Below are 144179 nucleotides of genomic sequence, written 5' to 3'. Positions count from 1 at the left end.
CCCTTGGTACAATCCATCAATTTCCAAAGAATACAAAAGTCCTTGAACAATAAAGATGATGACTCTCAGAAATACACAATGTTAATCTCCAGCAAGATACTTAATTGCAAGTCAGTAAACATTCAAAGCACTCTTTGAAAATATAATTCATTTATTACATAAAAATATGAAAACAGAATGGCCAAACTTTCATCCACAGCAGAGAATGCAGAATAATCTCAAAGATCTGCAGGTGTCTGGCTGTCATCCTAGATGGCCCTGCCTCCTTTTCTATAGTGGCTCCTGGGAGTTTTTCCTAGAAGTGATGAGATTGTCTCAGCTCAGCTTTCCATAAAGCCTCTCTCTGCCAACACATGCATTGTTCCCCTGTATTCTTTTTAGTCAAAGAGAGACCACAGCTCAGGCCCTTTGTGTCGTTTTGTTTTTAAATTTAGAAACAGCTGTGTCCCTCACTGGCTATTATAAAGATGTTATGAGCTATTACTGAGGCATGTTAAAAAAGTAAAAGCATTGTGCATAGAGAGCTGAGAAATCCAGGTGGTATCCTTTTATCCAGGTTAATTACTTCACCCATCCCAATTCCAGCGGCCCAAGCCTTGCAGAGTGAAGGAGTCTGGTCTTAAGACAATCTGGAGTATTTATGTCTTTGAGAGAAATTGCAGACACATAAATCATCTGCAAGTTAACTGCACAAAGCATTTTGTTTATAAATTTGTCCCTTCCCTGGCTTTCTGTCCTTTACTCTTGAGAAACTTTAATTTTCAAAGATTCTTTCTTCCTTTATAAGAGTGATTCATTCTTGCTGTAGAAGAATAAGATACCACATAAAAGCAGAACAAAGAAAAAAACTGCCACTCCTTACTTTTACCCGATGATGTCATGCCAAACTCGTGTATTTAATTTTTTCTCATTCTATTAGAATAAAGCATGTTGGAGTAAATGTGTCTTTTTCTTTTTTCATTTCACATTTTACCAAAATCATTGCTTGCATTATTATAATCCCTTTGTAAACATCACTCAAAGTGTTCTCTGAATTTCTCTGGCCCGAGTCATCCATGAATGTCCCTCTTCCATTCCATTCTTATCAGCATGGCCACCACTCCATCTGGAACCTTCTCACCCTGTTCCACCTTCCTTTCCACACTGGAGCTGAGTTCAGGGCCAGGGAAGACCTCTGATCAGGCAGGGACACTCACGCACGGGTGGACTTAGACCACCAAGTGGCCTGTGACTGGACACCCATTTACTGTTTTCTGATTCTCAACAGCAGACAGCACAAAAGAGGACCATTTTGGTTTCTGATGATCTCTATAGCCCTGCATCAGTCAGTAACTTTGGTCTTGTGATGCAGAATTCACTCCGATTAACTTCAGAGTAACAGGGCCACCACGAACTCCACAGGGACCTGGACAGGAAATGGGACAGGAGTGGCGGACATGGCATGATTGGTAACCCACAGTTGCTGCTCCTGGTCCTGCCTGGAAGCAATCCTTTCATATTTAAATGTCCTAAAGAAGAGTCCAGGACTTCCCTGGTGTTTCAGTGGCTTGGACTTCACCCTCTTAACACAGAGGATGTGAGTTCAATCCTTGGTCAGAGAACTAAGATCCCACATGACTTGTGGCCAAAAAAACCAAAACATAAAACAGAAACAATATTGTAACAAACTCAATTAAGAATTTTAAAATGGTCCACATTAAAAAAAAAAAAATCTTAAAAAAAAGAGTCTGATGGGTCAGAAGACAGTGGCCAGCCACCCTGCAGGGGAAGACAAGGTAGGTAACAGCAGAGAACCCCAGAGGTCACGCTCCCAGGGAAAGGCAGGGATCTTATGGTCTGTAGATGAGGAAGGAGTATTTCCCAAATGCCACTGGGAGTGCCCTTAGGAAAGGGGAGAAACACTTTGTAGCCAAAAATGGCAGATGGCCTCTTCCTCCTCCTCCCCATCTATGAGACTGAGATAAGCCAGAGAAAACCCAAGTGTCCTTCTTCTCCTCATCTCTATTTCTCTGTCTCAGGCTTTTTCCTTGGAAGAAAAGCTATGACAAATTGAGATAAAACAGACACAAGACTTTGCCAACAAAGTCAAAACTGTGGTCTTTCCAGTAGTCATGTATTGATGTGAGAGTTTGACCATAAAGAAGGCTGAGCACTGAAGAATTGATGCTTTCAAACTATGGTGCTGGAGGACTCTTGAGAGTCCTTTGGACAGCAAGGAGATGCGACAAGTCAATCCTAAAGGAAATCAACCCTGAATATTTATTGGAAGAACTGATGCTGAAGCTGAAGCCCCAATACTTTGGCCACCTGATGCAAAGAGCTGGCTCATTGGAAAAGACCCAGATGCTGGGAAAGATCGAAGGCAGGAAGAGAAGGGGATGACAGAGGATGAGATGGTTGGATGGCATCACTGACTCAATGGACATAGGTTTGAGCAAACTCTGGAAGATGGTGATGGACAGGGAGGCATGACGTGCTGTAGTCCACGGGGTCACAAAGAGTTGGACACGACTGAAAGATTGAACAGCAGCAAGGCTTTGTTCGCTGTCCTGGTTTCTCCGTTTTCACCTGCACTGGTGAGTCTGTACCTGTCTCATGCTCATAATCAGCACCATTCGCTGCAGTTCGGGGAAGTCATGAGAATTTCCTAGACGTCACAGGTTACGCTATTCACACATTCTTTCTGCCTCCTTCCTGACAAGGCCCCATTGCTGTGACGCACCTCCCCTCACCCCTCGCCGCTCACTCTAGGCATGTGCACCTCTGCCCACGGCTTTGGGCTTGGCCATTGTGGCCTGCTTGACCCATGAGCTCTGAGGCCAAGCCAGGGGAAGGCTGTGCTCAAGTAGAGATTTGGAGAAGAATTCAGAGGTTCCTCCACTCTTTTGCTTCTGCACTTTGTCAAAGGAATGGTATGTCCTGCAGGAAGGTGCCCTTCTGCCCCGGTTGTGGGCTGAGATGGCACAGATGCAGCAAGAGAATCTGCAAAGCCCTGAAATTCTGGTGTTTTGCTGCTGCAGCCAAGAGGCCGCCAAAGTGGGCAATGCAGGCAGTGGCCTGAGGAAGGCTTTCTGCTTCAGAAGCAAAATCCTCACAGGCAGGTAGCCATCACCCACGTCTTGCCCCCTCCTCCGGGCCCGTGACAGCACTGAGCATGGGCTTAGCATCTAATAAACACCAAAGGCCCAGGAATTCAATGTGGGTCTTCCCTCCCCCTTCCTCAGCCCCGTATTAGGTTCTAAGAAGCAGAACAAAAGTCAGAGGGGAAACTTGACTGGGGGAAGAGACAGGTGTGACGGTGACGCTGCCAACACCGTGAAAGTAAATCATGATTCGTGCTATTTTAAATCTGCATCTTCTCAGTGTCTTCATTGTGTGAAAGAAAATGACAGGTCACAGGGGAAGGTCACAATAATCGTAATAACTCAATGCACAGTCTCTCTGTCTTGAAAAGATGTGTCACCAAGGAAGACAGATGCCTGGCCCACAATGGCTGGACACAGGCAAGGAGGGCGAAGGTCAGAAGTTATGTGTGCTGGTCAGCATGCTGGGGAAGCTCTCCGAGCTGGCCTGAGACAAAACTTGAAAGGTCAGTCTCATTGTCTCTGTGGCTCCTACTTGCACCTGCCTTTATGACCCTCTGCAGACAAAGCAGGGGCCAGAGACCTTTGGGGAAAACAGTACTGAACAGGCCATTTCCTGCTGTGAAATGGAGCCAAGGACTCACTTTTGTTGAATTCATTCCGAAGATGGGGTATTCTTCAGAGATCTGGTACCAAAACATAATCTTCCTATCTGGAACATTCCTGCAAGTGAATTCTCAGGAACCCTGCCTCCTAGGGAGCTCAGCACTTGCTATCCTATCAATACTTCGGAGACTCGAGTTCAAGGTTATTTTTCTTTCCAGGTGGAGAATCTGAGCAACATCACCAGTCAACCTGAAAGAAAAAAACAAAACAAACAAAACAAAACCCAGAAACTAAAACCAGTGTGGAAACCCATGCAACTCAATTCTTAGGGATCTGTGGAACTCCTTTGTGATGGGGGCATCAAGGGGCCATGTTCATATCCAGTAGAAGGAGTTGGGGTGGGGGCAAAATCATTGCTTCACATCCCCGGAGCCCCCAACTTGAAAAAGGCAAATGATAGTCAGAGTTCCGCGGTGTTCTTAGGAGAACTCTACAGGGCAGCTCAGAACCGTTCATGTTGGCATGCTTACACGTGGTCACCCTCAAGGAAATCAAACCAGCCAATCCTAAAGGAAACCAACCCTGACTATTCATTGCAAGAACTGATGCTGAAGCTGAAGCTCCAATACTTTGGCCACCTGATGTGAAGATCCGACTCATTGGAAAAGACCCCTATGCTGGGAAAGATTGAGGGCAAGAGGAGAAGGGGGCAACAGAGGATGAGATGGCTGGATGGCATCATCGACTCCATGGACATGGGTTTGAGCAAACTCTGGGAGATGGTGATGGACAGGGAGGCCTGGAGTGTTGTAGTCCATGGGATCACAAAGAGGGTACCTACCCTCAAGGAGGTACAACATCCTTCTCTGTGGATCACAAATGTGTGTGCAAGGACAGGTGTAGAAATGTGACTGCAGAGAAGCAGGAGCAGCTGTGTATTATGAGGTCATTGCACAGATTTTGTGAATGGCTAGAGGAATTGGTTTTGTTATTTCACCGTTACGCACATACATGTTGGATATCACCTATTTTTGCATCCCTGGGGTTTACATGCATGTGATCACTTGATTCTGATCATAGGCGCAGAGATGAGTCAAGGAGGGAGCTCCTGCCAGGACCTTGAAGGGGAGGCAGGAGGTCAAGGAGGAAGACGAACAGCTTAATTAAAGCAAATAATATCATTCTAACTCTACATCTACTCCGTGTGTTTACTGTGTGGAAAAAATAACAAGAAAGTGGAACATTAAAAACTTTCTTTGCTTTTATGCTGACACCACGCTATTTCAAGCTTTTATGGTAAGCTTGAAATGAGGACGTGTGAGTCTTCCAACTTTGTTTTCCTTTTGTCTAAGATCGTTTAGGCAATCTGGGATTTCTGAGATTCTACATGAATTTTAGGGTGGATTTTTCTATTTCGGCAAAAAAACTTACCAGGAATTTGATAGGGATGGTGTTCAATCTGTAGATCTCTTTGGCTATCATTGATATCTTCAGAATATTGAGGATTCAAATCCATGAGCGTGGATGCCTTTTCAATTACTTGTGTCTTTTAAATATTTTTTAGCAAATTAAATTTCATAGTTTTCAGTATACAAGCCTTTCACCTTCTTGGCTACTCATTCCTGGGTAGTTTATTCTTGTTAGTGCTACTATAAATGGAATTTATTAATTTATTTTGCAGATTGCTCATTCTTAGTGTATAGAAATGTAATTTATTTTTGTGTTGATTTCATATCTTGAAATTTTGTGAATTCAGTTATTTGTTCTAATATTTGTGTGTATGTGTAATCTTTAGGATTTTCTACATATAAGATTATGTCATCTTCTAACAGAGGTGATTTTATTTCTTCCTTTCTGATGTGCATGACTTTTACTTCCTTGTCTTGCCTATTGCGTTGGCTAGAGCTTTCAATAAATACTGGAGGTGGTGAAAGCAGATACCCTTGTCTTGTCCCTAATCTTAGAGGAAATGTTTTCAGTTTTTCACTGTTCAGTATGATATTAACTGTCAGATTTTCATAGACAGTTTTTATTTTATCAAGGTAATTTCCTGCTATTCCTAGTATCTTAAGCATTTTTATTGTTAATAGTGAACTTTGTCAAGTGGTTTTTCTGCAAAAATTGAGATAACTCTCTGCAGTCCATCCACCTTCTTCAGTCTGTAAATGTGATATATTACATTGACTGATTTTTATGTATTGAGCCATCCTTGAATTTCAGGAATAAATACCACTTAGCCATGGTACATGTTCATTTTAATATACAGCTTAATATGCCATTTAATTCAGGTTAGTAGTATTTTGTTGGGGATCTTTGCATCGATATTCATAAGGAATATCAGTCTGCAGTTTTATTTTAATCTTTCTGGTTTTGGTATGAGATACTCCTGGTCTCATAAAATGAGTTAGAAAGTGTTCTCTCTCTCTCTCTCTTTTTTTTTTTTTTTTGAAGAATTTGAGTCTTGGTGTTAAATCTTTAAATGTTTGGTAGAAATAATCAATTATAAGCCATCTTGTTCAGGGTTTTTCTTGTTGGAAGGTATAATTCCTGACACGGTCACCAGAGCTGTGGTTTAAGTAGGCACTTAATCCCTACGAGCCTCCATTGTTCAATAAGAGGTTCATTATTTAATAAGCTTAAATAGAAGTTAAAATACTTATCTTACCTTCTTTACAGGGTGGCCTATTGCTAGATGCCATGAAGTAAGTCCAGTTTCTAGATTTGTAAGAATACCCTATAAATATTATTGCAAATGGGTTTCTGAGACACTATGTTCAGTCCAAGTCCTCAGCTTTAAGGTCACTATATTAGGAATTTCTGAGTGGCACTTTACATTTTTCAAGTCTTTTATGTTCATTGCACATGTATTGGCTTATTTAATATCCCCAACACATAAGGAAAACTATTATTATTGAATACTTTCCGTACTATAGATGTTAACATGAAGGCTGAGAATAAATACTATTTAGATGTGGATTTTCCACATCATTTTCCATTTTCCTTTTGTAACTTGATTTAGAAATAGAGATTGCTTTTATATGCCATAGTTGTCTTTCTGGAAACAACTATCTGAAATGTGATGGGCCAGATATTTGCAAATTCCACCCATGCACCTTGAGCGAATATCACTCTAGTTCTGAGAACTGTGACTCCTAGAAATACTGCTGTTGGACCAAAGATGCTTAACATCCCAGAGAAGTGCCCCTCACATTACAGAGCACACCTTTGATTTTCAAGTCCCCAAGGAAAAATCCTTGATGGAGAAAGTCATCTCAAGTTACAAATTTAGCTACTGAAGTAGATGATGGAGGAAATGGATGAGAATCGTAGCTAATAAGGCAGACTCTACCCCCTCACAAACCACTTCACATCTTCTCCCGAATTCAGTGGAACTTCAGTAGAACATCATTCATCCAGATCTCCATTAGGAGTAAAGTTTAGAACACAGAATTTTCCTGCTGCAAGTGACCTCATTAAATGCAACAGAGGAAGAATCTGTGTTTCAAAGAGCTCAAGTAAGTTGTCTTGGCTCACAAAGTTCGATCTGGTAGATGTGGGATCTGAAGGTAGAACTTCTGACTCACAATATAACACTTTTCATACTGAGGAAGTTTGGTTTGTTGCTGTTCAGTTGCTAAGTCATATCCGCCAACTCTCTGTGACCCCATGGACTGCAGGACGCCAGGCTTCCCCGTCCTTCACTGTCTGTCGAAGTTTGCTCAAACGCATGTCCATTGTGTCAGTGATGCTATCTAACCATCTTATCCTTTGTTGCCCCCTTCTTCTTTTGCCTTCAATCTTCCCCGGCATCAGGGTCTTTTCCAATGAGTCAGTGCTTCACATCAGGTGGCCAAAGTATTGGAGCTTCAGCTTCAGCATCAATTCTTCCAATGAATATTCAGGGTTGATTTCCTTTAGAATTGATTGTTTTGATTGGTTTGATCTCCTTTTTTGGTTTGTTAGGCTCTGAAAGCATCGTGTGATGAGCTGGCAGATTCCTGGACATACGCCCAAGCTCAGCTTGATAAAGAAGTCCTAAAGAAGCAGCATCAGCTCACTCGTGCTGCTTTGCAAGGCTTCTTATAATTCCATAAAGTTATTAACTCATCTGTGGACTTGATATCAACATTAGAAGGAGGCATGAAGCAGACAGTTAAGAGTGGGCAGAATTCTGGGAACAATGGTGGACAGCAAAAAGAAGAAGGAGAGGAGCTGGGAAGATGGACTATCTTAACTTTTATCCGTTTCTCATTTTGAAAGAAACTGGAACTCTGTAGGGCCAATCCAGTTTAAACAAAAAAGGTAAAAGACCAAAGGTCCATTGCCACAGAAACTACCCTTCATCCAATCAGTGTTCTGGGGCCAACTTTTTTCCAATGAAATATTAATTCATTACTTCATTCTCCAGGTTTGTAAATCAATGGCATTGAGTCCGTGGTTTCCCCACTTTGTGTGGGCCATCACAGGTGGACGGTATTTTGCGTTCTAGTTTCCGTTGGGTTCCATCTGGCCCAGATGTCTCTTCCAAGGGTTGATGGTTAAAAGAATAAGGTCAGTTCCAATAGGTGGCTACTATTTTAATAAATATTTTCCTACTCATAGAACTACTCATCGGTGCTTCTCTAACATTGAAAAGAGCTATTTACATTTTTAAATGTCGCATTTTGAATTAGGTTATAGAAGAAATAATTCGTTGACCAATTTTCCATTTGCCGTTGGTTATTTGACTACTAATTTGATTGTAAAACGGTTTTTATGTTGTGATTGTTGTTTAGACGAAACTAGGCATTCAAGTGAGTTTTAAATTGCTGCTTTCAAATTGACTCATAGTCAAAATATACAGAAAATACATTAAACAGGTACATGTCAAGTTAAGTAGTTGTTTTTTAAATCCCTTGATTCTCTTTCAAAATAAGTTAATAATGGACATAGTCTAAAATAACTTAGACTGCCTTCGACTAAAAAATGTAAAAGTTAAATGATATGGAAAAAATATACTATAAAAAAGGAAGTAACAGATGATTTACCTTTATAATTTTTTCTTCATAGAATACACATGTAGTGAAACGGCAGGATGTTTCAGCAAAGAAATACAAAGTTACAGCATTTTACAGTAGAACTAAGAAATCAGTTCATTTCAGTCGCTCTGTCATGTCCGACTCTTTGTGACCCCATGGACTGCAGTACGCCAGACTCCCCCTGTCCATCACCAACTCCTGGAGCTTACTCAAACTCATGCCCATCGAGCCAGTGATGCCATCCAGCCATCTCATCCTCTGTTGCCCCCTTCTCCTTTTGCCCTCAGTCTTTCCCAGCATTGGGGTCTTTTCCAATGAGTCAGCTCTTCACATCAGGTGGCCAAAGTATTGGAGTTTCAGCTTCAGCATCAGTCCTTTCAATGAATATTCAGGACTGATTTCCTTTAGGATTGACTTGTTGGATCTCCTTGCAGTCCAAGGGACTCTTCTTCAACACCACAGTTCAAAAGCATCAATTCTTCAGTGCTCAGCTTTCATTATAGTCCAACTCTCACATCCATACATGACTACTGGAAAAACCATAGCTTTGACTAGATGGACTTTTGTTGGTAAAGTAAGAATAGCTTGATTCTATGTCATAACTACCCCATCATGTTTGTGGGAAGCAAATATTTATATGGAGTCAAAAGCTCAAAATTTAGCTCAATCTTTTAATTTCTAGGACTGAAAACACATGCAAACTCCAGTTAAAAATACATTGTAGGTGGTAACAATCTATAAGGGGAAAAAAAAGTTGAAAAAGAATAGATACATGTAAATCACTTTGTTGTACACCTGAAACCTACACAATATTGTTAATCAACTCTACTGCAATATAAAATAATTTTTAAAATACATTATCTTGACAGGTAGAGGGCAACTTAATGAAAACAAGAACCAACTCTGAACTCTGAAAATTGAGCTTATTGCTTTTTCCCAACATGCATGCAGGACCTTCTATTATCCTTCAGAGTAAGAAGGACAATGTCTGAGATCCACCAGCTGCTACAGATTTTATCTCTAAACTTTCTCAGATTTCTGGGCTGAATCAAGATGATGTGCCCTCTTCTAAAGGAACAAGACCCCATGGGAAGTTTCCAACTGGGCTTCATGTAGAAGAGTTCCAAATGCTGGAAACCAGGTGGACCCCCAACTCCTCTTCTCAGTTTGGTGGGGAGTGAACTCAAGACTCTGGGATGGCTCATCTGTCACAGGATGGACACAGGGGACAGAGATGATTGGCTCTGCGATGCTCACCCATCCTTTCAACCAATATCCTTTCAGCCATTTTTTCCAGCTGTGCCTGGGGCCAGAAATATCACCAGATGGTGAAAATTAACTTTTACCCCATACAGCAGACATTACTGAGTGAGGAACCTGAGCCTTGTGATGAAGTGAGTTACTGTCCCTTCATGAAGCTTTCATAGAAAACAACCTATATTCCCAGCTCACTGTTGGTTTGCTATAGTAACCAATAAGAGGGGGCTCTTCTGCAAATGGAGACATTTTCTCCTTCAACCTGTAGAAAGAAGTCCTTCTCAGCAAGTACCTTAGAGTTCCTTCAGAGATTCTCCATCTGTGCAATGTCTCCAATAAATTCTCAATAAGCCACTTATGGAACCACGAAGTGGCTCAGGCATCAACTTCCTCCTTCGCAGAGAGAAAGAAGGTCTCCTTGTGCTTGTCCTGCTTGGGAAGCCCAGCTCCAGCCACGGGGCCATCGCTGCCAGGCTGGCTGACACTCGAGGTACCATGTGACGTCCTCCCCCTCCAAACATAAACCTCTCTGTTCAGCAGCAGCTTCTGGCTCCTGAGCCTCCCCTTTCCCCAAACCGCCACCTCTGGTTGAATGAAATACCCCTTTAACACATTTGAATGTTCTGCTCAAAGTATATTTTCAGACACAGAGTAGAGAAAACATTCCCCCACCCGAGAGATTTTCTTGGGAGTCCTTCTCAAGATAGGAAGAGAGTTTATTTTTCATGGCAGAGTCATCTCTTCCTATAAATTTTCTTGGACTGGATTTTAGGATTTTAATAGCTTTCTTTGGATCCCTTGTATTCAGGAAGTTTCTTGATGGTGAAATTCCAAGTGATTTTTGAAATCTCTCAGTTATGGCAGGAGTCAGAAAACCATGGCCCCAGGACCAACTCCTACCTGCCACCTGTGTTTTGTAAATAAAGTTTAATTGAAACACAGCCACACCCATTCAATGACAGCTTGTCTATGGCTACTTTCTTGCTACAATGGCAGAGCTGAGGTTTGGGGACACAGTCTATATAGTATACAAAATGTAAAACATTTGCTATCTGGCCTTTTATAGGAAAACAGGAAACGCTAGCTCACCCCTGCTGCAGAAAATAAAAGCCAGCCTCCCATGACTTAGCAGTGCCTGTCTTATTCTAAGCTTAACACCCGTTACTATTCTTTCCAGCTCTCCTTTCTCATTCATCCTTGAGCTTTTCTAAACACAGAGCACCTGCCTCTCCCAAATGATTGTTGACATTCTGCCCAGGCTTCAGATTCAACTTCTCCATGAGTCTGTGCTGAAAGAAGCAGGTTGGATCACCTGCACTTCCAACCCCAGCCCCCCACGTCTGCCATCTTCTCTTGCCAAGAGAGTATAAAATATATCTCTGTGAACATCCGTGTTTTGCAATGTCTTCGTCAGGTGTATAGATCCTTTAATTTTTTAAAAAATGCTTTCATTTATTTATTTATGGTTGCACTGGGTCTTCCTTTCTGCCTATGGGCTTTCTCTAGTTGCGGTAAGAAGGAGCTATTCTCTAGTTGCTGAGCACAGGCTTCTCATTACAGTGACTTCTCATTGCAGAGCACAGATTCTAAGGTGGACAGACCTCAGTAGCTGCCACACGTGGGCTTCAGTAGGTAAGGCTTGCAGGCCCTAGAGCATGGACTCAGCAATTGTGGTGCATGAGCTTAGGTGCCCCTCAGCATGTGGAATCTTTCTTTACCAGGGATCTAACCAGAGTGCTCTGCATTGGCAGGCAGATTCTTTACCACCGGACCACTAGGGAAGTCAAGTCCTTTAATTTTTATCTCATAAATTTAATTTTCTTTCTTGTTACGTGCTGCACGCATTGCTGAGTGCGTTGTACTCTAAACACAGCTTACCATTTACATTTCCATCAAGACTATGGTTTTTCCAGTAGTCATGTATGGATGTGAGAGTTGGACTATAAAGAAAACTGAGTACAGAAGAATTGATGCTTTTGAACCATGGTGTTGGAGAAGACTCTTGAGAGTCCCTTGGACTGCAAGGAGATCCAACCAGTCCCTCCTAAAGGAGATCAATCCTGGGTGTTTATTGGAGGGGCTGATGTTGAAGCTGAAACTCCAATACCTTGGCCACCTGATGCAGCGAGCTGACTCATTTGAAAAGACCCTGATGTTGGGAAAGATTGAGGGCAGGAGGAGAAGGGGACGACAGAGGATAAGATGGTTCGATGGCATCACTGACACAATGGACGTGGGTTTGGGTGGACTTTGGGAGTTGGTGATGGACAGGGATGCCTGGCGTGCTGAGGTTCATGGGGTCACAAAGAGTTGGACATGACTGAGCGACTGAACTGAACTGAACTGAACAGCCCTCCAAAGGTTGCATCATTAAACCCATTCTGTAGATGACAGACTGAGGTTCAGAGAGGTTTGGTTATTTGTTCAAATCTACTGAGCCAGTAAGTGGCAGAGTAGGAATTTAAAGCCAGCTTAGCTGCATTCCCAATTGTGTGCAAAAGGACTTCATTTTCAGTACATCGCCATGGAGTAACAGAGATAGCTATTTGCACCATTCTGAGGGAAATATTTCAAAAACACTTCACACATTTAGCTGCCATCTCAGTTAGATCATACCAAACATAAGCTAACCTCTTCAGGATGACTCAACATTCTAACTATTAAAGTATGTTTTATGGTGGTGTAGAAGAATTTGAATCTACAACATGACAAACAAGTCACTGTCAACTGGGTTTGAAATCCTGGCTCCACTCTGCTCTGATGGGGTAGAAAGAGGACCCATCCCTTCACCCAAATAGACAGGCTTGCTTGTAGGTTTCCATCCACGGTTGGTTGAATCCATGGATGTGGAAACTGTGGATCCCGAGGACCAACAGCACTGATATTTGCAGACTTACAGTCTATCCTCCCATCAGCTGTGTCTTCTTGGCCATCAGTGTCCGTGGTCTGTGCATTTTCTGCTGTAGGTGGTATCTCTAGAATCTAGTCTTGTTTCATAAAGATTATGAACCCTCGTCATCACCCTGTCTGTCACCTTCAAGGTGTTGCTGATGACAGATAAGGTCCACTGCCAGGGTCCAACTGACCACAGCTCTCCATGAACTTTCTGAAAAACAAGGGGGTAACCATAATTTTAAGAATGATCTGGCACATCAGAACACATGATGGGAGCCACCTCTCATACTGCTGATATGGGTCCCTGTGGCCCGGCTGGCAGGGGCGTGGGCCCAGGGCACCCGGGGGTGCTATTCCTTCAGGGAGGGGTTCTGAACCTACTGAAGGTCTTTGGAAAGGAATGGATACAGAGTCAAATTAGGGGGCTGTCTTAGTGTTTCAAAGAACTCTTCACATGGAAAGGACATAACCTTTCCTCCAAGTGGTTCTCTGATGTAAACAACAGGCTGTGAGTGGTATTACCAGAGAATCAAGTTCCAGCTTGCCCTAAGGAAGCACTCTTGAAAAGCTGTTCCAGGGGCCTTAGCTGCTTCGGAGTTCACAGTGGGGTCCCCACATGGGGCTGTTCCCAGGGAACTCATGCATTAGCTACACAGAGAGAAGGTCTTTTGGAACCCAAGACCCTCTAATTCTAAGACTTTTGGAAAAATTATCCTGTAACTTCCAAAGAACCGCTGATGAAGTCTTGAAGCTCTGCTCCACGTGCTCCAGGCAAGGTTTCCAAGGAGCTGCTCTCTGACTGCACTGAACACACAGATCCTCCCGGGACCTGTTAAAACCCAGCTCTTGGTTCAGTGGGTTCGGGTTGGGGTATGAGGTTCTGTCTGGGGGACAAGCTCCAGGACAAGGTGTTGCTGGATCAGATTCACCCTTCAAGGGGTAGGGTTGTCAAAGGCATGTGGGTTAGAAAGAGTTCATGAGAAATCCTCTCCATCCACATGCCCTAGTTCCCACTGCCCCATCTTTGCCTCCACCCAACTGAGTAAGCATTCTGCTTCTAAGTGAAATCACTGTATAATTTCTCATCCATTCCAGGACATTTTGGGTGTGAAAGGTGCATTATACTGGGACATTAAACTGGAACCAAGATGTTTTTCATATAAGGCCCCCTACTGAGGGTTTTTTTTTTCACCCACAAAATTTATAGTCTTACATTTTCCTCTATTTCTAAAACAGTATTTCTTGTTTCCCATTTGCTTTTGTGGGTAAAGGAAGCATCCTGGGTTATCTGCCCAAGGGAAATGGGACAAAAAGCAAAAAAAAAAAAAACTGTTCAAAAGGTAAATAAACTATTTAGGATTTGATGTGTATTCATGAGTCACGGGGTAGGAAGAGGAACTGAGCTGCACCAGGTCGGTAAACCACAAACCCTCTGAATCAATAGCATTCAGTTTGCTATTCTAATAATGGCAAACACCAAGGTGTACCAGAGTGGGTGTGAGGGGGCTCCTTCTCTTTTTTTCTTATATGATGTTTGAACATGGTATTAAGCTCATTCAGAGGAGGCAAGGTGATTCTGCCTCACTGTCTGGGAAGGAGTGGGCCCTCTGCTGAGGGATGGGAGAGTCAGCTGGTGGGTGCCCTCTGTCCGTCTGTTGGACCTGAGGGTGCTTAGGTATGTCCTGTATTTCATTTAATCCCCACTAAGACCCACTGGATGGCAGGGCTCCCCACTGTAACAGAATAGGAAGCAGAGCTTCCAAATGAAGGAAATGCCTCAGATGAAGCTGGGGTTTGAACTTGCGCCCTCCAGACTCTGAAACCATTGCTCGTGTTTGTCAAAGAACTGTGTTTTAGCCCCAAGTGGTTTCAGTCCTCTCCCATGCCTTCATCTTGCAGGTGAGGAAACCTGGCCCAGAGGATTAAGGCTTTTGCAACCAACATAATTCAGCAAAGAGCAGTGCAGTGGGGGTAAGAACCAGGTTTCTGGTGTTTGGATTCCTGTTTCTTCTGCTCCCCAGGACTGGGGAGTCTGGATACTCTGAAGTATCCACTCAGGCACAGTGGTGCAAGAGGTGACTGTCCCCGTCCGTCTTCATTCCGGCACATACAAGCATTCGTGCAAATCAGCACAGTGAGTGTGTATGAGTGTACATATGTATACGTGTACATTTGTAAGGGTGTTTTTGCAGGCAAGAGTGTGTGTGTGTACATGAGTTTGTGCATATGAATGAGTGAATGTGTGTTTTGGGATGGGAGAGGAAAATAAATAGGGACTCATTATTTCAGGTCAAACCCAAACTCCTGGCAGTTGAGAATTCATGAGGAAGGAGCAGGGAGGGTCAGGAGACTGGATATGTGGGCTTTCTGGACCTGGACTGCTTGGATGTCAAGGTTCCGTTTAGGCCCAGCCTTCTATAAATAAATATCTGTATATTTAAATCCTCCTATTAATCCTTTTGTTGTTGAATGTCTAACCATACTGGGGTTTGTTTTTTTGGCTTTGCCAGGTCTTCACTGTGGCATGTGAACTCTTAGTTGTGGCATGTGGGATCAAGTTCCCTGACTAGGGATTGAACCTGGACCCCCTGCATTGAGTGTGCAGGGTCTAAGCCACTGGACCACCATGGAAGCCCCTAAATCTGATCTCTATCTCAATATCAGAGTCTAGAACAAACGTTCTCCAGCTTTTTGGTCTCAGGACCCCTGTACATTTCCAAAAAGTATGGAGGACTCCAAGAGTTTTGTGCTCTGTGGATTTTTTCTACTGATTTTTCATGTACTGAAAATTAAAAATGAGACATTTAAAAATATTTGTTTATTAATTCATTTGGAATAAAAAGGATAGACATTCTTGTAACATAGGCAGAATGTGAGCACGTTTCTGGAAGAGATGAGGAGTCAGTCAGCCCCACCCCCTCCCCAGCATTTGGTGGGAGTCAGTGTTCGGGATTTTATTCATGGAGGTCATTTTTAAAATGCAAGTTTCTGTGTGATGTACTGAAGTTTTGTCGGCTGTTTATGTTTAATGTGCATGTGACCCAAAGATCATTTTCCAAGGAGACTCTACCCTGGGAAAGAGGCTGAGGAGGTTAATACAGAAAAAGGCCTAGAAAGGGAGACAGGGACAACCAGCGCCCTCTGCTGGCCTCTCGCTGGGGCTGACCTGATCTGCTGAAAGTTGTTTCTGATCCCCGAGATTTCTGCCCTTCCTCTCTCCCATTTGGCGTGAGTGCTAACTCCAACAGGACCCTGAGCCTCACTTCCAGCTCTAATCTTGCCTTTTCCCAAATTTCCTCCAATCCACACCCAAAGCCCAAATTGTCTGCAGAGCTGATGAGCTGGGAGGCGACGCTAGAACTTGCATCAGCCAGAGAAAGAAATCACCGCAATTACTGTAATGGAGTTTAATATAAAAGATTGTTAGCATTAATGCAAAACTGAAAGGGCAAAGAGGGACCCCAAGGTTGGAGAAAGTAAGGAAATTCCAGAAAAAACATCTGCTTCTGCTTCATTGACTACACTTTGACTGTGTGGATCACAACAAGCTGTGGAAAATTCTTAAAGGGGTGGGAATATGAGACCACCTTACCTGTCTCCTGAGAAGCCAGTATGCAGGTAAAGAAGCAACAGTTAGAACTAGACATGGAACAACCGACTGGTTCAAAATTGGAAAATGAGAACGTCAAGGCTGTATACTGTCACCCAGTTGTTTTAAACTTATATGCAAAGTACATCATGAGAAATGCCAGACTGGATGAATCACAGTGTGGAATCAAGATTGCCAGGAGAAATATCCACAACCTCAGATATGCAGATGATGCCACTGCAACAGAAGAAAGTGAAGAGGAACTAAAGAGCCTCTTGATGAAGGTAAAAGAGAGTGAAAAAACTGGCTTAAAACTCAACATTCAAAAAACTAAGATCATAGCAACCAGTGCAAATAGAAGGATAAAAATTGGAAGCAGTGACAGATTTTATGTTCTTGGGCTCCAAAATCACTGAGGATAGAGACTCCAGCCATGAAATTAAAATATGCTTGCTCCTTGAAAGGAAAGGCTATGACAAAACTACATAGCACATTAAAAAGCAGAGATATCACTTTGCCAACAAAGATCTGAAGAGTCAAAGCTATGATTTCCCCAGTAGTCATGTATGGATGTAAAAGTTGGACCATAAAAGAAGGCCCAGGCTCAATATTGCACTGGACTCAGTACCAGGCCTCCTCTCTGATCTAACACTGCCTTGCTGTTGGACCCAGGAAAGAGGCAACACAAGTGGTAACTTTGTCTCTTGTCCCCCCACCCCAGTCTTCCTTCAGTTGCCTTGATGAGGCTGAGCCTCTGGAAAACTGGGTTCCTGGAAGAGTGCCCTGCTGCCAGCCTGTTCAGAATGAATCCCAGCCCCCTGCCTTTTTCAGATTACCTCCTCAGCCTCTGCCACAAGCTCACCTGTGGGTGATGGAAAGAAAGCCAGGACCTGGCTGAACTGAGCCAAAGGGACCCCTGGGTTCCCTTTCTAAATTATCCGCTCCCTGCTTCATCCTCTATAATCACATCTTATCAAGCTTACGTCTAACTGTTTATCCTCAATCCATCTTAAAAGGAAGCTCCTAGGTTTCACTAACCTCCCAAAATGTAAGGTGCTGAGCGGACCATTCATGGATGTTGTCTCAATTTGCTGGTCTACATCGCCCCCTGGTGGCCAAACCATTCAAGGTGTCCTAAGTGTTCCTGTATTCAGTGTAGTTAGACCATAAAGAAGGCTGAGCGCTGGAAAACTGATACTTTCGAACTGTGGGGCTGGAAAAGACTCTTGAGAGTCCCCTGGACTTCAGCAAGATCACATCTTTCAATCCTGAAGTAAATCAACCCCGAACATTCATTGGAAAGTCTGTAGCTGAAACTGAAGTTCCAATAATTTGGCCACCTGATGCAAAGAGCTTGACTCTTTGGAAAAGACCCTGATGCTGGGAAAGAGTGAAGGCAAAAGGAGAAGGGAGCGGCAGAGGATGAGATGGTTCAGTGGAATCACACACTCAGTGGACATGAATCAGCAAATTCCAGGAGATAGCGAAGGAAGCTTGGGATGCTGCAGTCCATGGGGGTAACAAAGAGCCAGACCAACTTAGTGACTGAACCACATGACAAGAACCATTCCAAGCTCTGCTACCTTTAGGCTTAAAAAAGAAAACTATAAAGCCAAAATGTGAAAAAAGCAACTGACTAAAAAATTAAAATGACACCATAATTTTTAGGGATAAAATTCTGTTTCTGTTTCAAGAAAACACAGTCACTCCATTTTTATTCGATTTTTTTCACGTATTTCTGGCTGTTTTTATGAATGTCTTAAACTCCAGACTCTCTTTTCTAACATTCTACTGCTACCTTATAGTTTCTGCTATTGATCCAAATCAGAGGTTTCCTATCTGAGAGTAAAGAGATAGCAATAGACCTTTAGTGACCTATATAGTTTGATATAAAGCAAATGTTCTCTATTGTTTAATAAGCCAGAATATGGGACTTCCCTGGTCCACTGATCCTGGTGGTCCAGTGGTTAAGACTGCACTTTCACTGCAAGGAGTGAGGGTTCGATCCTTGGTCAGGAAAATAAGATACTACATGTATGAAAGTGTGAAAGTGTTAGTCACTCAGTCGTGTCAGACTCTTTGTGACCCTGTGGACTCTAGCCCATAAAGCTCCTCTATTCATGGGATTCTCCAGTCAAGAATATTGGAGTGGGTAGCTGCTCCCTTCTCTGGGGGATCTTCCTGACCCAGAGATCCAGTCCGGGTGTCCTGCATTGCAGGCAGGTTCTTCACCATCTGAGCCACTAGGGAAGCTCCTCAACATGCTATATGCATGGCCAAATACATAAATAAACAAAAATAAATTAATAATTTAAAAAGAAATAAGCCACAATATCCCCAACCATACCCATCCCCAGGATATTTCATAATTTAAAAGATAAAAATTCAGCGATCTATAGGTTCATAAAGTCCATCGAAACTCCCAGAGGTGGGACTTCCCTGGTGGTCCAGTGGTTAGAACTTCCCCTTCCAGTGCAGGGGGTGTGGGTTTAATCCCCAGTCAGGGAGCTCAGATCCCACATGCTTCAGAGGAAAACACCAAAACATACAACAGGAGCCAAGTGACTCTGCAACAGACTGCTTTTCTGGAGTCATCTCCGAGTAAATTTCCTCCAGGGGCTCGTTCTCTCTCCACTGACCTTGCTGTGGGCGCATCTGTGGCCTGGAGTAGAGAAACGCTTCTGGCATGGGGCGGGGGTGCAAGGGGGCATCACATTCCCAGTGTCGGCAGCTCAAAAGCCAAGGTGTAAACTCTGACTCCCACCTTGAGCCCAACTGCCACTCCTCTGGGAGTTGGAACCTTTCTGTCACCCCCTCCCTGAGCCTTTGTTGTCTCAGCTGACCAGTCAGGACAGTGGCTACCTCGCCGGGGACACAGCTCCTTGGGAGCAGCAGTTTCATCCGTTTGTGATCACTTTTCTGTCCTTAGTGTTTGAGAAGCAAAACCAACGTGCCCTGATCAACAACAAGGGACTGCTGCGGAGAACAGGGAACTGTAGTCAATATCCTGTGATAGAACATAATGGAAAAGAATACTTTAAAAAGAAGATATATATATGTATACCTAAATCACTTTACAGCAGCAATGAACACAGCATTGTAAATCCACTGTGCTTTAATATTTTTTTTAAATTCCATATGCCCTGTTAAAAACTGTTGAGAACAGGCAAAAATAACGCACTGCCCCCTCCGCCTCCCTAGGAAATTTCCACTCGTGGAAAATAAGACTGTGAATGAACTAAATAGCTAATTTATCAAGACTGATTTCTTGAGGTCCATTTTATGACTGTTACTTTCTGTGCCTTAGCTGATAAGGGGAAAAACTCTGATCAATCCTGATGGCTCCCACCTTGCAAGACCTGATTTAAAAATCACTTTGGCTCGAAGACCCAGTAAGTAGCCTTCCTTGAAGTCTTCATTTTGAGGTCCTACAGTCACGGGCTGTCCCCCTAACTGCAGGAAGTGTAACAGATTCAGCTCTGCTGGGTCACCTTCGTTCCTCCTCTGGTCCCTCAACAGTGAACATCCACAACATGAGCAAGCCCTGGGGAACACTGGTTGTCTTGACTTCTGAGATGTGTCCTGCAACACGGATGTCCTTTACTTTACAGATCAGGAAACGGACCTCACTGTGGACCCAATTGCTGTGACCTTGGGGGATTCACCTAAACTGCCCAAAGTTAGCTCCCTCTCTGTGAAGTGAGGGCCACTAATAGTTCCCACCTGATGTTTTCCTATGAGGATTAAAGGAGAAAAAGCCCATGCCCTACTTTTGTAACAAAGTTCCAAATATCAAATCTGAAGATATTTACAAAGATACATTTTTTTCTTAACAGGTGATCATTTACTATGTGGTGGACATTTTCTTCTCAAGCTGTGGTGCTGGAGAAGACTCTTGAGAGTCCCTTGGACTGCAAGGAGATCAAACCAGTCCATCCTAAAGGAAATCAGTCCTGAATCTTCTCATTGGAACAACTGATGCTGAAGCTGAAGCTCCAACACATTGGTCACCTGATGTGAAGAACTGACTCACTAGAAAAGACCCTGGTGCTGGGAAAGATTGAAGGTGGGAGGAGAAGGGGATGACAGAGGATGAGGTGGTTGGATGGCATCACCGACTCCATGGACATGAGTTTGAGCAAGCTCTGGGAATTGGTGAAGGACAGGGAAGCCTGAAATGCTGCAGGCCATGGGGTCGCAAAGAGTCAGACAGGACTGAGAGACTGAACTGACTGACTGGACATTTTTTTTCATGGGCATCATATACTTTTAAATATATTCTTACAGGTAACAAAAAGCTTAGAACATTGCACTGACAGAAGATGGTATATTTTATTGCAAAATATTAGAAAAGGGATACAATTTTGTGATTCTTCAATGTTTCATGGTCTAATTTGAACGTAAGAATGAAAAAAAAAACAAGAAAATCTTCAAGACAGGTCTGGTTTTAATATTTTGGTTGTTATGGTTCAAAATTTTTCTGCACTAGAGTGCATCTAGGCCTCTGGGCTGCAAAGAAAACACAGCCATTTCAGTGACCTTTGGCTTTCTTAGCTGTCCCTGAAGCTCCACTGTGACGACATCTCCGAAGACCCAAAGCTAATTCCAGGGGCATTTATCACCAGCCTGGGGACGGGCACACAGGAGCCCTCGCATCACCTAGGGAGTGAGCAGACAGCTGGGAAAAGAGGCAAAGACATGGAAACACTCTGAGGCCTAGAGAAGTGAGAAGGCAGTTTTGAATTTGAATTTCCCAGGAAAATGAGCTGCAGGGTGAGTTTATGGACTTTGCTGACAGAGCCCTTGGCAATGACGTTCAAATCTCCTGCAACATGGAGATGTGAGAAGCCCTTTCAGAGTGTGAAAGCATCATATCCAGGAGACCCCAGGACCTGGAGAACAGATGGGTTTGCACTTTCACAAAGAGCACGTGGTCCTAGGAGAGATTCACTTCTCCATGTGAGCCCTGCACTTTCGACTTCCAGCCCCTCCTGCCCTATTCTTGAAAGCACAGTTTCCGGGCACCAGGTCATCAGGTCCTGGCCTCCAGTGTTCTTGGTTTGAGGCTATGAGGTCTGAGTTTAATGTAAATGCTTAGAACCGACTGCCAAGTGGCTGGTTAGAGAATTCAAACCAAACTGGCAGAGCACCTGGGGATTTACCAGCAGTCTCGGTGGGACCAACACGATTTTGTTTTTAATATTTATTTGGCTGTGTTTTTAATATTTATTTGGTCTTAATCATGGCACTTGAGCTCTTCCATCTTCACTGGGGCATGTATATTCTTTAGCTGCGCCATATGAACTCTTGCCTGCAGAATGTGAGATCTAGTTCCCTGACCAAAGATCTCACCCAGGCCCCTGCACTGCGAGCACAGAGTCTTAGCCACTGGACCACCAGGGAAATCCCCGAACCAGCACAATTTTGATGTTTCCTCCCAGGAACCGAGAAGCTAAGACAGAGTGCCCTTTGCCACTCAAACCTACTCAAATCCTCCAAGCAGCAGAGAGTCATCCTCAACAGCCACCATCTAGGGTTTAACCAGATGCCTGTTAAACAATTGGAAAACAACAGCTATAGGAACAAATAAAGAAGAAAAGGAAAGGGAGCTGAAAAGAGAGGGCAGGAGAAAGTGGGGAATTTATAAAAGAGTAGCTTAGAATTGCTCAGTGAATGCAGTGATTTTACAGGGAGTTGATGGTTCGTCTTTACTGGAGGAAGAGGTAATTTTGCTACAGAGCCTCTGCTCAAACCTCAGGCCAAACACGCCCCAAACCTCTTCCCTTAGAGCCGTTCAGTGAATCCAGCATTGAGAATCTCAGCTTCCCCATGAAACCCGCAAGCAATTATCTCGGATTAGCAGGTGATCAGAACCGGCTTACCCCAAGTATTGTTTTCTAAACCCAGAGGGCTGGTGAAATTATTATCTGGTAATAACTCCAAAAGCCTTGTACCTGGTAACATTTGTTCAAACTGGGGAGGAGAAATAGAAGGCCGTGACAGCATGGATACAGTCATTGTTCTAGTTTAATAGCAGGATAGAGTTTAAATGGAGTTGGCGATATTTGTTTTTATTTCAGGAAAATGCATGAGGACCCCAAGAAGAGCGCCCCACCTTAGCTCTTGGGTAACTTCTCTGAACCAGGTGCATCAGGAAAGGTTTTACAGACTTAAGGTACTAATGATTGACGGTTTGGAACAGCTCAGACTTACCTGTTTACATCGCACGGTTATGCTTCACATAGTTCAGAAAGACTGAAAGGAGGGTGTCCAGATGTTTAAAGTAGACTAGCTTACCTCTGAAAGACAGTCAAGGAATGGTAAGTATTGGGTCAGAGATAATAAAAGCTAGTCATTTAATTCGGGGACTTTCATTTCAATCACATACTAGCCCATGTATGTTTTAGGAGATAAAATCAGATATGCAAGTGAAAGTCCAGAAAAATCATAAACAGCTGTAAAAATAAAAAGAAAAATGAAGGTCATAATCATTGCTAAATGTTTTCTAGGCTGTGAAAAAAGAGGTCCAAATGACAGGAATAGCTTTCTTATCAAAAGGATACCATATGCACATTACTTCCGGTGAAATGAAGGCTGCTAGAAATGCTTTCTTCCTTCAGACTCACACATCATTCCGTTTAGAAAATGGACTGTTGACTGCCCCAGTCTGGTATGATGGGCTTGGTGCTTGGGGCTCATGAGTGAGAGTTCCTCCTGAAGACAGTGAGATAGAGAACCCCGAACTCATAGCTTCTCCCAATTAGGCAGCCTCCAGTCCCCAGGTCCACTTCTCTGAATGGGAATAAGGTTTGTGTCTAACTCCTGGATTTGCTTCTGTGGTTAGAGAAAAAAAAATCTCACCTAAAACCCCTTCATTCTCAATAATGAAAACATCAGGTCATTTTTATTATGCTGTCTGCAACATTTACAGATTTGGGCAAGCTAGGGAGATACGGATTACATGTACCCTGAGCAGGCCATGAAGACACTATCATTTTTGTTTTTGTTTTTAAAAGAACACTGACACAGAGACAGACAAAGGATTAATCTCAAAAATATACAAGCAACTCCTGCAGCTCAACTCCAGAAAAATAAATGACCCAATCAAAAAATGGGCCAAAGAACTAAACAGACATTTCTCCAAAGAAGACATACAGATGGTTAACAAACACATGAAAAGATGCTCAACATCACTCATTATTAGAGAAACGCAAATCAAAACCACAATGAGGTACCATTACACGCCAGTCAGGATGGCTGCTATCCAAAAGTCTACAAGCAATAAATGCTGGAGAGGGTGTGGAGAAAAGGGAACCCTCTTACACTGTTGGTGGGAATGCAAACTAGTACAGCCGCTATGGAGAACAGTGTGGAGATTTCTTACAAAACTGGAAATAGAACTGCCATATGACCCAGGCAATCCCACTTCTGGGCATTACACATGAGGGATACCAGAATCTGAAAGAGGGACACGTGCACCCCAAATGTTCATCACAGCAACTGTTTTTATAATAGCCCAGTTACATGGAAGCACCTAGATGACCCATCACGATGAATGGGATAAGGAAGCTGTGCGTACATATATTACCAGCGAAATTACTCAGCCGTTAAAAAGAATTCATTTGAAACCAGTCCCTAATGAGATGGATGAAACTGGAGCCCCTTATACAGAGTGAAGTAAGCCAGAAAGATAAAGAACATTACAGCATACTAAAACATATATATGGAATTTAGAAAGATGGTAACGATAACCCTATATGCAAAACAGAAAAAGAGACACAGAAATACAAAACAGACTTTTGAACTCTGTGGGAGAATGTGAGGGTGGGATATTTCAAAAGAACAGCATGTGTACTATCTATGGTGAAACAGATCACCAGCCCAGGTGGGATGCATGAGACAAGTGCTCCGGCCTGGTGCACTGGGAAGACCCAGAGGAATCGGGTGGAGAGGGAGGTGGGAGGGGGGATCGGGATGGGGAATACGTGTAAATCTATGGCTGATTCATATCAATGTATGACAAAACCCACTGAAATGTTGTGAAGTAATTAGCCTCCAACTAAAACACACACACACACACACACAAAAAAGAACGCTGAACACAGACCTGGCTCAATGGCGCCCCAGGTGGATGCGTGCAGACCTGCGACTCAACGTCGCCAGCTGGGCTGGAAGGCGTCTTCAGAGCGCCCCTGAGGGTGGTCTCAGACCCGGCAGGGACCCATCTGATGGAAAGGACGCTGTGGACATTCTGCGTATTCTCGAGACCTCAGCAGATGCTCTGAAGGCTGATGAGTGAAAACAGGCTGAACACATCCAGTGGGCATTTTCAGCCAGCAATTCACAGGGCCGGGCACATTCTTATTCCACAGGGCAGGGCAGATTCAGTGCAGGGTCCCACTCTCCTCATTTGTTGCGGGACCTACTTTCTGATGCCAACGTCTGTTCCCATCATGCGGTGGACAGCCCACTCCATGACCAACCCGTCCTCCTGTCCTCTCCACAGCAGTGAAAGTCTCTCTCCTGCAAAAGTATGTGGTACCCACAGGCTCACTCCATCCTGTGTGGTTCTGATCTTCTGAACAACAGCACAAGGATCCAGCTGTTGGTTCATACAATTTTTGGAAGATACAGTTTCCTCTAAACCAGAGGTTGGCCAACTTTCACTGAAAAACCCGAGTGGAAATATAAATATTTTAGGGTTGCATGTCAAGAGGGAAAATTCCAGAATATTATCTGGGGGGTATATACAGGCATTTGGGGCTTCCCCCGTGGCTCTGATGGTAGAGAATCTGCCTGCAATATGGGAGACCTGGGTTCCATCCCTGGGCTGGGAAGATCTCCTGGAGGAGGAAATGGCAACCCTCTCCATCACCTGGAGAATCCCCATGGACAGAGAAGCCCGGAGGGCTACAGTCCATGTGGTTGCAAAGAGTCAGAAGTGGCTGAGCAACTAAGCAAACATAACATACAGCCATTTAAAATGTTGCTGTTTAAAACCACTGAAACCCATTCTTACCAAGCCATGAGAAAGTAGGTGACTGGGGAGATTTGGCCCAGGGGTTGTAGTGTCCTGATCCCTGCCCTTGCTTAGGATTTCTTTTGCAGATTAATGTATAACACTTTATGATTCAATGCTATTGCAAGCAAGGCAGTTTTTTGTTTTTTGTTTGTTTGTTTGTTTTGTTTTTTTTTTTGCTTTGTTCTCAAAATTACCTATCTTCACAGTGGGCAGAGACAGTACTGTCCTTCACTCCCTGGGACAGAGTTTGGCCTCTTAGATCATGTGGGGGTGAAGAGGCAGCATATCATCTCTACTTATTTCCTGATCACTTGTTGTCCACCAGTGAAGTTGGATGTCAAGGCCCCATCTCTGAATGCACTTAACATTTCATTGGTTAAAAGAGGGGCTCACCTGAGGAGGTGACAGGCAGATGTTAGCCCAGAGACCAGAGGTCAGGTGTGGGCTACAAGACAAGTCTGGGTGGATCTGGAGCATCCTGGCCACAAATAATTGAGTCATGGATTAGTTTACTGAACTGATGCTGACTGAGCTCCTGTGTGTTTGCACTGTGCTGGGTACTGGGAATACAGCCCTGAGCAGCAGAGGATTTCCACATCTGGAATCTACATTTACGTAAGGCAAGGCAGATAACACACACGTGGACAAAAATGTCAAGATGCTGTCAAATGCTGATGTGCCCTGGAAGAAGGTGAAACAGGTGATGTAACAGTGTCCTCTGGTGGGGGTGGAGAGACTGAAAAAGGAACTGTTTAGGAGAAAGAACAAGGAAGATAGAACCAAAGCAAGTGCAAAGGCCCTGGGGCAGGAACAAAGAGCCATCTAGGAATTTGGATCAGGAGTTTCTGTCTAAAGTGGGATGTTCAGTGGAGATAGGGACCTTGTACAGGGCCATTGAGAGAAGAAGGATAGAAAAATGCTTCTGTAGAGTTAATTTTTCTAAACCCTGAGAAATGATATGAGCAAGGGATTCTGTGGAATTAATTACTAGATTGGCGTGGTGAAATGTGTGCAGTAAGCTGAACATTAAGGACCAGAGGAGAGCAGTGGGATTTTGTCTGGATTTTGCCTTGAAGGTGATGGAGAGCCAGCAGAAAGGCAGGTACGCAGTGCATTTTGCAAGATTCACTTGGCAGCTCTGTTTGGGAGGCACTGAAAGGGAAAATGGAAGCTTATTTTATTTTTTTCCTAAATTTGAAGCTCCCTCAATTTAATCAAAGGTTTGTGTCTGGGACATCAAACCAGCAAGAATTCCCTCATTGTTTGTGGACCCTGTTCATGCCTGGGGTGGACCCCACTGCACCAAGTGAAGTCATTCCCAGTACTGATGACCTAGGCTGAGCTCTGACTTTGTGTAGCTGGAATTAATTCCATATGTGAATCAGGAAGCTCTGAGGGTCCACAGAAGCTCCATAGTTGTCCCCAGATGTTAACAGCAGACAAAGGGAGAGAAGAGTGGACCGCGTACCCCACACCCCCCACCCCACTCCCGGAGGCAGCCGGGTGAGGATCCTGCCTCTTAGGTGCCAGTCCTGGCTCAGAGACTAGTTAAGCTGTGTGACCTCTGGTGAGTGGCTTAACCTCTCTGGTTCTTAATCCCCTCTCCCCTTCACCTCATCCACACCAGATTCCAGTAATACAGAGCAAAGTTTGGTGATGGTATGTGCCCAGGAATATCACCTGGGAGCTTAAAATATACCAATTCTTGGCCTGGCCCCAGACCAGCTGAATGGGAGTCTCAGGTGGTGGGACCTAGCTTACACACTTGGAGAAAGAAAGTATTCTGGGTTTTGCTAATGTCCAGGTGGAGCTGGGAGGCACTGGCCTTAGGTGCAGGGCGCAGGGGGTGACCAGCAGCCCCGGTCAACTCCCCGGCCAGGGAGGTGCCGATTTACAGATCGTTTGCAGTCCTGAACAGTCTTTGGAAGGACTGATGCTGAAGCTGAAGCTCCAATACTTTGGCCACCTGACGCAAAGAGCCAACTCATTGGAAAAGACCCTGATGCTGGGAAAGATTGAAGGTGGGAGGACAGAGGATGAGATGGTTGGATGACATCACTGACTCCATGGACATGAGTTTGAGCAGGCTCCAGGAGTTGGTGATGGACAGGGAGGCCTGGCATGCTGCAGTCCATGGGGTCACAAGGAGTTGGACATGACAAAGCGCCTGAACAACGACAATAGCAACATCCAGGTTCAACCACAGTGAGGTGACAGGAGCCCGGGTCCCGGAGCCAGTGGACTCTGTTGAGGCTGACGAAATCAATGAGGACCTCTGAGGAGCTGCATGAAGGAACCCCCCGCACCCCCGCCCCAGCGTCGTCACTTTCACCCCTGTGTTCTGCCATCTAGCTCCGCCCCCCACAACCGGGGTGGTCACCTCCCTGCACCCCGGGGTTGGTCCCCCTGCTGTGCTGACCAGGTGTCCCTGATTCCATCTGCTACACACTGAAGGCAGACCAGCTTCTATCCACACCCTTCCTTGGATTTGCACCCTTAATTATTTTAAACTGCATCTTATTAATGCTTCCTAGCTTCTGAAGTTCCATCCAGCAGGAAAACTGTAACGGGAAGCGCCAATTCTGACTCCTTGCTGGTTGTTTCTTTGACTTTACCCTGTGCTTTGTGATGCTTTTGTTATTATAATCCTATATAGTAGCCTGCCTCAGGGAACCTGCCCCTCGGCTTGAATGTTAAACTAAAGTGTTCTGAGAGAATAGCATTGAAACAAGTATACTATCAAGGGTGAAACAGATCTTCAGCCCAGGTTGGATGCATGAGACAAGTGCTCAGAGCTGGTGCACTGGGAAGACCCAGAGGGATGGGATGGGGAGGGAGGCAGGAGGGGGGATCGGGATGGGAAACACATGTAAATCCATGGCTGATTCATGTCAATGTATGGCAAAAACCACTACAATATTGTAAAGCAATTAGCCTCCAAATAATAAAAATAAATGAAAAAAAATTAAGTGCTTTTGTTCAGCCAACAGGGAGACAGTCTGACCCTGCCCCCCTGAGAATGGCTACAGAAGATGAAAAATGAACACATCTCCTCCTATTTTGCAAGATAAATGGTCAAGTTACTTTATTTCCTTACCTCCTCCCCCTCTCTGTTCTATAAAAGAACCTGTCATCCAGACCTGAAAAGATGGTTTTTCTGAAGACACCATACGGCCCTCTCCTCAGTCAGCCGGCTCGTATTCCTGGCTTCAACACCTCGTCGTCTCTCGTTTCATTGGCCAGTCTCGCATCAGAACAAGCTTGAACTTGGGAACAAGCCCTCCCTGGTTGCTTCTCCTGACGTCTGAGAGTCCCCAGCACACGTGATTTGAGCTTTAGGGAAGAGACGCCTCACCAGGAGCCCGGGAGGGACGGAAAGTGCATGTCTCACTTTTTGAATCAGCTGCATTGAGACATGATTCACATACAGGGCCTGGGATCTGGAGCCGAGATGGGAGAAACCGTGGTTTCTGGGCAGAGCTTACCCCTCGTGGGCACACATCCTATCCTGGGTCCAGTTGAAATTCGGGGTCAGGTTCAGGGGTCCTGGGGGCCTGAGATGATGCAATTCTGACAAATCCTGGGGGCTGCTGATGCTGCTGGTGGGGAGCAGCCTGGGCACTCTAGGAAGTGAGGACCCAGAGAGGACTTGGCCTCTGAGGACACCATCATCTCAATGCCAAGATCAGCGGAAGACAGGCTGGGACCAGGGGAATCGACTGTGCTTGGAAAACCTCATGCAATGCCAAAAACAGAAAGCGAGCCAGACAGGCCAAAGTTGATATGGGGACAGGCATTGACCAGCATCTGGGGAAAGGATTCTCCCCCATTCTGCAGACAGAGAAACTGAGGCTAAGGGAAGTTAAGCACCCTGATCTTGGGCATGTGTATTTGCAAGTGGAGACAGGCTTGGGAACTGCACATCCTGATTCTAAATCCAGTGTCATCTGTCAGAGTTGCCTATCCTACGTGTCTAAGAGGAACTAGGGCATGGGAGACCAGTGTGGGGAAGAAGGAAGGAGGAAGGGAGAGCGATGGGAGCAGGGGAAGAAGGGAAGAAGTATGTGGCTAAATCACTCTGAGCCTCAGTTTTCTCTCCTGTGAAATGGAGAGAATTGCTCCTTGGAGTTTCAACCAGCTAATCTTCAGAGAGCCAAATAAAAGTTTCCCCTTTAAGATAACATAAATAAAGTGATTCTTGAACCAAAAATGTCTAGGACTGTGTATGTAGTACACGGTAGGAATTTAATAAAGAGCACTCAAATTATGTGTTAAATAGGACTCTTTCAGCTGGAAGGGAGAGATTTAGATTTGCTGAAGCAGGAAGTGGACCGTGTTTGTTCACCTAGATGGGAATGCAGGCACGGAAGGATCCAGCAGCCCAGTGATGCCCTGCTGTCCCCCCACGTCCCCCTCTGCTTCACCCTGTTGATTCACCAGACCAGTTCTCCCACCCTGTAGGAAAAATGGATCCCTATAGCCTGAGACTTGATATTCCTTCTCGACTACCCCAGAGACCAAGTCTCTCTCAAAAGACCTCTAACGGTGGGCTGACCATGACCAGACCTGGGACAGGTGTTAACCCTTGGAAGACAAGCCACCCCCATCAGACCACAAGCCCTGCCCTAAAGGACAAGGGGAGTTCTTCCACCAGAAGGAAGGAGGCCAGTTAGGCAAGACAACTGCTATGGACTTCAATATACCAAAGCACTTAAAAAAAGTATTATAAGCCTTAATCCATGTTAAGTGCAATAACTTCTTGCACGTCTTAGCAAGAAGCAGCACCGTTTCTGGTCTGTAGGCCCTAGGAGATGCTGAGGGACAGGACACAGAACCAACATAGGACCACAGACGACCGTTCTCAGGAAACAGAGCTCGTCAGCTCTGGGTCTCCCAAACCAAACGAGAACAGAGAGGGGTTCACTCTGGGGCACAGGGAACCAGGGAAGGGGCCGTCTGCAAACAGGAAGACAAGCACCAAAATAATGGGCAGGAAGGCAAAAATAACTTACTTCACTTTTAAATGATACACCTTTTAAAGTAAAACACAGGACATAACATACTTTATTTTTACGTTTTATTGAAATGTAATTGATTTACAACATCCTATTATTTTCAAGTGTCCAACATAGTGATTCAATATTTTTAAAGCTATGAAGAAATACTTGCTCTATTTTACTGTGTTGTACAATATATTCTTGTTGGTTATCTATTTTAAACATAGTGGTTTGTATCTCTTAATCACTTAGCCATAACTTATTCCTGCCCCTTTCTTTCCCCACTAGTTTTTTTTTTCTATGTCTGAGTCTGTTTCTATTTTGCTATATATATTTGTTTGCTATACACAATCATTTTTTAGATTCTACATATAAGTGATATCATACAGTATTTTTCCTTCTTGGTCTGACTTATTTCACTAAGTATGATAGTCTCTAGGTCCATTCATGTTCCTGCAAATGGCAGACTTTCATTCTTTTTTATGGCTGAGTTTTAGTCTGTTGTATATATTTACCACGTCTTCTTACACCAGTCACCTGTTGATGGGCACTTGGGCTGCTTCCATGTCTTGGCTGTTGTAAATAGTGTTGCTATCAACGTTGGGGTGCACGTATCTTTGTGAGTTGTTTTTTTTTTCTGAATATATGTCCAAGAGTGGAATTGCTGGATCATATGGTAGTTCTATTATTAGTGTTTCTGCGGAACCTCCATACTCTTCTCCATAGTGGCTGCACCAATTTATGTTCCCACCAACAGCGTATGAGAGTCCCTTTTCTCCACACACTGACCAACAATTTGTTATTGGTAGACTTTTTGATGGTGGCTATTCTGACTGGTAAGAAGTAAAGGACTGATGAAGCTGAAGCTCCAATACTTTGGCCACCTGATGTGAAGAACTGACTCATTGGAAAAGACCCTGATGCTGGGAAAGATTGAAGGCAGGAGGAGAAGGGGACGACAGAGGATGAGATGGTTGGATGGCATCACTGACTTAATGGACATGAGTTTGAGCAAACTCCAGGAGATGGGTAAAAGACAGGGAAGGCTAGCGTGTTGCAGTCCATGGGGTAGCAAAGAGTTGGACACGACTGAGCGACTGAACTGAACTGATGAAGTGGTACCTCATTATAGTTTTAATTTGCATTTGTCTAATAATTAGCAATGTTGAGCAGCTTTTCATGTGTCTATTAGTCATCTGTATGTCTTCTTTGGAAAAATATCTATTAGGTCTTCTGCCTATTTTTTTTTTAATTGGGTTGTTTATTTATTTATTTTTTTAATATGTGTATGAGCTGTTAATGGTAGCTCAGCTGGTAAAGAATCTGCCTGCAGTGTGGGAGACCTGGGTTCCATCCCTGGGTGGGGAAGATCCCCTGGAGGAGGGCATGGCAACCCACTCCAGTATTCTTGCCTGGAGAATCCCACGGACAGAGGAGCCTGGCGGGCTACAGTCCACGGGGTCGCAAAGAGTCAGACGCAAATGAGCGACACCGCACACACGTGAGCTGTTAATACGTTTTGAATTTTAACCCCTTATCAGTCATATCACTTGCACATATATTTTTTCTCCTTCAGTGACTGTCTTTTCATTGTGTTAATGGTTTTCCTTGCCGTGCAAAAGCTTTTAAGTTTAATTCGGTCCCATTTGCTTATTTTTGATTTTGTTTCCATTACTCCAGGAGATGGACCCGAAAAGATACGGCCTTGACTTATGTCAAAGGGTGTTCAGCCTGCGTTCTCTTTGGAGTTTTAGGGTTTCTAGTCTCACATTTGAATTTATCTTTGTAAATGGTTTGAGGAAATGCTCCTCATTTACATATCAGCATTCTTTAGTTTTTAATTTTATATCTTTTTCAGCATAACACAAGAAGGTAGATTATAGGTAGAGAATGTAACATAGCAAAAGAAAAAATAGAACAAAAAGGTGGTGACCTCTTGGCATGTATCTTTGTTTTATATGGGACATATTGAAGACAGTACTGAAGATGATCTGAACTATGAGAAATTCAGACTCTACCTCTTGAGGAGTCCTAGGAAAGGGATTTTTTAAAGTGGGTACTTCCCCCACAATAAAGACGCTGGCTTCTGATGGTTTCTGCCCATCGTTGTCTCACCCTTTAGTAAGTGTGTTTTTCAGGGATGCCTCTGATGCATGTTCCCCAAATTCCGTCTCTGGGTTGATCTGAACCCCAGCTACAGAAGATGGAGTGATTAATCACTCATTCTCTCAACCAGTGTTTGCAGGGTTCCTAGAGGCAGCTTGCATGTGAAATGCAACCCCAGTATTTAAAAGGCAGGAGTGCTCCCAGGTAACTCGTATTTCTATGTGCAGGTTGGCCATTGAGTTACAGTCATAGGAATGCTGTAGTCATGTATGAATAATCATTGGAAGGATTGATGCTGAAGCTGAAGCTTCAATACTTCAGTACATCGGCCACCTGATGCAAAGAGCTGACTCATTGGAAAAAACCCTGATGCTGGATAGGTTGAAGGCAGGAGGAGAAGGGGACAACAGAGGATGAGATGGTTCAATGGCATCACCGACTCAATGGACAAGAGTTTGAGCAAACTCAGGGAAATGATGAAGGACAGGGAAGCCTGGCTTGCTGCAATCCATGGGCCCACAAAGAGTTGGACAGGACTTAGCGACTGAACACAACACACAGGAAGGAACTGATTTCCTCCAGGAATCTCATTTTCCCTTTACCCTTCATAGGTAAGCACGCCAGAGATTTCTGGTTTCTTGGATAGAAGACCCTGAATTGGTTTAGTTGCTTGTGAACCGCTACCAGAGGGAACCCCTCAATATCTCTGAACCGAGTGAGTCTCTGTTCTTCCTTTCTGATCAAGCCTTAGATGTTGTCTGAATGCAGCACTAACTGGCCTACTTTTTGTAATTTGTGGAGGATGGGATTTCTGTGGGTGTGAGAGTTGACCCCAGGTTGATTCTGTGTTATATCATCAGTCAGCCTCCAGCGAACATGAAAGTTTCTGACTCATTGAAGAATTAAGTAAACCTCCCTGGACAGCTTTGGAAAATTCCCCTGTGGACCACTGGGTGTGTGAAGACCTATTACCTGTCAGCCTATGTGGCATTTGCTTTGGTGTGATATTCCAAAGACTCCAACCAAAACCTTGTTCACTCAGGTGTGTAATCAATAAGGCCAAGTTTTGCAGGGTTTATCCTCTGTCTGGCTCTTCTGTCTCAGCCCCTTGGTTGGTGAGTCCCCCATACAGAGCTTGTGTTTTCTGTGCTCACCCAGGCCCAGGTGTCAGGGTGAAGTTTGGTGACCTTGGAATTTATGTGTCCGCGACCTGGACAAATACAGAGATGGGAACTGGGCGCTGCTTGCGGGGCCCCATTGTCATCACTGAAGACCATTCCCGTGACCAAGGGAACCACTGAGGTCATGCCAGGCTGACCTGGCCCCTCCAGGTATTTCAGTACCAGTGAGAGCTTTAGAATCTTATTTTTTAAAAAATGCATCTGGTCGGCTGCTCTTCTCATTTCAAGAGAGGTCCAGTTCCCTGTTTAACTTGGGGCAGAATCATGTGTTATTCTTGTTGTTGTTTACTTGCTCAGTCGTGTCTGACTCTCTGTGACCTCATGGACTGTAGCCCGCCAGGCTGCTCTGTCCTTGGGATTCTCCAGGCAAGAACACCATGTTACTCTAACTTAGCCAATTGCCCCAAACACACGTCTTCCTTTCTCTTTTCTGAATCATGCGTGTAATCCACACCCCAATTCTGTTGTAGGAGATGCATGACTTTGCAACCACCCATGACGTACTCTTGTACCAAACCCATAGCTGCCTTTGATCTTGACAAACCCGAGGGAGGTTAAGTACAATGTTAGGGATGTGGCTGGGCCCTACAGTTCTTTTTATTTCTCTTTGAAGGTACTGACCTGATGACAATGCTGCCCTAAGATGGGAATTGGAAATACAATGTGAGAGGAAGACTATTTTGCCCTGGTACTAAAACAGAGAAGGTTAAATTTTTTTTTTCAAACTTAGTCATAAGTAATGAATTTGACAACTTTTATTACCTCACTTAAAATGTTGTCCATATGTTAAAAAGGCTTGACATCATTTGGGGTTCAAAAATAAATGATACATTCCTCACAAGCAGAAAATGTCCTATCATTGGACAGCCAAGAACATAAAAAGGGTTTACAACACGTCAGATGATTGTGAGAGTTTCTGGACTTGATGCTGAGGATGTCAAGATAAGGGAGATGTTTAGACGACATTCGAATCGGTTGAAAAATATGACTTTTATAAACTCAAAAAAAATCTGTAATATTAAAACAGAAATGCCATCCTATTGAAAGTCTCGGTGTTATTTGGCAAACTCTCTGCTTCAACTGCTTCAATTTGTATAATTCTAAGAACAGTTCTCCAAAGATACAACCCTGGATTCCCTTTCCTCGTTGTTCTGACAAATATTTCCCTTTCTATTTTCAGTTCTAATTGTACAACAGGATCCTTGCACCTTACAGATGGAAGTTCCCTGTCCCATCTTCCTTTCACTGTTACTTTCAACAGTTTGGAGATTGTGTTGAGGTTAAACCAGAAATCAAACCTTGTCACTGGCATTGTGCTTTCCCTTGGGGGAACAAGCAGTTGGCTCAGCTCAGTCCTGACAAGGTAATGAAAGTCATTCTAATTTTTATTTAAGAAAAAGCAATTTTCATAAATGGTGTACCACTAATGGATCGTGATCATCTGTAAGCCCCACAGCAAATTACTCTTAATCCAGTTTGCTGTGTTGCCTTACCTGAGGGAAATAAGACCCACCCTTCCTCTGGGCTGGCATACTGTTCCCAGAGACTTCTTCAATATATATTAATCCCGTCATTTATCTTTGTCAACTGAGAACAAAAATAATTTGCAGAAGAGTAAACAGAAGCCGGTAGGAGAAGGGAGCTCGCATTATTAAATGGCAGAAAGCAGGTGCTCACAAAGCCAAGCTTATTTTTATTGCAAAACTTGAGTAATTCTCCTTCTGCATCTGTGCATAGTAAATACAAGCCAGGGGAAAAAAATCTCATATTTTAGAGGAAACTGAAATCACTTCAGCTAAGGAAAGAGGGCTAGTACTGGCCTCGTGGCTTGATTTTTTAAATCAATCTGAAAATAGGAGATGAATGCTCTCCAAAGGGCAGAAGAGAGAAAGGAAGGGGTGAGAGTTGAGGGGAACATCCATTTGATTTCAAAGATGCAAAAATAATAAAATATACCTCCAAACATCAGTTTTCTGGACCACATCTGGGTCTTGACTGCATCTTCTCTTTTACTCACACTTTCCTGATTATTAAAATCATTATTAAAATCATATTAAATCACTTAATAATTATTAAAATTATTAGAACTGTTTCTAAAGCCAGTAATCATACTCATACTAAGTAGTATTAATTTCATTAGTAATGACACAAACAATGCTATTAATACTAAGAATACTAATCGTAACTTTCTCTTGAGAGCCACCAGCTACCAGACTCTGCTGTAAACATTTTGAGATTGTCCTCAGCATTGCCCCAATGAGGAGGAAGATAAATGAGGGTCAGAGAGGTTAGAAGAACCTCTCATGGCTAAACTTGACCACAATAGTCAGGAGCACACGCTGTGTGTCAGATCCTGGCAACCAAGCCTTTTGGGAGGTTTTACGGCTTACCCCCACTTTACAGATGAAGAAGCTGAGAATTGGAAAAGTTTAGACACACTCATTGACTCATGAGGTAATTGAAGGAGTTGAATCCCAGACTCAGGTCTCCCCACCTTCTGACCACTCCACTGGTGTGCTGTTAAGTCAGGAGCAATTTTTTTTTATTTTTTAAATTTTTATTGGTGTGTGGTTGATTGACAATGGTGTGTTAGCTTCTGGTGTATAACAGTGAATCAGTAATACACGTACTTCTATCCATTCTTTATTTAGATTATTTTCCCATATAGGCCATTACAGAGTATTTGAATAGAGTTCCCTGTGCTATATAGTAGGTTCTTATTAGTGATTTTCAAATTGAAATTCATAGGCTGTGAAATCCATGTTCTTCCCCCTGCTCTGCAGTGTCTCATTAAGGAAAACACAAAACAATACGAACACTCCTGGGTATTTCAAAAACCCCAAGATGAACCCTGCCCAGTGCTATAGCCAAGTAGATCTCAGAGAACTGCTATTAGACACCCAGCCGCATCCCCTCCATGCATCACCATCACCTCCTAGTTCTTGGAGCTGTGGTTTCTGCCTAACATTGCCAATGGTCTCTACTGGCAGTGACTCAAAACTCATCTCTAAGAAATTTCAACTAAGAGGTGAACATCTTACCTGCAGAGAAAGTGAGCAGAGAGCTGTAAGCTGCTACCTCAAAGTGGAGGCTTTTATTTTAAGCCAAATGAAATTGAACTGTAAGAATATAAAGCTTTGGTTAGGTAATTCTCTCTAGAGTTGGGTTGATGTTAGAGTCTCAGGCACACCAGTCTTCAAATAATAATATGCGCGTTCATTAATCCCTTCAGTTAATAACAGTTGGTGGAGGGTCAAACACTGGGGAAAACCAAGTGAGATGCAGAGAGATCAGAGAACTTCCCTGGTGATCCAGTGGCTAGGACTCCATCCTCCTACTGTAGGGGTCCCAGGTTTGATCCCTGTCCAGGGAACTGGATCCCATGCGTCACAACCAAGAGCCCACATGCCACAACTAAGACCTGGTGCAGCCAGATACATAAATAATATTTAAAAATTAAAGACAGATCATTTCTTAAGGAGTTTGAAGTTTATTTTATCTCAATTAGCACAAACCACTGAGCCCAAACAAAAAGCTACGTGGGCACAAACAACTGGTCTACCTCTTTTGTCCATCAAGGTAGGACAGCAATCAGCAGGTTTGGGGATTCAGATAACTGTGTGGTGGGCTTAGCAGAAGAAGTAGTCCTTTCCTAGACTGCTGGTCTTTGGCACTCTCAAGTTAAAAGGAACACAGCAAACAGTACAACTGATTTCTGTGGGAAAAGGTCTTTTCATTTGGAAAGACCTGTCTTTAAATATCTGTACCATCAGATAGCTTCCAGGGGCATCAGATCCATCCATTACATGCAACTCAGACTATCCTAACAAGGCTCCAAGCGTGTCTTATTTAGGATCCATTTCACTTTTAGGAGAAGCCAGTCAAAGACCAGAACCCCCCTTGAGTTTCATAATGACTGGATTCATCCTTAAGGAGCATATCTGTCCAGTTGATGCCCTGGAGGGTTTTCCACTGTGGAGAAGTGCAGTACAGCTTGAGTTCAGTGAAGGAGGGGTCTACCTTCCATGAAGAATGGGACATGGGCTATTTAGATCAATTTTAGGAAATGCCAGTACAGGAGTTAAGGTGTGGGCAGGGATGTTATACTCTTGCCCAAATGCCTGTGGGATAATATTTAGTTTCCTCCAGGAGCACCCCAGGGTGAAGGTCGCTGCTCTACAGAACATGGCACCATTGTTCCAGGATGTGTGCTTGGAAAACCAGTGTCCCCTGTTCATGTATTTAGGACTCAGAGCAAGGGAGCATGGAATGAAAAGAAGAAGAAAGGAAGGTGGGCAATGCCATACCATTGGTTGTCCACTTGTGAATCTGGCATTTGAAGTAGTGATTATCTAAGAACATGGTTGAGCTGTGCAAAGGTATGTTGCTAACTTGCAGTCCTGTCTGTCAGCAGGATGAAGGCATGTGATGACAGGTGAGTTGGCTGTAGCCGATGGATGGTCACTGTCTGCAGATCTTACAGTTCTACTACCAGGGTCGTCTAAACACTGAGTACAGGCCATTTCCCAAAGCATTCTCAATATGAATATCCATCAGAACAAAACACTGAGGCTCATCTTTGCAGCATTGTGGTCACCTCCATCAGTCTGGACGCTGATATTACATATTTGTTATATAAGAAGAGCTCTCAGGTTTTTGAACTTTTCCTTTACATCTGCTTCTGCCAAGTTTTTCACAGAAATACCTCACAGACTCTAAAGCAATCCTTTAAGGCAGTTCTCGAAGTTTCCATCATGCAGACGTGGAGAGGGCTGCAGAGAGAGGTTAATCAGCTTAGCCAAGATCATGCAGTGAGGGAGTAACTGGTGGGAGCTTACATCCAGATCTATCTCTGGGCTAGGCAAAGTTACCTTGTACACAGTAAGATGTCTCCCAATAAATATTTCTGAATGATTTTTAATAAGCTTCTAAAGGCTTAACTCTTAGTTTTAATCATCATTGGTCTTGACTTTTCAAATAGACAGAAATCGTGACTATTATTCTCCTCTCATTTAGCAGATGGCATGAAGGTCCCATTAGGAACCCTATATTTTATGATTTCATTTATTTTTTAGTTCCAATTCACTCTTCCAGGAGATATTTACTCAGCAGATACAGGGTTCCAGGTTGTGGTCTAGGCACTGGGGACGCAGAGGAGCAAGGGGGACACACACCTTGTACAGACATTTTAGTGGAGTGTTATTAATACTAGGAATCAAGTTTACTGGATGAAGGGCATAGCTTCATCTGGTTCCAATGAAGGGTCAAATACCATAAAGCATCTAGGTTTGACTTCAGAAATTCATTATATGTTTGTTCTTGTTGTTCAGTCTCTAAGTCTTGTCCAATTTTTTGCAACCCCATGGATGGCAGCACCCCAGATTTCCCTGTCCTTCACTGTCTCCTGGAGTTTGCCCAAACTCACATCCATTGAGTCGGTCATGTCATCCAACCATCTCATCCTCTGTCATCCCCTTCTCCAGTATCTTCTCTTTTCCAGCATCAGGATCTTTTCCATCAGATGGCCAAAATATTGGCACTTCAGCTTCAGCATCAGTCTTTCCAATGAATATTAAGGGCTGATTTCCTTTAGGATTGACTGGTTTGATCTCCTTGCTGTCCAAGGGACTCTCAAGAGTCTTCTCCAGCACCACAGTTCAAAAGCATCAATTCTTCAGCACTCAGCCTTCTTTATGATCCAACTCTCCCATCCATACATGACTACTGGAAAAACCATAGTTTTGACTATACGGATGTTTGTCAGCAAAATGATGTCTCTGTTTTTTGTTACGTTATCTAGGTTTGTCATAGCTTTCTTTCCAAGGAGCAAGCGTCTTTTAACTTCATGGCTGCAGTCACTGTCTGCAGTGATTTTGGAAACTAGGAAGATAAAATCTGCCACTGTTTCCACTTTTTCCCTCATCTATTTGACATGAAGTGATGGGACCTGATGCCATGATCTTCACTTTTTGAATGTTGAATTTTAAGCCAGCTTTTTCATTCTCCCCCTTCACCCTCATCAAAAGGCTCTTTAGTTCCCTTTCCCTTCTGACAGTATATATTGCCCATCTGCAACTCAAGGGAAAGGGTCTCACCAGAAACCAACCCTGCTGGCACCTCGATCTTGGATCTCCAGCTTCCAGAACTGCGAGGAAGCCCCCAGACTTCTGTGAACCTCTGTTATTATGGCAGCTGAGCCTCTGAGTGTTTTTCCACTTTGTGCCTCACATTCCAGGCTCATTTTGACTTCTCTTTGCCCCAGCCGTGTCTCTGAAGATCCTGGATTCCTCTGAGTGGACAATGGTATCTGGTAGCTGACCTCCCATTGTCACATTCCACATTACTTGAGGACCTGTTGCCTCAAGACCGTCTCAGCAGACAGAACTAGGACAGATGGATGCTGCTTTCAGAGGAAGGTCACACACGCCTGAACCTTCTTGAGTCTAGTTTCTTGCTGTCAAGTATGAGGGGCTGATTCCTTCGACAGTTGGTTCCGCTAATTTCTCATTAATCAGACCATAAAGAGTTCAGACCTATGTTCAGCATGTGTGTGGAAACCATCTCTCAACACACATATGCACCGTGCACTTCTTACACACACTCCATTATGTCTGACACAATTACACAAATCCAGTTGGAGAGGGAGCAGGGGCTTTATTTATTTACTTTCCATGTGAACATCCCTTCTGCATTTGAAAGTCCAGATGCCACACACTGGCACGTCAAATGCTGACAGATTTAAATGCTGTTGAAATAGGTGAAAAAACAGAGAAGGGCCTTGTGAAAATAAGAGCAGAAGACTCTCCAGTCTTGGTGGGGGGCAGGGGAGGGGAGGGGAGAGGACAGAGAAGCGGGGAAAGCGCTCAAGCTCACCACATGAGCAGACCTGGCCTGGAGAAGGATGACGCTCAGCGTTTGGCTGCGTCTGGAGGAAAGATGTCACGTCCTGGGAGGCCCACCAGGACCTCAGGCTGAGAGGTACTGGGATCCCCCACCTTCCACTGATGGGAAACAAGTTACCTGCTGGCCTTCAGATAAAAGCTTGTGGGACCAATACTGGGGACATTGCCTGGGGTTTGATATCAGTCAAAACAAAGGATTGATGACTTACCTTGGTCACTCTTACGATAAAAAGAATGGGGGGGCATTCAGGAAAGTTTACCCCTCCCCTTAAAACCATGAAATGAAAACACACAAGACACAGCTCTTTTATCTGCTGCATTTGAGTCTCAAAACACCCAGAGCAAAGACAGTTTTGAATAAAACACAAAACTGTTGTGAACATCTTCATTGTAATGATGCATAGATTTTTGTTAATAATGTTCTATGATCATTTTTTCTTTGAATCAAGGGCCAGCACAAGACAGTCACCCTCCCCCTCTAGGACTGAGATTAAATTCTTAATCTTGCATCACCTGCACCCTCTAATTCCTGAACTTGGTCCCAGTTCAGGTCAGCACTTTCTTATAATGACCATCATTGTGATGGCCTTGGGGCTGCATGCAACAAAACACTCCTGCATGATTTTGCTGTATATTTCTTCTCATTGATAGATTAATGGAAAGCAAGCCTGCCTTTTAGCCCTAAGGGCTTCCCCAGTGGCTCAGATGGTAAAAATCTACCTGCATTGTGGGAGACCCCGCTTAGATTCTTAGGTCAGGAAGATCCCCTGGAGAAAGGAATGCCTACCCCTTCCAGTAATCTTGCCTGGAGAGTTCCATGGAGGACCCTGGCAGACTATAGCCCATGGGGTGGCAAACAGTTGGACACAACTGAGTGACTAACACTTTCACATTTTTTTTAGCCCTAATATTTTGTCCAGAGTGCACAGGGCACCGAACTTTCTTTTCTTTGCAAGTCCATTGTACAGAAGATAAAGTACAGCATCTCATTGACTGAGTCAGTCTTCCCGTGTCACCCACATCCTCAGATTTGCAGAGCCCGGTAGCTGAATCAAGTTTTGTTTGGGGCACAAGCTCCTGGCGTGTGGCCAAGGCCGAGGTCTGGGGCATTGAGGGCTAACCAGAAGTCAGGTCCACTCTGGGGTGGAACTTAGGGTACTTCAGCTCTGATGCTGACACCCCGATATTCACTCACATGAGGGGAACTCAGACCGAGAGTGTTTGCCAGGTTCCCCCTCCCCACCCAACTTCTATTTCCCATCCCTGCCCTGGGGGAGGGGCATAAAGTGGACTAACATTTATTTAGTGTTCTTTAGGGTAAATTCCCCACTGTTCTCTGGCCCAAACAAATGGATAAGGGTGAGGGGGCATCTTTCATCATTGCTATTGCCAAAATCTTCAAGATTTGCCCCAGCAATTCTTCTGACAAAAACCTATGTCAGTTAAGAGAAGCTGCCTTGCACTGGGGTCTCCAACCCAATTTGGGCTGAGCAGAATCACTTTTCTCACAATCGAGCAGTTTTGATGGAGGGACTGGGCAGTGAGGGTCAGCTCCAGCTGCCCAATGGAATCATCTGTGAGCCTCTAAAAAAGGCAAGGAGGCCCAACCATGGTGATTCTGCTTCAGTCTGTCTGGTGTGGACCTTTAGGCATTTATTTTCAAGTGGGTATTGTTTTAATATTTTACTTTTTAATGAAGGAATACTCCAAACATATAGAGGTACACAGTGAATACATAGCACATATCCACGGACCTACCACCTAGACTTAGCAACATATTCCTTTGCTTGTAGGGGCAGGGAGAAGAGGGAGGAAAGGAAGAAATGAGGGAGGGAGGGGAAGGCAGGTGGAAGATGTAAAGATAAGAATGAAAAAAGGAAAGGAAATGCTCCTGGTGTCTAACATGGGTAAGTTCTGTGGTCTGTATTTTCTATTCTCTATTTCATTTAAATCACTTACAAGATGGGAACAGGTAGGAAAATTGCTTCTTGATTGGGTGACCCCATTCTAGGGTCACACAGCTACTAGGAGGCCCCTGTACTTGAACCCTGCCTGTTCTGGCTACAGAGCCCCTGACCTCTTTCCTCTACCTTGCTGAGAGGACCAGGAGCCCAGGAACAGGTAGACAGATGTCTGTGCACTTGGCGAGGGGACCTCCAGCTAAAATGCATCCCATGGGGCCTGACTGGTCCCTCCCAATCCACCCAGGAGTTCAAGTCACAGAAGGAAGGATGAACAGGGCTGGGAACCATCATGGCTGTGTTTTCAGACAAGAGTCCACTCATGTGTGACCAAGGGAACCCGACGTTGCTGGGTTTCTATGAAGCTCTGGGCAGTGGGGTCCTAAGGATGGTCTTTATACCTGTTACAGAATAGGGTGGGGGTCATATCTCCACTTCAGCCACAGTCCAGTGACCCCTACTGCCCTCCAGAATGGGTGGCCAGGACCTCAGCCAGAATCTGTATCTATTCCACTGTGGTTGAGAAAGCAGCAGAGGCCAGGATTAACCAGGAAGGAAAGATGAATATAATCAGTGCTTGCTGAGCATCCACTGGGTTCTGAAAATGAATTATGAGAAACAGACAGCAAATGGAGGATTCCTGATGGTGGATACAGGGACCAGAGAGTCCCATGCAAGTGGATATTCTAGAACATTCTCTGTCACATGAACAAAGACCAGGGAGGCAGGATCTTCAATGGGAGGCCAGCACTGCCCAGGCCATGCCTAAGTCTGGTCATTCAACATGTCAGGTGGTGGGGGAATGATTCAAGACCTCCATTTTCTCCCCTGCCCCTATATCCCTCTCATTTCTCCTCTCTCCTCCCTTCTCCTCTGTACATCATTTTATTTCATTAAATGATAAACTGCTAAAAATCTTTCATAGAAAATTATTCTCTATTTGAACTAAATTCAAAACAACTGTTTAGGCCTCAGAAATGCAATGCTGATTGTAAAATACTGCAAACAGTGGAAGAGCATGGACACAGTTACTGATACAGGAGGAAGGATTTGATCATTGTTATCATCCTGGTGAGGGTTACACAAGTGTGTCCCACTGGGAAAGCACATGGACTGAATGCTTGGGACACAGCACTTCCCTACACTGATGTGATACTTCCATAAATTTGCAAGCCTGGTGTGCTGCAGTCCTTGGGGTCACAAAGAGTCAGACACGACTGAGCAATTGAACTGACTGATAGTGAATCAACACACCAAACAATGCCATGTCTCATATTTGGACATGAATATGTGGTTAAGTGCATGAAACCATGAGGAAATTGAGGCCCAGGTTGGCCACGTCTCAGGATGAAGTCTGTGTGCTCAGGAAGTGGTGGGGACGAGCCAACGATCCTGGTCTGGAGTAACTCAAGCTCAGTCCTCATGCTGAGATGCTTAACTTAGTAAGTATTAACTTAATCCTTACCAAGGCGTTAACTAAGGGGCAACTTTGCAGTAACATGGATGGGCCTGGAGATTAGCATACTAAGTGATGGAAATCAGAGAAAGACAAATACCATATGATGCATGGAGTCTAAAAAATCTATACAAAGGACCTTATTTACAAAACAGAACTAGACCCACAGATTTCAAATATAAATATATGGCTATCAAAGGAGGACCATGGGGAGACGTGATAAATTAGGAGATTGGGATTAACATATATACTTTACTATACATAAAATAGATAATTAATAAAGACCTACCATTTAGCACAGGGAGCTCTACTCAATATTCTGTAATTACCTATATGGGAAAGGAATCTGAAAAAGAATGGATATATACATGCATATATATATATATATATATATATGCACATGTATATATAACTGATTCATTATGCTATACACCTGAAACTAATGCAACATTGTAAGCCAATTATACCCCAGTAAACCTCTTAAAAAATTACTAAGGTGAGGCTGCCAACGGAGAATCCTGCAGGAGACCACAGAACTGTTAACTCACCCCACCTGCTTGGACAAGTCACAAAACTAACTTGAGACATCACTGTTCACATATGAGCACTGCTCTAGTGTTGGTACGATCCTTGGTAAGGGTACGATGTCCTTGGTAAGATCTCGGCCATGGTTTGCAAAGCCCTTGTGTGTGTCTGAGGAGACAGCCTAGAAGGGAGGTCCTGGGGGCTGAGAATGGCCACAGGTGCATAAGACAGGAGGGACCAAGGACGGACTCTGTCCTGAGACCTGACTTCATTTCACCAGGCTGTCTAGACACACCCTCTCCTAACTTCTCACCCTTGACCATGAGGGAATTCAATACCCTCCCTCCACCCAGGGCCCACACCTCTTTCCGGACTCTGAGACCAATTCCTACTTTGATCTTTGGACATCCCTGGGAGAGAGATGCTGTAGAACAGGTGAAGGAAATTGGTCTCCCCTTGGACAAACAGAAGCCAAGGCTTAAAGGACTCACACCCAGCCAGGCAACCCCAAGTGAAGGCGGGGAGGAGGAAGCAGAGATTCAGACAGGACAGGAAGGGAGGAGACCCAGCCACAAGCACATTCACCTCCACCTCTGCCACTGCGTTGGTTCAACTCTTGCACATAGAGTCAAGGTGTGTATTTCATATGATCAAGGAGCTTTTCTTATATAACCACTGTGTTACCGTCCAAGCAAGAAAACTTAGCATTGAGACAGTGCTAACATGGATCCAAAATTAATTGAGCTCAAAATGAACACCATTGGTCTCAGGACGAGCACATTCTGTGGGTCCTGCAAGATGCACTCAGTAGGATGCAGGGTCATTTCTGTGATGTTAGTGCCCCAAATGAAAGACATTGGAGAAATCCAAATGAAGTCATTCTACAGAATAACTGAGCTATGCTCTTCAAAACATCCAGGTCGAGAACCACAGGAATGGCTGAAGGAATGTCCACATGAAAGGCAGCTAAAGAGACGTGACATGGGAATCCAAGTGTGATTGGGTCCTGGACTGGGGGAAATAGCCAAGAAGGACTTTATTTGGACAAGTGAAGACACTTGACTTTAGTCTCTGGTCTAGAAAACAGCACTGTTTCAAATGGTCTAATAGTGGATAAGGCTTGAGGCCATGGATAAGATTTTTTCCATAAAAAGTGAATGGATATTTAGTATGAATAGCAAATTTTTATTTAATGAGAATTTTAACCTGAGTCAAGTAAGAGTTGTTGTTGTTGTTTAGTAGTTAAGTCATGTCCAATTCTTTGGAGACTTCCCGACCCAGGGATCAAACCCACGTCTCCTGCACTGCAGGTGGATTCTTTACCACTGAGCCACTTGGAAAGCCCTTTGCTAAAGGAACTATCTGGTATTTCTTCTATTTTCCTAGTTAGCTGCAATGTGTGGAGTGACCACTAGGTGGCAAACTAGTTCCAGTAGTTCCATCAGCAGGCTTCCCAACAGTCCTGTTGTTACTCACTCAGTGGTATCCACCTCTTTGTGAACCCCAAAACTGTAGCCCGCCAGGCTCTTCTGTCCATGGAATTCTCCAGGCAAGAATACTGGAGTGGATTGCTATTTCTTTCTCCAGGGGATCTTTCCAACCCAAGGATCAAACCCGTGCCTCCTGCATCTCCTGCATTGGCAGGTGGATTCTTTATCCTCTGACCCACCGGGGAAGCCCAGTGGTTTCCCAATGGGGAACTCCTTTTCTCCTGGAAAATGCTAATTGCTAGAGAAGCCAACTTAATCACCTCTCTGAATCTAAACAGAATGATTGGTTTGCGAAAATCTCTCATTGCATGTAATCTGAGCTGGCACTGGGTTCTTTTCCAGAAGAATGCTTTCGTCTTCCTCATTTTCTGGCTACAGATTTAGGTGCATGACTAAAAAGAGGGGTAAAATAGTATCAGTCACTCAATAGAACTACTGGCTTTTAAATATTTAAGATTTTTGTCTCTACCATTTCCTGGAGCAAAAGAAACACACAATGAAAAGAAACACAGAAATCTTTGTAACTCTTGTTTCATGTGTTCTTGAGTATGTGTTGTGTGTGTTTTTACAAAATCTCTTTCTCATTCACACCAAAGTTTCATTAAGTTTTAAACTTTTAAGGTCTAATAATTTGAGTTATGATATGATAACTTGACAAAATAAATATAATATGAATATACATAAATTTAAATATCAGTTCAGTTCAGTTGCTCAGTTGTGTCCGACTCTTTGCAACCCCATGGACTGCAGCATGCCAGGCCTCTCTGTCCATATAATATAAACATATAATATATATAAAATAAATATGTATATAATATAAATATAAATAAATATGAGTATAAGAATATAGACAATCTCTAACCAAATATTAACACGCTGAAAAGTTAACTACACCTTCCTCGCATCTGATGTGGACTTGTCAACTACAAGTTGGCACTTGCCATGGGCACTTGCCATCTACCCCTACAAGGATTAAATCAAGTGCTGCTGCAGCTGCTGACCTTCAACACCCCCTGAAGGGAGTTCAGGGTGGAGAGCAGAAATGAGGCCCTCAGTCCTGGGTGAAAAACTGACCGGATAGGTCTTCAGATAGTTATATATTTTCAGGAGTCAATTTTATAACCCCAATTCTTATATCTCTGCATATCTAGAAAAGCACGGAAATTCTTCACGGTGGTAACTGTTCCTCAGGACTTGCAAAACTTTACGAGACCAGTAGAAACCTTCTGGAAAAATACGTGCTTGATTGCATATATTCCCGCTTCATCAAAATCATGTCTATACTGGCCTTCTCCCCCTGCCTCTTGGGAGCAGTTTCTCAGAGCTCTCTGAGGTGCTGTCTCCTGGACTGCAGTACTCACTTTGCCCCAAATAAAACTTAACTTGCAACTCTCATATTGTGCGACTTTTTTAAGCAGACAGACTGCAGGATGCTCTCTTGTCTGCTGGGATCTTTTTTTTTTTTTTCTTTTAACACACTTTTTTTTTTTTTTTAACAAAATAGAGTACAAATCTGTTTGTGTGACTTAACGACAGTACTTAACAAGTTGGCTTTTAAGTGCCTTTTTAATGCTTGAAGACGGAAATGGCAACCCACTCCAGTATTCTTGCCTGGAGAATTCCATGGACAGAGGAGCCTAGTGGCCTACAGTCCACGGGGTCACAAAGAGTCAGACACGACTGAGTGGCTAACACTCAGCGCTTGGCCAGAGTTCAGAAGCACTGGAAACCCCATATACAAGGTGCATCTCCTGACCAAGGTGTAGACCAGGCTGTGGGCTGCTTGTTCCTATCCCTGATTTCTGTTCATGATGTCACGTGAATCACTCGGGTAAATCAGTGGTTCCCGAAACTTCAGTGGCATGTGTCTGACCTACTAGAGGGGTTCAGAGAAGGAGGCCAGAAGCAGTGGGGGCAGCCACAGCCTCACCTCTCTGTGCAGATCACATGGCCCGGAAATTCCAAGCAGATGGATAGAGCACTTTGGGGCTCCTGCTCCCAGCTCCGCAGCTCTATTTGCCTGTTCAGACACTAGAGGGCAGTGTTCAGAGTTACGTTGAAAGTTCTGCTCCGACTTGAGAGTTTCTGCTCATTAAAGACACTTATGTGTGGAATCTGAACTATGACACCAATGAATTTATCTACAAAACAGAAACAGACTCACGAAGGTAGAAAACAGACTTGTGGGTACCCCCGAGGAGGTGTGTGGGGAAGGATAGATCGGGAATTTGGGATAAGCCGATGGAAACTACAAGGACCTACTGTACTGCACACGGGATTATATTCGATATCCTGTGATAAACCATAATGGGAAAAAATATGAAAAAGCATGTGTACATATATATGTATATAAAATTGAATTGTTTTGGTGTACAGCAGAAATTAATGTAACATTATAAATCAACTATGTTTCAATAAAATAAATTTTTTTTTAAGTTTTAAAAAAGAAACAATGAGTATCTCTCAAATTAGGAAGAAAAAAGACAATGATTTTTAAAAATTTTTCCCAAGCCTCACATAATTATAACTGAACCAAATAACTTTTTGTTCTACTATTTTAAGTGCAACAAAAAGTCAAATAAACATACATGAATAACAACAAAATCATTTTACTTTTGGCAAATTACAGTACCTGTAGATGCAAATCAAAGAATCAATTCGAACCCCATGCACAAATGGCCCTGCAGATTCCACCAATAGCTCTGTGCTTCTCCAGGGACTTTGAAGACTAGGGGAAAATATGGTTCATTTGAGCAAAGTGAAGCCAACATGTTATTTCAAGACACTGAAGCCACAAAGCTTGCTCTTTGCTGGGGGGTCGAGCCCTGGGCAAATCTTTCTTGGCAGCTTCCGAATTCCCTGCTTCACAAACATCATGGCTGTCAAACTTGGGGCGTAAAACAATGATCCAAGGCACCTGCTAAGAAGGAAGAGCCTGGCGGCGGTGACTGGGGTGACAGACCAGGAGTCTGCATTTCACAGAGCATCTCAGGACCTGCAGACCCGTGTCAGCAAGCAGCTGTCTAGGCAGCAGCTACTTATCATTAGTCGTGCTTCAGGTGCAGGTCACTTTCAAGGTTACAGAGTGTTTTCAAGGACATTTAGTGGCTTAATGAGCCCCAGGGAGTCCCAGCAGCTTCTTGGGAGACTTGTCCCCTTGTCCCCATGTGCCTTTCAGCAGGGACAGTTCCTCCTTCCTGAGTTTCACAAGTAACCCATGTAAGAATCAGCTACTTTGAGGCTCAGTTGCAGCAGAGAATCACAGCCAAAGAAAGGTAATCCAGTTACAAGACCATTTAAATCTTTACTTCCTTTTCTCAAGCATTGCCCTAAGGCAGGGGTCCCCAACCTCCGGGATCTAATGCCTGGCGATCTGAGGTGGAGCTGATACAATAATAATAGAAATAAAGTGCACAGTAAATGCAATACACCTGGATCATCTCAAAAACTGACCTCCCCAAGTCCATGGAAAAATTGTCTTCCACAGAATGGTCTCTGGTGCCTAAAAGGTTGGAGACTGCTGCCCTAAGGGATGGCACTGATATCTATTTCTTTAAAAAGCTCTTTTTTTCATTCTCTTCACCTTCATTTCTTCCTGTCTGAACAGAAAAAAAAAAAAAAAGTCTCAAGTACAGAATGGATTCTTGTCTTTCTTCCCTGCCTCATTTATGCTCTTGCTATATTCTTTTATTTCTGACCAGTGATTTTATCCTTTTCCCCTTAAAGTATTTAGCCTCACTGACTTGTACAATTTTCTGTCCTGGGTTGTGCTCTGAGGACTACCCATGACCCTGATTCTTCAACATGACCAATTGCCAGGTGCTCTGGGAGGACCAGAAGAGAGAAGGGTTAGCTCGTGGTGACTGACCATCCACCCACCACAAATGAATGCCCTGAGCCTCAAAGGACACGTGAAGCCCATCTGTCCTTTAGCAAAGGACATTTGGACAGGAGTTCCTGTGGCTAAGAAACATTTGAAAACATGAATAAACATTTTCTAAGCTCACTTTTAGCACACTTTCATAAGTTGGGTATCATTAATCCAAGTTTTCAAATGAGGAGACCATAATTTGCGTGCTGCTTAGTTGCTCAGTCATGTCCAACTCTTTGTGACCCCATGGACTGTAGCCCGCCAGGTGCCTCTGTCCATGGGATTCCCCAGGAAAGAATACTGGAGTGAATTGCCATGCCCTTCTCCAGAGGATCTTCCTAACCCAGGGATCAAACACAGGTATCCCCCAGGTTAGTGGGATGGAAAGAGCTTTCAACAAATAGTGCCCAGGAGACTGGTCCTCCACAGAAAAGTGAAGTGAAAATTACTTCATGCCACAGGCAAAACAAGCAAGCAAACAAAAAGGTGGATTAAAGACTTAAATGTGAAAGGTAGAACCCCAGTTTTTTCAGCAGATAACATAAGTGAATATCTCTATGACCTTGGGGGTAGGAGTTCTTAAATAATTTCTCAAAAACACCAACTATAAGAAAAGAGATAAACAAATTCAGTCATATTTTAACAAAGAAGTAAAAAATTGAGGTAAAAAGAATGAAAATCCTACGGGGGCAAAGATTCTTGCAGCAAAGGTGACAGACAAAGGGGTAGGAGAAAGAATGTGTAAACTATGCCCAGAATGCTAACAACCACAACAAACCACAGCAGATAAACAGGAAGACATCTGAGGAGGAACTTTGTAGGACAAAACTCGATTGGTTAAACGCACGAAAGACATTCAACCAAATTGGGTTAGGCATAAGGGAACTGCAAAGAGTCACGAATGAAGTGACTGAACACGCATGCATGCAAGGGAACTGCAAATCACGAAATCAAATGATGGGAATTTCTTGGCAGTCCAGCCCCTCAGCCACTCCAGGGGCTACTGATGACCCGTCATGTGAAAGCTGGGTCTTAACACAGGAAGTTGTTTTAAAAAAACATTTTTTAAAATGCCATCACTTAGTATAGAAATTCTACAATTAAATAGGAATTGATTAAAATATTTTCATTTTAAAATACAACTAGTCAAGAAAAATAATGCCCTTCCTCACAATTCTGAAACTCAGTCTGCCATCCCCCTCTTCCTATAAGAACACCCTTAGGACTACTCTGGCGGTTCAGGGGTTAAGTCTTCTCCTTTCTACGCAAGGAGTTGCAGGTTCCATCCCTGGTCAGGAAACTAAGATCGCACATGCCTTGGGTCCAAAACACCAAAACACAAAACAGAAGCATTGTTGTAACAGATTCAATAAAGACTTTAAAAAATGGTCCACATCAAAAAAAAACCCAAAAAAAAAAAAAAAAGAACACCTTTAAGATATTCTCCTGACTTAGTCACTGCAGCCTACACATCACATGTTTCACAGTTAGCTGAAGGAGAATCCAGACATTTCCCCGCTGATGTTTCATCAAGTGTGGGGGCTGAAGACGGGGGTAGAACTTGACATTCATGGTTTACATCCCTGCCTTGTATTCACATCGTCTCCACTCAGCCGGGGGAGGTGGGCCGACCCCTTTAAAGCAAGCCCAATGGCACAGGCTGTTTTAAGGGACCGTCCCATAAAACAACGTGTGACAGGACTAGAACACTTGCCTTTTAAGGCACTTCCTCCCTGTCACGGAAGACTGGACTCGGCCTTGGCGCCTGGGGTTTCTCTGACAGCCCGAGCACCTTCCGAGGCCCCGGGTACAGGTGCGAAACAGATCTTCCCCGGCCGGCGCCTGGTCTTCAAGTAGAGCGGGATGAGGTGTCACGGACCGCGGCCGTTCTCAGGGAAGAAGCCGCTGGGGAGACGGGAGGATGGCCCGGGGTAGCCAAGTGTTCAGGGCTGAGTGCAAATTTCCCTCATTTATACAACAGCAAATAAATATCTGTCTGGCCGAGAAGGTGACTGTATATACAGGTGTCTACTTGGCCATCCCTTATTTTATTTGCGCACACGAAGGGGAGACTGTGTAGAAACACAGATGTGCCTCTGGGCCCCCTGGGCCACGCTCGGCATGAAAGATGTAAGACAGTAAGGGGCAGGGGGAGAGAGAGGTCTCCCTGGACCCCTGGGGTTTCCACCACAAGCCCACAGATGGGTCCCTTAAAGATGGGTTTCTAGGCTTAGAGCATGTGGGTTGGGCCCATCTTTCTGAACCCAGTGCCTGTGAGAAATTCCGGAGTCAGTCACAGCAAGAACTGTCATTTCCACTGTTTAGTCACTAAGTCGTGTCTGACTCTTTGTGACCTTATGGGCTGTAGACCACCAGGTTCTTCTGTCCATGGGATTTCCCAGGCAAGAATCCTGAAGTGGGTAGTCATTTCCTTCTCCGGGGCATCTTCCCAACCGAGGGATAGCACCGGGTCTCCTGCATTGACAGGTGCGTTCTTTACCACTGAGCCACCAGGCATTTCACTTTTATTTCCATAATATCCTCCAAAGTTCCCTGGGGAACTCGGCCTACACAGAGAACAGAGGGCTCAGAGGTCAAACTCACCTGAGCGCCATCCTTTCCCACAACCTGCTAACTGCACATACATAATCAGGAAAGATATGTAACTTCACCAAGCCCCTATTCCTTAATCTTTAAAATGAAGGTTACATGATCCAAGTGATTTACTGAGGGTTAAATGGGATGGTCTCTGTATGCCAGAGCTTGTTGCATAGTGGTTACTTGACAATGAGCAGGGCGCCTAGGGTCACATTCTTACTGGGAGTCTGACAGTAGGAACTGACCAAGTGTATAGTGTGAAGGTTCTTCAACCCCATCCAGAATGTTTGAGAGCCCTTGGTATCAGATAGAAGAGATCTGACTCTTGTTTACACAGACTGAAGGCCCTGCTCTGTTGCCCCATCTCAGTAGCTGGAGACTTAGGAAATGTAGTAAGTGGAGGGCACTTTGACGCTGAGATCAAATGCCCTCAAAATGCTGTAGAGGTGCCTGAGGGGGTCCCCAGCATCTCTGGGGAAATTCCATGGGCATGGAAGTTTTAGGATAACCAGTTTCAAATCCCTGACTTCATGTGAACTGTTAGCTTAAAATAGATGCACCCAGGGGTATGCCTGCAGGTAAAATAGCATGTGGGTCTCCATTCCCATGTTCTTTTTCATTGCTTCCTTCTTCCACTTCATTCACTCACTCACTCATTCATTCACTCACTCACTCATTCATTCACTCACTCACTCATTCAATTTATTCATTCATTTAGTATTCACTGATGAGGATGCCCTATGCCCCAAGCCCTGTTCTACCAACTCAGGATACAACAGCTGAACAAACAGACAAAAACCTCTGCATCTGTGACAGGACAGACAATAAACAAAGTGAAGCCAGCAGAATTGATAGTGTTTCCAATGGTGACACTTGCTAAGGAGAGAAGTAAAGCAGAAAGGGGGATTGGAGGAGGTGGGGGAAGTTGTTATTTTAGGGGAAACATTTAGGAAAGAAGGAGACATTTGGGTAAAGATCCAAAAGAAATGCGGGAGCCCATCTGCACATTTCTGGGGGAAAGATGTCCCAGGAGAAGGGACAGATTCCTGTGTATTGAGGCTGAGAGAGGTCTTGAGTGAGGAGCCCATGGGAATGAGGGGAAGGACTGTGGGGAAGCAGCATCCGCCCTCATAGAGCATCTTTTTACACTGAGATCTTGTCTGATGCAACCAGTTGGAGGGACCACTGTGTTTTGCCCAGAGACTGCTGATGTCAGATAGACCACAGTAGGGAGACTGTCCAGCAAGTCTCCTCAGGCCGTGGACATTAGTTAAAGGCCATCTGGCCCTTTGCAACTCTTTTCTCTCAAGACTGAGACTCCTGAAGATACAGAGAAGCAGGTCAGGACGCATGGAGATTCCTTTGGCAATGGGCTGCTTCCTGCTCCTGGGATCTCGGCAAAGAGCAGAAAGAAAAGTTTTGCAGGATGGGTGGGTGTGTCTGCAGTCCTGAATAGGTGGAGGACCGTGATGTCTGCTGGACAATTAAAGGTTCTGAGCACATGAGAGCCGGCACAACCTTTGAATAACCAAAGGCACAACCCATGACTCAGAAATGATGCTGTCAAGAGGATGGATGACCTGGAGGAAAGAGTTATTTGAATTTTATTTTGCTTCGGTGTGAACCTCAGTGAGGGGAGCAGACACCAAAATGCCTGTTGCAGGCAAGATTCTGGAATAGATTACACATTCTGCTTCCCTTGCAAAGGGAACCTGATCACAAGAAGCTAGCATGAGTTCACTGAGAAATAGCAATTTCACACTAAACCTTCTTTCTTTTTTTTTAAGGAATTCTGGATTAAACTATATGGTGGGCATGAAGTTTTAGGGAAACGTTTGGCCAAAGATCAGAGAAGACCCTTCTTTTCTTGCCAAAATCTGATTTAATCAAGAGGTTCTATTTATGATGCAGTGAAAGGAAAAAGAAATACAATTCTGATAAGAAATAGATGCTAATAAAAAAACTTTTTTCACCAATAGCTAGATAGCCTTCATAGACACTCAGCCCTGTGGTACAGAGATTTTCCTGTTTGAAGGAAGAGTCTCAAAGATGTGAGCAGAACTGAAGACCAGCTTCAAGTCTCGTCCTTAGTCCTTTCCATCTTAAGAGAGGCAGAGGGACTTCGATGGCGGCCCAGTGGTTAGGGCTCTGTGCCTCCACTGCAGGGGGCACAAGTTTGTTCTCTGGTTGGGGACCTAAGATATTACATGCAGAATGGTGCAGCCAAAAGAAAAAGAAAGAGTAGAGGAAAGAGAAGTTCATCTAAGACAGTGGTTCTCCAAGTGTGACCTCCATACATGTAGCATCAGCACCACCTGGGAATGTGTGAAAAATACTAATTCCCAGACTCTGCACCAGGCCTGCTGAGTCAGACACTCTGGGGCTGGGACCTTGCAATCTGTGTTAACACACACGCCCTCAGGGTTTCTTTTGTCCTGAGTTGGAGAACTCCACCTCCACAGCACGGAAAACGGACCTCTTGTGGTGTTTATGTAAGTTACCTTGTGCAGTGGAAGGACCTGATCCTCTGGGCTCTGCCCACATGCTGATGGCCCAACAATCCCCTTGGTCCACTGAAAAGGTGCCACTGTCCCCTGGCGAGTGGCCAAGGGGCCCTTGTGGCCTGCCGGACTACTGTCAGATATTAATAGGGTGTTTCATGATGCATTTTGGAAAATTAGGGGAAATGTAGAGAGATTCTTCTGACAATTTTGGAGGTCAGTAACTAGTTGCAAGGCTGCACCCCCAATATTCCCATGATGAAACAACATCGGCCCAGAGGGGGGACCCCAGCCCTGTGACACATGACTCTGAGCTGTGTCCTATTGATGCACATATTTTATGAGTAACTTCGGTGAAAATTCTCACAGTGTGTCTTTTGGGTTATCTAACGATACACTAGGTTATTGATGACATAGTCTAATATAAATAAGGTTCAAAATTGCTTCAAAAATTTGGCAGGGACAAATGACTTTTTTTAATATTTGAGACTCAAATGTCAATGGTGCTATGTAAGTAAGTTGTAAAGAAATGATCCCAAAACAACATTTATGGAGACCTCTTAATGGTGCTGTTGCCATAAGATCTTTAAAAGGAATCAAGAGATGCAGCAGCCATACATTTGGCTTCACTATTTGGTGGCCTTAAAGTGACCATTGGGTCTTGAAGGAAAAAAAGTCGCTAGATCTGCTCCACACTGTCCTGGTCAGATCACCTGCAGAATTAGCTCAGCCTTGGGCACCATGTGTAATCAGAACTGACAATGAAAGGGAAGATGCTAAAACTGTGTCTTGGTAAGTATTGAGGAAGGCTGTGGGAATGACACTTGGAAAAGGGAAGACTCAGGACCTCACCAGGCTTCTTGTCCTTGAAACACTCCAATGTGGGAGCAGACCAGGTTGTTTTGGTGTGGCCGCCAGGGACAGAACCTGAGCGAGAAAGAATAAACTGCAGACACAGGTTTCCAAGCAATATACAAAAGATTTTCCCAAGAAACATAAAGGTTTCCCCAGGTTGCAGTAAACTCTGTTGCTCAGGTACTAAAGTCTGGAAGACCACTTAGAGGGTGAGGTTGAAGGGATTCAAGCAGGGTAAAAATAAACTATCCTTAAAGTCTATTTAATCTCCCTCCACTTAGATACATACCAGTAAGTATCCTGGTGGCTTTTTTTTTTTTTGATGAGCACATCATAAAAAATAGTTAAATCTTGCAGTTCACTTACTGGGCTAGGCACTGCTCTGAGCATTTTGCATGTATCCACTCATTTAATCGTCTTGACAGCCCTATAAGAGATGCACAATTTTTATCCCCATTTTACAGAAGAGAAATCAAGGCACAGAGGAAATGAGCTGTTTACCCAAGACCATACAGCTGATGCTCTGCAGGGCTAGGATTCTAAGCAGGTCACCTGACTCCCAGGTCTCATATGCCCTCCAGCTCTCCATCACCGGGGTGATCCACAATGGCACATGTGTGTCAAGTTGCTTCAGCCGTGGCCAACTCTTCACCACCCCATGTTATGTAGCCTCCCAGGCTCCTCTGTCCATAGGACTCTCCAGGCAAGAACACTGGAGTGGATGGCCATTCCCTTCTCTGGGAGATCATCCCAACCCAGGGATCGACCCTTGCCTCTTGAGTCTCCTACACTGGGGAGACAGGTTCTTTACCACTAGTGCCACTGGGCAAGATCATGTAGTTAAAGGGATGGGTGAATGAGTGAATTCTGAAAGTTCCAGATGATTAAAATTATCACCTTCCCATCAGGCTCCTTGTGCGGTCTGCACAGTCACATCATGGACTGAATGCCCTGAGTCCTGGGGCTTTGACCTTGGAGCATCCTGCCTGGTATGGATATGAGCTTTTCCTCCACACAGGTTGTTGCCTGGCTTCCTGACTTGGGGGTACACAACTGTGACAAGTTCCCTTCCCAACTTTCCAGATCTTTCCTGGCTTCACCTTTTTTCCATCTGTCCTTCCTGCCTTTGTTGACTTGCTTTTCCGACCTCACTCCTGGCCCTGGCCCCACGAGCTGTATGCAGAAATCACTTTTTTTTTTCCCTCTGCTGGAGTTACTTGCCATGGATGTGTCCCCAAGGCTGCATTGTGGGGACATCTGGCACACAGCTGCTGGGCAAGGGTGTACCTCATTGGCGCTCTCCACAGGGCCCCTCAGCTCCCATCTTTAATGTGTATCATCCTCCACGTTTCTACCTGGGACACTGCTGTTGCCTAGGTCAGGGGGTGTGTAAGAGTTTGGAAATAGGGCTGGTCTGTGAAGATAGCCATGTTCCTTTCAGTCCCAAACCTCTGATTTGACCTTACTTGTGGACACGTAGGTTGGACCCCTGCCCTGACAAATTTCGCCCCGCATACCCCCTCTGCAAAAACCCACGGACACACTTCCATTGCTGAGGAGGTTATTGACAGCCTTGCAAATAGCAAATAACTTTGCAAATAATTTTTCTTAATGTCAAAATGCTTCAGAAGGCTTCTCCATCCTTTCTCCATCCTGTTCGTTTTTAGAGGCAAGTCTGAGTCAAGAGCATAGAAGCACGTACAGCTCTTTCACGCTGGTTTTCCTGTGCTCATTGCTTCCCAGGGGTGCACTCACCTTTGCACCTATTTTCAGAAATCACTGGCAAAAAAGATCCTTCTAGACCCCAGCTTGGCTGGCTAGAGAGATAACACAGTGTTAGCACACTTGATTACTCTTGGTTAGTTGCTCATTCGTAGAAATGATCCTTCTCAAGTTGAAGTCTGTTTCATTGTTGGCTCACCAACAGACAACTTTCTCCAGCCTGGGATTGATACAACTAAGTGACCAAAACCATCCAGCTAGTTGTCTGGACTCGTCCACATTCACCCAGGCTGTTGCCTGGACCCTGCTGAACACATGCATAATTTCTCAAACTTGCACTCTTATGCCTTTGTTGATTAAATTTGGGAAGAGTCATAATTACTGTGACATAAATGTGTTCAACTGTGGAAATCCTGTCCTTAGAAGAATCTGGCCCAGGCTCCTGCAGTCAATCAAGGGCTTCAAAGAAAACAACTAGGGGCATCTAAAGTGACAACAGTTGCCTGACAAATTGCCATTTCGAATCCCTTTGAACTAGAAGAGTGAACTTAATAGCTTTCAGCCACTGATTGTTTTCTTTAAACTGACTTTTCTTCTTGTCTTTTGGATCATCTGCTGAGCCCCTGCTTCTGTAGCCTTGGAGACTGTTGTTGCCCTCTGTTTAAGTTAAAATTAAGATATTTCATACCGTTTACTGGCTGCCATTTGAATTTTGTTTTCAACGGGCCAAGTCAATCACAGGCCTGGAAGAGCGCCAGCCAGGAAAGTCATCACTATCAGTGGGGACGGCTGGTCACAGCCACATTGAAATCAAACACATTTCTGTTCAAGAGGCGATTTTAAATTAGCGCTGGATACAGAGACCTGACTGATGAACCCAGGATATCACCACAGGGTGGCATGGATGGAGTACTGTTGCGTCACTTAATCCCCAGAACTATGTTTTTATAAAGCAAGACCGTCTAGTGTGGCAGCCATGGGTCACCTGTGGCCATTTAAGTTTAAACTGAAATGAAATGAAATGAAATGAAAATTCAATTTCTCCCCATCAGTAAACAGCTATGACATGCTCAGTGACCACAGATAGCCAGTGACCACTGTCCTGGACAGCACAGATGCAGGACATTTCCATCATTCCAGAGGTTCCTATTGGGCAGTGCTACTATTAACATAAAGGAGACATTGTGCTTTTCATTGTTCAGATGTAAACAGTGAGCTGCAGGTAAGCTAAGCCACTTGGCCAGGGTCACAGTATGAATGCATGCACCTTTAGGACTCTGAGTCAAAACTCCCACAGTCGTGGGATCTCACCTTGGTTCCCTCCAAGCTCCTCCTGCTGTGAGTCTCTCTCCCCATGACCTTTCCTCCTAAGATGTACAGTCTCCCCTCCTCATACCTTCCACCAATTTAACTCCCAGACAGCCCTTGGTGCTCAGGCCAGGGCTACTTCCTTCAACCATGACGCTTCACACGGCTCAGGGCTGGCCACATCACTCTCTGTCCTCCTTCTCAGCCTGTACTTATCCATTTTATAATGGGCTTGTTACTGTACTACATGTACACATAAAGAAACACATAAAGGAATGCATTTTTAAGATTTTTTGATGTGGGCTATTTTTTTTTTAATCTTGATTGAATTTTGTACAATATTGCCCCTGCTTGATATTTCGTTCCTTTGCCCTACAACACGTGGAATCTTAGCTCCCTGACCAGGGATCAAACCCACACCCACCTCAGTGGAAAGCCAAGTCTCAACCACTGGGCCACCAGGGAAGACCCACAAGCGCACTTTTGTTCTTCTATGCTGTAAGGAATCAAGCTAACTGGACGTGAAGAGATGTCCTCTAGTGAGATCTAAGTAAGATCTTTGGTGCGAGATCGAGACTTTACCCTCTCTTGTTGGTACTAGACACAGCTAAATCCATGCACCACATTGAGAAAAGGTCAATATTTATACTCAAAAATGTTGTTTTGGTGTCAGTCATTATTACAAACTTCATTTCTCAGCCAACAACACCTGTAGCAGATTCTGTCAGGGCCCAGCCATTTCCTTCAGGTGGGGCCATCTGCAGAATTTCAAGCAGCCAATGACTACATCTCTTCATTGGGTCGTTCCCTGAAAGCTTGAAAGGTGACTCTGTCTGAGAGCACAGCGGTGGCCTGGGACAGCGCTTAACTCATGACTGATTTGCAGGGAGGCTGATTCCCCAGCCTCTGAGCACCTCAGGCTGGCCGACTTGGAGAGGCATGTTTTATACCTTTGTCCAGAGTTTCATAGCGTTAAGCTGCAATGACCCACCGTGATAACTCGCTTGGTAACTCGTTCTTAGCCTCACCTCCCCACTCTTCTCGGGCCATCCTGGGGTCACCCTGTGCTTCACTCTACTCCTGAGTAGCTGGCAATAATGTTGGAATCCATGACACACACAATCCCACAGAAATGATAATGGGTGACATGAGGAGAGCAAAGACTCAGGAAGGAAAAATAAGTGTTAAAGTCTACGGGGTCGGCTTCCGGGACAGCATTTCACATCATCATCCACACAGCCCTGTGACATCAGGTCAGGCAAGAGGAAGAAATGGGAGCTGAAAATCATACGAGGTGCTGCCCAGGTTCTAGATAAGGTCCTACAAAGCTGCCCCAGCCTGTGTGTCTCCTCGAAGTAATATTATGAGATAGCAGACATGCAGGACCGCTGAAGAAGGAAATGGCTACCCACTCCAGTATTCTTGCCTGGGAAATCCCATGGACAGAGGAGCCTGGTGGGCTAGAGTCCATGGGGTCGCAGAGTCGGACACGGCTGAGTGACAAAGTACAGCACAATATAGCTTCCCCGGTGGCTCAAACGGTGAAGAATCCACCTGCAAGGTGGGAGACCTGGGTTCCATCTCTGGGTCACAAAGAGTCGGACATGACGGGGTGACTACACACCACCAGCAAATGCCAGATAATTGGCTTCCCACGTGGTGCAGTGGTAAAGAATCTGCCTGTTAAAGCAAGAGACTTAAGAGATGCGGGTTCGATCCCTGGGTTGGGAAGATCCCCTGGAGGAAGAAATGGCAACCCAGTCTGGTATTCTTGCTTGGAAAATTCCATGGTCAGAGGAGCCTGGCAGGCTACAGTCCACAGGGTCGCACAGAGTTGGACAGGACTGAGTGACGGAGCACTCATGCAGACACACAAGGTAATTACTAGGTGATCAGACAAGAAGGGAGTCGTGTGGGGTTAAGATGACCAGACAGTGATCTCCAGGACACTTTGGAGAGGAGGGTGGACAGGGCATTCGGGAAGCAAGATCAGACTCAGAGACCAGAACGCACATTTTTGGCTTCACATGTTTTCATTTATTTCTGAGCATATTTTGCCTTTGGCTTCTCCGATCTTAAGCATTTAAAAAGAACACATGTCAAAATACTTATCTTTTCTGCTATGGCTGCTGGGGATCTGAATGAACACACATTAAAAGGAGATGGATCCTTGTGAACGTGTGGGCCAGTTTTGAATAAAACATGAAAGGAGAGAGTTATGATTTTTAGAGTCATAGAAAGAAAGCAAAGCTAATTGGCATCATCCCTTCATTACTGGTTGGCATCTTTCAGACAAGGACGTGGGAGTGGAGGCCATGTTTCTATGGTAAAAGGAGGAGGTAGGTTTCTGTTAGAGCTGAGGTGGTCAGTGTGGCTGATATTCAACAGACAAACATAGTCTCTCTCTGTCTCTTTTTTAAGATTGTTTTCATGTGGACCATTTTTAAAGTCTTTGTTGAATTTGTTGAAATATTGTTTCTGTCTTATGTTTTGGTTTCTTGGCATGTAGGATCTTAACTCCCAGACCAGGGATTGAATCTGAACCCTCTGCATTAGAAGGTGACGTCTTAACCACTGAACAGCTAGAGAGGTCCCATGGACTATCTCTTAAGTCAACCTCTAGATGGAGAGAAGAGACAGAAGAGAAAGGATAAGGGGATGTCACAGGGGGAAGGGTAGGGCTGAGGTGTGCTGGGCAAGTGTCCAGGGCACTGGGAGGAAGTTCCTAAAGATTCTGAGGTGTGTGGCCAGGGGTAACGACTTTGATCCCTGTCCCTGGTGAGATGGTAGCATAAACAGCAATTGGGACTCCTCTGGGTCCCTTGTGGTGACTGGACTGAGGTTCTTTGGAGTTGACTTCAGGCAGGGAGTGGACCACGTGGGATGAGAGGTTATTTCTGTTTGTGTGCAGGTATTCATATACACACAAATACACATAAATGTAAGACGTGTGTGTGTATGTATGTATATGTGCATGCACACACATGTGTACATAAACATATATGTGTATTTTATATCTTATTCAATCTTCACTTGACCCAATGATCTTGACCTTTCACCTTGGAGAAAACTGAGACTTTTTGATACTTTACATCAAACTCTAGGCTTTTCTCACATTCTTCTGTGTTGCCATCTCTCTCTTAGGTGAGGAGGAAGGTTTACTAATTTGTTTCATTCAGGTTTTATTTCAATTAAAGCAAGCAACACGCCTATTACGTACCGTACCTCAGTGATGTGGAGGTACACCCAATCCAGGCTCTGTTCCTTGGGGGACACAGACAAGTAAGCACCCTAGAAGACACTGCAGGCCCCTCAGTCCGTGCCAGGGACCCTGGGACGTGGTTCCAGGTGTCTCTGAGAACTTGCCCAGAGTTTGAGGGGAGCTAGAGATGCCAGGGAGTTGGTGTTCCTCGAGGAATCCCCCCAGAAGGAGGGACCAGCAGTGGCCAGTGAACACGTGTGCTTCCTTGCTCTCGGGTGGATCTGCTCTTGGAGGCTGTTCTCACCCTGAACCCATCCCCCACAGCAGACCTGGGGCCACAATTCACCCTTCAAGGGCTTTCCTCTCCTCTCTACGTTTTGCCAGTGGCCCCTGGGGTCGCCCCCCAAGTCCAGGGTTGGAATCCTGGCCTCTGGGTTTTCCTTCTCAGGGGCAGGGTGCACACTAAAATAACATCCATGTCCTACACCATGGGATGCTGAGCACAAGTGCTGCCCAGAACCAGGGAAGGCGACGAGAAACAACACATGCCGGGGCAAAGGGGTGAGGCGAGGGTGGGTGGGAGGATGACGATTTCTCCCAGGTGCAGTCCTGACAGTCCTCATGAAGCTGGTGAACTGAGTTCACCAGAGGCTGTGGCCACAGGAAGGAGTTCCTGTGGAGGAAGGAGGGAGGACCCGCAAAGGGAAGGCTTGAGGATGCTTGCAGACCTGGGGGACAACGGGAATCCTCTGGGGCATCGTTCGTTTCATCTGTGCCATGGGGCTATGGGTCCGAATAACCTTATCAAGCCTGCTCATCTGCAATATTCTGCAATTTAACTCTCACTCAGGGGAAGGAACTAGATGCCAGGATTATGGACCACTGATCCTTGACAAGACCCCTTCGGTACAAGGTGGGAGTGAAGGAGAGTGTGAGGGAAGTCAGTGCCCCTCTGAGGGCTGCTTTTGTTTAGAGCAGATCTTTTAAAAAAATATTTATTTATATTTATTTGGCTGTGCCAAGTCTTAGTTGCAGCATGTGGGATCTTTAGTTGCAGTATGTAAACTCTTGGGCTTCCCAGGCAGCGCTAGTGGTAAAGAACCCTCCTGCCAATGCAGGAGACTTAAGAGACATGGGCTCAATCCCTGGGTTGGGAAGATCCCCTGGAGGAAGGCATGGCAACCCACTCCAGTATTTTTGCCTGGAGAATCCCATAGACAGAGGAGCCTGGCGGGCTACGGTCCATAGGGTCGCAGAGTCAGACATGACTGAAGCCACTTAGCACGCACACATGTGAACTCTTAGCTGCAGCATGTGGGATCTAGTTCTCTGACCAGGGATGGAACCCAGGGCCCCCACATTGGGAACTCAGAGTCTTAACTGCTGGACCACCAGGGAAGTTCCCAAGGGCCTGCTTTTAATTCAAGCCACCCTAAGGGGTGAGACTTGGTGGATGGGAATGCACAAGGAAGAGTGGGAGGGGTGGGGTTTTGGAGGGGAAACTGAGTCTAGAAAAGGGAGAAAAGGAGAGAAAAAGAGAGGACTCATCTGCAGATGGAAAAGTTGGCTTCAAAACGTGAGTGAGCCTAATGGAATTACTGGCAGAAGGAGCCTAGATGACGGCTTGGGGCGCAGGCTGGGTGGAGGCGGCTTCACGCTGCTCCTCTTGGCGTGGTCCTCGCGTGAAGGAGACACTGCCCTGCCTGCCGGAGCGCTCACCACAGTGGGTTTCAGAGCCAGGAGTCAAGGCACAGAATTTGTTCAACATTGCAAAGGAAACGTCTGGGATTTGTTCAGGTGCACACCAGATGTCATGCTGGCGCTGGCCCTGCAAGCGAGCGGTGACTCTCAGAAATCTACCACCGGGCCTGGAGCCCGAGGTTAACCCTTAGGAGATCACGGCTGCCAAGCCTGAGACCATCCATGGTCAAGAGGGGCTGGGGTTTCCAAGTCAGGCACTCAGCCCCACCTGCTCACCATAGCTGCAGGCACCAGGCGTGAGTCTCTAGATGTGAGTCTCTAGATGGTAAAAGATTTCCTTAGGGCACCAGGATCCCATATGGGAGAGACAGTTGGTGACAACCTGCACATTGAAATTCCTTTAACTAATTGCAAGGTCCTCTATCAGGGAAAAAAACAGAACATCAAATGTGCTGTGTGTTCTCAGAGTTTTCATGGGTGTGGTTGGGAGACGAGCTCCCAGGAGGAGGGGACCGTTCTTCCTCCTGTCCTACCTTGAGGCCCCAGTGATGCACAGAACAGGCATCTCATAGCTGCTGCTGGAGGTCGTTGTGGATCTCGGGTCCACTGCAGGCTGGCTGCACAACTCTATCATGTGACATCTCTGGGCCTTGGTTTCCTCGTTTATAACATGAGAGACTTTACTGAGATGAAGTCTCCCCTTTCCTCTCCATAAAAGGCACATTCGATCCAAAGCGAATCTAGGCAGGCAGCAGCCACCAACAGGAAGGGATGGAGGCTGAGAGGTGGGTTTGTTATTAAGGGCGTGTCCCCGGTTAGTCGATGAGGTTCTTGCAGCATTCTTATCCATCTTGTTTGTATTTGGCCCCCTTTACCACAGAGCGAGGTTCTTTGCTTTGTATACACAAGAGCTTGACCTCCAAAACTGAGTGGAATAAAGGATATTCATGTATTTGTTTTTCTTTTAAGCAGCCCTTCATCGGTAAAATTTTAGGTTTTCCCTTTAAAGCAACTGCATGATAATTACCAGAAACGTCCAATTTTCTTTTCAGTCCTTAAATCTGCGATTTGGATATGTCTGAGGGAAATTCTGTCCAAGACTCTTGTGGAGACTCAGCTGGAGATGGGAAGACTCAACAGCAGTAACTGACCCTTCAGCACCGCTTGCTGCCTGTCCTACCCACGCACCCTCCCATGGGACAGACAGCAGGTTACTCAAGGATGGGAGGGAGGGACAAATTTCACTCATTCCCCACCTGTCATTCATCTAACCGGGATTTACTGAGCCCCTCCCATGGGTCAGACCATACCATGTATTGAGAATTTGGGGGTGGACCAGACAGTCGTAGCCTTTTCCTCCGAGGACTCAAACCAGCATCTCTCTGGCAGAGATTTGCATAGAGGCTATCAGACATGAAAACATACCGGAGAGCTCATTTCACTAACAGGTCTTACCCAGATTGAAAGCTGATCAGAAAAGACAAGGCAAAGGCACATTTGGTGAGCAGCAACATCAGTCAGAACCAGAACCATGTGGAATCATTGATGGATGTAGACGCCTACATATGAACATTTCCAACATCCTGGCCAAAGGGCTGATTCTACTGGTGAAATTCCTCTATCTGGATTTCAGGGGGACTTTTCCCTGATGAGGACCGGTAGCGATTATTGCTGTGATGATTACTTCCCTTTATTCCCAGTACCAGTTGACCTTAGGTGCTTATATCATACGACATTCTTAGGGCTTTTTTTTTTGGTGGGAAATGACAGGAGTCTGGACTTCTCCCCCACAACCTGGCTCCTAGGACACAAGGAAAGCCAGTTGCAGATAACATTCTGACACTCATGTAGACCTTTCCAGTGAAGTAGTCATTACCAAAGCAGCACAGAAGCAGCTGAGGCCCTGTGAGCCTAGTGAAGCCCCTGCCCTGTCTTTGCAGGCTTTGTCCTCAGCCTTGCGTTAAAGTCCACATGATCCCATAGACAGGCTTTGGCTCACAGGGTGACCCTCTTCAGGTGAGGGAAACCTCTGGATTTCTCACTGTCTTTAGAAGCAGAGAAAGATCCACGCTCGGGTAGGGTCCCTCAGGACACTGAGTACTCTGTCCACGCGGGGTCTCCTGGATAGGTTAGCCAACCAACACCTCTTGACTTCCTCAATTTCTCCAAATGGGAACACATGTCCACAGGTAGCAACTTATTAACAAGCCTCAAGCATCACTCCAAATACACATACTCATTAGCCAAGATTTGGTGGTTGCGACATGAATGATAGAAGCTCCTAGAATCACAGACTCAGGAGAGGGTTGCCTGTCTGATGGGAGGCACATACAGCTGGATGGCCAGGAGTGATGGATCCGTATCGGCGACTGATCTCAGAGTGTCTGGGCTGATGTACTGAAGGTGGAGTGCAGGTGTCTGTTCTTCATATTTTTAATAAGTCGCTCACACAACCATGAGAATTTGGGGAAAATGATTTTTTTTAAGTGGAAGTTAAAAGGTGAAGCATAGAAGTAACCAAATCCAAAAAAAAAAAAAAACTTTAAACCCCCTGAAACACACAGACGCACAGATAGACGATAGATAGGGAGAGAGAGTTGACAGATGATGATGTATAGATAAACAGACAGCCAAAAGGATAGATAGATAATAAAGAGATGATAAAAGATAAAGAGATGATAGAGAAATCAGCTGTGGTGAATAAGTTAGGTTCTAGGCAGAGCAGCTTGCAGCACTCATTTCTGAAATGTGCACAGCATGGACTGTCAGCAAAGGCTTCATCTTCACAGGACTACTGTGAACCACAGTGAAATCCGAACCCAGAGTATCCACAGGTGCTCCATCGACTGCTCTACAGCAAAACCTGAAAAGGCAGAGACAGAGCAGTGATGTGGTGGGTGCTTGTTCTGCACTAAATGCTTTCCGCCTCCCACTCCCATGAGTCCTCTCCACAAGCCTACGTGGTGAGGACTGTCATGTCCACACCTGGCATCACAAGAGATTTACAGATACTCAGCCCTCTGGCCAATGTCCTCCAGGTGTGGATGGCTGAGCTAGATGCTAGTCCGGCCTGGGTGACCCGAAGCCCACAGTCTTTCCAATCCACTCCATTGAACTTCTTGTTGCCTGCGAGCAAAGGGACAACCAGGTCACCCAGTTCCTCCGAAGTCACATGTGGACGTTTGCCAAGATGCACGTGCTTTGACAACGTGCGTTTGATCCTTGATCTTGGTCTAGATGTGCCTGTGAGTCTTCACCATGTGAACTGGTCCCAGCTGAATACTGCTCAGACAGATGGAGGTTTTAACAACAAGATTTGTAAATGCTCAGTATTTTGTTAGGTCATTAACAAGATCCATTAAAGTCTGCCATGGATCCTATTTTCCCCTCTCCCTGAGACCCCATTTCTAAGCCTTTTCTCACAGAGGATGATCTCATTACTTCTAGGAAGCTTGGAATTTTTATTAAGAGCTTTTTGGATTTCCCTTATTTCCAGTTCAGATTCTATCATCATTGATTCCTTCATTCTCTGCCATAGTCAAGGAGTAAAGATCTCTTTCCCTGTCAAAAAGAATCCTTTGAACTCAGCTGTCCTTCCTCCTTAAGACCATAATCCATTCTTTATCAGTATTTATTCTTTTTATTCTTTGACTTTTTCTCCCCAACCAGGAAAAGGTTACACACTCTGATAGAAAGGAAAATTTCTTCTACCCTCATGACTCTTTTCTCTTGCTTTTCCTCCCTCCTAATTTTTCACGCACCTGATTTTTCACTCATCCTGGAGAGGGAAGTAACATGGGCCTTTGGAAGCATTACTACAAACAAACTGGTGGAGGTGACAGAGTTCCAGCTAAGCTATGTAAAATCCTAAAAGATGATGCTATTAAAGTGTTGCACTTAATATGTCAGCAGTGGCCACAGGACTGGGAAAAATCAGTTTTCATTCCAATCCCAAAGAAGGGCAATGCCAAAGAAAATTCAAGCTATAGCACAATTGCACTCATTTCACATGCTAGCAGGGTAATGCTCAAAATCCTTCAAGCTAGACTTCAACATTATGTGAACTGAGAGCTTCCAGATGTACAAGCTGGATTTAGAAAAGGCAGAGGAACCAGAGAACAAACTGCCAACATAGAAAAAGCAAGGAAATTCCAGAAAAACATCTACTTCTCCTTCTTTGACTACACTAAAGCCTTTGCCTGTGTGGATCATAACAAACTGTGGAAAATTCTTAGAGATGGGAATGCCAGACCACCTTCCTGTCTCCTGAGAAACCTGTATGCATGTCAAGAGGAAACAGAATGGACATGGAAAAATGGACTGGTTCAAAATTGAGAAAGGAGTATATCAAGGCTGTATATTGTCATCCTGCTTATTTAACTTCTATGCAGAGTACATCGCTAAATGCCAGGCTGGATAAAGCACAAGCAGGAATCAAGATTGCTGGGAGAAATATCAATAACCTCAGATACACAGATAACACCATCCTTATGGCAGAAAGAGATGAGGAACCAAACAGCCTCTTGAAGAAGGTGAAAGAGGAGAGTGAAAAAGCTGGCTTAAAACTCAACATTCAAAAAACTAATATCATGGCATCCAGTCCCATCACTTCCTGGCAAATAGATGGGAAAACAATGGGAACCAGTGGCAAACTTCATTTCTTGGGCTTCAAAATCACTGTGAATGGTGACTGCAGCCGCAAAATTAAAAGACACTTGTTCCTTGGAAGAAAAGCTATGACAAACCTACATAACATTAAAAAGCAGAGACATCACCTTGCAGACAACAGTCTGTACAGTCAAAGCTGTGGTTTTTCTAGTAATCATATATGGATGTGAGAATTGGACCTTATTCAAGAAGGCTAAGCACCGAAGAATTGATGCTTTTGAGCTGTTGTGCAGGAGAAGCTCTTGAATGTCCCTTGGAGAGCAAGGACATCAAACTAGTCAATCCTAAAGAAAATCAATCCTGAATATTCATTGGAAGGATTGATGCCGAAGCTGAAGCTCCAATACTTTGCCCACCTGATGTGAAGAGCTGACTCAGTAGAAAAGATCCTGATGCTGGGAAAGATTGAAGGCAGAGGATGAGATGGTTAGATAGCATCACTGACTCAATGGACATGAATTTGAGCAAACTCTGGGAGATAGTGGAGGACAGAGGGGCCTGGCTTGCTGCAATCCATAGGGTCCCAAAAAGTTGGACACAACTTAGCAACTGATCAACAAGTAGAATAAAAGCCACTGTGACTCAGAGGCATCTGGCATTTAATAGACACACACACATCACAGAGTGTGAAATCACCATAATAGACTCTGATTTGCCATCTTGGTGACGTACCAATTAATGTTCTAGTGTACTAGTATTTATGGCAGACTGTGAGATACTACCATAATTTCTGGGATATAAATATCCCCTTGGTGACCTCCAAAGCCTCTGAATGTCTTTTCTGCATTCAGTAAAGGTTGTAAAAATGATTAGAAACGAGTCCTGCTTCTGGAGGTGAAAAGGAGTGAACCATGTAGACTCTACCCTGGGCAGCAGATAATACCAACCTCAACACCTGTGAAGCTGGCAGTGGACGTTCCATATTCACATCCCCCTGTACTCCCCCCATCTCTCCACCCCATTCGCTCAGTATCTGATGTCCAATTCCTTGGGGATCTCTCTCCGTTTGTTCTACTGACCCACCACAGAGCTGGGGCAATATCTGACACTTCAGATATTTTTGAGTTGTATTTCATACCAAGCTAACCCACCTTCTTGAACTCTAAATGTTGGAGACCCTTGCCACTCAGTCCTGGGCCGCCTTCTCTCTTTCTGTTTCTCTTTCTAGGTGACTCATCCAGGCTCGTGGCTTTAGTTACCAGTTATGTGACTCTTTCCAATATTCTATGCTAACTGCCAACCTGATATTTCCACTTTTCTCATGCTGCTTCAATTTAAAATGCTCCTTTATGGGGGCAGCTGCCGATCTTTGTGCAGAGAAGTTGTGGTTTGTAGCCACAGCGGACATACTAGGAACATCTCTGAGTGCTCTTGGACCTAAAGAAGAATAACAGGATATTGGGGGAAATATTATGCATGAAAATACTCGTGGCCTTGGGGGCTTTGATGATGAACCCACCAGCCCAGAGTTAACTTCTGTCTTTCAATCAAGCTGGGTTTGGGAGCTCATGAAAACACCAGGGTATCCCAAGACACTCCATGCCCAACATCCTCCCCTTCTATTTATCTCTTCACATAATCTGAAGAAACAGCAATAAAAGTGAGAGCATAAAGGCATAAAAAAGAAAAAACTCTGGCCAGGTACCTTGTGTGGAAACAGCTGAATAAGCAGTGATCTTGAGGCATTTGCCCATCTCATTTGGACAGCAGTGAGAGTTTTGAAAGAATTCATCTTTCGCACTCAAAGTGGAGCCACATACAACATTACTGGGTAAAGAGCAGAGTCTAGTGCATGGTGGAGATGCATGGTGTCTCGCCCAAAGTCCATGCAGGGCCATGTGTCCCCTCAACTGTCTCTTCACCAACATTTCAAGGAACATTCCAACTCGTCTAATAAGAGTGAAAGAGCATTCCTTTGTTCTGGAAACTCCTTTCTTCCCAGATAATTGACATCATGGAGACATAAATTTCAGATTCAAATGTCCTGATCTCATTCTACGGATGGAGTTATGATCCATATCAACACATTCATAAATCTTGAGAAGCTTGATTTTTCTAGGGTATGTCTTTGAGCGTGGACTCCTTACACAGAGCTCAGTTCTAAGGGGTCCCGTGTTTTTAGTTAGAAAGTCATGTAGAAAGACAAAGATGCTATTTTTCTTTGGTGCCGCCTTGGGAAAGATGCTGGTGGTTTTGGGAAGAGTGAGTGAGGGCTGGCAGGCAAGGGAGGCAGGGCCAGGACGGTATTGGGAAGAATTTTATTTGGAAATGAATTGCAGCCAAGCGACAGGACTCTGAACTATTTGAAGATCTTTTTTTTTTTCCTTCATCCTCCATGCACATTAAACAAACAACATTTTTTCTGTTCCTGTCTTTTTTTTTTTTTTTTAATGCTTTTTGTATGCAGAAAAGCTGTGCCTGGTGCCTTCCATCTTAAATATTTTACCCAAAACAAGAATATGCTCATTATTTTCTCCTTCAATGAGTGAGGTGTTTCCATCAGACCCAGAAAACAAGATGTAACTTTGGGACACAAAGGTAGCTAAAGATGTGCTATTCTTTCTTCTCTTTTTCTCAAAAGGGACAGTCCCATCCTGACCCCACTTGGACCAGGCAAAACTTTTCCCAGGAGCCAGACTTTTTTTCTCATGACTCCAGGGCACTCTGGTGACTGGTGGACTTGTGTCACGTGTTTCTGAGAGCCAAGAATGGCTCCATCCTCACATTCAACATTCACTGAAACCTACGAGGAAGGAACCACATAATCGTCACTTTTCAGATGTGTGGACCAAAATCAGAGGCTCCAGAAGCTGTCCCTGGTGTCAAGGCCACACAATCAATAAGTGACAAAACTGGGTCTGAAGCCCCTGACTAGGGGTTCAGCTGTTCGGCTCTCCCCACACCCCAATCCTCCACGCTACCTCGCTCACTGCTTCTTTCAGGCTTACTCTTTTATCTCCAACTAGACCGTGAAGCCCTCGATGACAGCTCTCATCTTGGGCTTTCTTTACATCCGGATGTTGCGTCACAAAAGGAGATGTGCAGGAATGTACCAGAAACGCCAGCTGACGGAGATGAAAGGCAGTATGGGGACAGAGAAAACCAGAACCTAAAAACATAGGAAGATCAACTTTGAGATAAAGGGGGTCATTTTATGTCTTGTTCGTACTAGTTCATATTCATGGTCATGAAAATCATGTGGCTTCCAAGTAAGTTATCAAAATAAGAAAAGAAAACAACTCAGAAACACACATTAACTTTGATGAATGTACTGGGATCCTTGGTTGTTGTGTTTTGTTTTGTTTTGTTTTTATGACCACACTACCATAGGGCATGGGGGGATTAGGGGAGCCGTTCAGACACTCCAATTCAGGTCATGTCAAAACCCAGCCTCACCTCCAAGCTGAGTGTCTGCCCTGGATGACACCCAGCAAGGACCGCACACCTCAGCATCTGAGGATGCAGGGTGCTCCTTTCCTAGAACCCACCTGTCCCTGTGAGGCCCTTTGGTCTCCCACAGGGTCTGCTGGTCTGGACTATCCCAGGGCCTGGCCAGCTCCCAGGATAGGCAGCGAGGGCTTAAAGATGGGGTGGGAAACTTGGCCACTATTTGTTTACACAGATGGCCACTGTCCATCTGGGCCACATTCCATCATTCCAACTTCTGGAATGATCTGAAAGAGCCTCTTGGACCCAATGAGTACCCCCTACTCACTCAGTCAAACTGGCCTTAGATTAGTGTCCTGGATCAACTAAGTCTCACAAAGAAAGGACCAGAGCGACGGCACAGAAGGGAAGTGGGCTTTGTCTGGGCCTGGGGCAAGTGAGCAGGCTGATGCGAAGGAGAGCGGCGTGTGGAGTGGGGGCAGGTGGAGAGAAAAGGCAAGGGCCTGAAGGAGAGCGGAGGCCGGGCCAAACCACACAGCCCATTCGGACCCCACCCGGGGCCCGGGCGAGCAGGAGCTGCGGGCAGAGGAGTCAGAGCCCGGCTTGTAGGAAGGCCGCCTTGACAGGTAGGGAATGTCAGCTTTCCATAGAGTAACGCTCTGGTCACCACTTGTCCAAATAGTCATAAATCACCAGTGAATTCCTGGTGCTGTTGGGAAGGTTTGGACTTCAAAGCCTACAATTCACAAACAGGAACCTTTCATTAACTCTGGAAAAAGAATTTCACTTTATTTCAATTTGTGTATTTTGGTTATTTAGTGGAAGCAGGGACTTGCTGACCAACAAGACACACTGTTTTGAATCAAATGCCTTTTATTATATAACCATCAGACACCGAAATGATTTGCTTACATGCTTGACCAGCTTTCATCTGTACCAAATGTTTGAAGTTCCTTTCTTAAAAGATGAGACAACTTTGCTTGTTAGTTTAAAAAAAAAATTGCTGGTTTTATTCACTAGGTACCATGAGATGAAAAAAAAAATAAAAAAATAAAAACCTTAAAGCTGTAACATTTTGATTTTCCTGGAGTTCAAAGTGCTACCTTTCTCCATTAAATAATCTAAAGCATCCTTCTTGAGAGAACAGAATACAAGCAAGAGAGAGTCTGGAGTTAAGTGCCTGCTGGCGTGTTGTTCTGCTGAGGGAATAAGTCTCCTCCATCTCAGCTGTGCTTGGATGTTCAAGTCAGAATCATTTCTTTCATCAGACACATGTAATGGAATACTATTCTCTCCACTGAACATTGCCACTGCCTGGCCCTCTTAAAGTTCAGGTCAAGCACCTCTTTTTGTTTTTACTGACAGGCACTGCATCACACAAAGAAAATATTAGACATTGATCTTGAGTAAGAGCATTAAAAAGCAAAGAGATCCAGACTACTTTCAGCTGGGACAACCATTTCCTTCAGGCTTGACCCAAGGGTCAGATGTTTGACTCTTCCGGGAATCAAGGTGAAGAAGGATAAACATGCAACTTTGGGGTTGGGGAGGCAGGCAATCCAACTTGCATTTTTTGTAAGCTGGCAGCAGGACATTTAACTGCCAGCCGTGGATAGAGTTTGGGAAATTCATCAGGAGTAAAGTAGCTCAAACACTGTTCAAGCAGGGTGGTCACCAGTAGTAGGAGAGGAGGCAGAGAGAATGAAAGAAAGTCTTTGCACAAAAGCTACCTGTTTTTCCATGTGGCTAAGACAGCAGAACTGTCACCCTTCTGCCGGAAGCTCAGATGAAGATGTAGCAAGGGGGAAGCATCTCATATAAACCAAATAAAACACAGAGGACACTGTCATTGATGCAGGCTGAGTGGCTGGCAGGCCCCCTGCATCCGGACTCCTACAACAAACTTGTCCAATTGCATCATATACCATCTCTCCAAAAACTCATGGTCACATGGATTTAACTATCAACCTGGGGTAAAAGTCCCTTCCACCACTAAAGTCTGTCTTACTACTCAGTCTAGCTGCACCCTGACAGGGAGACAGAGATACTTGTAAGCAGTACACATGTCAATGAGCTCCATGCTGAAAATAACTCAGCCTACCGTCCTTCAGAAACACTCACATACAGAGCAGTTTGAGACATTCGTTAGAAATACAGAATACAGGGACATCCCTAGTAGTCCAGAGGCTAAGACTGCACGCTCCCAGCGGAGGGGCCGGGGTTCCATCCCTGATCAAGGAACTAGATCCCGCATGCCACAACTAAGACCAGGCACAGCCAAATGGTGGAATAAATTAGAATGTTTAAAAAAAAAAAAAAAAAGAAAGAAAAATACATTCTTTAGGTAAGAATTCCTGTTAAGTTAATCATGATAATAGCATTTATTTACATCAGGACTTTCTTATTATTTTTTTTTTTTTTAGACTACATTGCTTCCAAATACTTTGCTGTTTGGTTGGTTCTTTTATTAGCGAGATGTTGTTTACCTTCCTGGGGAGAAGGCCGGATGGCTCTGGTAAGGCCCGCAGCCTCAGCGTGGCCTCAGTTTCTGACTTGCATACATAAGGTGGCCACTGTATGGCAGGTGTGTCAGAAACCCATGCTATGATGGAGTGAAAGCATCCAAAATAAAGTTTGAAGGTCACATCCCCCCAGTGAACATTTTCATTTGTACAGGAAAAAATAAAAAGACTACTGTTTTTTTTGGTTTTTGATTTTTGGGGGGCTGCTGCAAGGGCCATTTTTTAATGAAGTTCTCTGCTGCTTTTACCTCTTAGACCAACAATCAAGGATTTTCTGATGAACCCCATGCTTATAATGTTTTTGTGCATTCTTTGAAAAACAGATGTACTGATTTGACTGGGTCAGGTCTTAGTTGCATCATGCAGGAGCTTCACCGCATTGCAGCATGAGCATGTGGGCTCAGTAGCTCAGGTTTAGTTGCCCGGCAGTACGTGGGATCTCTGCTCTCCTCCTAGAGATTGACTCAGGCACGCCAGTTTGGAAGGCAACGTCTTAATCCCTGGATAACCAGGGAGGTCCGTCTGTTCACTCTGTAATAAGTCTGCGATTCAGTAACCCAGCCCTCACCTCTCACTGGACCTAATGAAGCAGCCCTGGGTCCTGCCTCTCCTCTTCGAGAGAGCAGGGTAGCACGCAGCTTCAGGCCAAGGGCAGTGTGGCATCCTCACGCTGTGACGTCGTCCGTGATCTGCACTGGGCAGGCACAGGACAGATTCCCTGGTGGTGCTTCTCCCGTTTCCTTTGTCTGCAAAAGCACAATATCCAACTTGAAAAGTGGCAATGGCCCGCATTTTTAGATGCTCTACATTAATGTCAGAAAAGCTACCTTGATTGCCTTATACAATTGCTTACAGGATTGAATGAAGTAATCCACATTAACCTTTAGCCCAGTGAAAATATTAAGTGATAGCTACTGTTAAGAAGTGTTACCTAATTATTTTGGTTGTTATAAACAGTTCTTGTTCCTGTATCAGGATGTGCATAATTCCAAATGTACTGAAAAACCATATCTACAGACAAACTTCTTTGGGGGAGCTATAAGTTAGGGGTTCTTTGGAAGAAAAAAAAATTAAGCCAAAATTGTCTTCTGGCAATTTTTATGCAACATAAAAATATGAATGAAAACCAATTATAAGTTTTCCTCAACACATCATCTCCAAAATAATAAAATTGCTCATTAAACACTTTGATAATCTTTAAACGGAGTGAGACTGATATTCTTGTCAAGAAAAGAGATAGAAACAGTACTGTGTGTCACAGACGAAAACACTCTGCTTAAAAACCAGAAGAACTGAGTGCAAGTCTGTTCTTTGCCCTCGACTAGCTGAGTGATCCAAGGCAAATTAATTCTCCATTATTTTCCTTTATCTGCAAAATAAGGGAAAAGATACTCCTATCTTGGAATTGCTGTGTGGGCTGAGATAAGAGTTGCACAATTACCCTTCCCATGAGATGGAGGAAAGGAATTGTTGAAACTGAAGACAATTTCAGATAGTTTATTCCAAAAGTATTTGTGTGACGGCCTCATCTTTTCAGTGACACACACTGCCCCAGGGCAATAACACAGAACGGATGTCAGAGCGGCTAGAGGAGAGCTCCAGTGCTTCCAGGGAAACCTCTCCTGATACTGTTACTTTCACAGCTTCTACTCCTCAAATCCCAGGCCAGCTGTGAGGAATCATTAAACTTTACACCCTCTTTTTATCTTTTTGGATTTAAAAAATAAAAAAATTTAATATTGTGGTTTGTAGTCAAAGCTCTTTGGGTTACAAAACAGCAGAAGATTTAGTGGAAGGGGGTGGGGGTGGAGGCTTTGGTGATTAAAAGGAAGAGGGATGGGTTCTCAAGAGGCAGGGGCTCTTGGAACCAGTGGACACAGATGCCCTGGGTCTCTGGACTGTAATAAACCACAGTCCAGAGCTTTCACAAGACCCCAGGCCATTTCTCTGTGTGTCTCGCGGTCAGGCTTGCCTCTCTGGGGCTGCTCACTCTTATTTCTGGTGCAGTTCAGCCTTTGATTTTCCACTTCCCAACGAACAAAGCCATTCCTGGCAACTTCTGGACTACACAGGCCAGCAGTCAAGACTGAGCCAGTTCAGGGATGCGTTCTCCCCGAGATGTTTGTGACTTTCATAGGGAAGAGGCTCATTGGCCCAGCTTGGGTCATGTGCTTCTGCCTGATCCAATCAGAGTGGCTAGAAAGGGGAGCGTCTCCTTTGATAAAACAGGCTGCTCTCCTTATAGTCACGGTGGCTGAGGATCTGGGATTTGGAGTTTAGTATTTAACCATCCCCACTTGGAGTAGAAATGTGTCATGCACACTGTCGCTGTGAAAGTCCCCAAACAAAAAACAAAACCCTCCTGTGATTCTCGCATTTTGTTTTTCCAGAGTGAAACCCCGTATTCAGCACAGAGATGGAAAAGTTTAGGTTTTGTCCCTTACCACTATGTGTGCTGGAGTTAGTTATTTTTCATACCAAAGTTTATTCTTTCTATTCCAAAGCAATGCACTGAGGTCACTGCTGAAAGCACAATTTGATTTTTCCAAGACAGAAAATTTTTTGTTCATTCACAAATTTAAAGAGATTGCACATATATACAGAAAACTCAGTGTTGACGTGTAGGCATGTTATTTTTATGAAATAGGGTAAAAGTTCTTTCTAGGTGGTGCAGTGGTAAAGAATCCACCTGCCAGTGCAGGACATGCAGGAGACATAGGTTCGATCCCTAGGTTGGGAAGACCCTCTGGAGTAGGAATTGGCAACCTACCCCAGTATTCTTGCCTGGGAAATCCCATGAAAGAGTAGAGGAGCCTGATGGGCTACAGTCCATGGAGTCACAAAGAGTTAGACATGACTGAGCAACTGAGCACACACGCATTGAGAAAAAAGACATAATTTTGTTCATACATGTATAGTAGAGTGAATGCTACATACATGTACAGCAGAGTGAATGCCTGGCAAGCTGCAGTTCATGGGGTCTCAAAGAGTTGAACACAAATGAGCTACTGAACTGAACTGAACTGAGAGTGAATGCTAGAAGTCAGTAGAAAATTGTAATTTTGGATAAGGAGAAATAGGAAGTACAAATTTTGGGTAACAAGAAATGGAAAGCATAAAATATGAAATCATATGGTTAAAAGTTACATGGATATCAGTGAAACTGGTACATAATAAATATAAAATTAAACTCCACATCTTACTTGCAGTATTTGAAAAGCAAACAAACCTCAACATACAGAAAGGTGGGTAGTTATTTTCTGAACATAATATATATTTTATGCCATGTATTAAGGCCATCTATTAAGCAATTATGTCACTTTGCTCAGTTTGTAGTGATTGAATTAAGTCAACTATATCGTATTTTGATTAAATACTGAGGAATATTTTCTAGTTCTTTGTTCAAAGGAAAAATGAATCCTCTGACCCAAGTGTGAATGCATACAGGTGTTTATTTTTAGCTTAAAACCCCACAGAGAAGATGAGATGGCATCCACAAACTTGGTACCTCATTCTCAGAGCTGTTTCCAGAAAAACACCATTAACTTTATCCTCTCCCCCATGGCTATGGAAATTCTGTACAAGATTGTTATCAGAAAAAGAACAAAAAAGCCCCTCCTCCAGCCCTGCTCCCCACCTCTGCCCCAGCAGCCCCCCTCCTTCCATCCCATCCTCCTTCTTCACCCTGATCCCTCTCCACCCCTGCTCCCTCCTCCACCCCTATTCCCTCCTCCACTCCTGATCCCCACCTCTGCCCCTGCCCCCCTCTCCCCCTCCTCCCCCTCTTTCATCCCATCCCCCTTCTTCACCAGGATCCCTCCACTCCTGCTCCCACTCCTTCACTCCTCCCCCTCCCCTCAGAGGTGCTGACTCCAAGGAGGCTCCATTAACACCCTACACACTAGATCCCATCTCTGCTCTGCCCCTGCAGCCCTTTCTTTGCCACGGGTCTTCAGAATCCTTACCTGTCAAATAAAGACTAACAGCACCCTCTTTTCATGCTGGGAGGATGTCTGGATTGTAGAAAGGCCTCCAGCCTTATTGGGCTCCACGTTTTTACCCAGGCCTTCCTCACAAACTCAGGTGACCGTGACCCTCTCAGCTTCAGGACCAACAGGGATACAAGACATTGTCTGGGAGCAGACAGACATGGAGGCCTTGCCCACTTTCCTAAGGCCTATCTTACTGATCAGTTTTGAAATGTGTGTTTTCTTTTTTTGTAAAGCACTTGCAGTCTTATTCAAAGTACCTTAGGAAAGTCACTCATCACCTTTGAACTCAAACACCTTCATCTGTTGACTGAGGACCAGCGATGCCCTTTTAGCCTTTGCTTATTCAGTGATCAGAATTATTAATAAATTGTAAAATGTACAAGTAAACAAAGGAAATCTTACTAGATGTCCATTACAGCCTCATTTTCAATAATAAAGCAATAAAAATACCTTAAGTGTTAGCCGCTGAGTCATGTCCGACTCTTTGCAACACCATGGATTGTAGCTCGCCAGGCTCCTCTGTCCATGGGATTCTCCAGGGAAGAATATTGGAGTGGGTTGCCATTCCCTTCTCCAGGGGATCTTCCCAACACAGGGATCAAACCCAGGTCTCCTGCACTGCAGGCAGATTATTTACCATCTGAACCACCAGGGAAGCCCCCCCAAATAGCTTAAACACTAGGGCAAATGTGGTAGACTCATGATGGACTTATATATCCCTTCAAGTCACATTTCATAAGAATACATAGTAAGCATTCTACCATTTTTAACCAAAATAAACCAATTTTGCAAAACACTATGAATGATTTGACTCCCAATTCTGTAGATACAGATATGGATAAAGAACCAGAGATGGGGAAATAAATATAAATAAATTTTTAAAAGAGTTCTAAGAACACACAATAAAATACTGGATATTACTCTTGCTGTGTAGTAGAACCCAATGGCTCAATTATTCCTCCCTATTTTTTATGTATACCCTAAATTTTCTATAGTGAACATATATGCCAGCACACATATAGGTCATTTAAAAATATGGCAAAAAACAAAAATAAAAATATGGCAGTCCTAGACCATGAAGGATTTATCTTATGTATTTTCAAACATTGGCCTTAATTTTTTGTTACGTCACAGTCAGGCGCTCCTTTTTCAAGGGCAGGAAATGATGCTGTGGGGTTAAGGGAATTCATTGAAGTTGGATAAAGAGATCGTATCAACCTCAGCACCTCAGCCACAGAAAGTGGAGCTTGTTAAATGTCATCCTCTGGAGGCCAAAGGAGACACATAGGGCTGAAAGAGTGAAACCCATCCAGTTTTCCCTCTGCTGATGATAAAAAAAAAACCAAAAGAACATGCAGGAACTCAGAATACTAATTCAGGTGGTCTCACTCTGAAGTTTTGGAGCAGAAAACATAAGTGAATTCGCACATCACTAAAATGTCATCACATTTTATGAAAATGTACCATTGTTGGCCTGCTTTTCCCACCTACACAGTTTCTCTTGGCTGCATTTCAGGATAGCATCATCTTGTTTCTCCGCCTTCCTTCGGTTCCTCGGCCCCCTTTCCCCTTCCACTGAGGAACCACGCAGTTCCAAGCTTTGCCCACCTCCACTGGCCCAGCATCTCCAGACGAGTGTCCGAGTCCTGACCCCACAAATGGCCCACATCATCCTTGATGTAAGATAAACACAATCCAGAGACAGACATTTGGTTGCTTTTTGGACTCACTCTTTTCCTACAAAAGTAGTCAGCAGAGGACTTTACCGCTAGGCTGAGGCCAGTAAGGTAATGACTACAGTCATTTAGCATCGTGAGCTCCTTGTTGCTGGCTTCTTTGCAAGTGGATGGCCTCCACCCAATCAGGATGAGAGTTTCTTGGGCTTTTGAGCCTGGAAAAGGGCAGCCAGGATGCCCAGCTTCAGGTATCAGTTGACTAGGAGCTCAAGCTCTCCTGGGGTGAAGCCTCCCCACCAGGATGAAAATGAGCCCAGCAATAAAGAGAGGTCACAGGCAGTTATGGACTGAAGCCAGGAACACCTAGAAAACAGGGGAAGCATTAGAGACATGGGGGGAGCACGATGGCTGATATATAACTAGGGAGTGAGCTCATGTGAACTTTCAGCGCTGTGTATCATGGTGCTACAAACATTACAGATCTAAGAAAATGGTCAGCATTGGCTCCAGCCAAAAGTCGGCACTGCAGTTTGAGGCATGACTCCCTGGATCTATGCCATCCACTCTGTAAGTTTCCTCTAATCATGAGAAAATTTGGCACCTTTTCCGAGACCCCAGGGATTCGCAACTTCCGTTGGATCAACCGCAAATAACACAACTAGTTTCTGGGTTTCCAAGCTCTTTTTGGTGTAATACCTGGAGTTTCCATTAGAGGTCAGCAGTAGCCAATTCCCTGAGAGGTGGTGCCCACTTGACCAACTTTAGAGTCTAGAACATTCTTCAGGAAATCGTTTCTCTGGCTTTCACGTTTTCACCAACAGCACTAGTATCAGTAACTTGAGCTTCCTGCTATTTACATTCCAGGTTTGCTTCTAAAACAATATGTACAGCAATTCAACAATCTATTAAGATGCTAGGTTTTCATTAAGACACAAATGAATGCTGATAAGCATGGGCTATAAACAGGGGACCTATGCCCCAGGAGGTGGGGTATCCAACAGGTCAGGAGCAGAGTCTGGCCATAAAACCCAGAATACAATACTGACCGGAAACAAGGGTGTGGGCCGTAGGCACCACCTGTAACATAGACTACCTTACGGCCAGGAAAACAATTCTAAAAAGAGGTCATCAGTGTATGGACATGAGAAGGTGCCCAAGTCATATTGCTGAGTGGAAGAACCAGTTTAATGAAAAAAGCCTGTAAAGTATGACCTCACTGTGTACATTCACACGTACATAACTTTTTAATATGCAATTTCAGAGTCCAGAACCTAACAGCAGTTATGTCAGGGGAGTGAGGCAGTGATGGGTTTCTAAGATTGTTCTGTGCTTCTCTGTGACTTAGATAACTGTGTGTTCCTTTCATAGTTAAAGAAGTTTCCCCTTGAGATAACAGAGAAAATGTCACCTTCCTGGTGACTTCCCCATGGCCTCCAGGAGGTCCTGGCTTCTTCCCTATCTCCCTCATCTCCAGTTTTGTCTCTCCAGCTGGAATGCAAGGAACCCAAGCCTGGTACTGAGTCCCATCCCAGAATGTGGTCCCAGCACCTGGGCGCAACTGGCCACCCAGGCGGGAGTTCTCAGTGTTGCTGAGTGGAAGAGAGAAAGGGGGGTGTATAACATCAACCTGCTTGAGCCCCCAGTGGAGCATGAGCTGTCACTCCCAGCACTCCTGGGGGTGGAGCAGCTCTCCTCCCCAACGTGGCCCCTTCCCAAACCCTCCCCATAGAGATTCATTCGCAGACAGCCACCTGGAGAACTGTGGGAATGGCCAGCTAGGACCATCTCTGGGCAGGGCAGGTGGGCAAGCTGCAGGACCACCCAGGTGGGCAGGGCAGGGTCCAGGTCAAGGTAGGGCACTGGTTGAGCTGGCTCCAAGCTGTCACTTGGCACTCTCATCTCAGCACCTCCAGCTGCTTCTACGTATAGCAATGATCCCATTACCCAGCAATCCCACTTCCAGGAATTTGTCCAAAGAAAACACTATTTAATGTCACACATGCTTTGATACATGTGGCATCATGAAGAAAAATGAGCTTGCCCAAGTGTCCACCAGCAGGGCACTAAGTAACCCAGACTCTAGGGTAGTATGTATGGGCGTGACAAAGGTGATGGCTGTCAGCATGAAGTGCAGACAACAACTGTGCCATTAAGAACAGGTTCTTCCTTCCATAACCTGCAAGATTTTGATTCAGTAGAACAAAAGGCCTAGGGATCCGCATTTGAACATGCACCTCAGGTAATTCAGGGCACACCCGGTGGGGGCCCATCTTTGAGAAACACTGAAGCAGCTGTGTGTTCATTGGACTGAAAAGCAGGCATGCAAAAGCAGAGATCCACAGAATGCCAACACATGGAAAATCGTCTGAAGGATTTCCGACCCCAAAGTCTTTGTGCTGAGGTATTAGCGGAGAATTTTTATGATGACTCCATTGCAAGTTTTTCTTGGTTTACCTGCATTTTCCAAATTTCTCACAAGATGTTGAGGTGACTTGTGTAAAAAGGAAATGACAAAATCTAAAGAGTTGGACCATAAAGAAAGCTGAGCACTGAAGAACTGATGCTTTTGAACTGTGGTGTTGGAGAAGACTCTTGAGAGTCCCTTGGACTGCAAGGAAACCCAACTAGTCCATCCTAAAGGAAATCACTCCTGAATATTCATTGGAAGGACTGATGCTGAGGCTGAAGCTCTAATACTTTGGCCATCTGATGTGAAGAACTGACTCATTGGAAAAGACCCTGATGCTGGGAAAGACTGAAGGCAGGAGGAGAAGGGGCCGACAGAGGATGAGATGGTTGGATGGCATCACTGACTCAATGGACATGAGTTTGAGCAAGCTCTGGGATTTGGTGATGGACAGGGAAGTCTGGCGTGCCGCAGTCCATGGGGTCACAAAGAGTCTGACACGAATGAGTGACTAAACTAAACTGAAAACCACATCACTGTCTTGCTTCTCTGGTGGGCATTTGTAGCTCCAGGAGACCTGATGGGTGCCCTGGGGAGGATCAGGGGGACTGGGATTCTCTGCCTCCTCTTTCTGAGAACTACAGTCCACAGGCTGGACATGGGGCTATTTCATCTTTCAGTTTTAGAGGTGATCTTTTTTCCTGGGTCACGGGACAATCAAAGGAATCAATTTTTCTCACTTCATGCTGTTCTGTTTGTCTGCTGTAAATTTTAAAAACTCATTGAGCACTTGCTAAATAGCATCTAGTTTAGGTGGATGGCATGTCTGATGTGATGTGGATGTATGCTTAGCTATTCTAGGGTTGACCTACCACAATTTCCAAGAGATCCACACAGTAGGAAAGAAGTAGATATACCTGGACAGTTTGAGAGGCACAATAAGATTGCAGACTTTGGAAGCCAAAAGTGAACGTCAGTTTCGATCTCCATTTTGTCTGGGAAATGTGGGGGCAAAGTGAATGTAACCTTTCTGAGCATCCCTTGGTATCCAACGATAATGATGAATGAAAAGGGTGTTTATCAGCTTAGAATGGAATGATGGGAAGCTGGGGTGGTGTCTGGTCCTGAGGGGGAGCTCCGTCACCATCCACTCCTTGTTGTCCTGGTCGAGTCCTCCCCCTACAAGAACAAGACTCTGCTGCACTAAAGCCTGCCTCAGCCACACACGTGCACGGACCCCATGCTCTGCTCTGCCACATCACTGCCACACTCTTCTCCAGCCAGAGTATGCATCTTTGTTATCATCCTTACCTGTTTTGTTTTCATTCCACTTCGTTCTGCTTATTCAGCCTGGGTGGGCTTCCACTGTGGAAGATGTAGCTCTCCACACCTCCTCTCTTGCAGACTCAGAATGTTATTTATTGAACAGGAAAAGGAAAAGAAGACGTCTCCATGCGGGTCTCTCTGGGGTCATTAAGGCTAGGTGCAGGAAAATTCTGGGAGAAAAACTCAGCTTTCCTGGTTTCCCCAGAGAATTGGCATGCCTGGACCTGGTGTCCCCAGCTCCGTGTCCTGGACTGGGAGGCTGTGGCCCCCCTCTCGGTGGACTTGAGGGTAGGCTAAGAGATGCTAAGTGCACAACGGTGGGAAATACAGGACGGACTCCGACTTACACTGGTTATCAAGGAGGTTTTTCTCTTCACAAGGAACCTTTGGTTGCCAGAGAAAGTTAACAAAGAAAGGAGTCGTGATCCCTGCTCTCATGGGATCTCAAAACATTTGAGTATCGTTGTCCACAAAGCTGGCAGAGAAAGAAGGCAAAGACCTCAGAGCAGCCAGCAGGATTTCAAAGAGGTCTGGCTGGAGAAGGTTCAGAAATGGGGCTGGATGATGGGGTTGAGCCAGAACACAGAGTCGGCAGATGTGAGGCAGGTCCACAGACACCAAGGAGAGGGTTGGCCTCAATGTGGAGGGTCACGGAGAGCTGGTGAAGGCTGCAGCAAAGCAGGAAAGTATGGACGTTGGTAGAAAACATGGAAGCAAGGCTACTCAACCTTGAGATCCCCTGCATTCAGTTCAGTTCAGTTCAGTTGCTCAGTCATGTCTGACTCTTTGTGATCCCATGGACTGCAGGACAACAGGCTTCCCTGTCCATCACCAACTCCCGGAGCTTGCTCAAGCTCATGTCCATTGAGTCAGTGATGCCATCCAACCACCTCATCCTCTGTTATCCCCTTCTCCTTCTGCCTTCAATCTTTCCCAGCATCAGGGTCTTTTCCAATGAGTCAGTTCTTCACATCAGGTGGCCAAAGTATTGGAGTTTCAGCTTCAGCATCAGTCCTTTCAATGGATATTCAGGATTGATTTCCTTTAGGATGGACTGGCTGGGTTTCCTTACAGTCCAAGGGACTCTCAAGAGTCTTCTCCAACACCACAGTTCAAAAGCATCAATTCTTCAGCACTTAACTTTCTTTATAGTCCAACTCTCACATCCATACATGACTACTGGAAAAACCATAGCTTTGACTAGATGGACCTTTGTTGGTAAAGTAATGTCTCTGCTTTCTAATATGCTGCCTAGGTTGGTCATAGCTTTCCTTCCAAGGCAAAATCAGCCTTATGAAAGTTGATGACAATGGTGATAACGATGACGAGGGACCTTGGAACTGGTACTCAGAGGAAGGAGCAGGACCCCATCCTCCAGGTCCCATCCTGGGCTCAGCTCATATCTCCCTCCAAATATCCACATCATTTTATTTTGATACTAATTCCTTCCTCACATTGTCTCAAACATGAAACACTGTGTGTGTGTGTGTGTGTTAGTCGCTCAGTCATGTCCAACTCTTTGTGACCCCACGGACTGTGGCCTGCCGAAACTGTTCAAGTCTCCTCTAACGTACAAGTCCCTTTCCCACCTTTTTTTAAAACTTTTTGTTCTGTATTGCGGTATAGCCGATTAACAGTGTTGTAATAGTTTCCGGTGAAAAGCGAAGGGACTCAACTAAACACGTAAGTGTATCCATTCTCCCCCATGGGGCTTCCCTGGTGGCTCAGAGGGTAAAGAATCTGTTTGCCAATGCAGGAGACTGGAGTTTGACCCCTGGGTGGGGAAGACCCCTGGAGAAGGGAATGGAAACCCACTCCAGTATTCTTGTTGGAGAATCCCATGGACAGAGGAGCCTGGCAGGCTACAGTCTATGGGGTTGCAGAGTCGGACACAACTGAGTGACTAACACACATACACGTTCTCCCCCATACCCTCCTTTTCTTGTTATTTCAATTTATCCATCAAATACCCGAGCTGTCTGACCCGTAGTTTCCAAGGTCTGACTTTTGCAGGCTGCCCCCTCATTTCACATTCAATGCCTTCCTTCACATTCCCTGGAAATCGGTCGCTGATCAATCTTGTGATAGATCCCTTGGCAAGATTCATGATGTTGTTGTAAGGAAAAGTTTCCAAAGATTATTACGAAGACTCTACTCTGACTCATCAAATAATAATTGTGTGGCTATAGGAATCCATGAGAGATTTTGGTGCATGGTCATGGTAGAGAGCAACCATCAAGATGCTCCAAAAGCTTGTCTCTCTTCTCCTAAAAGAACATCCAAAATGGAGGTGATGGGGCAGAAAAAGCCCCCACTCCTCCCACTTCCTTTCCCCTTGGGATTCTACAGCACAAGAAAGAATTTTACCATTGCCACAATTTTCCTCCTAATATTTCCCCCTCAAGATAGTTTATGACTCTCATATTTCATACTGGGGCTTTTGAATCAAATTAAAAATTAGTGTAATAAAACATGGCTCTATAAAAGAACTCTATAAACCAGCAGTCAGCACATGAGACCTGAACTCTCTGAGATGCATCTGCCATCTGTCTCCCAAAAGGAGACGTGGGCTGTTGGGGGAGAGCATGGGTCCAGGGCCCAGCGGAGACCTGAGTTCAAGTCCAGCTTTGACATTTCACGCTCTCTCTTTTCCTTTTTAGTGGAATATAGAGTCTAAAAGCTCTTACTTCTGAATTCTCTTCCACTTCAAACATTGTACAAATCCAGAGTCCTGTTTCTTTTTAACACGAGGCAGTTAACACAGTGCCAGCAGGGGCTCAGTCCATAAACTGAGTGGGATAGAAAATCAGCAGGCCCACCGAGATCCCCTCACCCCAGCGCTGTGTCTATCACCCTCCAAGTTCAATAAAAGATGACTGAATGAACTGATCCCCTCATCTGCACTCAATTATACAGACACACTTGGTTTCATGGCTGGAAATCACAAGACGGCTTTTGATTGCTTTGGTTCAGTTTAGACATCAAAGTTTCCCTGGTGGTTCAGTGGTAAAGAAACCATCTGCCAATGCAGGACATGCAGGTTCAATCCCTGGGTCAGGAAGATCTCCTGGAGACGGAAATGGCAACCCACTTCAGTATTCTTGCCTGGGAAATCCCATGGACAGAGGAGCCTGGTGGGCCACAGTCCGTGGGGTCACGAGAGTCGAACACGACTGAGCAACTAACACTTCCTCCTCAAGTTTCTGTTTTCCAAACCCTCTTTCCCTCATCTTTTCTCCTTCCTGACATTTTCTCACCTTCTTGTCTTCCTCTCCCACACTCACAAGGAAAACCCTACCAACCCTTTGCTGTGATTCCCTGAAAGATCTTCCCTCTGGGGATGAGCATCGCTCAGAGGAATCATACTTTCCTCAGATCTGTTCAGTTCTTCGGTGCAACAATAACTCTATGCTCCTGGCTTAACAGCGAGTATTTTAGGTCATCAACTACTATGTACACTCTTCCTTTAAGTCTCCCTAAAAGCAGGACCCTGAAGGGATATGGAGGCAGGTGTTCCACGTGGAGGGGATGCCAGTAGGTGGGGGAGGGAGTGAGGAGATGAAGCAGAACGGGGAGAAAACCTGACAAGGTGTCAGTGGGCATTACCACCTGGGTGCCTAGAGTTCAGTTGCACACAGGACCCTCTGAGGAACCACAGAGGCCAACTGGGAATCACCCGCTGGAGAAGAGGGAGCCTGGGACTCTGACCAGTGAAGCCCGTTGGCCTCGAGGGTTGACCCCGCTGCTCCTGGGAGCATTGACTCCCCTGATTCCCAGGTTGCAGGTGCCTGTAAAGGAGCAAATCAGGGGACAAGCTGATTGTCCCCTTGACATCAGGAAGATGCTTCAAGCAAGAAGATGTAGGTGCTGGGACTGTGGTCACTCCACTCTCCACCTATATGATAATCAGGGAACTGTTCACACCAATAAATGGAATGTGTTAATCACTCAGTTGTGTCTGACTCTTTGCAACCCCATGAGCCTGCCGGGCTCCTCTGTCTGTGGAATTCTCCAGGCAAGAATACTGGAGTGGGTTGCCATTCCCTTCTCCAGGGGATCTTCCTCACCCAGGGACTGAGCTCAGGTCTCCTTCATTGCAGACAGATTCTTTACCATCTGAGCCACCACCACAGCCTGATAAATGGAACGTTTCCTGTCATATCAGTAAACAAAGGCAATCACAGTCATCAGCAATTAGACCCACCTGCTTGTGAGCCCTGAGGGAACTCAGGAAGGAAAAGAATACCTGCCATCTAGCAGCCATCAGATAGCAGCCACATCCCACGTTGAGCCCTGAGGATGTGAAAACACAGAATATCAGGTCCCAGATAGGTGAGGTGCATATCAAAGGAACTATTTCCGGAGTCCGACTCTTGCATCTTCCCATACACAGAAAAGTGCTAAATTCCTTAACTTGAGATATCTGGTTTTCTTTGATTAGCAGTGATCTCAGACTACCTGCCCATTTGTTGCAGAACTCTTATACATCCTGGTTCCCCTTTCACCTCTTTGGAGCAGTTCTCTCAGAGTTACTTGAGATGATGTCTGCTGGATTGAAGTCCCAAAGATTCCCACCAAATAAAATACAACTCTCAACTTTTAGATTGTGAATGATTTTTAGTTGACAATTCTAGGTTCCCCACAGCCCGTTATGTTATACCTAAAGGGCACTTGGCCAATACACCCTGATGTTGCATACAGTCTGGGAAAGGCACTCATGTTTTCTTTACATACTCATGTAGGACATGTCCACCACCAGGGGATGACAGGTGGAGCAGTAAGCTTTGAACCATGGCTTGGTCTTCCTGGCAATCAGCCCCCATGCTAAAGCTCTCCAGGAGCCCACGAAGAGATGCCTCATTAAAACAAAAGATGCTCCTATCACACAGGAAATTCCAAGGGATTTAGGAGCTCTGAGTCAAGAACCAAGGTCAAAGGCCAAATATAAAACAAAACATGCTCCCAGAAGCCCTTATCACTTGGGAAATTAAAAGGGTTTTAGGAACTCTGTGCCAGAACCAGGGGCAGAGACCAGTACATAGACTCTCTGTAATTTCACAGACACCTGAAGAATGGAGTAGGACTCAACTCAGCCATCTCCTGACCGACTGTGACCTTGGTCCTGCCTCAGTTTCCCCCCATTCCCTTGGCTCTGCTGACTTACCTCCCAACTCTCTAGCCAAACTTAAACTTGTCCATTGCAAGCTTTTATTCCTCTTCCAACCATTGCTGTTGTTGGGTCGCTAAGTCCCGTCTGTCTCTTTGCAACCTCATGAACTGCAGCACACCAGGCTTCCTTGTCCGTCACTATCTCCCAGAGTTTGCTCAAACTCATGTCCATCAAGTTGGTGATGCCATCCAACCATCTCATCCTCTGTTGTCCCCTTCTCTTGTCTTCAGTCTTTCCCAGCATCAGGGTCTTTTCCAATGAGTCAGGCTCTTCGCATCAGGTGGCCAAAGTATTGGAGCTTCAGCTTCAGCATCAGTCTTTCCAATGAATATTCAGGGTTGATTTCCTTTAAGACTGACTGTTGTGAATTCCTTGCAATCGAGGGAACTCTCAAGAGTCTTCTCCAGCACCATAATTTGAAAGCATCAGTTCTTTGGTGCTCAGCCTTCTTTGCGGTTCAACTCTCACATCCTGAGAGTTGAAAAACCAAAGCTTTGACTATATGGACGTTTGCCAGCAACATGATGTCTCTGCTTTTTAATATGCTGTCTAGGTTTGTCAGAGCTTTTCTTCTAAGGGGCAAGCGTCTTTTCATTTCATGTCTGCAGTCACCATCCTCAGTGATTTTGGAGCCCAAGAAAATTTCCAGCCATACACACTGCCATTCCCTGAATTTATCTCAGCCTCTTTCCTTCTTCTAAATGTGGCCAGCAGTTGACTAATAATAATTCAACCATTAAACTGGCTCTTGTCAAATTTAGGCCTTATTCCAGAGATGGGAATACGGTATCCCCGGGGTTTATCTTCTGTTTTTAACAAATCCACACACAGAAATACAGTACACTATCAGGGACTAAAAAGAAAACAGATTAAGAAAGAAAATTTTTAAATAGAGGCCTAGGGTCATCATTGATCAGGTTGCTGGGTCAGGGGTCTCCAAGGGAATAATATGTGATTGGAGACCTGTCTCCACTATCAGTTGAAAAAAGTGAGGTTTAAGGAGTGACTCATCCAAGGTCACATTTCTAGGAACTGTGATCATTGGACCTTGCTTCTAGGCTTTCACTAAAGCCCCAAGTTTTAAAAGTTGGGGTGGGGGTGGTGGTGGACACGGACAGATCTACAGAGGTTCACGTTATCTTTTATGATGAAGGGAAAGGAGACATTTCTCCTCCCTTTGTCTTCAGAAAATAATCTCTCCTAATAATTTACTGTGCTATGCTGTGCAGTGCTCAGCTGCTTCAGTCATGTCTGACTCTTTGAGACCCTGTGGACCGCAGCCCACCAGGCTCCTCTGTCCATGGGATTCTCCAGGCAAGAATCCTGGGGTGGGCTGCTATGCCCTCCTCCAGGGGATCTTCCCAACCTAGGAGTTGAACCCTTGACTCCTGCATCTCTTGCATTGCAGGCAGATTCTTTTCACTGCTGAGCCACTGGGGGCTCATGTTAATTAACTACTAGTAGTAGTTACCCACTACTACGTTGACCCATTCCAAATGATAAAAGAACTAACCATCTTTCATGGAGTCTGAAAGTGAAGCCACTCAGTCGTATTCAACTCTTTGTGACCCTATGGACTGTAGCTTACCAGGCTCCTCCACCCATGGAATTTTCCAGGCAAGAGTACTGGAGTGGGTTGCCATTCCCTTTTCCAGGGGATCTTCCTGACCCAGGACTCGAACCTGGGTTTCCCTCATTGCAGGCTGACACTTTACCATCTGAGCTACCAGGGAAGCCTAACTGCTGTTAAAAAATAAGGACACGGATGAGAAGGAGGAGGGCAGGAGTCGTCCATGTCTGGGAAGTCAGGCTCCGGGAAGAAGTGTTCCACTTGGATGAGGTAACCTGGGCTGAGTACGAGCTCTGACTTCCTCTGCGTGTGCCCTGTCCTGGCTTGGGCAGTCTTGAGCAGCACACATGAGCTTTCCCTTCAATTTCCAAGCTTCCTGGATATATGATATTGATTAGGTCTCTTCTATATTATGCCCTGTAACTTTATTTTCAGGCTCATAAACTCTAGAGCACTGAACACAGGCTGTTTTGAACATAATGAGACTTTTCAAAACCTTAAACATCTGGTTTTCTTCAGCTTCATTTTACAATAACAAGACCATCTTATATTTAGATCCTTTTTAGGGTGCTTGGGTTGGGCGATTTCTCCAGAGGGGACACAGAGTGTGTGTTTCCAGCTGCAATTCAGGCCTCCCATTCTGGTCACCCACTGCGGATCAGGACAGGTTTTAGTTGACAAAGATGAGGTTGTGTGCAGTGGTGAGTCAAACTCATGAACAGGTGTGCTGAGTTTTGTCTTAACGTCACAGCGGTCGGCTGTGTCATTTAACTGTCCCACCAGGTAGCACCTAAAAGAGGTGAGGGAGGAGAGGGGAAGAGGACTCAGGCTCTGGAGGTCAGCTTCACCCACAGATCACAGGCCCCACCCACAGATTGCAGGCTCCGCCCACATATCACAGGCCCCTCCCACATATCACAGGCCCCACCCACAGATCACAGACTCCACCCACAGGTCACAGGCTCTGCCCTTCAGCGAGGCATTTACCAACCCTGGGGTTTTTGTTTTTGTTTTTGTTTTCATTTAAATTTTATTTTATTTATTTTTAATTGAAGGCTAATCCCTTTATAATATTGCACTGGTTTCTACCAAACATCAACATGAATCAGCCACAGGTTTACCCATGTCCCCACCCACTTGAACCTCCCTCCAACCTCTCCCCATCCCACTCTTCTAGGTTGTTACTGAGAGTCATACAGTAAATTCCCATTGGCTATCTATTTTACATATGGTAATATCTGTTTCCACATTTTGCTTCAAGTCCTTGTAAGTAGGAAGATCCCCCTGGAGAAGGGAAAGGCTACCCACTCCAGTATTCTGGCCTGGAGAATTCCAAGGACTCAATAGTCCATGGGGTTGCAAAGAGTCAGACAGGACTGAGCCACTTTCACTTCACTTTCACTTGTAAGCAGGAACCTGCAAGTAGGCTGACAGGGAGAATTAGTTTAGGAGAGGCTGCTGCCCCAGGAGGAACGGAAGTTACCTGCTTCCTGCTGTGCTTTTGTCTGTTGTCGGGCCCTGTGTCCACACTGCTCAGGGCTAATAGCTCGGTTTCTCCCAGCTTGGCTGTCAGCAGGGACCGTCCACGCACCCAGAGAGGGAGAGGGCGACAGGCCTGGGCCCGACGGCTGGGTGCCTGAACTGGGACCAGAGGCAGAGATCCGCGCTGAAATTTTGCTTCCCACAGTCGAGGAGGCCCTGGTCTTTAAGTTTCCACAAATCAAGGAGGTTCCAACCTCGGGAGAAGGCGGTAGAGGCAGCTGTTGGCGGGCATAGGGAGCCTCCTCATGACATACGAGCTGCTGACAGTCCTGCCAACATCTGAATTAAAGTTTATGTACTGACTCACGGGGCGAGGAGAGAAGTTTAGAGTCAGGATGTGAATGTTCTTTTTCTTTCCACGTTGGAGGTCAGTATGGGCGAGCCCTGTACCCCCCTGGCTGGGCCAGCCTGCAGAGCAGGGCTGTTGATTGCTACTCAGGTGAGTTTCCTGCCGATGGCCCTCGGTTTTATCCTGAATGGCACGACGTTAAATCAATTAGCCCACAGAACACACATCGCTCCTGCGACGCCTTCTGAGGGTCTAATGGGGTCCTGACTGACCCATTCTTCAACTCCTCCGGGTCCATGCTGGCCCCAGGGTGACGTCACCTTTGAAATGGCTTCCCCACATGGGTGACCTCTCTCGGTCCTCTGCTCATCTCGGGACTGGATACTGTGGATGCCGCCTGCCTAACCTGCCTCTGCTCAGTACACTCCCCCTGGCCACCTGCCCACTCCCCTGCTCACCGTATCCCCCAGGGAACACTGGCCATGCTAACCCCAGGTCCCTGCACCCACCTCTGCTCCAGCTCAAGCCTTCTCCAACCCAGTTGAACCTCAGAGCACCTGGGAAGCTTAAAAATACAGATGCCCAAGGACTCCGCAGTGTCTTGGATGTCATGTGTCTTGAGGACAGCCTGGGCAGCAATCTGGTTTAAAAGGTCCCAAGGAGTGTGTAGCCAGGACCGAGAACCACAGGCCCTGTTGGCTTCCAAGTCGGGAGCCAAGCCTTAGGGTCTTGCTCAATGTCACTTCCTCCAGGAAGCCTTCCAAGTTTGCCAAATCAAATCTGTTTCTGAGTTTTAGTTTCTCAGTGCACATGAGGAAGACAATAGCTTTCCTTCTGAAATTAACATATGGAAGAATAGGCCATTTTGGAGAATATGTTTCTATGAGTGCTAACACGTGTATAGACACCTGTGACTCCAGGACACGACTGGGATGGAGCACCACTGCTTCTCAACCCTTCCTCCATCTCCATCTCAGGAAGACATTGCTTATTTTTCCTCCTCATTTATTTCACTGTATCAGGAAAAGAGCTAACTAGCCTAAGACATCTGTGTTTGTCTTGGTGTTATCACCTGAGAGCCAGAAGTTGATATGTAAGTCATAAAAAGCGACTTAGAAAATAAGAAGGGAAGGAGACGCATTACTTACACATGCAGAAGTTTGGGGGTTTGGAGAGACAGGCTGAACCCTTGGGAATGTTGTCCTCTCCGCCATGTCTGACCTCAGAATGATGTGCAGGGGGTGGTCCAGGGTGAAGATCAGAGAGGAGAGCCATTGCCATCCGGGGTGCTGGGAGTTTGATTTCAGAGCCAGACTGCTTATCAGGTCCGGGCGTTCTGTGTACCAGCCTCGGTTTCAGAGGAAGCCAGGAAAGCTGAGGACACAATGTCCTGCAGAATCAGGCCCAGCTGCTGACAATAACTGCTTCACCAGAGCCTCTCATGCAAGACCAGGTTTTTATGTAACTTGAAAAGCGTGACATTAACCGAAAGGATCATTCATCTTGCAAGTTATGGTTGGCTGTAAAATAGAATGGAGAATTCTTTCCCTATGAAAGACAAAATGTTTGTCTTCTACTTCCTTGGTATCCTTTCTCTGGCTCTTTTAAATTTGAATCCCCACCTTTACTTTGGCCTTATCTTTAAATTTTTAATTTAAAAGAAGAAGAAAGCTGTGGTTTTCTCTTTTAATTGTCTTTGGCTAAAATGGGCATTGAGCCTCACTCCTTCAGGCTGTGCTTGGCTGTGCTAAGTCGCTTCAGCCGTGTCTGACCCTTTTCGACCCCATGGGCTGTAAGCCTCCAGGCTCCTCTGTCTGTGGGGATTCTCCACGTAAGAACATTGGAGTGGGTTGCCATGCCCTCCTTCAGGGGATCTTCCACCCAGAGATGGAACCCATGTCTCTTACGTCTCTTGCATTGGTGGGTGGGTTCTTTACCACTAGCACCACCTCAGGCTGTGATATTAAAAATACATTTTAGGTAGCCAAAGGTCATTTGTGGTTGCTCCATGACTTGGAGGGAATATCTGCAAAGTATACTGAGGAAGCTTTGGACCAAAAGACAGAGGGCTGTGCTCAACCCAGCTTTGCCATCTCTACCGTCAGGAGAGTCTGTCAAAATTTTGCTTTTCTTGTTTGCAGAACAAGGAGTTTGGGCTAGACGATCTGTTCAGGTCTTTTCAGTCTCTAAACATGCATAATGCTGTGTGCTTCTCAACCACCACTCTTCTTCCCTCTCAACTTAGAAAACAAGCCCTACGTGGAGAATCTCATTTGATCCTCAAGCTTAATTGGCAAATGATGTATTGTTTTCCCCAGGTCCAAAGGGGGAAACTGAGGTCCCTGCAAATTACATCTTGAGCTCTACATCATCAAGGGCATGAAAACGGAAAGGGTGAATGGAATTGAAGCTGGGGAGTATTCACACCCACTCTGCTTTCTTGACACCACTTGCCTTTCAAAAACAAATATCAGAAAGGAAATTACATTCCAAGACTAGCAACCTCAGGATCGTTTATTTTCCTAAGGTGCCTTGGGCAATGAAGATACTTTAGGGATTAGAATGAACTCTCTGATAGTAGCCCCCACCTGTGGGAATTCTTCCAGCGAGTTCAGTGGCCCCCTGCCCAGTGCAAACCTCATGTCCACAGCCCCTTCCCAAGGGAGCATCTCTGACCACTGTAAAGCCAGTGGAGTGGCTGGTAGTCGGGGCTTCAGTCTGGGACATGGGCAAAGGGAACGCAGACCTGGCATCATTTCACAGATGGAAAGAATTCAGCCAGGGAGAATATTCATTCCCCAGGACACCCTGTTAGGAGCTAACAGATAATGCAGCTGGACCCTGCAACCCTTCTGCCAGTTTTCCCCTGAATTGTTGACTGGCACCATAGGAGACAGGTTTGCAGCAACTCTCAGCAGAGAAATGAAGAATAAGAGTGTGCAGTATCCTGGAGGGCTGCACCTTCTGGAGAATGAATTTAGCCAGAAACATTTCGCTGTTGTTTTAACACCTGCTGTTCATTTGACTCAATTCAAAAAGTACTTGTTCAGCATAAAAATAAAAAAAAAGCAGGTTAGAAGAAATGTAATTCCACTTTTTCCAAACAAGAATGTGTATGTGCCTTATTTTATTGACAACAAAATGTCATCAATTATTAAAAGCTTTAAAATCTTCAGTTCAGTTCAGTCACTCAGTCATGTCCAACTCTTTGCGACCCCATGAACCACAGAATGCCAGGCCTCCCTGTCCATCACCAACTCTTGGAGTCCACCCAAACCCATGTCCATTGAGTTGGTGATGCCAGCCAACCACCTCATCCTCTGTCATCCCCTTCTCCTCCTGCCCCCAATCCCTCCCAGCATCAGGGTCTTTTCCAATGGGTCAACTCTTCACATCAGGTGGCTAAAGTATTGGAGTTTCAGCTTCAACATCAGTCCTTCCAATGAACACCCAGGACAGATCTCCTTTAGGATGGACTGGTTGGATGTCCTTACAGTCCAACGGACTCTCAAGAGTCTTCTCCAACACCGCAGTTCAGAAGCATCAATTCTTTGGGGCTCAGCTTTCTTTATAGCACAACTCTCACATCCATACATGACCACTGGAAAAACCATAGCCTTGACTAGACAGACCTTTGTTGACAAAGTAATGTCTCTGCTTTTTAATATGCTGTCTAGGTTGGTCATAACTTTCTTTCCAAGGAGTGAGCGTCTTCAAATTTCATGGCTTTAATCACCATCTGCAGTGATTTTGGAATCTTACGTGCCATCAAATAAAACATGTTACCAATTAAATTTGACACAATTATTTCTTGTCTTTCAGAATTTAATTTTATAATTAATGAGCTTTTTAAGACATGAATGTAGATTTTTATCATATATCACCCTTTAATGTATGAAAAAGGGACAGTATAAGTTACACAAATGGGTTCACATTTTTTCTAAAACCTGTTCATGTTCTGATTTTGCCTCTTTTGGGTCACTTTTCTTTCTTTCCTTTAAAATTTTTCTTGGAATATAGTTGATTTACAATGTTGTGTTGGTTTCTGCTGTATAGCAAAGTGAATCAGCCACACATTTACATATATCCCTTCTTTTTTTGGATTTCCTTCCCATTTAGGTCACCACAGAGCACTGAGTGGAGTCCTCTGTGCTTTATAGAAGGTTCTCATTAGTTATCTATTTTATGCATTTTTTATACATAGTAGTGTATACATAAGGGCTTACCTGGTGGCTCAGATGGTAAAGCATATGCCTGCAATGCAGGAGACCCAGGTTCCAACCCTGGGTCGGGAAGATCCCCTGGAGAAGGAAATGGCAACCCACTCAGTATTCTTGCCTGAAAAATCCCATAGACAGAGGAGCCTGGCAGGCTACTGTCCATGGGGTCACAAAGAGTCGAACATGCCTGAGCAACTAATGTGTCCACTTCCAGTGTATATGTGGGGACTTCCCAAGTTGCACTACTGGTAAAGAACCCATCTGCCAATGCAGGAGACAAAAGAGGTGTGGGTTTGATCCCTGGGTTGGGAAGATGCCCTGGAGGAGGGCATGTCAACCCACTCCAGTATTCTTGCCTGGAGAATCCCCATGGACAGCAGAGCCTGGCGGGCTACAATCCGTGGGGTTGCAGAGTTGGACACGACTGAGTGACTTAGCACAGCACAGTGTATATTTGTCAATCCCAGTCTCCCAATCTCCCAATTCATCCCACCTCTGTTTCCTCCCTTGGTGTCCATACATTTGTCTTCTACATCTGTGTCTCTATTTCTGGTTTGCAAATAGGTTCATCTATCCTATTTTTCTAGATTCTCCATATGTGCATTAATTTATGATGTTTTTCTCTCTGACTTGCTTCACTCTGTGTGACAGGCTCTAGATCCACCCACGTCTCTGCAAATGGCACAGTCGGTTCAGAGACACTGATGTTCCTGTGGGGTTGCTCTGTGTGTTTGTTTTACCACCACACAGGGTCATCCTCTAGGCCACCTGATGTGAAGAGCATATGATTGACCTCTTTATAAGAAGAGGAGATTAAGACACAGACACATGTGAAGACACAGGGAAGAGACAGCCAAGGAGAAAGGACTCAGAAGAAATCAACCCTGACAACACTTTGATCTTGGACTTCTCATCTCCAGAACTACGACAAAATAAATATTGTTGAAGTGACCCAGATGATGGTACTTTGTTATGGCACCCAAAGCAAACTCCTGCAGAACCATCGTAAGTAGTGCTGCTGTGGGCATTTTGCGTGTGTCTTTTAGTGAACCTCTGTACAGACATCTGCTAGAAATGTGCCAGTTGTAGAATTGTTGAGTCCTGAAGCTGTGTATAAGTAAATACCATCAGAGGTTTCCAGAGTGGATGCATTGATTCACATTCTCTCTGCAACATGTGAAGGTTCTCATAGGTCCTTCAGCCACTTTAGTCTCTGGCGTCCCTCTCACCTCGGCCTAGAATCTTGTCCTTTGTTAAGACTCCTCCTCCCCTGTCGCCCACTTCTGGGTTCTCTTGCAGCCTTTTCTGCATTGTCATATCTTACACAGACTTGTTCTGTTTTCAGAAGTTCAGACTTTTCCCCTTTGATTCACTGATTGTCTTCCTTCTAGACTTTTCCCCCTTGCATCAAAGCTTAGCTATCCTAATGTTGCCTGGGTGATAGTGGATAATTACGAATTAATCAGGCAAACTATTCAGGTGTTTATGATCATATCCTTTGCTAATAGTCACATTCTGTTAAGGTTTAGAAATACTGGGCAGTCCAACAGAGGCCCTCACACACCAGACACTGTGTTTCTCAAAATCATGGTCAATAGCAGCTGGTTGTCCTCTGCGCGAGGTCTCTTCTGGGCATGGAAGGTAAGCTCATGGATTTTTTTTTTACTTCCAGCTCTGAATTTTCTGTTCACATAGATGGATACATTTGTTTTACTATGCTTCATGCCAGTGTTTATTCAGATATCCAAGAACTTGAAGATAGAGTGTAAAGCCATGAACATCCCCCCAAATAAACCTAGCTTTAATAGGGCAACATTGCTCATATTCCCTATAAATCAAGGTCATTTTGATCACAAGTGTGTGAGAGTTGATCCCTGGGATGAAGAAGGGAAGCGTTCAGGGGAAGAGACAGCTCCCCTTAAAAGCCCGCTGCCTCTGGGAGCAGTTTACTTGATGGATGACTCAAAAGCTATGGAACAACAGTCTACTGTGTCCGAGAAGCTCAGATAACACAGCCGGAGGAGCTGGTTGATGTGTGGAGCAGGAGACCGGAAGCCAACGTCAGGGCTGGCCCCGCATGTAAAGTGCAGGGTGTCGTGTTTTACAGGTAGATTTCTCTCAGCCCTCACGCAGAGCTCTATACAGGCGCTCTCCCTTTACTAAGGAGGAAAGCCAGCACTCAGAAAAGTTAAATAACTTGTCCATTGTTACACTTCCCTGAACTGCAGGCTGGGGTTTGAACCTAGGCTTGTCTTGCTCTGGTGTCCGTGTTCTTCTCACTCTAAACATTCACTGATATTTAGAAGATTTGAACAAATGAGCACTGAAATAAAAGTGATACTATTCAAAGGAAATAAATGTAAAATCCTATCGTTTGGTTTTAAAATACACAATTGCATAAGCGCAGGGGAAGATTTGGAACAGACAACATTCTTAATATAAGCCTTCAAGGTATCATAACTGCCAAGAAAAATTAGTCTTGCCTTCCTGGCCAGTTTTGTGAAGTGTATTAGTAAATGGTACCCTTTTGAGGGGCATAGAAAAGTGGGTTAGCCTGGAAGATCTGGTATCAAAAAACTTGGTCCAACACTTATTAGTTAGGTGAGCTTGGGTGAGTACTTTTCCTTTCTGAGCCTCAGTTTATAAATCTATAGAATGGGAACAATCATAGTTCCTAATGTACTGTATTGTTGTGAGGACTACAGAGTTCCAGAATGCATGATACCTGGCGATCAGTGTGAGCTCGCTGGTGCTGTAACCCCATCTGGGGTTTCTCTCCTACTTCCAAAGTCTGCAAGTTACAAATGGGCCTCCAGAAGAAGGTTAGTGGAGGTTGTCACCTGGATTCCATCTCAGTGACACTATGGAGCAACACAGAAACAAGTTTAAGGTAAAGGACAGGAAAGAAGAAAGATTATTTCTTTTATTTCTCCTCTCATTTAACAAATATCTCTTGAGCAGTCAATACACACAAGGCATGTTCAAGAAACTGTAGATGAAACAGGGAACATCTTTGTCCCTGCCCTCAGGGGACTTCCATTCTAATGGAGGAGACAGGCTTGGAGCATATATGGATGCGTGTGTGCTAAGTCACTTTAGCTGTATCTGACTGTTCGTGACACTGTGGATAGTAGCCCGCCAGGCTCCTCCGTCCATGGGATTCTCCAGGCAAGAATACTGGAGTGGGTTGCCTTGCTCTCCTCCAGGGGATCTTCCCAACCCAGGGATTGAACCCGTGTCTCTTATGTGTCCTGCATTGGTAGGTGGATTCTTTATCACTAGCACCACCTGGGAAGTCCAGGACTTTTATTTGAAATGGAGGAGACAGGCTTAAAACAGGAGCTAAACAGACAAAACGCAATGGAAGGTTGCAAACTTGAAATGTTATAAAGGAGTGAAAAACAAGCTGAGACAGAGGGTGATAAAGACTGAAACAGAGGCAGAAAGCATGCCTGGGGGAAACAGCAGCTTGGGGCAAGTCTCCCAGTAAGAAAGATGTGAGAGAACACATGATGGGTAAGGTCAGAGAGCACAGTCCATGTGTTTGAGAGGACCCAGTGGTGCCTGTAGCCTGGTGAGGAGTCCAGATTTTGTTTTCAGTGTCATGAAAAGTCATGAAGGGCTTTAAGTGGACGTCAATGGGAGGCGGTGACACAGCTCATGTGGAGACCAGGTTTGGAGGGAGATGTAGAAGATGCTTGTATACTTCGCTCTGGAGAGCATGGTTTCCTGGGTAGATGGTGGCAGCACTGGAAACGGGGTGGAGAGGATGCATAGATTTCAGGCATGTTTTGGAAAGGAAATTGACAGAAAAGATCATGTTGTCCAACCGTGAACAGGTCCCGCTAAAATCCAGGGCTCTCTGCTTATTTCAAAGATGGATAGCCATCCGAGAAGACTGCTGTACAGTCAGAAGTAACACATAGAGAGGTCCTCAGAATTTTTCTAGTGTCAGTCAAGGTTTATTTACTCTCTGAAATTTTACATAAATTGCTCATTTGGGGGAAAAGTCCACTTATAATATTGGTGATAATAGAATCACATATTAAATCATCACACAGAGAAATTTTAGGTTGAATTAATCAGGCATCTCAAGCTATCTTCAGATATTGTGAAGTTCTAGGGAGTAGACAAATGTTACTTATTTTCAAAACTTCTATAAAAGGTCACTGTTTCACCATTCTCTAATCCTTGAGTCAGAATTAGCACTGGTATTTATGTCAGAAGTTTGTGATCTGAACTGCATGTTAGCAGTTGGGAATTCTCTAAGGGGTGCGGGGAATGTTCCAACAGCACTTGGGGAGGACTTTTTATATTTTTAAAGGTTTCTCAGATGATTCTAATGCAGTCAAGGTCAAGAAAAGTACTGCAAACCTTTTGAAACTATCTCATGCTATTGTTTTATTTTAAGAACTTTCTCTTCCCCCCAAGGCAGATATTCACTTGAAAAAAATATACACATACATTAGGGACAAGAGAAGTGTCACAAAATGAACAAAATATGTAAAAGGAGAGGGCTGGGCCATGGAAGGGGAGGTGGTGAGGATCCACACCAGCTGGTGGCTGCAACTTTCTCTCTCCTGATGAGCCTGGAGTAACCGCCCAGCAGCTGGACTCGGCCAGCCAGGTTGTGGACAGACGCCCCATTCACTGTACTTCTGGCTGGCTCTGGCCTGTCTTTGCAGTCCAGCTTTTATTTATCATCTTAAAATTTTCCATTTCAACTTTCAGTCAATGGATCCTTCAACTTCAACTCTTCTCAGCTGAGGATGGTGATGAAGAAGAAAAATACCTACCTGACCATCACAGATGTTTTCGGCAAACATACACACACACACACACACACACACACGTGGTGTGTACAGTCTGGGGTGCAGAGCTTAGTGCTCGTCAATACAAGGCTTCATTCCAACAGTACACGGCTTGGCCCCTGGTCAAGATGGCTTCATCTTATTAGAAATCTCCAAGGCTCACAGAGTCAAAACTTGGACGTTTACTGTACACATTAACAGAACTTATTCCACAGGCTCATAATAAATCTTTATAACCGCATATGGGCTGAGTTATAAATATCAGCTGGGAAGAGCAGTAAAAGCGTAGCATACCGAAAGGCGTCTGCCCAGCTTGGAAGCACTTTAGATTTTATTAATTTACTTATTTTATCGAACTGTAACATTTCAGATGCCAGAGTGGACTTAAATCACTAGTGATGTGAAGTAGAAAAACTAATAAAACACTAAAATCACTGCAAGAAAAATAACTCAGCAATTAGTTCACTAGTACTTTCATGGGGTGGGGACTCAGTCCTTCAGACAAAACAAAACGAAATGAAACACAGGAAATGACCCGGGAATTATTCCTTCATGCCAGGCAGGTGGAGGAGGCGGGCTCTTTCTGTTTGCTGTGATTTTGACACCTCCCTCTTGAAATGAATGAGAGACTGAATTGAATCTTCACCCACTTGTAGAAAACGTAATAAAGAAAGAGAAAGAAGGGACATGTCCCCAACTTCCCCCGACATCTCACATACCCCCTCTCTGTTTTCCTGTGTCAACTACTAATTGGCACTTGCCAAGAGCATTCGCCAGCCATTGAACAACAACAAGGGCATTTGCCATCTGCCTGTGCCATTGCAGCTGCTGACCCTCAAGACTCCCTGAAGAGAATTCAGGGTGGAGAGTGAGGCACTCTGTGCTCCGTGGAAACTGGTGGAACAGGTCTTTCAGTCAGTTCAGTCGCTCAGTCGTGTTTGACTCCTTGAGACCTGATGGACTGCAGCACGCCAGGCTTCCCTGTCCAACAACTCCTGGAGCTTGCTCAAACTCATGTCCATCGTGTCGGTGATGCCAACCAACCGTCTCATCCTCTGTCATCCCCTTCTCCTCCTGTCTTCAATCTTTCCCAGCATCAGGGTCTTTTCCAATGAGTCAGTTCTTCACATCGGGTTGCCAAAGTATTGGAGCTTCAGCTTGAGCATCAGTCCTTCCAGTGAATATTCAGGACTGATTTCCTTTAGGATTGACTGGTTGGATCTCCTCCAAGGGACTCTCGAGTCTTCTGCAACATCACAGTTCAAAAGCATCAATTCTTTGGCACTCAACTTGCTTTATGGTTCAACTCTCACATCCATACATGACTAATAGAAAAACTATAGCTTTGACTGGATGGACCTTTGTTAGTAAAGTGTCTCTGCTTTTTAATATGCTGTCTGGGTTTGTCATAGCTTTTCTTCCAAGGAGAAAGTGTCTTTTAATTTCATGGCTGCAGTCATCATCTGCAGTGATTTTGGAGCCCAAGAAAATAAAGAAACAGGTCTTTAGATAGATATTTTCAGGAACTGATATCATGATCCCAACCCTTGTGTCTCCTCATATCTAGAAAAGCACTAAATCCCCTGAGAGTGACATTGGTGACTATCAGAAAACCTTTTGTAAAGTAAGCACTGATTGCATTGAACTGCTCCTTCATGGAAATCTTATATGTTGACCTTCCCTCACTGCCTCTTTGAAGCAGCCTCTCCGAGCTCTCTGAGGTGCAGTCTCCCAGGCTGCAGTCCTCATTTCCCCCAGATAGAATTTAACTCACAGCTCTCATGTCGTGCATCTTTTTAGTCGACACCTGCAACCTGTGTCCCTGGGATGTTGATTTATGGTGGTCCAGGTCCCATGGGTGAACCTGCCAGTCTATTTACACACGCGAAACTGAAGAATGGGCAAGGCAGCCCCGGATGTACACATAGTCCTGAACTCAAAAGGCCCCTTTCAATTTTAAAATACTGTTTTGAAACACTATCATTGCTAAAGTGGTAGAACTAACTGTTACACTCTTTTGAGAGGAAACCACTGCATTTTGTATTTACCTCTTTCTACAGCCTTAACTCTCTCTCTCCCACACATTCCCAAACTTCAGGGTATGGCATCTGCAGGACCGGAATAGATTTCAAGTCAGGCATCTTTTAGAGACACAGGAGGAAAAAATGCTTAGACATCAAGAGATCAAAATCTAAATCAAGCCTGTTAGAATTCAGAATCAATGTTCTACTTTCACTTTCTACTACCTTTTAACTAGAGAAACACATACGTGAATGTTTCTCTGATGTGATGTTTTCAAGATGACTAAATGCTTTAAAGAACTTTACTTTGCCTTTTTCATTTTCAGTCTCAGTCTTCCAGAGTCTTGTTTCCTTGGGCATGTTTGAAACCAGAAGTTGAAGGTAGAACTTGGGGTTTGGGAAAAGGCAGAATTTAAAACATGGTATGCACAGTCAAATCCACAGAGTTGCTTGGTTATAAAAACTACATTCATTCTAGATATTTTATATCTTTTTTTCTATTTACACTGAAAATCCATTTATTAATTAGATAACAATAAGATAAAATTCAAAAGTATTTTCCATGTAGTAAGCATGAGTTTCCCAAAATTACATTGCCCATAAAGTGAGCTCAGAACCATAAAAAATATATAGAAATATAATATATATTTAGGTTTAGAGTATTTTGGTAGCACATAAATATTTATATTGCTTTAAAAATCTAGAAGGAAATGGCTTCTCAAAAATGTAAATGACTATGGAAAACTTTAAAAAGTTTAAGGATAAGATTTCTTTGGTTTTTTTCCTCAGACAAGTAAAAAAAAATAGTTTCTTTGTAAGCTGCAAATGTTATGGCATTTTTAAACTATTTCTGAGTAGTTAAAAGCTAATAAATGAATATGTAATATGTGTTCTGTTTTGGGGGGTTGTTTTACCAGTGTGAGGTATATGTTTGCGTACTGCCTGTTTTTTAGGTACAGAAGAGGGACTCAATGCTGAAATAATGAAGTTTGCAGAGAAATAGAATCACTTAGATTAGCCTTAAACTAATTATCCAATACTGTCCGGTAAGTTCTCTTTTGTTGTAGTGGTTCTGTTACCACGATGTCTAGCCAAGAAAATTGACTCATATTTTTTCCCCCTATGGCATAGCTGACATTTCAGGAAATACAAAGAGTACTAAAACAACAGTAAAATACAATACCACATGTTATTTTTAATTATAGCTTATAAGAATTGATACAAGCATGCATTTAAAAAAATCTCATGCCTAAACTTTGAGATAGACTATTATTAGGAAAATAAAAATTATTACTAGACAATTACATAAGATAAAATTATTAAAGGCACTTTTACTATCTTTGAACTTCCTTCACTTGTGGGCACTTGTTATATATGGTCTGTGCACACACTTATTCAAAGGGTCCTCCATAGTGGATCAGATAAGCACCAAGAATTATGGAATTTTTACCATGTCAGATTGGCAGAGATTACAATTATCATGAACCATAATGACTCGTATTATAAACTGTATACATGTTGCATATGTATGTATACATATATAGAGAGAGAGAGAAAATCAAAAGCTCAACACTGGTCATCTAATCTTCAAGTTTTATCGCTATTTTTTAAGTGACCTAATTACAGTTTCAATTGGTAGATTTTCTTAGAAGTTAAATGTCACTCACTTCCCACCTCATCACATTTCAGGACACTTCTCACTACTTTGACCCCAAACTTGGAGTTTCCTGGATGGACTACTTCAAGTCAGGGACCAAGATCTGTGATAACATAAAGGAGTTTTACACTAGGTGACTTTTCCTCATTAGGGAGGATGAGATGGAATTAAACCCAAGCCTTTGCTGACTGGACTCTCCTTTTGGAATCACAGAGCTGGTGTCATTTTGTTGGTCTCTGCTGTCAGGGAGGTCAGGTCATAAATGAGACTCAGGGATTTCTGGCACAGCCATTCCTTCAAAGCTATTGTCAAGCAAATCTTGGACCATCCTGCGGTTCCTCAGAGCAAATCTGGATCAAATCCTTTTGGAAATTCTCCCTCAAATAAGAATCCTCCTGTTGTCAAAGAAAGCACCTGCAGAATTGTGACAAAATTCTGTTAAGAAAAGACAAGGTCTGTATTATGCAGGGGGAGAAGGGGCTTTGTGATACCCTATGAAGGAACCACAGCTTCTGCACGTGATGTACCAATCCAAGCAGCAATTTTGTAGATTTCACCTTTTTTTTTTTTTTTTTTTGGCTCTGGAGAAATAAACCTAAGTACACAGTATCAGGCTTATATTGAAGGGCACAGAAGTAGTTGCTGGCAAAAGTTTGAACATGTTTTCCATCCAAACTCCAAATTAATTGGAAGGCAATTCTGTGAGTTTAGGTATTGAAAGAGCCAGTTTTATAGACAATCCGAGACCAGGCTTTCGTCTTTCGTGTTGGTTCATTTTGGGGGGCAAGGAATGTTTATATTAAATTCTATTTCTCTCTAAATAAGTACTCCCCTCTCAAAGGACAGCCCAGTTGGAGACGTTTCTGAAGGGAACCCTATGTAAAACTTGTGCTAAAATAAGCAGCCTTTCAGCGCCCACAGGCAAGACCTGGTCCATCCTTACCACACTTCACTTCTCTGTAGCCTGTCTTCATCAAAGAAGCAAGTCAGAGGCAAAGAGAGCAGGCATGATAAAAATTGAAGAAAGAATAGGAACTTAGCAGAGTTGTTACAGGACAGACGAGGACCCTGACCATGGAGTGATCCTTGGGGAAACTATAGGGCTCCATCCATTGGCAGAGCCTCTCTCTTGGTTAGAATTATAGCCTCAAAGCCTACTCTAGGCTATAATCTTTCTGCATTTTCCAAGAAAAGCCAAACAGCTTATACTTTCTGTCACTTTTTCAGGAATGAAGAAAGGATTTAGGAAGGATAAAAGTGTTTAAAACACTTTGTGTATTGGGGTTAATATGTTAGTCATTCAGTCATGTCCAACTCTTTGCGACCCCATGGACTATAACCTGCCAGGCTCCTCTGTCCATGGGATTCTCCAGGCAAGAATATGGAGTGGGTTTCCACACCTTTCTCCAGAGGATCTTCCCAACCCAGGGATCGAACCCAGGTATCCTGCATTGCAAGCAGATTCTTTACTGTCTGCGGTTAATAGTCTGCCTATGTAATTTGCTATTTAATCCTTTATCTCCCCAGACTGACTGCTGGGCCTCAGGTTCTAATCAGCTCTTCTGACCACTCTTCAAGTCGTTTATAAAAGAAGATGCAACTGTCGTGTAACTGGGTCTTAAAATGTAAATCCATATCTTGGAATTGCCAGTCAACCCACTCTAGAAAACACAACTGAACATTTGTTTTTTCCACCAGCCAGCAGATCCCAAGGAACTGTCCCTTCCCCATGGGGTTCAAGAGACGCAGAACCTCGGCTAGACTTCTGAGCTGGGGATCCCCGCTATGTGGCAGCTGAGGTCTGGAGGGACAGCTGACGGCAACACTACTATGTAGACAGAATAGAGATTTGTTCAATGGAAGATTACGTTTAGATAGACTCTGCTGTGTTTTGGCTGCCAGGCCTCTGGACACGGCTCAGTCAATCCTGGGTGCAGAGGAACCACCTCCTGGAACACAGGTGATGTCTGACCACCTGGCCTGCTCAGACGAAGGAGGTACCAGGCATTCAGCGGTGGAAGTGATGCTAGCTCTGCATCATTAGCCCCTACACCTGGCGCTGAAAGATCCTGTCTTGAGCAGTGTCGACACCACCTCCACTCTCCTTACAGTGCTGGAGGCACAATTCCATGGCCACCTACTGAACCTGAGGTTTGACAGCTACACAGCAGAATAGAAAAAGGCACATAAGGCATGAATTAACGTGGTGTGAAAAGCAAAGTCAGGAAAAAGTCCAGGGAGTGAGGAGGCAGGGAGACACATGCTGTAGGGAAGGAGTGTGACCTGCTGAGAGACGGGTGCTGGGTAGGTCAACACCCCTGTTTTTTTCTGGACTCTGCCGTTTACAGAAGCCCACAGGCAGTCAGTTCCCTCTGGCAGCCTTCAGCTGAGAGGAAGGGAACTTGCAGCTGTTAGAAGCAGCAAGTGTTCAAATACAAACATCAGGGTTAAATTTTTCAGCAAATCCCATCACAGTGATGGTCAAGTCCATCTCACCTTCAGACCTGGATGCTGCCAGCAACACTTAACAGAAACCCTAGTTGCAGGACATGGAAACATGGTACCGTTCTCCATCCAGGAACTTCTCTTGGGGTCACGGTTTCCAGGGTTTGGCTCTAAACATTCTTCTGGTGACATCCACCTGAGCCAGAGCATGCCTACAGCTCTGTCGGCCATGGCCTGTCTCTGTTTCCCTCAAGGTATCAACCTTCAACCACACCTGCGGGATGTGATGGAAACATCCATCACAAGACATAGACGCATAGACAAGGGGCCCCTCCTCCTAAGGCTGCACCCACTTCCTCCTGGAAATTTACACAAGACACAAACAGAAGTGGGATGGCACCTGTAGAATTTAAACCAGAGATGCAAGTTGATGAAGTGGTTTGTCCCCATGTGCAGTTTGAACAAACTCCAGGAGATAGCGGAGGACAGAGGGACCTGGCGTGCTGCAGTCTGTGGGGCCGCAAAGAGTCGGACACCACTTAGCAACTGAACAACAGTAACCGCATGCAGTAAAAACACTCAGAATTTTGCCCACGGGGAGCAGAAAGCAGATTCCTTAAGATCTTTCTTTATATAAAAGTCCATTGTTTACTTTTTTCTTATTAGAAAAAGGAGATAAAATAGTTTATATTTTGAAAAGTATAAAAATTAATAAAAAGGAAATAGAAAAGTTCCTGTAACACATTCCCTCAGATCATTCCCAAGATTTTTTTTTTTTAATGTATTTACTTCTATGTATGGATAGATAAGTGAAAATGATGATCATGGAATCGTGTTTGATATGTAATCTTAAACCAAGCTTTTCCGTTTAGTATTTTCTCCTTCTCTGATGATAAATGTGGTTTGTTCTCACTATATAAAATAAAATATTGCAGAAAGTTATAAACAAGTAAAATAAAAAACAAAGTAAGGATCTCTAGCCCACTGTCTCTCATCCCCACCTTTGGATGTTTAATGCATAATCTGACAATTATTTTTCTCTTTTCTAGGTATAGACATAGTTTCAAACTTTTGTCCTCAGATCTTCCCACGTCATTGTGTTTTTCATAGAGATGGACAAGAATTAGTTAACTCCTTCTCCTATTGAATGTGTTCCCTTCTTTAGATTATGTTGTAGTTTTTGCTAGGACAAAGTTTGTTTCTGGGAAGATACTTTCAGCTTTGGCTTCCTTGTTCATGGTTTTCCTTAGCATAAAGTCTTTGAACTAGAATTAGGAAACTATAAAACAGGACCTTTTTATCAGCTCAAGATATATTCTAAGCTCCCTTCACAACATATTATGAGCTCTTTCTATACTAGCATAGACATTTCATAGCAATTTTAGCCAATTTAAGATATTCTGATTTAGTTCCGATATTTTTGACATTTTAGGTAGTTAAATCTTTCTATTTTGTTTCCCTTTTGTTTCTTTCATATATATTAATAGAAAGCCCTTCTCCAACATTAGGACATCTGGACTTACATGTATTTTTCCATATTGTAAGAAAATAATAATTTTTACTTTTTCCATTCAGTTCCCAATCCAAGTAGAATTTACTTTAGTAAGTCATGTAATGTGAGATTGTTTTGTTTTCTGTTTCCAAAGCAGGTAAGTAAGTGTTCAGCACCAATTTTTGAAGAATATTGTATTCCATGATAAGTGATATTTCTTCCATCACATACTCAATCCAAGGTACCCATTTCTGGTCCATTGGCCCATTGTTGACTTCATATCGTTGCTACCTCTGACCTGAGCTCAGAGCATAGCAGGTAAGCAGGTGGATACTAAAAAAACTGCATGGTGCTATGCAAATACCTGCTATTGATTGTGTAACTTTGTGAATAGGCACTAAAAGGCTTCTGACGTCTACTGAAAGGGGATATCGTGGTTCTTTTTGCATGAAGTCTTTGGAAGCAGGGAACTGCGACAGCTCAGGAAAGATAACATAGGGTGTTTATAGGGTTCATTACAAGGGCTAGTTGTGTGTGTATGTTTAGTTGCTAAGTCGTCTCCAACTCTTTGCAACCCCATGGACTGTAACCCTTCAGGCTCCTCTGTCCATGGGATTTCCCAGGCAAGAATACTGGAGTGGATTGCCGTTTCCTTCTCCAGGGAATCTTCCGGACCCAGGGGTCAAACCTACGTCTCCTACATTGCAGGCAGATTCTTAACCACTGTGCTACCAGGGAAGCCCAAGGACTAGTTACAAGAGTTAGTTACGAGGGCTAGTTACAAGCCATTGCTACTGTAATAGTCTCCACTCTAGCTGGTAGCAGGCGCAATGCTCAGTGGTTCTCTTCTTCTGCTTTTGTAAAAATCTTGGCTATTTTTGCCTGGTTATCTTTCCAGAAAAATCTCTCTGATCTTCCAAGAAAATTCCATCAAGATTTTCATGACAAGTATGAAGCTGATGCAATCATTTGGAGAAAACTGACTGTGCCATGACCCATCACCCTCTATATCACATGGTATATTTTTCCAGCCTAAGATTTTACAATTTTCAAGTAATTCTAACGGTGCATATGAGATGCTTTTGAACACTTATTCTTAATGTCATTTCTATGGGTTTATGGGGGAAGTGGGAAATTGGCTTTTTATTTTTGCTCACATGACTCATTTTTCTCATGTATTCAAATAACATGACTTATAGTCAGAAAGATATAATTGTGGTGTATTTGTTTTTATATTTGAACAGCATTGCCTGATTTGGGTATTAGTACTAAAATTTTAACTGCTTTTTCAGGCTTTCTAAAAATTCAGACCAGTTCAGTCACTCATCATGTCCCACTCTTTGCAACCCCATGAACTGCAGCACACCAGGCTTCCCTGTTAATTACCAACACCCAGAGCTTGCTCAAATTCATGTCCACCATGTCAGTGATGCCATGCAACCATCTCATCCTCTGTCATCCCCTTCTCCTGTGCCTTCAATCTTTCCCAGCATCAGGGTCTTTTCCAATGAGTCAGTTCTTCGCATCAGGTGGCCAAAGTATTGGAGTTTCAGCTTCAACATCAGTCCCTCCAATGAATATTCAGGACTGATCTCCTTTAGGACTGACTGGTTGGATCTCCTTGCAGTCCAAGAGACTCTCAAGAGTCTTCTCCAACACCACAGTTCAAAAGCATCAATTCTTCCACACTCAGCTTTCTTTATAGTCCAAATCTTACATGCATACATGACTACTGGAAAAACTATAGTTTTGACTAGATGGAGCTTTGTCAGCAAAGTAATATCTCTGCTTTTTAATATGCTGTCTAGATTGGTCATAGCTTTTCTTTGAAAGAGCAAGCACCTTTTAATTTCATGGCTGCAGTCACCATTGCAGTGATTTTGGAGCCCAAGAAAATAAAGTCTCTCACTATTTCCATTGCTTCCCCATCTATTTGCATGAAGAGGTGAGACTGGATGTCATAATCTTAGTTTTTTTAATGTTGAGTTTTAAGCCAACTTTCTCACTCTCCTCTTTCACTTTCACCAAGAAGCTCTTTAGGTCCTCTTCACTTTCTGCCATAGGGGTGGTATCATCTGCGTATCTGAGGTTATTGATATTTCTCCTGGCAATCTTGATTCCAACTTGTGTTTCATCCAGCCTGGCATTTCGCATGATGTACTCTGCATATAAGTTAAATAAGCAGGGTGAAAATATACAGCCTTGACCTACTCCTTTCACAATTTGGAACCAGTCCATTGTTCCATGTCCAGTTCTAACTGTTGCCTCCTGACCAGCATACATATTTATAAGAGGCAGGTCAGGTGGTCTGGTATTCCCATGTCTTTAAGAATTTTCCAGTTTGTGGTGATCCACACAGTCAAAGGCTTTGGCATAATCAATAAAGCAGATGTAGATGTTTTTCTGGAATTGTCTTGCTTTTTCTATGATCCCATGGATGTTGGCAATTGATCTCTGGTTCCTCTGCCTTTTCTAAATCCAGCTTGAACATCTGGAATTTCACGGTTCACATACTGTTGAAGCCTGGCTTGGAAAATTTTGAGTGTTATTTTGCTAGCGTGTGAGATGAGTGCAATTCTGTGGTAGTTTGAACTTTCTTTGGGATTGCCTTTCTTTGGGATTGGAATGAAAATTGACCTTTTCCAGTCCTGTGGCCACTGCTGAGTTTTCCAAATTTGCCGGCATATTGAGTGCAGCACTTTCACAGCATCATCTTTTAGGATTTGAAATAGCTCAACTGGAATTCCATCACCTCCACTAGCTTTGTTCGTAGTGATGCTTCCTAAGGGCCACTTGACTTCGCATTCCAGGATGTCTGGCTCTAGGTGAGTGATCACAGCATCGTGGTTATCTGGGTCGTGAAGATCTTTTTTGTATAGTTCTTCTGCATATTCTTGTCACCTCTTCTTAATATCTTCTGCTTCTGTTGGGTCCATACCATTTCTGTCCTTTATTGTGCTCATATTTACATGAAATATTCTCTTGGTATCTCTGATTTTCTTGAAGAGATCTCTAGTCTTTCCCATTCTATTGTTTCCCTCTATTTCTTTGCATTGATTGCTGAAGAAGGCTTTCTTATCTCTCCTTGCTATTCTTTGGAGCTTTGCATTCAAATGGGTATATCTTTCCTTTTCTCCTTTGCCTTTCACTTCTCTTCTTTTCTCAGCTATTTGTAAGGCCTCCTCAGACAATCATTTTGCCTTTTTGCATTTCTTTTTCTTGGGGGTGGTTTTGATCACTGCCTCCTGTACAGTGTCACAAACCTCCATCCATAGTTCTTCAGGCACTCTGTCTATCAGATCTAATCCCTTGGATCTATTTGTCACTTGCATTGTATATTTGTAAGGGATTTGATTTAGGTCATACCTGAATGGTCTAGTGGTTTTCCCTACTTTCTTCAATTTAAGTCTGAATTTGGCAATTAGGTGTTCATGATCTGAGCCACAGTCAGCTCCTGGTCTTGTTTTTCCTGACTGTATAGAGCTTCTCCATCTTTGACTACAAAGAATATAATCCATCTGATTTCAGTATTGACTGTCTGGTGATGGCCATTAGGAGGTTGCCATTAAGGTTGCCACCATAGAGCTGCCAAGCAGATGACCCACAAACTGCAGAACAATTATATTAAAGAAATTCTCACACCATTCAGAAAGCTCTAGGACCCACAAGAGATTTCCCAACCTGGGGATCTGGCAAAGGGACTGAGAACCCCCAGGCAACTTTACTTTGGAGGCAAGTGGGATTTGATTACAGAACTTACACAAGACTGGGGAAACAGACTCTAGAAGGGCACAAACAAAACCTTGTGTGCACCAGATCCCAGGAGAAAGGAGAAGTGACCCCAAAAGAGACTGATCCAGACTTGCCTGTGAGTGTCCAGGAGTCTCCAGCAGCGGTGTGGGTTGGCGGGGGCCTGCTACAGGGTCAGGGACACAGAATGCAGCAGTGTATGCATGGGACTTTCTGAAGGAGGTTGCCATTATCTTCATTACCTCCACCATAGTTTGGTTTCAGGCCAAACAACAGGGAGGGAACAGAGCCCAGCCCATCAGCAGAAAATTGGATTAAAGATTTACTGAGCATGGCCCCGCCCATCAGAACAAGACCATTTTCCCCACAGTCAGTCTCTCCCATCAGGGAGCTTCCATAAGCCTCTTATCCTTATCAGACAGAATGAAAACCACAATCACAGAAAACTAATCAAACTGATCACATTGACCACAGCCTTGTCTAACTCAATGAAACTATGAGCCATACAGTGTAGGGCCACCCAAGATGGACGGGTCATGGAGAGTTCTGACAAAATGTGGTCCACTGAAGAAGGGAATGGCAAACCACTTCAGTATTCTTGCCTTGAGAACCCCATGAACAGTATAAAAAGGCAAAAAGATATGACACTGAAAGATGAACTCCCCAGGTCGGTAGGTACCCAAAATGCTACTGGCGACTGGTGGAGAAATAACTCCAGAAAGAATGAAGAGATGGAGTCAAAGAGAAAACAATACCCAGATGTGGATGTGACTGGTGATGGAAGTAATGTCCGATGCTGTAAAGAGCAATATTGTATAGGAACCTGGAATGTTAGGTCCATGAATCAAGGTAAATTGAAAGTGGTCAAGCAGGAGATGGCAAAAGTGAACATTGACATTTTAGGAATCAGTGAACTAAAATGGACTGGAATGCATAAATTTAATTCAGATGACCATTATATCTACTACTGTGGGAAAGAATCCCTTAGAAAAAATGGAGTAGCCCTCATGGTCAACAAAAGTTTGAAATGCAGTACTTTGGTACAATCTCAAAAATGACAGGATGATCTCTATTCATTTCCAAGACAAACCATTCAATATCACAGTAATCCAACTCTATGCCCTGACCAGTAATGCTGAAGAAGCTGACACTGAATGGTTCTATAAAGACCTACAAGACCTTCCAGAACTAACACTCAAAAAAGATGTCCTTTTCATCATAGGGGACTGGAATGCAAAAGCAGGAAGTCAAGAGATACCTGGAGTAACAGGCAAATTTGGCCTTGGAGTACAAACCAAAGCAGGGCAAAGGCTAACAGAGTTTTGCCAAGAGAACACACCGGTCATAGGAAGCACCCTCTTCCAACAACACAAGAGAAGACTCTCACATGGACATCACCAGATGGTCAATACCAAAAAATTCAGATGTCATCTTCAAATAAATAATACCTGTGCGGTGCCTTCTCTGTAGTCTAAACCCCTCCTCTTTGTTATCATCTGAGAGAATCAGCTAACACACTCAGAAGGGTACTGAAAACAGCAGTGTGGGTAGTCATTCTGGATATGAGGTGTCACAAGAGCCCTTTCTTTACCTCTGACTCTGCCACCTGCCAAATGATCATGTGTCCCTGATAGCTTGTGCCAGTTTTTTCATTGGTTTAAGGCAAATATTAGTAGCACTTACCTTGGAGGTAAGTCTTTGTCCAGTGGCTGATTAGTCATCCTGCAATTCATTGCTCCATCCATCTACAGCTGCTCTCCTTCCTTCCCACCTATACCCACTGGACCTTTTCTTTCCACCTAAGACTCCTCCCTGTCTTTTGCACAGCTGGGTCCTTCAGGGGTGGGGGGGCTTATTTCTGGAGCCAGTTTTTATCACCTCTCCAAAACTTTTCACTTTTTCCCCTCTCTCAACAAAGGATAGATGTTGCATGTCCATGTGGCTGAGCTGGGAGCCTGCCCTGATGTTCAACTTGCAGTTGAGGGTTGAGAGGGAGAATTGAAATCCTTCTGTGGTCTGAGAAATTCAGAATGGTGACATCTTATAAAGATCTTCGGTACTGGAAATTCTGGGAAAACGTGGCCTGACTTTGGACCCAGTGATTTTAAGGAAACTTAAATATAAGCCATGATGAATTAGCAGAGGATTTTTGGTCATATTATTGCCACATACTAATATTGAGATCCTGACCAAAAGCTGGGATGATTGTATTAGCCACAAATGCCTCTCCTCTTTGCCTCTTTTTACATACTTCTATCTAAAAAGTAGGTAAGTTGAAATTCAGTTGAGCACTTTGGTCTTGGTCTGCAGCCACATCTGCAGTCATCTTCATGGTTTATCTTTGTGATTCTCAGCTCACAGGAAACAAGAGGTATATAGCCCTTGAATGCAAGATTAATTTGACCCTGATCTCATTTCCCTTCCATTTAGCAGTTCCTTGATGGTGTGACAGTCCATCAATCAGGACTATGAGCAAGAAAGATGACAGTAAGTTGGATGAAGCTGAGAGATGGATCTAATGATATTCTTCTTACCAGGTTTTCTCTTTGAGCCTAAAACTGTATTCTTAGATAAAAGACTCAAAAGTCAGAGTAATTCCTCCTGATGACTTGCTTTAAAGTTGGGGTTGAGTGGCAGGTGTTGAGACTGGGAAAAGGAGGTGGATCTGGAGCCCTCAGGGTCAAGCAAATCCCAAGGCTGCCTGCAGCTGCTGTTAAGAATTCATGCATCCCAATCTCCTAATTCATTCCATTCCCCTTTCCCACCTTAGGGTAAATAAGTTTGTTCTCTACATCTGTGTTTCTATTTCTGCTTTGCAAATAGGTTCATCTGTACCATTTTTCTAGACTCCACATGTATGTGTTAAAATATGATGTTTGTTTTTCTCTTTCTTACTTCGCTCTGACGTGTATACACTTCTATGTGTAAGGTAACTAATCAGAACCTACTGTATAGCATAGAAAACTACTCAATTCTCTGTGGTGACCTAAGCAGGAAAAAAATCCAAAAAAGAAGAGATTTATGTATTCATATAGCTGATTCACTTGATATACAACAGAAACTAACACAACATTGCAAAACAATTACACTCCAACAAATTTAAAAAAAAATTTTTTTTTTAATTCATGGAACCTGGGGTTCCTGGCTCCTTCCACCTACTGCTGTGTGACCACGGGTGATTTTCTTACGTTCTTTGTCCCTCATTTCCACACCCATAACATGGGGATGATAATAAGATGCACAGGATTAGTACAAGAATTAAATGAGTTAAGGTGTATAAAATGCTGAGAACAGGGCCCGTTCTCATTCCTGTTTGTTGAAATGTTCCAGGAAGTTGCTGGGGCTCTGGGCAGCATCAAGGCAAGGGCTATGTTTTTCATTTTATGGAGGTGACGGTGAGGGTGGGTCCAGGTGTTTGCAGGGACTGCTGAGGGAGCCTGGGGTCATCCCACCCCTGAGAAGTGATGTCAGAGGCGTATGAGGAAGAGAGGCTCAGAAAGGGCATCAGTGGTCAGTCCAGGGCACAGCGACAGAATCCAGCAGAGGCAAGGAGAAGCCCATGGACCGGAGTCGTTTGTGATCCATCATGCCCAGGCCAGGTTGGCAGGTGCATTTCCCAAGCAAACAGAGAAGAGTCTGTTGCTGCTAACACTACTGTGTCACAGCAAGGATAAATGAACCAACAGAAGTCAGGAAAACACTTTTTTCTCATCTTTGTTCTCCAATTGTGGAAGTCCAAAAGCAACACCTGTGGAAAAGGAGAATTCCACTAAATATAGAAGTACACTATTCATATGGAGTGAGTTATATGAAAAATGAATCTCCCTTCGCCAACAAAAATGTATCATATTCAACAATCATTTCAACAACGAAGTAAAATATGACCCATTGCAATATTTCTTGGTTTTTTTCTTACAGTTTTTGAAGTGACAATTAAAAATGCATCATGTGCTGTGCTGTGCTAACTCGCTACAGCCATGTCCAACTCTTTGTGACCCCATGGACTGTAACCCTCAAGGCGCCTCTGTCCATGGAATTCTCCAGGCAAGAATACTGGAGTGGGTTGCCATGACCTCCTCCAGGGAACCTTCCTGACCCAGGGACTGAACCTGCGTCTCTATGTCTCCTGCTTTGGCAAGTGAGGTCTTTACCACTGGAGCCCCCTGGGAAGCCCCCACTGATCTCAGATCCCCATAATAATGGAAAAGTTTGAGATATTGCAAGAAGTGCCTCCATGCGGCACAGAGACACAAAGGAAGCAGATGCTGCTGGGAACACGGAGCCAATAGCTGTGTTCGAGGCAGTTCTGCCACAAGACCTTCAATTTGTCAAAAACGCAGTATTTGCAAAGTGCATTAAAGCAAAGCACATTAAAATGAAGTCTGCCTATGTGAGAAGGAATAACGGGAAATGATGGGGAATTTCAGTTCATGGTAAGGAACATTTAAATAGATCTAAAAAGAAGAGATGTGATTAGGTACATTTGGAAGTATAAGCCAACTTTTAAGCCATTTTGAAAGTTGTCAAAACATGTTTATGGATCGCGCTATGAGAAAAGCAGCATTTTTACCAGCAAAATTTTCTTCTTCAAAAATGCAAAATGTTGTGCTTCAGTGGAGCTTGAAATCTAGTCTTGACTTAAATACTACCCCAAAGAGCAATCATAGGTACATTTCCTTCTCTGGCACAACGAACAGGTCTTGAAAAGTTATGGAGCTAACCAGGAGTCTTTGAGGAAATGCCTCAAAAGTCCCCAGGAAAAGCCAGAAGAGATTTTGCCATTTTTGCCTATTTCATCTTTTAAAAGATCATTTCCTTTCCAACACTTGCAGTAGAGTAGTCCCAGCCTGTATCAGAGAAGCTCTCTTTCATACTTAGAAAGGGTAAAACTCCCAATGGAGTTCCCAGATCCTAACTGTCCTGTAGATTTTAATTGAAACAGAAATTGCTCCTTTGGGCTTAGCTGATGGTTTGCAGAAATGTGAAGTCCTGGAGACCAGCTAGGGCAGTGGGGTAAGGTGGCTCTCTGCTCATGTGGAGAAGCTCAGACAGTATCACTTGTCACTATCTTCCAGCTCATATTTAGAGTGAGGATGTGGGGCTGCTGTTGGTGGGGAAAAGAGTGGAGATTAAGACACTTTGAAGTCAGTAATATGAACAAGGTATTGGGAATCGAGGCAGATGAATTCACCAAAAAAAACAGAGACAACACAATGCTACAGAGATTTGCACCTAAATAATCTGTCCTTTGATTAAAATCAAGTTGTTCTGGATTCCTTAGCTCTACTCTTTTTCTACTCCCAATTTTTCTAAACAGTATTTTATAGAAATGGACCTTTAAACAACAATTATATTGGCTATCATTTGCTGAGCTCATGCTCTGTTTAACATAATATAGCTTATGCTAAAACTGTCATATAGTTCAATTAATCCTCACTAGATTTCTATGCTGTGGCTACTAGTATGACCCCAAGTTCACCAACAGAGACCTTAAGTCCCAGAGAACATACATGAATTTCTCAAAGTCCCTGAGCTCTGAAGTGGCAGAGCTAGGGTTTAAACGCAAGGCTCTTGTTATTTCAAAGCCACTGCTCTTGATCTCCAAATTACATCATCATCTACATTAATGAAAGTTACCATACTATAAAGCCATAGGTGTTGTTGAGTGGTGTGAAGATGGGATGATTGTAATCCTAGCCCTGTCTGCATTTGAAAAGACAATATAGTGTTAACAAAAAAAAAAGGCCATGCTAAAAATTATATTTTGATACAATGCTTCCTTAGAACATAGAAGTTTAGGGCCAGTTAATGTTGGGAAGAAAGCTGAGCACCGAAAATTGATGCTTTTGAACTGTGATGTTGGAGAAGACTCTTGAGAGTCCCTTGGACTGCTAGGAGATCCAACCAGTGCATCCTAAAGGAGATCAGTCCTGGGTGTTCATTGGAAGGACTGATGTGGAAGCTGAAACTCCAATACTTTGGTCACCTCATGCAAAGAGTTGACTCATTGGAAAAGACCCTGATGCTGGGAGGGATTGGGGGCAGGAGGAGAAGGGGACGACAGAAGATGAGATGGCTGGATGGCATCACCGACTCGATGGACAAGAGTTTGAGTAAGCTCCAGGAGTTGGTGATGGACAGCGAGGCCTGGCCTGCTGTGATTCATGGGGTCGCAAAGAGTCGGACACGACTGAGCAACGGAACTGAACTGAACTGAATGTTGGGATTCACAGTGATCATAAGCTGAGCAAATGTCCCTAAAAGTCTGGCAGTGAAACAATGCTTAATGTGAGTAAATGTAATTAACTTTACTATCAATACTTTGGGAAGAATTGATCCACAAGGTAAAAATTACACACAGTGATAATCACTATCTCATGAAAACAGTGGAAAACTATAACTTACATTCAACAAGAAGAGGCTAAATTTATTTATATAATGAAATATTATATAACCATTACAAAGTATGCTTACAAGATCTAAAAAACAGGCTTTATAATAATAAAATAATTTACAATTGCTTTAGAAAATACGGAAATAAATGTAAGAAAATTAAAATCAGTAAACCCAATACCCAAAGGTGAAAACTTAACTTTTGGGTGGTATACTTGTTGTTGTTTTTTTTTTAGTGCTTGTTACTTTATTTTCTACACCCACAGACAATACACAAGCACACATAGAAGCAAAACTGATTTTGTATGTGAATAACTTGTTTTTAATCCTGTTTTTTCAGTTATTATTTTGTGAACCTTTTCTTGTCTGTATGAATCCACAGTTAAAAGCTGTTGTTTAGTGATAAAATATGCTTGTTTTAATCAATATTTCCATTTCTCATTGTTACCAAGTCCATGCTCACTCTGCTCACCACATAACAGGCCAGTATGTCGGCAAACAGGTATTGAGGCAAGGCATAATGACTTTATGTGGAAAGCCAGCAGACTGAGAAGATGGCAGACTAGTGTCTCAAAAAATAATCTAATGGGATCTGGATGCCAGTTTCTTTTACAGAACACAGAGGAGGAGTAGGTGAGGAAGTAAAAAGGCCATTAATCTTGCCAAACATCTCTTGGCTTGGCCAGCATCAAGGAGGGGATGTGTTCATTTCTCCTTTCTTGCAGCCATTTACAGGTGAACAGGGTCAGGGTGTCTCCTTGAACAAAGGCACTTCTTTCATTTAACATTCAAGCAGAGGGGCAGGACTCCCTGAGGAAAGCCATTATGTCTTAATGAACAAAGCAAAAGGAAGCAAAGGTTAAAGTAAAAGAAACAGGACTTCCCTGGTGGTCCAGTGGTTGGGAATGCACCCCAGTGCCAGCAACACGGGTTCGATCCCTGGTCCGGAAGGATTCCACATGCTGTTGGGCAGCAGAGCCTACACCACAACTACTGAGCCTGCACCCTAGAGCCTGCGCTCCCCGAGGGGAGAAGTCACCGCAACGGGAAGCCTGCGCACTTTAACCAGAGAGTAGCTCACAGCAACTAGAGAAAGTTAGCATAGCAACGAGAGCCAGAGCAGCCAAAAATAAATAAATAAAATTTCTGAAAGACTTAATGATTTAAAAAAATAAAAATAAAGTAAAAGAAACAAATCTAACATCTAGTCAGGTTTGTTCGTTCTTCCTGTAACATGGTTAGCAGAAATTGTTTCCTGATTATCATCTCTCAGCATGTTGTTTCAAACACTGCTGGTCTCCTTGCTAACCCTGGAGTGTTTCCTTTTGGCAGTTAAATATTCTGGCCTGGAAGTGACTTGTGTCACTTGGGCTCATGACTCATCGTGAGGCAGCCAGAGTCCCAGTCAAACACTGGGGCTCCAGACAGTGCCAGCCTCCCCCGTGTAAGGGAGGCGGGAGCCGATAGCATGTGGCAGAGGGTACCACTGGCTGCCTGCCCCCCCAGGCCCACTGCACTCACTGCATTGAGTCAATGCACCTCAAAAAATAGATAAACCAGGTTTATCTAACCATCCTCCTTGTTGGACAGTTTAGGGTTTTCATTACTTTTAGTCTTATAAAAATACCTGCAACAGATTACATATTAATCTTTGATTCTACCTCTGGTTAGTCCCTTTGGATACATATCTTGCAAGTAAACTATTAGATCAGGGCACACAAATACTGTAACACTCTTCAATTATTTTATCAGTTTTTTTCCAGAGCATTTGCACAAAAAAGTTGCTATCAGCAGCATTGTCAAGTCCAATCAATCTCCAGTTTCACCACCTCTAAGTAATGTATTTTTAGAAGTCTCTGCTAATTTGATACCAGACATAATATTCCACCGTTGTTTTAATTACTTTGTTAATGATATATGAAAACATTTACTATATGACAGGGTAAAAGTCAGCTATACAAAGTAATAACCAGGTTGGGGAGAAATCATCAAAAAATTACACAATAGTTTAATGTACGATGATAATTTTTGTCTTCTCTATGCTTTTTATTTGCTAATTTTACTACAATTATCAGAATAGAGGTAATGTGTATTAAATGAATGGTAAAGTAGAATTCCAAAGCAGTGAAGAGCAGAAGAATTATTCAATAAATAGGATTGGGAAATTGAGTAATATAAAGCATAGTATACCTATACTATAAACATTAATAAATTTCAGAATAACACCTGCATATAAATAAGCAAGTAAATAAATAAATCTCAGTGCAATTGTGTTATAATAAAATATCCAATTAAAACCGGTAAGAAAGAATTCCTTAAGCAGTATAAAAAACACAGAAAAGATTTGTTCTCATAAACCTTTAAAACAGTGTGGGGACGTCCGTGTGGTCCAGCGGTTAGAACACCATGCTTCCACTGCAGGAGGCAGGGTTCAATTCCTGGGGAACTAAGATTCCATGTGCCGCACAGCATGACCAAAATAAATAGATAAAATTAAAACAGTGGAATAATAGAAGTCAACAAAGATTAACAGATATCTGCTAATGAGAAACAGAATAAGAAACAGAATAACAGAATGAGATAACAGAATGAGAAAATGTGTTAATATATGTTACATGCATACAATTAGTGTCCAGAATATATCTAGAATCTCTACAAATCAATAGACAAATGGTAAAAAATAAATCCTGATATAATTAGCACAATGCAAATTAAAATTATCAACTATTGCTTTTGGATCTTTCTTACTCTTAAAAAAAAAAGAAAGAAACAAATAATGTTGGTTGCTGGAAATGCTGGCCAAGTCTTCCTTGATGGAAATTTAGCAGCATCTATTAAAATGTCATATACATTCCACCAGCCCAACATTTCGCTTTTAGGTATGGCAATTAAAGATGCTGCCACATTACACACAAAGAATATACAAGATTATTTGTTGTAAGTTTATAATAATAAAAGACTGGAATCAACCTAAACATCCATGGATGTCGAATGGCAAAGTAAATTAGCATTCACTGATGCTATGGAATATTAGCTTGTAATTTTAAAAATGAGTCATATCTCTATGTAAGGAAATGAAAAAATATCCAAGACATGTCATGAAATGGAAAAAAAAAATTACAAAGTGGTCTATCAAGTTTGTTCTCCTTTTCAATGTGTCAGAGCACAGAGGTGAGAATGTGGGCTCTGGACCCAGACTGTCTGCATTCCTATCCTCCAAGCATCAGTCACTGCTTTGGGCACATTCTTCAGCCTCCCTGGTCTTGGTCTTAACGCCTCTAGGACTGGTGCTAAGACAGTGCCTATCGCCTAAGGCTGCTCTGATTATCAGATGAATGAAACACAGTCAGGCAGTTCAGTTGCTCAGTCATGTCCAACTCTTTGCAACCCCATGGACTGCAGCACACCAGGCTTCCGTGTCCATCACCAACTCCTGGAAATTGCTCAAACTCATGTCTATCGAGTCGGTGATGCCATCCAACCATCTCATCCTCTGTCGTTCCCTTCTTCTTCTGCCTTCAAACTTTCCCAGCATCAGGGTCTTTTCCATTGAGTCAGTTCTTCGCAGCAGGTGGCCAAAGTATTGAAGTTTCAGCTTCAGCATCAGTTCTTCCAATGAATATTCATGACAGATTTGCTTTAGGATAGACTGGTTGGATCTCCTTGCAGTCCAAGGGACTCTCAAGAGTCTTCTCCAGCACCACAGTTCAAAAGTATCAATTCTTCAGCGCTCAGCTTTCTTTATGGTCCAACATTCACACCCATACATGACAACTGGAAAAACCATAGTTTTGACTAGACAGACGTTTGTCGGCAGAGTAATGTCTCTGCTTTTTAATATGCTGTCTAGGTTGGTCATAACTTTTCTTCCAAGGAGCAAACACCTTTTAATTTCATGGCTGCAGTCACCATCTGCAGTGATTTTGGAGCCCAAGAAAATAAAGTCTCTCACTGTTAAGTGCTTACAAAAATCTCAGGCACATTGCAAGTGTTAGCTACTCATTTAGTTAAAAATAAAAACATACAAACCAAGACAGAATGGTTTGCCCACATATACAATATACGTTCTTATAAATAGAAAGAAGAAAGTATGAGAGATTTAGAAATTGTGAACCTTGGTGCCTTCAGAGCCAGAAAGTGGGCAGAGGATAAAGCCGAGAAATTGGCTTTTATTTTGTGTGAATTGTCAGCAAGGCTACCCAAAGGGGTGTATGTATCTGTTATTTGAGCCATCAAAAAATGCCTGTGCTGGTTAAAGCATTTTAATTTAATGCATAGAATTGGTCTCCTCACCTACAGTTCTTACTTCTCTGAAATCCTTTTATAACTATGTATATGTTATAGATATACCATTAATTTATTCCATGATCTACAGCATCCTGACTGATGTCTATCATTACACAGTTGACTTAAGTAGCATATTCCTTTCAACATATTCAACTTTCCACTAATTTTTATTGAACAGCTCCTATGTTCCAGACACTGAAGTAGGTCATGGAATTTTTTTTTAAAAGTGTTTTGGAATATAGTTGCTTTACAATGTTGTGTTAGCTTCTACTGTCCAGTAAAGTTGATCAGCTATACCTATACATATATCCCCTCCTTTTAGGATTTCCTTCCCATTTAGGTCACCACAGAGCATTGAGTAAAGTTCCCTGTGCTGTAAGTAGGTTCTCGTTAGTTATCTATTTACTACATAGTATCAATAGTGTATATAAGTCAATCCCAATTCATCTCACCACCCCTCTTTCCCCCTTGGTATCCATGTTTGTTCTCTACCTCTGTATCTCTGTTTCTGCTCTGTAACTAAGATCGTATATACCAACTTTTTTCAGATGCCTCATATATGCATTAGTGTACGGTGTTTGTTTTTCTCTTTCGGTAATGGAATTTTAGAAGTTAATATAATCAAGTCAGGTTCCCAGCAAAATAGAAGGGTCTTGAGCTACCACCCTCTTGACAGTGTGGTGCTCGGGTCAGAGATGCACAGGGAACTCAGGGAAAGCCAGGAGAGTTCATGGAAAAACAGAGTCCTGAGCTGTTGCCCACCATCCAGTCCCAGCCCCAGACACTGCTGAGGCCATGAAGATGTTGGGTAGGAGACAGAGTTCTGGAAGATGAAGGAAAGTGAGGTGCAGATGGAGACAGGTGTGGGTATGAAGGCTGAGAGCAGGGCTGGCCTCCACCAGGCCACCAGTCGCTGCCTCCTTTCCTTTCCCAGGGCTCAGGGGTTCCAGATACGGCCCTTTCCAGGCAACTGACCTGAATAGATAAATAAAAGTCACCATAACCACTCCAAAAAGTACATGATCAAAGGAAGTGCCTGGTATTAATACCTGTTTTGATGTCAAGTGATACTGTGAATAAGCCTGTTCTTGCATCAGCAGTCTGAACCCTTGACAAAAATTAAAATTTGGGCCAAGTTGGTAAGATCAGATGTTGCCCTTTGTCATTTCAGAGACTTTCATGTGTGACTCTTGGTAGTATCTTCTGAGGAAGCCACCCCTACATGACTCAGCAAAGAGATGGTGGTAGCCTTGTCCAAAATGAAAATGGCAGGACTTCCCTGGTGGTCCCGTGGCTCCCAGGGCAGTAGGCCCAGGTTTGATTCTTGGTCAGGGAACTAGATTCCACATGCCACAACTAAGAGTTTACATTCTGCAACGAAGATCAAATTCCCTATATGCTGCAAGTAAGAACTGGTGCAGCCAAATTAATTAATTAATTAATTTTTAAAAAAATGAAAATGGCATCTCCAGCATACAGCTTCAGGAAGTAAAGTGTGGGAAAAAAATCCACACACATGTGTTTCTTTCCATAGTTAAAAAGGACTTTATGGCCAAGTAGTGTTATATCCTCAGTCATGTCCAACTCTGTGCAACCCCATGGACTGTAGCCCACCAGGCTCCTCTGTCCATGGAATTCTCCAAGCAAAAACACTAGAGTGGGTAGCCATTCCCTTCTCCAAGGAACCTTCCCAACCTAGGGATTGAACCCTGGTCTCCTGCATTGCAGGCAGATTCTTCACCATCTGAGCCACCAGGGAAGCCCCATGGTCAAGTAGACCACAGCCTTAAGAAAATACTCATATGGTGTGTTTGTTTTATTTTTTTTTTTAGATGCCAATTAAAATTAGTTTTCAGTCACTTAAAATTTTCCCTTCCTGGGGTAAGTGTACAAAGGTTGAAATGTCAAATGAGGTTAAATACTGCTGTCTTCATAGCACCATGTGAAGCTTCAAATACCCTGCTGATTGGACCAGCACGAATCATGTTGTGTTGGTTAAGCCTCCAGTGTAGCCATTAGACTGGTTCACATGTAATTTTAAAATGGAACCAAAAAAATACAGCAATATTTTAACACCGTGCAACACTATGTGTTTTGACTTTTATTGTCAAAATACTAATTTGGTCAAGACTAAAACAACCTTTAATTATATCTGGATTTTGTAGTCTTATTTAGGAATCAACAATCTGTGTTTCCACTTTACAATAGGAAGTGGAATTAAACACAACTTTATCTTCTGAACTAAAATGAATGATTTCTTTAATGTTAATATTGAAATTAAAACTGAAATTATAAAAGGAAGATAATAATGTTATAATAACTGGACAAGAAAATCAATAACAGATTATATATATAATTTGATAACATTATATTTGTTAACAGATGGCAAATACCAATTCAGCTAAAATTCACAGTGGATTTACCTTGTTACTATAGGTGTAAAATGCCTTTCTTTCTTCAGAAAGAGATGTGATCACTGTTGTTCCCTCTTTGGTGAAGTCGTTTAATAGACAAAAATATATTAAAAACTTTTAGTATCAACGGAGTAGCTTTACTCAATAACCCATTTATTTTCTAAAAATGCAAAATGATTTGTAAGGTAGAAATTCATTTATGTAAAATACGTTTCTCACAAAAATGCTTGCTCGTCCCCAACTTGAGGCATTTCCTTTGAAACTCCCCAACCGATGATTTTCAATCAATCATTCTCTTAAAACAAATTTGTCAATTGAAATGAAAACATCCAAGGACGCCTCTACATGCTATTGCATGTTGGGCTAATAAGGACAATAGTCCACAAACCTTAGAAAAGTCCTTTCTCATATAAAAAGAAAGAAAAGAAAGAGAAGAATCCCACATGTGCAGAAGGCACCGAATGACTCTTGGAAAACCAAGGTTAGAAATGTTCTCCAAATTTCACTTTCGCCGACTTACTCACGAAAGGAAAGAACGGTGCAGCACGCTCTATGGCGTCTGGCCGACCGGCGTAGACCTCACCCAGAGAGATTGGACGCATATGGACGCCATTTGTAACCAGGGGAGAGAACCCAGGGGTCAGCCTAACCTTTGGTGTCTGCCTATCCATCTGTTTTCACATTAGTTGCAAATTATAGAATCCTCCAGACCCAAATGACCATAAATCAGTACTATGAGCATGTACACTTTTCCCGTCTGTCATAAAACAATGAATTAAATTCATGCCTGTCAAAATAGGCTGCAGCAAAATGGCCTTCTCCTGCAGCCCAAGAAGCACAAAGCTTCGCCTCATCGCTGTAATTTATGGTCTCCGTGGGGCTTCGGGGTGATTAGGCCTCGGCCCACCAACACGCAGAAAAACAGTAGGAACTCCAATAACTGCAAATGGAAATCTTGGGTCAAATTTATCAAACAAATCAGAGAGAAATCTCTTTCTGTTTGGAAAAGGAGGAGATATATTGCATGTTTAGCGTTCATGCACCGCTTTGGAACTTTTGGCTATTCGGTATTTGTGAGTTTTGGAATTTCTCGCTTAAAGAGTATCACCAAAGGACATGTAATGTATTAGACATGAGCCATTTTTAGCCAAATAAAATATACAACCGCAAGCAAAGAGGTTTTTCAATGTTAACATCAACATAGTTTTGCAAATGATGTAACTGAAAATTTTCTAGGTAGACCTAAAAAAAGCAGAGCTTTAGTGCTGGAAAAATACACCAGGAGAAAATGAAATATGTTAGCCATAGGAACCCAACAAAGGTAATAAAAAGGTGGGGGAAGTCACAGCGATAAGGTGGATGGACTTTAACTATCCCATGCTTGGGTTTCTATCAATCCCGCCACACAGCAAATGTTTCTTTGAAACTCGCGTTCTTTTAAACTGCCTTCAACTCAAATTTAGCTTGGCGTCTGAACGCGAAGAGACAGAGAAAAATCAGCACCAGGCAAGGCAGGCAAGAAACACTGATGTTCACCATACACAAATTATTGGTCACAGTCAGATGTGATGAAAAATAAACGGAGATAATTTGGTTAGGAGGGGGAGCTGTGGGCAGGGGGTTGCTGCTAACTCATCTAGAGGGTCTGGCACTTGTCCTGCGCTTAGAAGCCGCAGTGCGCTCGGGCTGGTGTTTATCACGGAGGCCCGCAGGCATTCACTCAATCAGAAAGTCGTATTTCACCCAACACCCCTGCTGTATTAGAAACGTTCGGCAGGGTTAGAGCCAGTGAAATGAGAAGATGTGGCAGCCCCGTATGTCACAGATCTGGTTAATATCCAGCCGTGAATTATTGCGTCTTTAAGAGAAATTCCCCGGCCGGGCAGTATCATTTCCAGGGGACTGGAACCCGCGTCCAACAAGAGTTCTCAGGTCGGTGGCAAAATATGATTCCTGCCAGGGGTAATGATGTTCTGTCTTCATCTCTGATCCGAGGGCCGTGTCACCCCATGGGTTCCCAGCCAGCCGAACCCGCAGAGACGGGGCGCGGCCCCGACACCCAGCACTCAGCAACCCTTTCTGGTTGAAATACCTTTGCTTTCTTTACTGCCTCTGCATATTGAAGGGCTGGGGAAGAATATTGTGTTTCAGGCTAGTGGTAAGGTGCAGCACAGGTCATTTTGGAAACAAGCTTTGGAAATGCTCTACTAGTAGTGCTGTGGTTTACTTGCCTTAAAAAGGCAACCAAAGTTAGAAATACCTATTTGATACAAGCATTCTGAAAAGTCAATTTAAGGAGCTTGGCAGAATCTTAAGATGGTAGGTCCCCAGTAATTCAGAGCCTTCTTTCATTTGTTGCTTTGTCTTTCTCTTTTCTACTTTCTTTTTTCCCTTTTTTTTTTTTTTTTCTGTTTCTTTCTTGGTCTCTGTCTTTCTTTTCTTTTGTTTTTCCCCAGTTACCATTTTCTCCTGATCTTTTCCTTTATTCCTTCTCTCTCTCTTTTTCTTTCTTCCTGCTCTCTTCTGCTTTCTTTCCATTCTTTTGCCTTGCTTCTATAATGGATGCTAATTACCATGCATGCCTGCAAGTAATTCAGCTGCCGAAACTGAACAGCTCTTGCCCTTAGGTAGAGTTTTATGGAAGACTGAGATATTAAACACCACATTATGCACTCAATTATGGCTATGATCATCGCTAAGAGTAAAACCTTCTAGTTTCTATAAGAACACGGAGTAGAGAAGTGGAATTTGACTGCATACTGGTTTTCTGTACGACTAAGTTAAGAAGTCCTACCCCAAACCAAACACAGCAATCAAGGTCATTTTCCTGTAAGGCATATCACAGGAGTTATCATTATAACCACTGGTTTATTACTTCATACCCAATAAAGTGACTCACGGTTTGTTTTATTGCAGCCTTGTATTTTTCTTTAATGGGAAACTATAGTAGCTCCTATTATGTGAAACTGACCACCAATAACTACGGGCTTATTTTATTTGAGGGGGAATTTATTAAATAAGAACATATGTTTGAAAGAGAAGAGAAAGTGCCACTGAGTTTCTGCTCTCCTGCCATTTACGTCTCAAACCAAAGGTTATGGAAGCCGCTTGCAACTGATTAAACCAGGGCCCTGCCATCTGAATCCATTGCCAACAGCACTCATCAAAGTCAAGTGGCAAAATTAAAAAAATTATTAAAACTTCTAAAGATAAAGTTGCAGATGGAAATAGTTTCAGGAAGGCTAGTGCAAAAAAATATTACTAAATGGGGAGAAGTCATTTCATTCTGTTTACTTTAAAATTAGTATACTATTTTTTCCAGTTCTAAAAATGCACACAGCCTCATGTCAAAAATCAGGTCAGAGACATCAAACAAATGCATATCAACAGCTTCTAAGAACTTGAAGGAAATGACCTAATGTATCTAGATAGAATTTATATTGGATTCACAATAAGTCTGTTTTTCTTTTTAATCTCTGTCTTGGTAGAAGTGTGAGTAGATAAAATGTTTTTTTACTCAACTTAAGAAATCATTTTTTTAAAATTTCTGTTTTTCATGCTGTTTCTTCTCCATTTGTGTTTGGTTTATTCTAATGGGAAAACTGGCTGAATTACTGGTAGAGTTTTGAAACTTTGAAGGTCAGGAGGAAAACTGTGTTTATAATTTCAGTCTAGATGGTGATTGCCAAGCCTGTGTGAACAAAGGATTCGCGAGAATGGGGCTTGCCTGAACCATCACAGCGCCTTCAGCAAAGGCGATGCCATGGCAGGGTATTAGAGATTAACAGCCTCAGGATTCTAACCAAATATCTCCCCAAAATCTCCTTCACCCCGAGAAGCAGAGTGAAGAAAGACTTTCCATAAGAAAACCACACACTCTAAAGGGCCCACTGGAAAGATCGCAGCCAGCTTCCACCGATTTGCATCACAGGCAGGCCCGGCTGCGGGGTCTCAGTTGCCCATTATTGGAAATTATTTATTTTCCTCTTCTTGGATCCATAATATTTTAAATGTGAAGTTTGGCCATTAAACTGTGGCAAGTTAGAGAGAACGCTCTGCAGCAGCGTGGAGCAGGAAACCCTGCAGGAAAGCGGTATAAATCCCGGCTGACGTGGGGAGACGGGAAAGCAGGCTCGGAGCCACTCCCTCGGGAAGAGCAAATCGGGGAGCTGTCTTGGCTTGCGGCTGCGGGGGGTGAGGGGCCTGCAGGGCTGGAGCCGGATGGAGACCCAGGAAAGTTAATAAAAACGAAAAGGGACTCCCTCAGTTAATGCTAAGTACAAATCAAATATTTGTGTATGCAAATAAAATGAAGCAAAATAATCCACAATGTGTTAATATATGTGTGCTACAAATCTGCAAAGAGCTCAACCATCCTCCCTACAAAGATGTTCTCAGCATTATGTGTTGCTGAAGGCTGCCAGTATGTGACCATGTGTGCTATGTTTCCCTTTCCATCTGTTTTTGATCCAGGTAAACACGGATGAGAACAACCTTGCCAATGGAAAGATGAAAGTGAAAGTAAAGTGAAAGTGTGAGTTGCCCAGTCTGTGTCCAACTCTTTGCGACCCCATGGACTGTAGCCTGCCAAGCTCCTCTATCCATAGGTTTTTCCAGGCAAGAATGCTGGAGTGGGTTGCCATTTCCTTCTCCACGGGATCTTCCCTACCGAGGGATCAAACCCAGGTCTTGTGCATTGCGGGCAAGTTCTTTACCATCTAATGGGAAGGTGGGAGAGAGCTTATTCCCTCATTGCCTCTGGGGATGAAGTTGTCTTACATGTTTATTTCTGGAATTAACTGAGTTGTAATGATAAAAATGTGTGGCATTTACCAATGGCCTCTTATAGGTGAAGCTGAAATGCCAGACATATCTAGACATGTCTACTATCATCTAAAAAGAAAGATAAGCACAAACCTTCCCCAGCCATCAACAAGAAACTGCCCACATTTGATCTGATGTTCAGCAACTGGGAGGTAGGAATTCATGCTAAGCTGGTTTTGTAAACGATGCAACAGCCTTTGTGACCACATGCGCCCAAGCTCCCAGACATTCACCCTGAGTCACAGAGGCTTTTACACCATCCTGTGATGGAAGCAGGGAAACTGCTGGGAAAAGCCTGTTTCACTGACAGTTTGGCAGTCTGTTGTAAAGCTGCGTACTTCGTTCACTCTGCTGTGGTTCCTCTGCTGTTCTTTCTACATTGAAGGGCATTTCTACTTAGAATTTCTATGCCAAAAATGAGTGAGATGACATGATCATTTTATTTTATTATATACACTTTTTAAAAATTCAGTGGGGTCCCAGGTGTCTCAGTAGGTAAAGAATCTGCCTGCGATGCAGGAGATAAAGGAGGCAGGGGTTCAGTCTTTGGGTCAGGAAGATCCCCTGCAGGAGAAAATGGCAACCCACTCCAGTATTCTTGCCTGGAGAATTCCATGGATAGAGGAGCCTGGCGGGTTATAGTCCATGGGGTCACAAAGAGTCGCACACGACTGAGTGACTAACACTTTCTCTTTCACTTTTAAATTCAGTAATTCATAGTACAGCCTTTATTTACTTATAGATGTTTGGTCATGGCCCATGGCATGAGGGGTCTGCGTTCTCAGACCAGGGATTGAACTCAATCCCCCTGGCAGTAGAAGCTCAGAATCTTAACCACGGGATCGCTAGGGAAGTCCCTACTTAATCACTTCTAAAGCCTTTTTATGCATATTGTTTTGATCTAATCTGCCATTACAAAGCACCTCGTCTCCTATAGCAGAGCATCTCCCCCCCACCCCATGTGTGATGGGATCCATTTTATTTCTACCCCCTCGGCTGGAGCTATGTTTGGATTTGATCCAAGGCAGCCTGGATTGAGCTGTTGGGACAGCAGCTAAAGGGAGGCGGGCTTGCCCTGTGGTCCCCGCATGACGAGTGACATCCTTGTGGGACTCAAGCCTGCTGGCGCTCTGCCATCCACTCCTGGGGGCAAGGCTGTGCCCAGAAGAGAGAGACGGGGCAACCGAGGGAGAGGCTGTGGTCTGGGGGGCCCCAGGGCCTGGGGGGATGCCTGTCTAGGGTCAATCCAGGCCACAGTCCCAAAGCCCTGTCTTCTGGTGTATCAGAAACTGACATCTTTGTGGCTCAAGTGCCCTTTTCATCCAAACTACATATACAACATGCTTGCTGTCACTGGGCTTGTGCATCCTGCAAAATAAAGCTCTATCACACTTTCAAAGTCCAGGTTTGACACATAGAAATCGAATGAATGAGAAATCTGTGCTTATTATCATGAGATTCCCTGGTGGCTCAGTGGTAAAGTATCCACCTGCAACGCAGGAAACGCAGAGACTCAGATTTGGTCCCTGGGTCTGGAAGGTCCCCTGGAGAAGGACATGGCAAACCACTCCAGTATTCTTGCTTACTATCATACGAAATTGTAATAGCTTATTTTTCCATTAAGGAAAAGCAGAAACTTTGGAGTCTTTAATAGTTCAACTGTTTTACATTTTTGAGTGATGTACAGTGGCTATTTTTTATCTATTTGAGTGAACAAACTTTCTGATTCACAATGACTATAAGAAAGTGGAATTATTGAGAAGGTAACCTCAGTAAGGTCCAAGGTGTCTGACTTTAACCAGCTCTATGAGTCCTGGCAGAGTCAGTGGGGGTCACAGACAGGCTGGGAGGGGGAACTAGGCTTCAAACATGACTTTTTCTATGTACATGGTTCTGACAATGATCTAAACAGATTGTAAAACAAAAGGCCTTATATCTCCAAGTCTCTAGTAATATATTATGACTCTTTTCTCATTCTAAATAAATGTGAATTTTGTACCTTGTTTTATATTTGCAATTTTCTGTTCTCCCTTCCTCTCATATTATATAAGCTTCAGACCCAAGAAACCTGAATCTGTGACTGATGGGGAATTTCATAAAGCCACACCAAGCATAAAACCTGAAGAAGTTAAATTTAGATTATAGGGGCAAGTTCAAGTTTCTCATTAAAATGTAAGGTTGGGGGTGGGGAGGGATGGGGGAAAAACTGTAAACTATTTTATGTAGAAGATTTATACAAATTCTATTTTAAAAGTTTTCTAAAAGACTCATATTTTACTTTTCTTATCATAATTATATAACATAAAGAACACATAATGAAAATCTCACCAATACTCTATAAATGCCCCTAAATCTCCTGGTTGCTATGCTATATGAATGTGATGGTTCTCAGTGCTCTGTGATATGGAAAAGCAGAAGGAAACTGCTCTGCGCTGGGCAGTCCCTGGGATGCTCTGCTCTGATTCTGGAGCCAGAAGTCCAAAGATGCAGAGTCCTGCAGGCTCTGGGGGCCACATAGAGACCCTCGACCAGGTGCTTGGGCTGCAGGGCTTTGGTCAGCCCTTCATCTACAGGGTAACAGTTTACATCTGACGGGTTGCAATGCCCATCGAAGCTGTCTGCACTGTCACATGTAGGATGTGTTTATGTGGATGTGTTTATGAAAGTGCCCTTTGTGTTTCTTAAGAAAGAGTGAGGATTTCCTTTCCTGAGACCCCATCCAGTTGTTAAGGCATTTAGCCAGTCTTCATCTTCACAAAACATTCAGACACATGGAGCTGCCAGGTTGCACGTTTGGAACAATTTCCCCTTTACTCTCTGTTGAGGTCATTACTGGCTTGTTGTAACGTGGTGACTTGGAGCTTTTGAAGACGACCTCTCTGTTGAGGTCATTGCCGGCTTGTTGTAACGTGGTGACTTGGAGCTTTTGAAGATGACTGTCCTGTTCTGCTCTGGTACACTCCTCACTCTGGGTTTATTCGATGCTTCCTCAAGACTAGATGCAGTTTTTGCTTTTGGCAGGAAGGTGACGGGGCAATACTGTGTCTGATGATGTGTCCTTCTTACGATGTTACCTTAGGGGCTCCAACAGTCAACTGGTCCCCATGTGGGTGAGGTCAAATTTAGCAGGGAAGAATAGGATAAGGGCTGCAGATTAGATGACACTATTGCATTAATACTAATTTCCTGATTGGGACATCATGCCATGGTTACCTACGAGAACTCTCTTATTTTTAGAAAGCACACACTGAAGAGAGAACCAGAACAATAAAGGAAACGGGTTAAAATGCTGAGTTTGGAGAATATGGGTGAAGATATATAGACATTATTTGTACTCTTTTGAAAGTTTCAAGTCCGAGATTATTTCAAGACAGAAAGTTAGAAAACAGTGCAGAGAAAGTCCACTGGACACCACACCAGACCTGAAGGAAGGCTTCTTTTTCTGTCTGCTCGGTGGTGTTTAGGTGCTGTGTTATCATCTGAGGGATTTTTTATCAAAGCCATGTTTTGAACCCAGTTTTCAATGGGGAGTCCATCAATCCAGAACAGTTATTATAATGAAGTTTCTGTTCAAAAATTGAGGGATGAAAAGATTACAACTGCTTTGCCGTCTCTTTCTGAATGCGTGGCTTTGGATCAGCTTTCAGCTTTGCAAAGATCAACTCAAATATGTCTAAAAACCATGTGCCAAGATACACAGCAGAAAAGACTGGTTAAAAGGACATATAATAGACATGTGAACTCCTTGCTTTCCATTTCACTGTCACTTTCCCATCCTCTGTCTGCGTTTGGATGAAAGCTGCTTTCCAAATTTTGAAAGGAAAACTATGACTAGTTTAGGACAAAATTCCAGGACACCCTGCTGGGACATCAAACGCAGCAGGGATCCCTGAGCTGGCTTAGAGTTGTTGCCCTCACAGTTGACGAACGTTAAGGTCATGCTCAAGATGCTTGCTGTTTTTAACAATTTGCCCAGTTGAATTGGTTGAGGGGACATTCTCCAGGGATCCCAAAGACCACAGGAACTTGTTTTTTTAATTGCAGCCCAAAACTTAAGACTTTTTAGTATCACAAATTTTGGGTACCTTAGCAAAACAGAGAATACATAGAGTTGCCTGAATGGAATCTTTAGATAATCCAATGGTGACTGCTTTTTTAAAAATAAAATGTACTCTGAACAGCTGAACAACCAGTCACAAATACCACATAGCAAGAGCTATAGACACCTCAGACTGCTGGCCTCTTGACCTGATCAGAAAGGTATTTTGAAGTAGCTAAAGGAGCAGCAGAATTGGAGTTGACTACATTTGGATTTGTTAACAACCAGCTCTGACATTTACTTTGGGTTAAAAATCACATGTAGCACAACAGCTGTGTAAGGTTAACCAGGTTGTTGACTGCAAAAAAAGGCATGTGGTCAAGGAAGTGGATGCACAAACCTAGCCCACACCCTGCTCACTCCACTTTGTATCTGGCAAGGCCATACCAACCCTAGGAAGGCACCCTCTTCTCTAATTGGTCCTTTCAGAGGAGACATATCCACCCAGAAAGGCACCTCTTGGAGGTTGCTAGGGGGACATAAATGTGCCAACAGCAGCCTAAAGAGGTCTCTGTGCGTGTCCCAATTTCAATGCCTTCATCCCTGAGCGGGGACTGAGCTAGTAGAGGCTCAAAGATGGAACCTGGGGGTGTTGATGGTCCCAGTATTTGAGATAGTGAAGAATTGGCAAATGAAAGTAAAGCCAATGAAAGGGAAACAGCTCAGTATGCTATGATGTGTGAGATGCATCAGGCCATTAACATCACCTTTTCAAATAATATTTAACAATATGGGAAAATGCAATTAACAGTAAGTAATATTAATAAAAGAAGTAGAAACATATGTTCACAAAATCATACAGGATTATAGATGTCACAGTACTGACAGTAGTTTTCTCTAGGTTACAGGAATATTTATGATTCTTATGTTACTCATTTTATGGGTTCCTTTTTTTGTATTTTCCATATTTTAAGATGACAATATATCATTTTCAGAGAAAAGTGTCATAATGAGCAAACACTAATCAAAAAGTTCATGTCCTTTGACCAAGGTCTTTGACTTCAAACTGTTTCTCCTATGGAAAAAAATTAGAAATAGAGCCAGGCATTAATGAGAAAGTTACAAAAAAACTGTGAAAGGAGAGAAACAATTGAGAAAAATGGTTAAGAGAGTCAGTTCCTATAGATGCCACCATGTAACAGCATTTTTATTCCTGTTTTATTCTTATCCTCCTTTTATGTTCATGGGGCTCTTTGAGATTGTGTATGCCTGGGTGGAGGAAGAGAGAGGCCTGCTTGTCTGGTTCTGGATGTAAACATACTATGGGCATCCTCACTTTATTTTTAGACATATTTTCTGAGAATGAAACATGACAATCCAAAGTTAATGAAAGAAAAGACACAGTCTGCATATACTTGGAGACCTTGGCTATGTCAATACAGAAATTGCAGGACACAGAGCCAGCAATCTAGACAAAACTGGAAAGAAAGCCTAAAATCTCACAAAGGTGATCCCTGTGAGGGATTACAGGCTATATGACTCTTACTCTTTTTTTTGTTTTGACTGTGCCATGCGGCTTGTCGATCTTAGTTCTTCAGTCAGGGATTGAACCCGGGGGCCCCAGCAGTAGAAGTCTGCAGTCCTAACCACTGGACCATAAAGGAAGTCCTAACTCTTATACTTTGTAGCACTTTCTTTATTTTTTAACTGTTCTGCAATTTGGCACGTATTAATTATGGGGATAGGAGCAGTGGGGGCAGGGAGTATATTTTAAAAACAAAACACTGCATATCATTTATCTGACTTTGTGACATTATTTCGATCTTTTTTCACAGTATCTCAGTGGGTGACAGCTTAGAGACATAAATGTGATTGTTTTTGAAGAATACCAGCCCTCTGAACCACTGAGGAAACTTGTGGAATATTGCACAGCTAAGTTAAAAAAAAAAAAACTCACTTATCCCATATAGATATCCTTCCTCAAACCTTTTCCTCTCCTTATCTTTGAGTCATAACTCTGCCAAAATTCTTAGGTTTCATATGCTGAGAAGATAGCCATTGCTATCAGGGCTTCCCTGATGGTATGGTGTAAAGGATCCGCCTCCAATGCAGGAGACACAAGAAAGGTGGGTTCGATCTCTGGGTTAGGAAGATCCCCAGGAGAAGGAAATGACAACCCACTTCAGTATTCTTGCCTGGGAAATCTCATGGACAGACGAACCTGGCAGATAGAGTCCATGGGGCCACAAACAGCCGGGCACAACTTAGAGACTAAACAACAACATAGCAGTGAGCAGATATTTTGAGGGACTTTTGGTTATTTGTCTGCCTGGTCTGTTTGGTCTGTGAGAGGGAATGAAAAGCTTGCTGGTAGCTCATGTTTATGTCAATGCTATCACTTTTCTGGAGCAAAGTGTGCCTTTCTCCAACCTTGAAAGAGGGCAAGGATGGGAGGACTGTCTAGGTTGACAGTGTGGAGGGAAGTTGGGGGCTTTCACAGTCAGAGACTGGAGGGGGCTGCTCCCAGGGAAGATGCCACTGCAGAGAAGGGCAATGTTGCACCGAAGGGAAAGGCCAGATGACTTCAACTCCCACCCACACTGGTCAATCCCATGGGGTGGAGTCCACATGGGTGATGGAAGTACAGCGCCCAGCAGCAAAGGGTTCAGGGTGTGGATATGGCTTCCAGGGAGCTGACCAGCCTCAGATGAAACAGGGAGCCTCAGGCAGGAGCAATGGCAATGACGTGAAGACCTGGACTCCCCCATTTCCACCAACTGAGTTATCCCCGAGGTTCTCTGAAACTGGGGGAGAGGATGGAGGAAGGGTCCCCCCAAAACTCACGGATCCTGGATTTCTTACCTAGACTGCTAAGTGGGAGCTCAAGCTGAATTTAATTTGGTACTTTTTTTTAAAGTGGAGAACCATGGCATGTTAGACCCTGAATGTCATGGGAAAATTTATGCCAGTTTTAATAAATTAAAAACCCTTCACAACATAAAATGATTTCTAAGCTGTAATTAATAACTAAATAGCATAAAAAGCAATCCCTGAAAATCCTAGTCAAACGTCTGTGCTGAACTGTTAAAATCAGGTTGATGGGCTCTGAAAGCACGGTTTCTACTCCCAAACCAGAGTTTAGGGGCTGAGCTGAACTGGCGCCTCGCAGGGCTGGATAATGCCTGTAGGGAGAGCCTGCATGTTCCCACCAATTCTTCAGGGCATGTTGGAGTTTTCAAGAAGTGAGGGTCTTCTTGCTGAAAATCCCACTGAAACTTCAAAGACTGATCATGACATTCCCAAAACCACACCTTTCTCCTTATCCCATTGAGGGTCCAAGTCCCAACTCTGCCTCTCCAGAATTATCCCTTTTGCTTACTTCCAGACATTGCAGAAACCCACAGGTCCTCATGCAAAACTGAGGGGCAGGGGAGAGAGGCAAACAGATTTCTATCTTGGGAATTCTAGAAAATTCATCTGGTGTGCATGCTGAGCCCCAGTGGCGTCTGGGGGTGCACCCTGTGAGCACACACAGGTCAATAAGTCTGCCTCCAAGGTATGAGCAGTCCCAGAAGGATAAACCAGGACTGGCTCATTTGTTGGTTTAGATCTGTCAAAAGAATTATGAAAAAAGTTCCATTTCTTGGAGATGTATGGATCCTTGAATTGTGAATGACACAACAGACCAGTGTCTAATCTGCCTGTTGGAAATCTGGGCCTGGTTGGCTAAATGTTATCTCAGAATTGATATCTCTACGATAAATCCCCCGAACGTCATCCATAAAAACCCTCACTCACATTCCCCATCTCACTTCTTGGTCTCTTGACCAGCCAGGTTCCAAAGGTTGAAACCCTCCCTTCTCTCATCCCAGATGTTGACCTCACCAGCTGGTCATGTCAGCTCGTTGCCCGCCACCTCACTGCCTCCAGCATGGTTCACACCACCGTCAACGATAACTAGGGGTTGGGCTATAGGACTTCCTAACTGGAGGCTCTTCCACCATCTTGGATTGCAGATAGAGGAATCTTTTAAAATAATAAATCAGCTCTTGGAGCTACCCAGCTTTCAGTCCTTCTGTGCCTCCCATGAACACTGTTCCAAGAACATCCAAAAACTCAAACAGGTCCTCCCAGTCCAGCTGGTCACTGCCCTCCAGAGACACTGGCCCTGGGGACGCCTGCCAAACTGTCCCACCTCAGGGGATGGCGCCTGCTGTTCCCTCAGGGTGGCCCCTCCTTTCCATCTGATCTCAGCTCAGGTGCCATTTCCTGAATATTCTATCTGAGGCAGACCCACCCTCCACCTCCACTTCTCCTCATCACATGACTTTGTTCTGTTCTGCCTTTGTGTCAATCTCATTGATAGGAAGCCAATGTTACTGTATTCAGTTATTCACAGCACTATCATTATCGTCTTCAGGAGGTCAGGCCCTTGGGCTTGGGGATCCACAAGGGCCCCAATAAATGGGGGCGGGGAGGGCTCTCTCCTCCATGCTGCCCACTTCAAAATTCCCTTGCTGCCGGCTTGCCTTCCAAAGCACAACTACTATCAAGGAGTTTAATCTATGAGTCTTGGGGCTTCCTTCAAGAACTCTGGGGACTTTTAAGTGGGTAATTAAATCTTGAGAGATTGGTCTTGGGCATTTCATTCAGCTCAAAAAATATTATATTCATTGATACTCACCATACGGACCTCAGAAGAGGAATTCATTGCTTAATGATTAAACTTCACATATGTTACATATTAAAGTCCATATATCCCATGACATATTTAGATAACACGTTTTCCAATTCTTCTGCTGTGCAAGCCCACGTTTATTTTTTTAAAATCAGATTAGTTATCATTTTGACCTACTATATGTTGCCTATTCATCAATTTTTTAAAAAATTCTATCCAGTAGAAAAGATGAAAAAGTCATAAGGGTTTCTTTGTTTTATTTAAGGTAGAAGAGAGTGATTTCAGATTTTTTAAGTTTTATCTGAAAGAGAATTAAATGAATAAACTATGCTTATGTAAGAAACTTTGCATTGGCTTAAAAAAGGGAAAGATACATTTCCAGAGACTGTTATTATGTGAGGTAATTTAAAACACATATCAAAACTACTTTCCTCTAATACAAAGGATACAGCCTTTTTAAAAATGAAAAGGACATGAAAGATATGTTTCTCATGCCATTTGATGAAATGTTTGACAGAACATAAAACCCCTGAGAATTTTTGGATTTGATGTTCTTGGAGGCCATTCACCATGATTTCTGCTTTTGTGGTTGCTTCAGGATAGAGTAAATTATGAGCATTCACCTAATGTGAAAAGTCAGATTGGACCGTCTGGCTCGATTTCAACATGATCTTCTAGTTTTCTTCTCAGAATTAAAAAAAGAAGAAGAAATAAAAACCACTTACTGAGTAGATTTATTAATACACTTGAGATCTTGGAGGATGGAGCAAAATGTATTTACTTGGGAAATATTTGAGAAACATACCTTCAATCACAGTTATGGAGCAAATCCTACGGTCAATATTCAAATAAACTTAGTGATCTTAGAGGGTCTCAGGATACTCCCATTCACCTTATTAAATGAATCCCACTGATTCAGAGTTTATAAAAATTTTTACTTGACTGGGCTAGAGCTTTTTGTATTTTTATTTTTAAAAGCTAATTTCAAGAAACAATATGGTTACTGTAAACAAGACTTCAACTAATGTTCCCACATTTCATATATATTTTATTCACCACCATCCTTACCACCATTTATGTCTGGAATCATTTGTTCAGAGTTCACTCTGAGCATATATGTCCTTCCAAAATCTTCACAGCAGTTCTGCTAGCTAGGTATCAGGGTCACCATTTTATACATAAGAAAACAGAGGTTCACAGAGGTTAATTAACTCTTCAAGAATCACACAACTAGAAAGAAGAAGGATTTTTATTCCAAGGGATTTTATTTTCATCTAGTCTTGAAAAAACATGCTAACCACTAGCTTGTGTATCTATATGCAAATTTTACAAATTAAACCACATTTTAACATCTGCAATATAGGCTGTTCCTCAGTTCAAAATAACTTTCCCTGAACAAAAGAAGATTCACATATTTGAGTGTCTCCATCATCCATTTAGGCCTCTGTTTTCTTAATTGTACTTTTAGAAATGATATCATATATGCCAAACTGTTATCTTTTCAATCTGTTTTAACAGACAGTGTGGTTTTCTGGGTGCTAAACTGACTATCAAGACCCAGATCAATCCTTTCATAATGATCCAAACTCAGACACCTGTAGACCGACAATTGTGCCCTTGGATTTCATGGCCAACCCAACATAGCAAATTGATATGTTGCCTCTGAATCCCCAGGAGTGGCTGCTTCCATTATATAAAGCAGTGGTCACTGATGACTGTGGTTAAACTTGGGCTTTCTTGAATTCTGTGGACTCTCTTTTTCCCACAGAGAGAGGCTGCATAATGCAGCATAAGTAAGACATGAACCATCCTTGGCTTTTCTTCTGTGTTGAGCATGGTGGCTGCTACTCTTCTGAGAGATCTAAAGATGGCAATATATATATATATATATAGTCACAGATGTTGCTTTACTTTTGACCAAGGTCTAAAAACAGCAGTACCATGATTCATAAATCTTTCCATGGTGAAACTCCTTAAAGACATTTATGGTGAAAATATTGCCATGTGAAATCTAGTTGAAGCTTGAGTCATTTGACTTAAAGTAACCCAGATTGCTGTGTGATAGTTCTTTGGTTATACAACTACGAAGAGCCCAGCAGATAGTTATGACCATATTTCAAACGCAGAATAAATTCAAGACACGGTAGCTTTAGAAATTAGGGAGTTAGACTGAGTAAAAAAAAAAGTGGGGGGAGCTATTCACTGGCTCTCAAATATAATAACAACCCCCACCACCACCCAGCAAAATTTCTAGGTTCTTCCATGGTTTTCCTGGCCCTTCACCTGGATGCAGTGAAGTAAGAGATTACCTTAAAAGTAAAAGGTGAGGGATTACCCTGGTGGTCCAGCAGTTAAGACTACGCAAGGAACATGAGTTTGATCCCTGGTCAGGGAGCTAAGATCTCATATGCCACACAACATGGTCAAATTTTTTTTTAAATAATAACATTTTTAAAAGAGATAATTAGCAAAATAATTTTTAAAAATTCTAAAAGTCGGGAGGAGTCAGACACAAGCGGACTCCGTCCTTCTCAACCCCATAAAAAAAAAAATTCTAAAAGTCAGAGGTGAAATACACATTATTTTACCTTATTCAGCAACTGTTAGTTGGATCCTTCAGAAAGCTAATGCCAAGATAGAGTTGTAAGTGCAAAAGGTTTATTGGAGTTAACACCTATGAATGGTCAGGGAGGGAGTAGGAGAAGGGAGTAATGTCTTCAGATCATTCTGCAGCTCTCCTGTGATGGGAGGCATGGAAGGAAAGAGGACCAGCTCAAGACTGCAGATCAGCCCTGAGAAACAGAAAAGAAACTCCAGGGATTGGTAGAAACATTTAGACCCCAGGATGCTCTCTTGCTGACCGGGGGCCACCTGGTCCACTACAAATGCTTCCGAAGAAGATTCCAGAGGTATTGTCTCTCCTCCTCATGGCAGGTCAGCAAGTTCTTTCTTAAAGAAATATTCAAACATGACACCTCCATGAATGCCAAAGTGTTTTCAATTAAATTACATGTAGGTGCTCAGTCACTCGGCCGTGTCCAACTCTTTGTGGCCCCATGGATTGTAGCTCATCAGGCTCCTCTGTCCATGGGATTCTCCAGGCAAGAATACTGGAGTGGGTTGCCATTTCCTCTTCCAGGGGATCTTCCCAACCCAGGGATCGAACCCACACCTCCAGCATCTCCTGCATTGCAGGAGGATTCTTTACCTCTGAGCTACCAGGGAAGTCAAGTTAACAAATATGTAAACCATTACAATTTGGTCCTACATTTTAATTCCACCTCTGGCTTTTCCAATAGTCATGTATGGATGTGAGAATTGAACCATAAAAAAAGCTGAGAAATGAAGAATTGATGCCTTTGAACTGTGGTGTTGGAGAAGACTCTTGAGGGTCCCTTGGAGTGCAAGGAGATCAAACCAGTCAATTCTAAAGGAAATCAGTCCTGACTATTCATTGCAAGGACTGATGCTGAAGCTGAAATTCTAATACTTTGGCCACCTGATGCAAAGAGCTGACTCATCGGAAAAGAACCCGATGCTGGGAAAGATTGAAGGCAGGAGGAGAAGTGGACGACAGAGGATGAAATGGTTGGATGGCATCACCGACTCAATGGTCATGAGTTTGAGCAAGCTCTGGGAGTTGGTGATGGACAGGGAAGGCTGGTGTGCTGCAGTCCACGGGGTTGCAAAGAGTCAGACATGACTGAGTGACTGAACTGAACTGAACGGAACTGTAGGGTCAGAGAGTTAGAGAAGGCAAGGTTCAGAAAAAGAATGAGACCGGCACTTTACAGGAACAGATCACCTATAATGAGGCGAGAAGGGGCAGCGGTCAGATTAGTGAGCTGCTGCACTAACCCAAGAAAAGATTAAGTATATAGAGGCGTATATGTGGAAAGCTACTGTCTTAAGGGGGCCTGTTCTTCTCCGAGGTTGCTCAGAGTAGTTATGTCTTAAACGGCTGGGGCAAGGAATTCTGGAGATCAGCCAAAGGCTGGACCGGCTGGGCGCTGGGCATAATCAACCTTAATGTACGTTTTTTTCTTCGAGTGAGAGAGTTCTTTATTTTGCATAGAATGGTGGGGAGGACCTGGAGGGGAGTTTTAACTCCAGGCTATTTTGAGCCGTGTAACTTTCCTTCAGGAACTGCTTACAGAGTCCTAGAAAGTTAACTGAGTGAGTAAGACCATGCTTTTTATTAACAAAGATGTGATGATGTGACGGCCTCAGTTGTTATGAGTTTCATACTCACATCTCTGCTGATAGCAGCAAATAATCAGCTGGCATCCACGTGTTTCCATAGCACAATGGCAACTTACTAGTCTTTCAACTTTGCTTTTGTAAAGATTTTATTTTTTATGTGGACTGTTTTTAAAGTCTTTATTGAATTTGTAACAACACTGCTTCTATTTTATGTTTTGGTTTTGGCCTTAAGGCATCTTAGCTCATGTGGGATGGAACCCACACCTCCGGCATTAGAAGGTGACGTCTTAATCACTGGACCGTCAGGGGAGTCTCAGTCTTTCAGCTTCTTGTTGCTACTCAAGATAGAAGCCTGTTCCCATGAAGCAAACTGCAGTCTCCAAATATGTACTTGATTCAAACCATTCTATTTGGTCTCCTAGAGTGATCATTTGATCTGGCCCCAAGTTATCTTAAAGTAGACATCAGGAGGAAACATACAGAGCGTTTTGATCCCTTTACTCTCCTGGTTGAGTCATCCAGTATCTACACATCCCCGGCTTCGTCAGAA

This window comes from Cervus canadensis, chromosome 10 (assembly GCF_019320065.1).
Source record: "Cervus canadensis isolate Bull #8, Minnesota chromosome 10, ASM1932006v1, whole genome shotgun sequence".
Taxonomy (NCBI): Eukaryota; Metazoa; Chordata; class Mammalia; order Artiodactyla; family Cervidae; genus Cervus; species Cervus canadensis.
Note: the sequence above shows the minus strand (reverse complement) of the source record.